General features: G+C 38.9%; 1 protein-coding gene across 3 annotated transcripts; it reads left to right on the top strand.

The window, feature by feature from the left end:
- Positions 1-36,812: 36,812 nt before the first annotated feature.
- erbin (apurinic/apyrimidinic endodeoxyribonuclease 1) lies at positions 36,813-140,168 on the top strand. 3 transcript variants are annotated; one of them, XM_004910379.4, is made up of 28 exons: positions 36,813-37,463; positions 56,362-56,465; positions 83,172-83,228; positions 90,031-90,228; positions 95,017-95,134; positions 100,900-100,978; positions 104,521-104,610; positions 105,742-105,798; positions 107,214-107,277; positions 107,607-107,681; positions 107,799-107,943; positions 109,321-109,393; positions 110,607-110,736; positions 114,086-114,201; positions 115,545-115,614; positions 116,771-116,870; positions 117,802-117,923; positions 118,556-118,717; positions 119,376-119,555; positions 120,636-120,750; positions 121,619-121,802; positions 123,211-124,729; positions 129,033-129,179; positions 131,953-132,066; positions 132,483-132,686; positions 133,873-133,965; positions 134,302-134,376; positions 136,477-140,168. In XM_004910379.4, exons 4-28 carry the CDS (start codon positions 90,040-90,042, stop codon positions 136,582-136,584), a joined length of 4,329 nt encoding a protein of 1,442 aa, XP_004910436.2. In that variant the 5' UTR covers positions 36,813-37,463; positions 56,362-56,465; positions 83,172-83,228; positions 90,031-90,039; the 3' UTR covers positions 136,585-140,168. The 3 variants fall into 3 exon arrangements, with proteins under 3 accessions (XP_004910436.2, XP_004910435.2, XP_002934234.3); XM_004910378.4 differs by having other exon boundaries at positions 36,814-37,463; positions 118,556-118,729; XM_002934188.5 differs by lacking the exon at positions 129,033-129,179 and having other exon boundaries at positions 36,814-37,463; positions 118,556-118,729.
- Positions 140,169-144,179: the final 4,011 nt, after the last annotated feature.

The raw sequence follows: 144,179 nt of genomic DNA, 5'->3' as shown, positions 1-144,179 counted from the left end.
CACTATCTCTATGTTTAAATATGGGCCAGAAATCAATGTGTAATATTTTTAAAAAAATACTAAAATAATCATACAAATTAGAGAGAAAATGAAAAAAGTGAGGTAAGGTTAGATGCAAAAATGAAAGGCTAAGCTAGAAAGTGATGAAAAAATAGCAACAATGTTACATCCTCCATTACAATAATAGGCTATGTAATTATATCAGTTACAGTATCAACATAATCAAGGTTATTGGTGAGTAGATCAATCAAACAGTTGGGTTTAGTCTCATTAGATAAATCATCATCATTTATGGAGCACCAGCAAAGCATCAAACTGGGGTCTTATAATAATACAGCAAACAAAGGATACAGAATTTAAAAAAATCAGAGGACCATACACACAAGAGCTTACAATCTAAAGTCTGATCCCATTTTAATTCATTTACCCTTGTTTGTTAAATGATGGTAAGACCCCTGCTCATTATAGATAATGTAAAGCACTGTGTAACCTTCTGATGCTATTTAAATAAATGATGGTAGTGGAGTGGAGTCAGCAAAAAAAAAAAAGAAAAAAGCTGTGTTGTTTTTATAGTTCTGCTTGCCTGGCAGTGTATAGATCAAGACTAAAATTCTAACAATTAAAGCAAAGTGTTCAGACCACAGTCATTTGAGATTCTAACCAAACCCTTTGTTTACTGTACTTTACTGTACTTGTTTACTGTACTGGTTACCGTACTTTACTGTACATGGGCAAGGCAATTGTAACGGGCCCACATGCAATGCTCATAGATTTAGTAACAGAAGTTATAAAGTCTAGTGCCCAGAAATGATGAGAAGCTAATACAAATGAAAGAGAAATATTAAAAGATATGATCCATGTAATACTATAAGGTTGTATCAGGGATGGTTTTAGATTATTAGCATAGTAAGAACAGAGTTAATAAGACACACAACATTCAGTTACTGTAGGTAAGATAAAGCATTCAAGAGGTTTAGGTTTGGCTCAGAGATAATTACAAGCAGGATGTGGTTACCATTTAAGTTTAGGGTGGTTCTAATGTACATTAAAAAAAATGTAAACGGCACTTTATGTTTTTGTGCATATTAGAAAGTGTAGCAATGTTTCTTTCAAATGAAAAACAAAAATATGAGAAAACTGAAAAAAACCCGAAAACATCCAAAATGTATTATTCTGAAAAAAGAGTGATTCTGCAAATTCAGGGAGCAATACTACTGGGCAGGTTTTTTTTCTTTAGTTTTTTTTTTTTTACTGATTTTCCAAGACAAAAATGCAAAACAAGCTAAAATAAGATGAAACTGCATGACCTCAAAAGAGAACTTTGCTAAATATTTTACTTCTGACTCAAAAATTATCCCAGAATGTTGATTTGTTGTACAGGTATGAGACCCCTTATCCGGAAACCCATTATCCAGAAAGTTCCGAATTACGGAAAGGTCATCTCCCATAGACTCCATTTTAATTAAATAATTCACATTTTTTTCTCTGTAATAATAAAACAGTACCTGTACTTGATCCCAACTAAGATATAATTACCCCTTATTGGGGCAGAACAGCCCTATTGGGTTTATTTAATGGTTAAATGATTCCCTTTTCTCTGTAATAATAAAACAGTACCTGTACTTGATCCCAACTAAGATATAATTACCCCTTATTGGGGGCAGAACAGCCCTATTGGGTTTATTTAATGGTTAAATGATTCCCTTTTCTCTGTAATAATAAAACAGTACCTGTACTTGATCCCAGCTAAGATATATTTAATCCTTATTGGAGGCAAAACAATCCTATTGGGTTTAATTACTGTTTAAATAATTTTTTAAGTAGAAGGCAGGAGACCCAAATTATGGAAAAACCCCTTATCCGGAAAACCCCAGGTCTCGAGCATGCTGGATAACAGGTCCCATACCTGTACTATTGTAATAACTACAAGTGAACCTAGCCAAATCATATATATTAGTTATGTGAGCACCCGCTCCACCCCAATCAACCTAAAAATGGGAACTCAACTCACCCCCCCCCTACTGTAAACTGACTCAGGCTAACCCTTAAGAGGGTAATGCAAACCCTTTACCCTCTTACATATACACTGCATATACATTTACAGATTTGACCATAAAAGTCAAAAGAGAGAGACAACTTGTGGCCCTCCAGATGCTACTGAACTACATCTTCTGAACTGGTAATATTCAAATTTAGCTTAAATTTATCAAACAGTAAAGATAACAAATATGACTGTGAACATCAAACTGTGAAACTGTCATTATTTATTTATATAGAACTAATCATTTGCAAAGGACTTTACAATAATCATATAGTTACTTTACCAGTAACCAGTAGCTGAAAGGCTAATAAGTTTGGCCAATGGTCTTGTAGGATCAGATCACACCTAGGGCACCAACCCACACACAAAGTTACATAATATCTCTATTAGTCCCCACGTGGGTGTCTCATTTGATGAGTAATTGCAACAGAATGGCATATGCTATTAATTCATCCTGAAACTATAGATTTCTTGTTCAAGGTTACATGGGAGTCACGGGCTTGTATGTAAGTTAAATACAGGATGTTTACGGCTTCCAAGCAATGAAATCATTTCTAATAGCAACCCTTCCCAAATAATTATGTTTCACATTCAGTGGGGCACAAATGTGCATGGCAGTATATGCTTATTCTTCTTAGCTAGCCCAGGATTGTTTAGGAGAAGCATTGATTCATATGAACTAGAAGGTTTGAGAATAGGCTTGCCCAAAGACATACATTAATAAACACCATCATCTGCCTGATTTTTGGCCAGACATTAGTTAGGGAGGCCCGTCAGAGGGCTTCATGCACAGGCATATAAGTTGCTAACTCTGCATAAATGCTCCTTGTTTGGCCTCCTTTAATGGTGTACTAGCAAAACATTCCCAAACTGTAATAATTTGTTTGCAAAGCACATATTAACCTTCTCAAACCCACTGCAGACACAAGAAAGCAGCACATGGATGCCAATTTCCAGAGTTTGTTCATTTAGTGTTGGCAGTGAGAGGCAGGGTAGAGTATTTCCTCCACAACTGAAAAGTTCCCCATCCTTAATCTGTTTTCAGAACTAACACATTACTTTTTTCAATAAAAAAAAAGGTATCTAAATCTATATGTAACTAGGAAAAATGTAGGTCTCTATAAAAATATATTGCATACAACAGTTCATATGTAAAACCCTGTTTCATCTTAATAATCCATTTTTCTAAAAATATACTTTTTAGTAGTATGTGCCATTGGGTAATACTAAATAGGAAACTGCCATTTTAATTACTAAGGGCCGCCTCCCAGGATCATACAAATCACAGGGCACACAAACAAACCAAGGGCACACACACATGCTAGGCCCCATCAGCCAATTAATGGACAGCGTTCTGCCTTTTATTCCCACACTACTTCCTGTTACAGTCAGAGCTGCATTATTTCCTGTCAGCTGACCTCTGAGGGAGCACCCAGCCCATCACTAAATGGCGGTTCATGGGAAAGGATGTAAAAGGGCAATATTTACTGATATAAATATATATATATATTTCAATTTGGTTAAGGTCCTTTAATAGGCCACGTAATATGATATAAACTATCTGTTGGTTAAAGGAGAAGGAAAGGTAAAAACTAAGTAAGCTTTATCAGAAAGGTCTATGTAATTACAGCCATAAGCACTCACAGAAAAGCTGCACAATTCTTTTGTGTATACATGTACTTTGGTTTTTGACTTCCTCTCTCAGAAAAATACGGAGCACTGGGAACAGGACCCACAGAAAACTTCAGCTCGTCCTATCCCCTAAATGAAAAGGATGTGCATGCGTGCAATCCTGAGGGGGGGGGAGAATGGGCGCCCTAAACAGAAATCCAATCCGCCGTTGCATAAAAACCTGTGTCAGGATCCTCACATCCAACTTTTATGTGTCCAGATCGATGCATCAAATAGACTTGTATTGATTGACGTGTCTGGCATCACAGATTGTTTTTAGGCAAGTGTCAAATGGAAGGAGCAGGAAGCCGGCACAAAACACAGCCCACCATTCAGACCAGCCCTTTTAAAAACACCTTAACTGCAATGTAATTTCACCTTCCCATTATTTCTAGTGCATTTTTGTGGATTTTCCAAGGAAGCAAAATGGGCCAGCAGCCTCAAAGTGGACATACATGGGCAGATTCAAGCTGCCGATTCGGGTCCTTCAGACCAATTCAGCAGCTTATTTGCCTGTGTATGGGATCCCCTGACGGGCCTACCCAAGCAATATTGGGTAGGTTCTATTTTCTCGTCAGATCGGGAACGGCTCATTGATGCAGTCCTCGCTCCAACAAGTCCTATTCCCGTTCCGGCTAAAAAATATCACATTTCTCCCAAAACACAGTGAGGCTTGTGAGAGAAATGCTGGGTTAGAGGTGCAAGGTGTTTATATTTCTCCCAGATTTCTCTCTTATATATATTAAGCTCCAGGACAATCATTTCAGCAGGGAAAGAGTGTTCTTTCACTGCATTCGGCTTTTGGAAAACCCGGTAAAAGGGGCCTTGGAGTGAATGAAAGTGAGCGGGTAGGACTTCCATTCACCAGGCTATCCAGGCTTTGGTGAAGCCTGGTTAATTAATGGTCTCATTAGGCTTCAAGAGAAAACCCTTTTAAACATGGTGTCTCCAAAGTAACTAGCTCTCTCTCTCTGGGGAACTGCCTGCATGCAGTAAGGGAGAGCCGGACACAGTGAGTAACCAAACAAATAATACTGTTTTGTAGCATTGGATGCTACTCTATTGCATAGAGAAGGAGCTGGTGTATGTTAGTTGGAGCCGGACAGGCTAGGGTTTATATTTATGTTTTGTTTTCTGATGTACTCCTGTGTGCCGGTTATATGTGAATAAAGCTGATTGCGGTCAGCTTAAAACTTGATATGCTGGGTGTGAACTCTTGTTTCTGAGACCAAACTGGTCCCTGCAACCTGCCTAAACCCCCAGAGACTGTACTGTTTGGACGAGTTGCCTTACAGGCTGGACAAAGTTTTTGCATATGGGTTAGGTAGTATTATGTAATTTAAAATGTTTCCCTCGTGATAACACCCACTCATATAGCTGAATACACATACAAGGCAATAAACCCTGTGTTATTTATGGAAAGTGCAAATAAACTATATAAGTAACATCTTTCCCTTGAACGTTGACTTTAACATGACCAATAAAGCTGACAGAAAGTTTATGGGTGTGTGTATCTGTAGGTGTGTTTGTGTAGATCTGTGTGTAAATAACATGACAAGAACATTTACATCAGTATTCTATAATAGAACTAATATTTACTGTATCTGCTTTTATTCATTCCAGGCAATCAATGTATATGACCAAGGCAAATTATGAAAATTAATATTTCACTTTTGGGGACGGACCAATTTAATTATCATTTTACACCAATTTAATTGTTATCATTTTACAGAAAACTTTCTGCCTGTCACCATCAGTCAAACAACAGGTAGAAAATTGAGAGATCATCTGCCTGCTAATTTCTGATTTTAAAGTTAAATTATGCAGTTTTAAATGAAATAAATTCAAATTGGCCATAAAGCGTCAGTAAAGTGAGCTTCTTCCAGAAATGCTACTGATGTAATATTATAAATAAAACATAGTATTCTGAGTATTGCTGTTTAATACAATATATGTGATTGCTGTGCTGTGTATGTACAGAGAGAATTTATTTTACAATAACTAAAAGGGCAATATCTAATAAAACACTCTTCATTTTTTTTGGTAAATCTCCCTTAAAGTTTATTTCTGCTTGGATTATAGTAGCAAAAGAGGCCATGGACAAAAGTCAGCACCTATTAACCTCAAAACAATGGTGTGACACTCCTCTCATGCCTGTTCATAATGAGGATGGCTAACCGTCTCTCTTCTTGAAAATCATGATGAAACTCCCTTCCATCTGCCATAGAGTTCAGCAGCATTCAGACTCTATTCCAATATGCTTAGGAGGAAATGTCTTTAGAATGCAGTCACCGCAAAGCAGCGAGAATTCCTCTCCCATCATCAAGACAACACAACATATTACAGTACAGGTATGGGATCAGTTATTCAGAAACCAGCTATACAGGAAGCTCTGAATTACAGGAAGACAATCTCCCACAGACTCCATTTAAAAAAAAAAAAATTCAGAATTTTAAAATTGATTTCCTTTTTCTCTGTGATATCGATACAGTGCCTTGAACTTGATCTCAACTAAGATATAATTAATCCATATGGATGGCGAAACAATCCTATTGGGTTTATTTAATGTTTAAATGTTTTTTAGCAGACTATGGAGATCCAAATTATGGAAAGACCCCTTATCTGGAAAACCTCAGGTCCCAAGCATTCTGCATAACCAGTCCCATACCTGCACTATTTTTCAAAAAAGTTCCATGGATATGAAATTGTTTACTTTCTAGGTCTAGACAGCAAGGAGGACCATCATGGCAGAGTTAAAGAATTTCACCAAATGAATGTTTCCCAGCCTATTTTCTATGCTTTGCACAATGGTAAGAAATAGAATATTACCACGTTATTTATGCCCCATTAAGGAAAATTTAAGGGTGAATGCTTATTTTCTGTGCCGAGTATTGCTAGTGCTATAGCAGGTGTGGTTATGGTTCTCTATTGGTACAGTGGGAATTGGTGTAAAAACAATAAATTGCTCACATCTAAGCTTAATAATCCGCTGCATTTAAATAGCAAAAAAGTAAAAGTCTACCCTTTGAAGTTACTCATCTAAATACAACTCTCTGTTAATAATCCCCATTCACTTATTGTGAACATGATTCAGGGTTCTGTGCTTTAAAAACTGGCAAGCTAGACAGATGAACATGAGACAATGAGGTTTATTAGTGGAACCGTAGAACCTTAGAATGATGTTTCCAGACTTCATGGTATCCTAGTCCCCTCAACCCATACACTTGATAAATTCCACTTGATAAAGTGGATGCTTAAAGAATATCTGTGTTTGGCGAGAAAACATTTTTAGGTGTTTTAGCACAAAATGGAAACCAATAACAGTTAATAGGTATAAAACCCATTTTTGATCTGCTTAAAAAAAATGCAGGCACTTCAAAATATTGGGAAATTGTATACATTTGTGATAAATCACCCTCCAAGTACGCAAACAGCCAAAATCATAGCTTAATTACCTTTAAGTCTAGTTGCCCTCCATTCCTTGGTCCAAGCTTAAGGAACCTACTGTATGCTCTGAATCTAGTTTGTTGGCAGTCGCATATTATGGTACCATGCTTGTTGTTGCTTAGATGCTTTCAGTATTGGGTTTCCATAAATGAATCTAAAGCAAAGTGTTCCAAAAGGATGTACCATAGATAGGTAAATAGATAGATAGATACCTGTATATAATATGATTTTTCATTATAGCTTGTGCTTTGATATTATCACTACCATAATAATCACATTTCTTCGGGGCTTATGTCCTAGTGCTGTATCAGCCAAGTGCCACGGTTACACCAGGGCTGTGTATTACAAATCTATTTTTCCGTACCACAACGATGAACAGAAGTTTAAAGTTTGCAATACTAAATGCAGAGTAAAGCAGGGAAACAAAGGTATTCTATAGCACAGGAAAAATATGAAAGCGCTACCCTTTATTAGCTTTAAAAAAAACTCTCTAAATATAGAAATGTGTGCACATTCATTGTAAACCTTTCTTTTAGATCTACAACAACAAAAAAGAAACTCTGCTTTCAAAGTTGTTTTGTATTTTTTCCAACCCAGAATTCAAGCCCTCGCTGGAGTGGAAAATATAGAAGTGCATTCACTGAAAGCAATGAGCAGAACCATGAAACCTCTGCAAAAAAGAGAATCTACTAGCAGCTCTATAATCACTCCCAGACCTATAATGACTAACCCAAACTCAGCAGCTAGACATGTTTCAATAATTAGGAGAGTCATATTGAACCCTTTGATTAATTAATATTATTATTCCTTATTTATATAGTGGTGACATATTCTGCAGCACTTTACAGAGATTATACAGCATTCAAACTAGTTCCTTCCCCAGTGGAGTTAACAATCTAAGGTCCATATCGGATTCACCCACACTCGGGTCATATTCATCAGAAGTCAGTTACCCTGCCTGGATATTTCCAGAGTGTGGGAGGATAATCTCTATTATTATAGCACCAAAATATTCTGCAGCCCCTTTTCCACTGGATCTTACAATGTACATGCTCCTAAAGAGAATGCCGAGAGGCACAAACATGATGAGGTGCCATATACAGATAAGGCTGTTATACCTTCTATTATTGCAAAAGTTAATTCTACACTGCACAAAGAGATGGTGTGCTTTTTTTTCCTTAAAGGAACAGTAACATCAAAAAGTGTTTTAAAGTAATTAAAATATAATGTGCTGTTGCTCTGCAAAAAAACTGGTGTTTCTGCTACAGAAAAGCTACTATATAAATAAGCTGCTGTGTAGCCATGGGGGCAGCCATTCAAGCTGGAAAAAAGGAGAAAAGGCACAGGTTACATAGCAGATAACTAGTAGATAAGCCCCATATAATGGGGGTTTGTCTGTTATCTGCTAAGTAACCTGTGTCTTTTCTCCTTTGAATGGCTGCCCCCATGGCTACACAGCAGCTTATTTATATAAATTATAGTAGTCTTTCTGAGGCAAACACACCAGTTTTAGAAATGCAGGGCAACAGTACATTATATTGTAATTACTTTTATACACTTTCATTTTTTGGTGTTACTGTTCCTTTAAACCATTACCTGTATGTTTTTGGAGTGTGGAAGGAAACCAGAATACACGGAGGAATCACACCGCATTTAAACTCCAGGCAGTTGGAATAAAACAGGGACCATCTCAGAGAGAGAAGAAGAACCCAGCAAAGAAAACCCACAACGTATGTTATATGTGAGCAGTTTTGCAATAAATTTATGTTAGTGTGGCTGCACACAGGCTGACACAATGGCTCAACAACTTATAGATTTTTCAAGCATAGAGGCAGGTTCTTGGCCTGCATGTGGCACTAGCCTTAGAGCTCTATTAAGAGATGAAGGGATTTGCCACAAATGTAATACTACACTAAGGGGCACATTTACTAATCCACGAACTTCCGAAAAGCGTCCGAATGTGTTTTTTTCGTAATGATCGGTATTTTGCGACTTTTTCGAGTGCTCGATACGAAAAAAGTCGCGACAATTCGCGAAAGTCGTAATGGCTATGAAAAAGTCGCGACAATTCACGAAATTTGTAATGGCTATGAAAAAGTTGCGACAATTCACGAAAGTCATAACGGCTACGAAAAAGTCACAAAAAATACGAAAAAATTGGCAAAATGTTCGTTTTCCAATCCGAATTTTTCCCATTCGGATTCGTGGATTAGTGAATCGGCTATAAGTAAGTTTTGTACAAAAAAATCACTGTATTCTACTGAGATCCATAAACCCAGGTCCCACCTCAAAAGTTGTTTTTAAGGACCCCCATATGGAAATGCAGATGAGCCTTCTATAGTTACAACACTGCCCAGGCTAAACAGAACTAAACCCTAAATGTGAATATGGCTAGAAATTCCATATTTTACATACTTAAACTTATTGCACCAGCCTAATATAATAGTATAGTATAATAATAGTCCAGGAAGTAAGACATAAACCAGCATTATACTCTATTTAAAAAAAAAACCCAAAAACAAATATATATATAATTTTTATATCAAAAGTTTACACTAGGATGGCCTTCTTTTCGGTAGTTTCTACTCCACCAATTATTTTAATTAGACCTTATACATAAAATTAAATAAACAATATCCCTATTTAAGTCACTTGCTCCTGCTTTGTGGTAATTTGTTATTCAGTTCTTTTAGTGAGGCTAAAATGCTGCTACCTCTGTACTTCATGTTGACTATTTGTTGTTTGCATGTCACAACCATCTGCTCCCTCACAGCTGAATAGAGATAGTGTGGGATTTAAATACAGAGATTTGCGGCTGGCTAGGTTCCTTTGTATTGAGAAAGGTCTTAGCAGGGGGATAAAAAATAACAATGCCGCTGCATATCATTCTATTCAGTTTGTGCCATTCTACTCCTCGAAAATGGCTTAGATGTTGAATGTGCTTGGGTTGTTCATCAGCATTTGAAAGGGGAAAAACGATTCACCTTGCACTTTGGGTAAATCAATAAAATATAGGACTATGGCCATAGTCTAGGTTTTAACAGAAACTGAATGCACACATTTTAAAGGCAAGTTTTTCTGTTGTTGATGGTAAACTGAAAGCTGTAACATGATGCTTGCCTGGCTGCCATAGTATCCATTATAAACAGGAAAATTAAATGCTAAATGTCATAATGCCAGCCTCTCTAGCTGTCTTGCAAGAGCAGGGATCCCCAACCTTTTATACCGCTGAGCCACATTCAAATAGAAAAAGTGTTGGGGAGCAACACAAGCAAGAAAATAGTTCCTGGGGGTGCCAATAAGAGCAATAATTTGCTATATAATAGCCCCTATGTGGACTGGCAGCCTACAGAAGGCTCTCTTTGGCATTATACTGGGTTTTTATGCAACCAAAACTTGCCTCCAAGTCAGGAATTCAGAAATTAGCACCGACTTTGAGGCCACTGGGAGCAACATCCAAGGTTTTGGTGAGCAACATGTTGCACACGAGCCACTGGTTGGCGACCACTGTGCACAAGTCTGTTGGTTTTTTTTGCAGGCAAAACTAAAGCAGATGCAGATAGGTAACTGCCTGCTAGCGTCCACTGATGGTTGTCACATAGACATTGGTAAGTTTTCAGCCTCCACCATTGACCATAAGCCACTCAAGAAGATTGCCAAATACTAAACAAAGGTAAAACACAGTGATAGTTCAGTTGCCGTTGGCTGCACTGAGTCGAGGTTAGGAAAATAACTGTAACACAAGCTCACAAGCCACCAAACCAAGATGTGTGATTCTCTTGTGCGGCTCTGGTGGAAAAGTGTCCATGTTGCTTCTTAATCAGATACCTGGATCATGCAGTTATATATAAACCAACCCATATATGTTATTCAGTTTGTAACAGTAAAATATGTGCATTAATGGAGCAATAGCAATGCATTTAGCAATGAGCATAGGTCACAGGCAGAAATAAAAACCTGCCAGAAACTGTATAATAAACAAGCTGTCGCTGGGCCCCCCTGCCAAAAAATAATCAGAGGGGCTCCCTGCCTGCTCACATGTGCATGCCCCCAGCATCTGGTGTATCCGCAAACTGGTGGGGAAAAAACTGTTTTTTCAAGGTTTCCCTTTAGAAATTGGGTGGGAAGGGTGGACTTCTGTGAAGCAGACCCATCAGATCGGGCCCCCTTGTCCCCCCACAATTGCGGGGTCTGCTTCATCTATAGCTTTCCTGCATTTCACACTCAAGGACCGATTTACTAACTAAATCATTTCCCAAACATTCCGCAGAGTGTGCTATGTTTTTTTTTTTTTACCCACAATGGGTTTGTGGTGGTGATCATATGCCTTCCCTCTCGGACCTATGATTAAGTGCTGGGTAAGTATGAAATATGTTCAGATGATTATTGGGGTCCTTCTTTGATTTCAATTATTAAGAAATAAAGTGCATAACACAAAGGTACATAAGTCAAGAATTAATTTTGACTTTCTCTATTTGGACTTAAAATTAACTTTTTGTGTTAGGTACAGGCTTCCTATGTGTCTCATGGTCTCATGTGCCAAAATAGGCACACGGGTACATATGTGTGTGTCGTCTAATGTTAGTAAATGTATACTTTAGTCTCTAACCACCATCATGTAAATTGATCTTTAAGAACTTAAGAGAAACCACTAAATGGTATCAGAAAGAATGTTATTTATATTGGCCCTTGGCCAAACACAATATTGAGAGACAGTGAAATACAAGCAAAGTAGTTTGATATGTGGAAGTTCATGGATTATGCCCTTGGTGCTACATGAAATAGTGATAACGACTCCCACCATATTCAGAAATAAGAAAATATGTCATAATACAAATATTGTGCCAATCTACTTATTCCTGATTACATGTATGACTGAAAAAGGGGAGGCTGGGTGTTAGTACGCATTTTAGAACAAATTTTAAAATAAAACCATTTAAATATATAGTTCATAGCATTTCAATATGTTTGGTATTAAATAAACATTTTTCACACACATATATTTGGGAAAAGCTTTCTAAAATTGCATTTTGCAGTTTAATATTGCTTATTCGCCTGCTATTTCACTGCACGTGGTTATTGTTCCTATTCTTTATTCTTGGCACAATAACGCCTTTTCCAGCAATAAGTGTTCCTGTGCACTGGGGCAATCCATGTGGATGGGTACAAAAATACTTACACAATAAATATGTTTAAGGAAGATTGGTTTACATTGTGCATGTATATTCCCAGTAAAGTATTTCTATTATTTTATTATTATGCTTTATTATGTTATACCAGTTGTGCCATTTATGCACCTATGCCATTACCAGTTGTGCATTTATGCACACTGGGGGTGAACTGACTTCACCCCCAGTGCCATCATACAGGTATTGAATCCTTTATTCGGAAACCCATTATCCAGAAAGTTCAGAATTACGGAAAGGTTATCTCCCATAGACTCCATTTTAATCAAATAATTCACATTTTTAAAAATGATTTCCTTTTTCCCTGTAATAATAAACCAGTACCTTGTACTTGATCCCAACTAAGATATAATGAATCCTTATTGGAGCCAAAACAATCCTATTGGGTTTAATTAATGTTTCAATTATTTTTTTAGCAGACTGATCCGAGGAAATCCGAATTACGGAAAGACCCCTTATCCGGAAAACCCCAGGTCCCGAGCATTCTGGATAATGGGTCCTATACCTGTACTACATGCCCATTCTAAAAATGGGATTCTAAACACAATAGAAGTCCTGTGGGAGGTGATTTGGTTTTTTTCAGACTTTTAAGTTTGCAGTGTAAAGCTGGCCATATCCGGGCTGATAAAAGCTGCTAACTCAGCCCCACCCATAGGCCAGCGGTATAGTCTGATTATAGGTCAATTTGGCCCTTCATAAGCATGGCCAAATTGGGCAAAGACCCACGTGTTTTGGCATTTTTGAGAAATTATTTTTTAAAAATAAAAAATTGGAATATATTACCACGGGGAGTTTATATGCCTGCCCAGAGCCTATGAACTAAGTTTTAATTAAGCACATATTTTTGCCCAAATTACTTATAATAAATAATTAAATGTATTCCTTTTGTATGCCCTTATCTATTTGTGCAGGGTGGTGGTACAGTAATGCCTCTTTGCAGGAAGTATTACAAATTACCTTGACTCAGTTTTCACATTACATATTTTAAACTGCATTTCCATGCTTTTTTTTTTAATCTCTCTGCTAATCATGCCATTAATTCCATTTTCTATAGTAATGTAAATAGTTTCAAATAGGATCTGTGGTCACAAATGATCAGATTTAAAGGTAGCTCAAATTTCAGCCATAAAGCATGAAAAAACTTCTGCTGTTCTGGCACAGAAGATTCTATATATTTTTTAAATTGTAAGTAGAACCAACCGTTGGCAACACTACTCATCCCAGCTACATATTGCCAACATCAATTTCCTCTACAAATAATATAAAATCCTTATTTTTTTGACAAGTGCCAGCTCTCAAAATTAATTGGTGGTTATTGTGCTAACATTTTTGATAATATACACCCACAGCAGCCAGACATTTACTTTCATTTTATTCCATTTGCTCTGCACTTGCCAAAATGAAATGCTAATACAATTTAATATATATGTGAACTCAATAAATCATCTGCTTTGTGTTATCTGATAACATTGCTGTCTTTCAGACAGCAATATCAGTAAGGAAACAACAGTTACAAGTAGTACCTCAGTAGTACATCAGAGTAAAATAAGTGTAGGGCTAAGAAGCACACAAGAGTGAGGCCTTAACCAATCAGTTGTTCTTCGGTCCTACTTTAAAGAGTAAGTAAACCTTTTTTAAAAATCTCTAAAATTACTCTGTATAGCCCCCAGAATAACATAGCTTTCTCCCTGCATGTAGATTTATTTTGTTTCTCTATTACAAGCAGCCGAACTGCAGCTCTTTTACCGACTTCCTTGTCCATTGTGAAGCGCCGCCCCTTTTACTTTCTGAGCACTCTTTCTCTCTCTAACTATGAAGACCTCAAAGAGGTGCCTACTGGGCATACTCACTGCCTCTGCTCCAATTAATATCAATCAGGCATGCGCAGCAGGCCACTTTTAGAGGTCATCATAGTCGGAGAGAGAATAAGTGCTCAGAAAGCAAAAGGGGCGGAGCTTCACAATGGACAAGGAAGTTGGTAATAGAGCTGCAGGTCAGCTGCTTGTAATAGAAAAACAAGATAAATCTGCATGCAAGGAAAAAGGTATGTTATTATGGGGGTTGTGTAACCTATGTTAGTCTGCTTTATATCAACCTCTCGTACTAAGGACTCAAAACAAAAAAAACACCAGTATTAAAAAATATTAGGCCTCTAAATTTTTCCAGTTACTAACATTCTTTAGTGAAGAATGAAATAGCAATGCTGGTGCCATGATGAAAGTTGTTGAGTAAACATGATGCTAAGCCATAAACATCCATCTTACCCAGTTTTTCTTTCCATTAATTCATAATTCTGAATTTGTTGCACTGTGAAAGGATAGAGCATTACTAACATACTTCTTCGAATAGGAATAAGTTTAGTGATGAATAAAAGATGTCACATTGCTTTCACACACTGTTCCTGCGCTACTTATAATTATTAATCAGTCCTGGTTTAAACTTCTGTCTTCTCTCAGTGTGTTTGCCTTTTGTTCAGCAAATCTATTTTGCACAGTAATACTAAGTACATTGATTTAATATGACAAAATATACCAATTCAGAATTATATGCACATATTTCTTTGTTCTGGGGAAACCAGATGCTTCAAAATACTGTACCTCATTCTTCCTAGTATTGATTAGACTGAGTGTAATTCTCTCTCTTTATTTAAAACCCACCTACTGCTACTGAGTGAGGATTTGAAGCTTCAGAGTACGACTGGAACAGAAATACTTGGTAATACTAAGTAACTCAAACTAGTACAAAAGCACCATACATAAGATATATATTCTGGCTTATCTCTATTCCAGCTTTACTTTACTCTTCAAACATAACCCCACCCCTTCTTAACATTACTGTGCAGTATTACTGAGCTCAGTTGGATTATGTAGAAAGGATGCATAAAAATTGTAAACCTCCAGAAATAAATATAAATTATTTTTTTACATAGACATACATGACTGTGGAAACCATTGATACTCTGCGGAATCATTTCCCAACATACCCCTCTTTCACCTTGTTCCATTGTGATGTGGTGGTTTCTGGGACGCTGTTATTTTAAGTACACAGAGGCCCAGACAGCCCCCCATCAGTCCAAGAAATGGTCACTGTCTATGGGATCTTACAGCACCCCTCTGGCATTTGCCAGAATATACAGATTGCCAGTCCAGGCCTGCTAGGCAGTTCTCCAAGTCACTGCTAGGTAGTTCTTCGAGGGGGTGGGGCTTCATGCTAGACAAGGAAGTCAGTAAAAGAGCTGCAGTTCAGCTGTTTGTAATAGAGAAACAAAATAAATCTGTATGCAGGGAGAAAGGTATTTTATTCTGGGGGCTGTTTCCACCACTGATTCCACCACTGAATCCACCACTTCATAATGGGATAAGGTGAGGATATTGTTGCATTACACTGTGAGCTTAAGGGAATGGGGAAATCATCCCTGTGAACACAGACGGACTCTGAAGGTTTCCTTTTAATCTGTGGAATCGGGTGTGTCTGTGTAAAAGAAAAATACATTTATATTTATTTATGAAAGTTAAGTTTTTGCACTTTTTCTACATAAGCCAAACTGAATGAGCACCTGTCAAAAAGGGGGGTATATTTTCCCTTTAAACACTGCAAATTATTAATACCTCTTCACTAGAAGTAACCAGATCCATCTAGAACAAAGGGTTGGGCCAGAATATTAAATAAAATTAGCTCTCAGATTCTAGCACAATGTACAATAAGCCTATACACTAAACTCTGGCACCCAGGCCCTTAAGGTGGCCATACACCATGCGTAACAGATCTTGCCAGACTAATTTAGTTGCCTTTTATGAGGAGGTGAGCAGGAACCTTGATGCTGGAATGGCAGTTGATGTCATCTACTTAGATTTTGCTAAAGCGTTTGATACAGTACCGCACAGAAGGTTAATGATCAAATTGAGGAATATTGGCCTAGAACATAATATTTGTAATTGGATAGAGAACTGGCTGAAGGATAGAGTACAAAGAGTGGTGGTAAATGGAACATTTTCTAATTGGGCCAGTGTGGTTAGTGGAGTACCGCAGGGGTCAGTCCTTGGTCCTTTGCTTTTTAACTTGTTTATTAATGACCTGGAGGTGGGCATAGAGAGTACTGTTTCTATTTTTGCTGATGACACTAAATTGTGCAAAACTATAAGTTCCATGCAGGATGCTGCCGCTTTGCAGAGCGATTTGACAAAATTGGAAAACTGGGCAGCAAACTGGAAAATGAGGTTCAATGTTGACAAGTGCAAAGTTATGCACTTTGGTAGGAATAATATAAACGCAAACTATCTACTGAATGGTAGTGTGTTGGGGGCATCCTTAATGGAGAAGGATCTAGGGGTTTTTGTAGATCACAAGTTGTCTAATTCCAGGCAGTGTCATTCTGTGGCTACTACAGCAAATAAAGTGCTGTCTTGTATAAAAAAGGGCATTGACTCAAGGGATGAGAACATAATTTTTGCCGCTTTATAGGTCCCTGGTAAGGCCTCACCTTGAGTATGCAGTGCAGTTTTGGGCTCCAGTCCTTAAGAAGGATATTAATGAGCTGGAGAGAGTGCAGAGACGTGCAACTAAACTGGTAAAGGGGATGGAAGATTTAAGCTATGAGGTTAGACTGTCGAGGTTGGGGTTGTTTTCTCTGGAAAAGAGGCGCTTGCGAGGGGACATGATTACTCTGTACAAGTACATTAGAGGGGATTATAGGCAGTTGGGGGATGTTCTTTTTTCCCATAAAAACAATCAGCGCACCAGAGGTCACCCCTATAGATTAGAGGAACAGAGCTTCCATTTGAAGCAGCGTAGGGGGTTTTTCACGGTGAGGGCAGTGAGGCTGTGGAATGCCCTTCCTAGTGATGTGGTAATGGCAGACTCTGTTAATGCCTTTAAGAGGGGCCTGGATGAGTTTTTGAACAAGCAGAATATCCAAGGCTATTGTGATACTAATATCTACAGTTAGTATTACTGGTTGTATATATATAGTTTATGTATGTGAGTGTATAGATTGGTTAGTATAGGTTGTGTGCTGGGTTTACTCGGATGGGTTGAACTTGATGGACAATGGTCTTTTTTCAACCCTATGTAACTATGTAACTATGTAACCATAAGATCTTTCTCCTAGTATGTCCACCTAATGATATCGGGCTTATAAGGATCCAACAACTGAATTACAATTATGGGAGCAAGTACCAATGAGCTGATGCAGTCATCGATCCAGCAGGAAAATCAAGCCTGCCCAATCAACATCTCCCAAGTTTTGGTCAGATATCGGTTGGGGAGGTCCACCAGAGGGTCCCATACACGGGCATATAAGCTGAAAAATAACTTTTAGTATGATGTAGAGAGTGCTACTGAATTTTGGAGTTTCAGCAGCTATTTGGTTGCTAGGGTCCGATTTTAACCTAGCAACCAGACAGTGGTTTGAAAGAGAGACAGAAATATGAAGAGAAGGATTAGTAACAAAAACTTACAATATCAATAAAACTGTAGTCTCAAAAAGCAATAGTTTTTGCTTGCTGGGCTCAGTGACCCCCATTTGGAAGCTAGAAAGAGTCAGAAGAGAAAAGCAAATAATTCAAAACCTATAAGAAAAAAATAAACCTATAAATAAACCTCTATAACAATAAACCTATTGAAAACTTGCTACGAATAGGCCTTTCTGTAACATACTGAAAGTTAACCTGAACCTATGTATGGCCACCTTTATTTAAACAAAGAAAATAATACAAAAAATCTAATGTTACCATGGCTGGACTTCCCCACATCCACTCTACCCTTGATCTAGGGCCGAATTAGACCGATATCGCCCACCCGTAGGTTGGGATATCAGGAGAGGATCCACTCACTTGGCGACTTTGCCAAGCAAGCGGATCTTACAGTGTATGGTCAGCTTGAGTGTATTGGGAGAAAAACAACAGACCAAGTAAGGAACTTTGTGACTCCCTATGTTAAATGGAACTGGAGATGAGGTTCTGCATAAAAGACAGTGGCGCCCATAAAGCAGGGAGGGAAGGCAGAGTATGGCACACACAGGCAGGGTAGGGAAGGCAGAGTATGGCACACACAGGCAGGGTAGGGCAGGCAGAGTATGGCACACACAGGCAGGGTAGGGAAGGCAGAGTATGGCAAACACAGGCAGGGTGGGGCAGGCAGAGTATGGCACACACAGGCAGGGTAGGGCAGGCAGAGTATGGCACACACAGGCAGGGTAGGGAAGGCAGAGTATGGTAAACACAGGCAGGGTAGGGAAGGCAGAGTATGGCAGGTTTTTGCTGTACTACCCCCATTAATATGGCTATGGTCATGCGATACCATGGTGTGGTTTAAGTGGGTGTGGTTTTAAAAAGGGGAGTGGTCAAAACTAGCTTCCATTATCGGCCCTCCACCACGAAGGCCGGAAAAATTCCGGCCCTCGGTGCCACAGAAGTTGGACAGCACTGTTCTAGTGTATGGCCAGCTTTACTCTTCACATATCATTAACTTATACTAAAGACATGCTCAGATATTAACAAACCTTTTGTTATAATGTTTTATAAAATATGTTACATATAAATAAGTTTAGTTTTAGAAAATTGACTCAGTTATGTACCTAAATCATAAAGGAGTGTCTGCAGTTCTTTTGAGGGTGAGACCCAGGACATTTATATTGCAATATCAAGTTAAACACTGACAAAAGTGAAAAGGGCTGTGTAAAAAAAATTGGCAAGGAAACCAATCCACCAAGTTATAGTATAACTGATAAAGAGCACATTGACGTAAATAATCAGACATTCCAATCAATTCTTAAAGTATTTGTGTATTTTGCAATAATAGGACGCAGTGTTTTCCACTCAGAATTACAAATAATTTATATATATATCTCACTCCTTGAAATAATATGAAAATCTGGGTATTAGGGTATATGATACAGAATAACAACTAAAAAACTCAGAATATAAAAGAGTAAAAAATGTATGTGTGTAAAAAAAACTATTTTTTTAATATATATATTTTTTAATCTCCTTTAAAAACCTTTATTACGTTACAGAAAGTATAAATCTCCTGGTGTTTATACTCCCACCCTTTTTGGAGCCAATGACAAAAGTACCATGTTAGTGCATAACCACAATGGCCCCTACAAGCCACCAGCAGCTTACTTGTTTAACATACACTATGGGGCACATTTACTAATCCACGAATCCGAATCCAAATGGGAAAAATTCGGATTGGAAACGAACATTTTGCGACTTTTTCGTATTTTTTGCGATTTTTCCGTCGCCGTTACGACTTTTTCGTAAATTGTTTTGCCACTTTTCTGTAGCCGTTACAACTTGCGCTAATTGTCCCGACTTTTTCATAGCCGTTACGATTTGCTTGTATATTGTCGCAACTTTTTCATATTGAAAAAAAATGGCACTCTGCAGCTCCAACCCGGCCCAAGGAAAGTCTCCCATAGGGCTCAATGGCACTCTGCAGCTCCAACCCGGCCCAAGGAAAGTCTCCCATAGGGCTCAATGGCACTCTGCAGCTCCAACCTGGCCCAAGGAAAGTCTCCCATAGGGCTCAATGGCACTCTGCAGCTCCAACCTGGCCCAAGGAAAGTCTCCCATAGGGCTCAATGGCACTCTGCTTCTCCAACCCGGCCCAAGGAAAGTCTCCCATAGGGCTCAATGGCACTCTGCAGCTCCAACCTGGCCCAAGGAAAGTCTCCCATAGGGCTCAATGGCACTCTGCAGCTCCAACCCGGCCCAAGGAAAGTCTCCCATAGGGCTCAATGGCACTCTGCTTCTCCAACCCGGCCCAAGGAAAGTCTCCCATAGGGCTCAATGGCACTCTGCAGCTCCAACCTGGCCCAAGGAAAGTCACGATACTGAAGTTTGAATGAATCCGAAACTTTTGTACTCGGCGCGTCAGCTACAAAAAAAGTCGCGACAATTCGCGCAAGTCGTAACGCTATGAAAAAGTCCCAACAATTTACGAAAAAGTCGTAACGGCTACGAAAAAGTTGCGACAATTTACAAAAAAATCGCAAAATACCGATCATTACGAAAACGCATTCGGACGCTTTTCGGACGTTCGTGGATTAGTAAATGTGCCCCTATATCTAGTAGCTTTTCACCGTAGCACATTATATGAATGAGGGTTATACTTTATGGTTTAATTACTGGTATAATCCAGTGACCTAACCTCACACATAAATACACAAATGATCTGATAGTGTTACAATTTTTGACGTTAGAAACCTAACCTATAATTCCATTCATGTATTGTATAATATTATAAAATTGTACTGTTACTGAGAAGTTTTTTTTTTTATTCTGTTTTTGGAAACATAATAATGGAGATCATTTACGAGTTAAGCAAAATCCTCACCACACTTAATACAAAGACAGAGCTTGTGAAATTTTCTGGTTAGTTGGAGAAAGTATGGCGGAATGCTGTAACGTTGATGCATTAATCCATCAGCTTAATATTGTTAATACTGTATATGATAGACATTAGATAATTATATTTAACTTGTTCTGAGCTGTAAGCACAATTCAGCAAAATCATGTTGATGTTCTGAAGTACAATAAATACCATAAATAGGGGGAAATAAGAATGTCAAAAATCCTTGGAAATGTGCTGGAAATTGTAATGTAGACTGGCCTGCATGTAGATGCACCTTGGGTGAGGGAAAGGGTATAAAAGAAATAATATGTTTGTTAAAATAAATACTGTTTTCCCACTGACACCTGTTAAGAAGTGGTATGGTAGTGGCTTCTGGAATGGCATTGGATGTCATCTACTTAAACTTTGCTAAGGAATAAAAGAATCCACACAGAAGGATAAGGTTACTGGTTGGCCTGGAACTTAATATTTGTACTTGGACAGAGAACTGGCTGAAGTGAAGGATAGATTACAAAAAGTGGCGGTGAATTGAGTATTTTCTAAATGGAACAGTGTTGTAGAGTACATTGATCTTTCCTTGGCCCTTTGCTTAAAAATATGTCTAGAAATGATCTTAAGGTGGGCATTTTAAGTACTGTTTCTGCATCACTGTGTCACTCAGTGGCTGCTAAAGCAAATAAAAAAAGGGCATTAACTCTCACAGTGCAGTTTCAGGCCCCAGTCCTTAAGAAGGATTTTAATGAGCTGGAGCAGAGATCCCCAACCTTTTTTTTTTTTTTTACCAGTGAGCCACATTCAAATGTAAAAAGAGTTGGGGAGCAACACAAGCATGAAAAAAGTTCTTGGGGGTGCATCTCAGTGCATTGTGCCTGAGTCTAAGCTTTCAGAAGGGGACAGTGCTACACATTAGAACTGCTTACAGGTAAATTGTTTCTCCTACTCCCATGTAACTGGAGGAGTCCCAAGCCAGACTTGGATTTCTTACTATTGATTGCTACTCTAATACCTACTGGGAGCTGCTATCTTGCTCCCTTCCAATTGTTTTGCTGATCGGCTGCTGGGCGAGGGGGGAAAGGGGTGGGGGGTGATATTACTCCAACTTGCAGCGCAGCATGACTGTAGCACCTTGGGAAATGAAGATAATGACTAGCCCCATGTCAAATTTCAAAACTAAATTTAAAAAAAATCTGTTTGTGCTTTTGAAAAATGGATTTCAATGCAGGATTCTGCAGGAGATTATTATTATTAACTGATGCTTTTTTTAAAAAAAAAAAAAAACAAAAAACGTTTCCCCGTGACAGTATTCCTTTTAAGTTAAACCTTATAATGGGAAACAATAAAAAGTATTTTTTTTGGTTAAAAAAATTGTACTAAGCTGTGATAATGATGCTGACTGAACCATCCTTACTGGCTTTAGCCACAGCAGCCAGTGGCTCGTGATCACTATTGTCAGTGTTACCACACACTGGGCTGTAGCTAAAGACAGGCAAGGACCAAAGTGAAAGTATATATATTGATAAACACACCTTTAGCCTACCCAGCTCTAAACAAACACAAGCTGCTCCTAAAAGAAGTGTTCATTTGCTTAAATAGATTAGCTATGGACAGGTTCCAAACACTAGAGCAAATGATACTATGTTCCCTTTCAGTACATTTTAATAAGGTTGCCTCTTTATATACTTTTATTAACATTTATGTAATATTGTAAAATATAAGATTTTCTTTAAAGCAAAAGAGCCACTGGTGGTCCTGCCTAGGGAGCAGAGTGGCTTCCGGTTGGTAATAAGTTTTTGTCTGCTCATTTCCCATTGGAGGGCGCTGCACACAGTAGACTAATTTTGGCCTATAATAAAAAAATATGCACGCTTTGTTTCTGATTTTAGATCCCCTTTAAAGGAGAAGGAAAGGGTTAATAAAGCGACCCCATAACTGGAAAGACCTCATGTCCCTGTAGCTGATCGCTACCTTTTTTTTTTACCTGGAAAGCTAGTATATTGCCTGCACTTCTTGATTTTCTAAATTGCTGAAGTTCTTCTATTGCGGCCACCATGTTGGATATCCAATATGGCGCCGCGTAAGGAAACGCGCATGTGCAAACCTTTCTACCTTCCCCTAGACTCGAGCGCGACCTACTCTGCCCCAGCTGCTCCTGCTTGTTATATGGAACATGCGCTTACTCGTTAGCTGGTCGTAGTGTCTGTGCAGGAGCGATGCATTCTGGGAGTCTTCTTTACACAGCTCAGCGTTTTTTCTTCCTGTTTGGCTTCTGATCATCTGAACAGGTGAAATATGGGGAGACTTAAGGGCACTATTGAGAGAACTAACGGTATGCTTGCAGCTTGGGATTAACTCTTTATTAGACTTTCCTTCTCCTTTAAAGGAACAGTAACATCAAAATATGAAAGCATATTAAAGTAATTTCAATATAATGCACTGTTACATCGCACTGGTGTAATTGGTGTGTTTGCTTCAGAAAGACTATTATAGTTTATATAAGCAAAGCTGCTGTGTAGCCATGGGGGCAGCCATTCGAATGAGAAAAGGCACAGGTTACTTAGCAGATAACAGATAAAATGCCATTGTATTCTACAGAGTTTATTTGTTATCTGCTATTTAACCTGTGCCTTTTCTCCTTTTTTCCAGCTTGAATGGCTGCCCCCATGGCTACACAGCAGCTTATTTATATAAACTATAGGAGCGTTCTGTAGCAAATACACCAGTTTTACCAGTGCAGGGCAACAGTACATTATATTTTAATTACTTTAAAACACGTTCATATTTTGGTGTTACCTTTCCTTTAAGAACTCTTTGTAAATTTTATTTATTAGCTTATTTTGCAGTATCTCTTTTTTGATATTATTAACACATATGTGCTGTCTTGTATAAAAAAGGGCATTGACTCAAGGGATGAGAACATATTTTTGCCTCTTTATAGGTCCCTGGTAAGGCCTCACCTTGAGTATGCAGTGCAGTTTTGGGCTCCAGTCCTTAAGAAGGATTTAATGAGCTGGAGAGAGTGCAGAGACTGCAACTAAACTGGTAAAGGGGATGGAAGATTTAAGCTATGAGGTTAGACTGTCGAGGTTGGGGTTGTTTTCTCTGGAAAAGAGGCGCTTGCGAGGGGACATGATTACTCTGTACAAGTACATTAGAGGGGATTATAGGCAGTTGGGGGATGTTCTTTTTTCCCATAAAAACAATCAACGCACCAGAGGTCACATCTATAGATTAGAGGAACAGAGCTTCCATTTGAAGCAGCGTAGGGGGGTTTTCACGGTGAGGGCAGTGAGGTTGGGGAATGCCCTTCCTAGTGATGTGGTAATGGCAGACTCTGTTAATGCCTTTAAGAGGGGCCTGGATGAGTTCTTGAACAAGCAGAATATCCAAGGCTATTGTGATACTAATATCTACAGTTAGTATTACTGGTTGAATATATAATTTATGTATGTGAGTGTATAGATTGGTTAGTATAGGTTGTGTGCTGGGTTTACTCGGATGGGTTGAACTTGATGGACAATGGTCTTTTTTCAACCCTATGTAACTATATATATTTATAAATCACCAACATATTTTGGAGCGCTGTACAATATAAAGGTACAGACACTGAATATACAAGAATACATACAAAACAACAAATACTGATACAAGAGGTAAAGAGGGCCCTGCCCAAAAGAGCTTATAGTCTGCTAAACAATTAGCATTAGTTTCTCCGGTGCTGCATACAAAGGGATACAGCCCTCAGCGAAACCAGTCTAAAAGGGTGTTATTTTACTCGGTTTACACCAAGTAGCTTGTTATTAGGCCAGAAACCAGGAATATTTGTTTCTGACTCAACCACTGGCCTGGGTTGTGTGAACCCTGTCAGCTGCCATTCTCTTTCCACCCTCTATGTATACACAGAACATGTACCTGTACAAACACTGCTGAGATATAATATAATCTGCCTCTATGATTTATACTTTAAAATCTATCAACAGCAGCAAAAGGCATTTGAAGAATTCACCCTGAGTCCTTTTCTACATTGCAAACAAGGTAAAGTTGTGCTCATCACTAAATTTTAAACCTTTAGGCGGGGGTGCAATGAGACTGTGACCACAAAATTCATACAAAGAACAACAAGAGCCCCTCTGCACTCACCCATTATCAATATCTGTAGGACATGAAGACATTCTGTGCATCAAGCTACCAAGCAATGCCCTCCCCTTTAAACAAAACAGGGATTATTTGTCCATATATTGCAATATACTTCAAAATGGCCAACTACGTCAGTCATCCCACCCTTTCAAAGTACAGGCAGTTGATCACAGTGGAGCCAATAAAATGGCAACCATTTGGGGGTTTTAACCTTGAAAGCAAGTTGCATGTAAAACTCAGTCCCTTTGTTAAATGTATAATGAAGCAGTAGAATTCTTAACAAATCAGATACCAGTGAGTGTAGGACTGGCCAGACTGGGGATGACTTTGATGTAGTTGGCCAGCTTGTATATATTGCAATATATGGACAAACAATGCCTGTTTTGCATTAAGGGGAGGGTATTTCTTCATAGCTTAATGCACAGAATGTCTTAATGTTCTTTTCTACATTGTTCTTGGCCAGCACGTTCAGTTCCTAAAGGCTGTGGTTGATTAAATATATGCCATGGCTCAAGAATGTAGAATATTACAAATAAAGCATAAGGATGTTCTGTTAATTGCCATGTTCACCTTGCCATGAGCACCTACCATAGAAATTACTATAATATATGCAGCAAGATACCACCTGATGTCAAAAACTGTGCCAGTTTATGAATGTAATGTGATATTACAGAAAGACTGCAGATGAGCATACAGAAAAATATGCACAATCAAGTTTAAACCTTTATTCAAATGTTAAAACTACAAAAAGGAAAATACAGTATCTAAAGCACCATTCATTTTCCCTTTGAAAATGGGAAAAAATGACCAATGGATCAATGTTATATTAATAGTAATAAGAATAGCTTCTGTATACCAGTAAAACTATTGAAAAATACACCTTGTTAATTGGGAATTTTACTGGCATGGTTTCTAAGGATATTATTTTAAATATATTTCAGTTATATTGGTTCACCCTTGAGGTGGTTTGAGACCCCTGTGACTCAAAAGTGGTCCCAAAATTCACTGCTGAGTAGCTTATTAGATCTGTCTTTAGTATTTAATTGTTTGTGTGGTTTGTTAGAATAAAGCCTCCGTTAACAAGAATAGCTTGGATCTATTATATATGCATGTTCATATGTATATAAACATAGGGTAGCCTTGTCTGCTTATTAAGTTTACATGCAAAGGTGGGCATACACGGAAAGATTTTCTAATTTGGTGAGGTTGCCAAATGAGCGAATGTTTCCCCCGATATGCCCACCTTGGGTGGGCGCTATTATGCAATGCGATCATTTGGCCCTAGGGTCAAACAATCGCATAACAGTATAGGGGTGAGGAGTGAGGACTGCATTAACGAGCCGATGTGGTCCCATATCCAACTTATCCAGCTAATATTGGTCAGGTAGGGCTGCCAGGGATCCCCATACACCGGCAGACAAGCTGACGAATCTGTCTAAAGGACTCGAATCAGCAGCTGAAATCTGCCGCCATATGGCACCTTAATTCATGATGCGGCTTGGGGGCGATATAGAACGGTGCTGTCCAACTTATAACATGAAGTGGGCCAATTATTTATCATATAGTCTAGTCGAGGGCCAGAATACATTAAAATGATGATGCCATACAGTGAAGTCTATGAACAGACTAGCTTGCAGTCCTCCAGCTAGTTGGCCCTGCTCTAGAATATTGTGAGGCCAGAGGCTATGCGCTAAATCCAGGATTTGATCTAGGTTTTGTCAGGACCAACCTTTAGAATTCACTGCATCAATCTATTGATGCACATATTTCTTTTTTCTCCATTATGAAGGTCAAAAAAACATAGCCGTTTGTTTTCTTTACAACAGCCCTGCACTTCATAAATGCGACTTCATGTCTTTTCAGATTCCCCTTTGATTGTAATTTCATGAATTTAAAATCCCTATGTAAAGTTTGCTAGGGTATAGTTAATATATACTTTGGAACACTGGATTTAAGAGCAAAAACACTGCCGTTGGTGATGTATAATAACCTTTCATCCAGTACATCTCACAGCTGTAAGGGTGGGGCATACGTATGGTTTGAATAACAGAAGTGCAGTCATTACAACTGTAACATCTATAATATCCTGTTTTATCAGAAAACTAGACTTCTCATATTTACGTTTACTAATTCAGAGCACAATTATGTTGCACCCTTATGTTGCCCACAGATTAGTACCCGCCAAGCCAATGCTTGATTACTGAAGAACCAATGCAGAACGGCTGGAATGATACACTCAATTTCATATTTGGCCTTATATAGCACTTCTTTATACCATCATGGCATCCATTCTTTTCTGTCCCCCTGACACTACAAATACTACTTGCCCTCAACAACTCTAATATAAGTCTTGAATAAAACACTAGAGGATAAAAAGCTTTCTCATGCAGAAGCAGTGTATTGTGATCTCTGGGTTTATTATTTTTCAACCCTCATTCTTTTGCCCTTTTAGCCCATTTCAGCTAACAAGGTTGATTTGGCATATTGGGGTACTGGGTATAACAGAGTTTAATATAGAGAGACAAAATTTGAACCAAAGCTCCAGTGGATGCACACAGACGGGGTCTTCTAGTTACGGTAGTTTGCAGTGCTTCCCATAATAACCCTGTATTTTGTATTTGTTTCATTGCCTCGGAGCACAATATGAGTTGGAATCTAGCAAAGCCAAGGCATTGTGGGTTTCTCTCTTTTGGTTTTCATTACATTTGTTTTCTGTTAAGCATACTAATTAAAGGATATGTTTTAGTTTAATCAGAAAAATATTTTAATGATAGAAGCCATCTAATATGTGTGTAAGTAATTAACTGCAAAGGCCTCCAGTAAAAGTTATTTAAACAAACGACTAAATCAGCAGTTTCACACAAAAAAACATTTATTGGTTTCAATTGAAAATAATAAATCAAAAATTTATACCACACTTAATGACAAAAAAGGTGCATCCCAGTGCCACATGGTCCTTGTGCTCTGGCCTCCTTATGCTTTTTTCACCATTGGGCGCTTCATCAGTGGAGGCACATGCAAAGAAAAAAGTTGAGTGAATGAGCTATAGAACCTTACATGATATTTCTTCAGCATTGTAAGAAATATTGCCCTTGAAATTAAAAACAATTGATGATGATTATGAAGTTTCTTGAATGGTGCCCCCTTGCCATTTTATATCCTTGTAAATTAGGAATGACACACAAGGAAGGGGCATTCTAGAGTATGTGGATATCCTGCCCATGTGGTGTTGCCCCCAGTTCTGCATACACAGATAGGTGCAACTGTTTAAGTGAGCACAAAGAATTTGCAGCTGCAGACAGACCTGACAAATAACCCTGTTGTCCCTAACAAATAAGTGGTGCTGTAAGTACAGTTATTGCCCTAGAAATATAACTGTAAATTGTTTTATGGTAGTGTGTCTCCACTAATACTTTTCAGTTATTGCTGTTATATGGTAAAGTGTGAGACCACGCCTCTGCGCCAGTGAGAGAAACAGGAACATGAAGCAACATAAAGCCTACTGAAAAAGAAGAAGTGTCCCCTCTCTACCCGACTTTGTTTTTTCAGCCATGACCACAGCTTTCCCAGTGTGTTGCATTATGTATTGCTATAAATTCCTGTATTCTGCTATATGTGTGATACTCTGACAAACGTAAACAAGTTGAATATTTTGCAACTTAAAACAGAATTATCAAATCCGGAGAGAATCCTCCCTCAGTCTTTTTAAAACTAAACTTAAAGACTACCTTTTGGAGCACTCACCCAGCACCTGATCTGGGAACTGGCACTTATACTGTAATGTCACCCACTGTGACCTACAGCACTTACATTTGCCTATTTGTGTCTGTTAGTTACCCCTCCCATATAGATTGTAAGCTCTACGGGGCAGGGACCTCCTTCATCTTGTGTTTCTGACTCTTATTGCAACTGCACCTTGTATTTATTGTTGTACTTTGTATTTATCCATTATCTTTTGTATTTATCCATTATCTTTAACCCCCTGTCTGTATTAATGAATTCTACTGTACAGCGCTGCGTACATAAGTAGCGCTTTATAAATAAAGATATACATACAAATTTTACAGATATTATCTTTATTTACTATGGTGTCAGTATTTGTGTAAAGAAATAATTACACACACACACACATGAACTTATATCCTCTCAAATGGGAACTTTATGCTGTGTATGAAAAAAATGCCCTGCTTTATCATTAAACAAGGTTTTGTACAATATTCGGTGCGTGTTTGATGGATAGATGAGACGACCGATATTTCAAAAGCCTTGTATATCGGTCGTCTTATCGATTAGGCAGGCCAAATGATTTTGAGAGGGAATGGTTGAAGGTGCCCAAGCAAAAGCTGCATTTAGGACTGAATCGTCAGATAGGGGTACAATTCCTATTGTTTTTACTTCCATATCTGATGATTCAGCCCTAAACTTCAGTGGAAGGTACAAACGATTGTTACGTGTATGGCCACCTTAATAGTAACACCACAGCTCCTTAGATTACATGCTAAAAAATCGAATAGACTAGGGATGCACCAGATACCAGATTTTGTTTGGAGTTTGTTTGAATCTGAGCCTTTTTGTCTGGAAGAAACTGAAGATTTTTTCTTCCCTCTTGGTTCTCGAATTTGGCCAAACCCTTAATAGAAGTTTAGGCATTCAACCAAATCTGAAAAAAATTGATGCATCCATAGTCTGGACTAAAGATCTGATCTATCAATGCATCACACTGGCTAAACAGAAATCAGCAGGAGCCAAAACTGCTCTACTGCCACTCTACAAACAAGTTCATTGCAATGAGACCTTTTGTACTCTCTACTTGTGCTCATACTAGTACTAGTATCATCTTCTGATAATATACTTGAGTTGCATTTACATGTCTGAGCAAAGTTCTGAACCTTTGACACAGGGCATATAGGATTTAAGTCAGACAGATATTAAGTATGCGTGACACAAACGGTAGCTAGACTACAGTATTGCATGCAGTAAATTTCCTTCCGTATAGTTCTAGCACTGTATTTGTGATGTGCATTCAATACAGCAGAGGGGCTGCTGTAAGATGCCACAGACAATCACTATTCATTGGGCTGGTGGGGTGCTGTTTGGGCCTCTGTGTACTTAAAGGCAAGGGCCAAGCACCAGTGGTAGTAATTTAAATCCAACTTATCCTGGTCAAATCTAGAAATGCCTATGTGTCCAAGTCACTAAATGAAAATAGGTGGCAAACAACCTGGCACAGAACAAGAGCAGTTGGAACTGAAAGCGATTTTTTAAAATGTATATGGAGTTAAGCAGCCACAATTAAAGTTACAGGCCCTCTTCTATGCTTGTTTAATGCTTTTGACTACATAGCAATAGGAAGATAGAAAGAAATTTAGTTACTACAAAGAACTACATTTCGTTGTCCCACACCTTGTGTCTCAACCCTTTCTCCTTGTAGATTGTAAGCTCTTTTGGGCAGGGCCCTCTTCACCTCTTGTATCGGTTATTGATTGCTTTATATGTTACTCTGTATGTCCAATGTATGTAACCCACTTATTGTACAGCGCTGCGGAATATGTTGACGCTTTATAAATAAATGTTAATGTAATGTTGTTACCAACACACTTCTTTTTTGGGTGTACTTGATTATAACTGTTATCAATTTTTATATAGCTTCAGCATGTTACATTTAAGAAAAGCATCAGACCCCCAAAACATATCACTTAACTGTTGCATGGTGGCACAATAGTTCTTAGTTTTCCCTTCCTAAACTTCATTATATTGGCTAGCCTTAATCTAACTGCACAAAGCTACTAAAAGATAAGGAATGGTTGCTATGGTTTAGCTGAGCTAAATTTTACCTGTACAGTATATCTACAGTAGCAGAACCAGACCTGAAAAGGTGACAGGTAAGTCCTACCTTCTAATGCACTGATATGTTATCAATGTACTGATCACTAATTTCTCTATTTACATTGTGAAGCCTGTGTCCTCATAGTTATGGCTCTGCAGAAGATTTCTGTGGAAATATTTCATAATAAGCTATGGTCTTTGTTAACCATGTTGTAAAAACCTCAATTCCTCCTTTTTATGTATAAGATGTTTAATGACATGTGAAGTCTATTTAACTGGGGGGGTGCCAATTTTAGGCACCCCCCCCCCCATTGAAATAGATTGCTAAGCTTTTACTGCACCAGCCCTATGCACCTTTAATCTTCTATCCTTTAGGTTTACTGTACTGTACTGCACACAAGTTAACAATAAATTTCAGAAGGAATGCAATACTTAGGGGGCCATTTACTAACACAAAGGTTTGTTTTACAGTGTGACAAAAAGGCTAGAAATCCAAATACAACAATTTGCCAGCTTAAACTTTCTGAGATCATGTAGAAGTCAATGGCAGATGTCCCTTCCCTGTAGGATCCTTCTTTTGCTTCGAAACTTTAGAGGTTTCGGATTTTTGATGCTGTTTTTTTGTGTGACAATTTGTAAAAGTAAAGGTGCAGTAGCTGCTACTAGTAGCTCTGTGTGTCTTCACCCCAAACAATTGTCTCATTTTCTCTACCGCCAGTAAAAATGCGTCATACAGCTTATGGTCTGTCTGTCACTGGTGAAGAAAGCCAAGGCTGACATTACTGTTTCATAGCTTTATTCCTCAAACCTTCTACACCTGCTGCTCTGTAGTGCACTCCTATAATGTTGGTCACTTGAGAAGCACATTATAAGCACTATCACTCAGAATACCCAAATAATGTAATACTTGTGTAAATGACCTCAGCTTCCTCACATTTATAATTTCAGCTTTGCATCCACCCCACCACTGCACTTTCAGTCATATCAAATATTTTGCCCCAGTGAGAGAAGGCCCAACAAGTGAGAGGACACTAAGTTCCATTTCCATTGTAGTCTACAATCCTTTTGTAGCCCTTAATTGTTTTAAACCTGAGATGAATTACAACCCCTATGCGCTTTTCTAGAAGCCTGCAGCACAACACTGCAACTCTTAAGGTCCCCATACACTATAAGATGTCGCCAAGCGAGCGGATCTTTACCCGATATCCCCACCTACGGGTGGGTGCCTACGGGTGGGCCCTGGGGCCAAACGATCGGATTACATTTGCAGCCATGGGCAGTCGGTTCGGGGACCTCATCAACGAGCCGATGCGGTCCCCGATCCGACTGGATTTTCTAACCTGGCCGATCGATATCTGGCCAATTTCAGGCCAGATATCGGTCGGCCAAGCCGCTCGTTTCTGCCCATACACGGGCCGATTAGCTGCCGAATCAGTCCAGGGGACCGATATCGGCAGCTTCTATCGGCCCGTGTATGGGGGCCTTTAGCCTACTCATTGGTACAGGTTCACGGTACAGGTGATATTCAGGTTCACACTATTAGCTGGGGAGTCTGTCCCCCTAGCTGTAGAAAAAAAAGGGAAAGTTGTGCTCAACCACTACATTTTAAACCATTAGGCGGGGGTGCAATGAGGTTGTGACCACAAAATACATAGAAACAACAACAAGAGATCCTCTGCACTCACCCATTATCAATATATATATAGGACATTAAGACATTCTGTGCATTAAGCTACTAAGAAATGCCCTTCCCTTTAAGCAAAACAGGGATTGTTTGTCCATATATTGCAATATACTTCAAGCTGGCCAACTGCGTCAAAGTCTCCCACCCTTCCCAGCTGCAGTCAGGTGATCCCAGTGGAGCCAATAAAAGGGCAACCATATGGGGGTTTTAACCTTGAAAGCAAGAAAGTTGCAGGTAAAACTTAGTCCCTTGGCTAAATGTATATTGAAGCAGTAGAATTCTTAATGAATCGCATAAGTCAGTGTAGGACTGGTCAGAAGGGATGACTTTGACGCAGTTGGCCAGCTTGAAGTATATTGCAATATATGGACAAACAATCCCTGTTTTGCTTAAAGGGAAGGGCATTTCTTAGTAGCTTAATGCACAGAATGTTTTAATGTCCTATATATATTGATACTGGGTGAGTGCAGAGGATCTTTTGTTGTTGCCCCTAGCTGTAGACACACTCAAGGCAGCAGTGGTTGCTATTTTGTCACAATGAGGAAAAAAAGGGTTAATTTAGTAGGACATCATAATCAATTTGCATTTCTATTAAGGGGGGGGCAGCGTGTGCCACCCAGTGTTTTGTGACAGAAGGTGGGCCCCTGCACCCCAGTTCATGATAGGCACACTGCATGCCCCCCTTAGTGTTTTGTGACAGGTGTCCCCCAATGTGTCATTGCCCATCAGCATTTTGTGACAGGTGCAGTGCCCCCCAACATTTCATGACTGGTACAGTTTGTGTTGCCCAACATTTTGTGACAGATACAGAGTGTGTATGTGTGGGTAGAAGGGGGATAGAGGCGACTCATCTGTGCTGCCCTGGCTGTAGATTCACATTTCCTGGAACACTTTACAGTAAGTGACCTGAGACAGCAGCCCCAGGTTGCATGCTATGCTGCTGGGAGAGTTCCAGTGAGTGGGAATCACAGTCAATTTACTCAGTAAATGTGCTTGTGGCTGTTTTGTGGCAAATCTTCTCACCCCTGTACAATCAAATGAACACTGTGCTGCCTCCTCACTCTCTCTGGACTGCTGGATCGGACGAGACAACCCCGGCTCCTCCCTACCCTATTCGCTTCTTCTAAGAGCTGTGCTACAGCTGCTCCGCTGCAATATGCCCTACCCTGCTCTCTCCCTTACCCAACACCATCCCCTGCTCTGATTTATTCATGTAGTTTTATAGACAGCGAGGACCGAGCAGCACCAGGATAGTATTAGCTTGCTAACATTCTGCGCTTCCGCCTGTGTACTTCCTGTGCAGAACCGGGACTGCCGTCTGTTTAATGTTACCGCGCATGCGCATCAAAGCAGTTTTCGCGGCAACGCTTATTCCTCCGTACTACGCAAGCGTGAAAGCCCTTTTTTAAATAAATATAAACAGGTTTTCACACAACAGTTTAAAGTGCACTACAGTTTAATATTTCCGCTGAGACAGAATGTGTTTTCAAAATCAACAAGGGCATGGCTTAGAGCTAACATTATCCGAAGGGTTGCAGGTTTGCCTGGCATATAACCGATAAGCCTAATGTTCAGGTGCAGGATTGTGTCATACAAACAAGTCTACAGAGAACCTGGACAGTCCAGGGGGCTGTATTAGGCTACATACGAACTCCAGCTGTACCGCTCTTACAGTCTAAACAATATGCTCAGTCTCCGCCCCCTCCATAAATAATACACTTGTTCCCTTTGTATCCCACAGATGCTTACCTTGCATATATCTATTGTTCTTTGTGTGAAGGGTGGGGGTGAAACTAAGAAAAAAGTAACTTCCTGATAAGTTGTTTTGGGAGTTGTAGTACAGCAGGTATAAAGGCCCCCATACACGGCCGATAGAAGCTGCAGATATTGGTCCCTTGGCCCGATTCGGCAGCAAATCGGCCCGTGTATGGGAAGAAACGAGCGGCCTGGCCGACCGATATCTGGCCTGAAATTGGCCAGATATCGATCGGCCAGGTTAGAAAATCCAGTCGGATCGGGGACCGCATCGGCAACTGCCCATGGCTGCAAATGTAATCCGATCGTTTGGCCCCAGGGCCAAATGATCAGATTTTTTTTTTTTTTAAAGCAAGTTGCTACCCGATATCGCCCACCCATAGGTGGGGATATCGGGTGAAGATCCGCTCGCTTGGTGACATCGCCAAGCGAGCGTATCTTATAGTGTATGGGCACCTTAAGACCCCTTCTTGATAAGGGGGCTTCTGTAATTTGGTTATCTTTACCTTAAATCTACTACTAAAAAAAATGTAAACATTAAATAAACCAAATAGGATTGTTTTGCTGCCAATATGGATTAGTGGAGGTTAGTTACCATCAAGTAGACGGTACTGTTTTAATACTTACAGAACAAAAGAAAGTTGTTTTTAAAAATTAAAATGATTCATCTAAATGGAGTCTATGGAAGATGGCCTTTCTGTAATTCAATGCTTTAGGGTTTACGGTTAACAGATCCCATACCTGGACCACACCTTAAGGGTTCAAGTTTGATTTTGTATATTTTCTGGCCAGAGTCCCTTTAAGTAGAATTACATAACATACTGAACTACATAATAATGATGTGATTGACATTAGTTTTTATGCTACTTCCAGTGTATGTACACAACCCAGTCCTGGACTCAACTATATCATAGATTGTACATTTGATGTCAGTTTATTTAGATTATGTGTTATACCTTTAGGGTTAAGGAAACTTCATGAGGTCACAGCCAGCAATTTGACCCCTTTTGATCCCTGTAGTGTTTTTTTTTACCTCTGGGCGTTACTTCAACTATGGCAAGCGGTCAGTATGTCAAATGCTTTACAGACTGATGCACTACATTTTGTCAGATGATTCCGATGGAACTGATTATATCCAAATGAGATTATTATTTAATTTATAATCTTTATACATGTATGTATAGCTTTAGTTTCTGTCCTATATGTTTAGCTTTATAGCTTACATTAGCATCAAGCATCACTTTACAAGGCAGGTGGCAACTCTACTCAAGACACATATTAATCTTTTATCTAATGCTCACACTTAAACTGTTTTGTAATATCTGTGGAGTTTCTATTTATTTAACGAACCATATATTCTGACCTAAAGTACAACTGAAGTTAATAAAATATAAATATTGTCCATAATGGACACAATAAAACAAATTAAGGGGTTATTTACCCCTTTTATTCTACAGTATTTCTTATCCACTGTATTTGGACACGTTTGGTTCTTATGTCGACTCTGACATGCCATAGTAAGTGTATGGACACTGATCAGTTTACCACTACTTGAGTAGCTCTCCTGATTTAGTGCATTCCTTCCTAGTGGCTAAGGCTTAGGGTGGCCTGACAAATGACAATAAAATCTTTGATTTTTGGTACATGTATGGAAGCTAACATTTGGCATCCCCCAGTTATTGTAACTTTCATTCTCCTTTAAAAACCTAATCTGCTGATGCACCACGTTTTCCATTGTATGGAAGTGTCTTCACTTTCTGCTGTTCCCGTTGTTCAGCCTCGACAATGTATGAAACTGACTGTAAGCTCTTTTGGGCAGACCCTTTTTACCTCTTGTATCGGTTACCAGTTAATTATTTGTATGTAATCTGTATGTTCAGTGCATACACCCATTTATTGTACAGTCCTGCAAAATATGTTGGTGATGTATAAATATGTGTTAATATTAATAATAGTAATAATAATAACCTTGTATTGCACCTGCAAGCTGATTGGTCACATACTGTACAAGGTCCGGTTGTATATGACTGCCTAAAGGCTATGTATGTAGAGGCACTGACTGTATAATACTTATATTGCCATGACCCTTGGGTACAGAACACAAGTAAAAAGGTTAAACAAATTGTGGTGGTCACTTAAATCTGGGCACCTGTAGCCAATAGCCTTGGATACTCCATGACACTTTCAAGGTGATGAGCCCCTAACAAATCTGTTACTTAGGATAACAGTGACTGGCACACACACTCATGTAAATGCCTCTGTGGACCAGTCACTGATAGCTTGGGGCACTGGGTCAGCACCCTATTTGAATGGGCTAATAGCATCACAAATTAACCCTAAGGATTAAACACTAAGTAATGGATCCAATCTACATACACCTAGGGTCCTGTACAGTAACACTTGTCCCTGAGTCTCATTACATCTTGTCCTACAAGCTGACAATCAAATAAAAGATGGAATAAGCATTTTAAAAATAGGATTTCGTTTCCCCCCTTCAACTGTTGCAGAACTAAAATACCCACAAAGGTTCCTAGTGCGGGTTAAGGGGTTGTGATTGAAACACATCTGGGGGGGCAGCAGCTTTACTGCACCTTTTCATTAGAAATATGTTACATGATGGGGGTAAAATGAAGAGAGAGCCTAAGCAGGGGCCACATAGAGGAGAAACGAGACGCCTCAGGAAGTGAGAGTAGCAAAGAGACTGCCCTTATGAGAGGGGGGAGGAGAGACTGGAGACAGAGGGGGAGGGGAGAGTGTGTGCGGCTGCGAGCAGTACTGGGGAGGAGAGAGTGCTGCTTGGCCGGGCTGTGTGTGTGAGTGCGCTGAGGGTGCGGCTCCCATAGTGGCACAATATACCCTACACTCCGGCTCACCCTTCATGACTCGTACGGGTGTCACTAGGAGGAGCAGTGAATGCAGCGGGACCCCTGTCCCTACACGGCTCTCTCTCTTCCTACACCCCCCTCCCCTTGCCTGTTTATTCCCCTGACCCCCACTCTCTCTCTACTCCCCGAAACGTGGACCTGGAATCCCGTCCCTGGTAAAGAATTGTCCTTTGCTTCTCTCTAATTGGGATGTTTCCAGCCCCCTCCCAGGATTAAGGAACGGTGAAAGCATTGGAGGGAAACGAACTTGAGCTCATTCGGTTTGGAACTTCTACAGCCCCTTTGTGATCCTCTCTCCCGGCCTTCGGGTTTGTTGTTCTCTGGCCATCTCTCTCTCTCTCTGCGGAAAATTCTATACGTTTGTGGGATTATTACACCTTTCTGGATTCTGAGAAGAGAAAAGCTTGTTGGATTTACAATAAACTCAATGCAGGAGGAAGTGGAACATTACACTGAAATATCTAGCAAACTCTAATAAGGTAATGCTATGGCTTTTACAGGGGAGACAGGGGGGGAGAGTTGGATGAGGCTGCTTTGTGTTTTGGCCAAGGACTGGGGGGCTTCAGCAGTAAAACTCAGGGCAAGTTAGCAGGTGGTTGGTTCTGGGCAGAAACATGCTTTAGTCTGGGGCAGAAGGATGCTGCTGGTTTTAAATGGACCGAGATGTTGTCTGATCTCTAAACATCACCACAGTTGATATAAGAAGTTCTCTGCTGCACAAAATGGTCCAGCAGCATGTTGCAGCTGTCTGAGTTGTCGGGCAGACTGCTCTCCCTCTCTGTGCTGCAACCAGATGCTTCTATTGTTGCTGTTGGGGCTGTTTATAAATAAGTGCTGTTTTCCAGGGTGATTATTAGTATATTACAGATGCTATTCAAGTTCTACACGGACATGAAGCATACAAAGAGAAACTGAAATCCGAGAGCTTACAATCTAGAATGCAAATGTCTGATGTCTGGCCTTCCAGCTGTTATTTGAACTTACAGTATTCCTTGCCAGGTCAAGACGGTTGAAGAATATGTTGTCAGCTGATTGGCAAGGTAGAAATCCCTTAGGCCTTACGGTTTTCAGACTTCAGAACCCCCATTCATGTTGAACATTTGGTTGGGGCCCTCCTCCGCTTGTAACTCTGTTACAGATGGCATAGCTCCTTGAGTGTTTGCCACAAAAATCTTACCCTGTTAACCGTCATTCCGGGAATTCTAGGAGTATATAAAAAAGCATATTTCCCCTCTGTAGTCTACCTGCTAAATCACCCCCCCCCAGTTACTGCCTTGTTCAGGCCCACAGTTTCGAAGTCTTGGCTATTTTAGATCAGGGATATAATGTTTGAGCCCCTCCATCCTCGTACTACAGTAGTGTTTGACTGTCATGGTATGCATAATAGTTGGAGGGCCCCAGGTTGGACATGCATGTAAATGATATGTTTCCCATTCAGCTGTTATAAAATTGCAGCTTCTGTCTTCAACAGTGAGTTCCCAGGTTACACACATGTCTGCTATAAACTCAGTTTTACTCTGGTGGTTCTGCTCAGCAGGCCCTGTCTGCATGTAGTGTGGGGGGGGGGTCCACACTGATTGGAGTCGTTGCCTAGCAGTTCTGTAAATGCAACAATGACCAGAACTTGCTTTGCATCTTTACAAGAATTTCTAATGGAGCTCAAGCTCTTTTGCTTAAGTTGACTTTCTACCAATGCAGAAAATGACAAGACTAAGAGAAGTAGAATACAATGTTTGAGCCTGATGGTAAATCAAATAACAGATATTTTATTATTAACTTTACAGCTTTATTAATGTATTAATATTTGTGCCATCTACCTGTCTGTGACTGACCTGGCACATGGGATTTGATCCAGGTATGGGATCCTGGAAACCTGTTACCCAAAAGCTTTAAATTACGGGAAGGCCATCTCCCATAGACTCCATTTTAATCAAATAATTCTAGTTTTTGAAAATGATTTCCTTTTTCTCTGCAATAATAAACCAGTACCCTATTCAGTTTAATGTTTAAATGATTTTTTTAGCAAAATTAACATATGGCAATCCAAATTACAGAAAGACCCCTTATCTGAAAAGTCCAAGGTCCCGAGCATTCTGGATAACCGGTCCCATACCTGTAGTTGAAATGACCTGCAGCTGCTTCTTTAAAATGATTACACTAAAAAGAATACATATTTTAAATAAATAATGCAGAGTGTCCATGTCATGCTCTGTTTTCCTTACCGTTCTATTTGTAGGAAATATTAAATGACACAGTTACGTAAAGCGAAGCTTTGCGAGAATACAAGGCAACGTTTGGTGTGGTTTTACAGCTATAAAAATTGAGTGTTAGTTGGAGGCCTGCTCTTTTCTTTCCTGTGTTACTTCAATGGCCTTCGTTACATTAACCCCACTGCCCAGATCAGGGCCTTGACAAACATTTTAAATAGTTTTAAACTTTACATATTTCTTGCGTGTTTGAAAAAGTTTCCATTAACTTTATCTTCAGAAGGGGTGTGTGTGGGTGTATGAGGTGGGGGGCAGGGCAGATTGCTATGGGATTTCATTTTTTTTCTGCCTTGTTCTTACACACAGTGGAGCTCTTTGTTCATTGGAAGGCATGCAGATCTAAACTGGCTCTCCTAATCGGCCAGCCGAGTGCTCCACTGACAGCAGCACAATACAACTTTTTCAATTTGACTGCAAGGGAAAAATATGCCAATACTTTTATAATTTATTTATTTTATTTTTCTAGGTCAGATCTACTGAATCCTAGAGTTGTGCTTTCTTTTTTTTTTTTTTTGCATACCTGGGCTTCATTGTCAATACTGAAGGGTTGTGAAGTTACTAGTTCAAATGTGACCCCCATGGTTATGATTGTCTACAGTAGTAATAATCTACAGCAGTGATCCCCAACCAGTGGTTCTGGAGCAACATGTTTCTCCCTAACCCTTGGCTGTTGCTCACAGTGGCCACAAAGTAGGTGCTTATTTTGAATTTCTGGCTTGGACGCACATTGTGGTTGCATAAAAATCAGGCTTACTGCCAAACAGAGCCTCCTGTAGACTGACTTCCCAAATAGGGTCTACTAAATAGCCAATTAGAGCCCTTATTTGGCATCCCCATAAGGCTTTTTCATGCTTGTTTTGCTCCCCATCTCTCTTTACATTTCAGTGTGGCTCACAGGAAAAAGAGGTTGGTGGACCCCTGATCAACAGCAACTGCCTGGGCAATAGCTGCATTCAGCTACAAGGCTACCAAATATGAAACTAAATATATTCCTTTACTGCAGCTTCAAAGTACCTTAGCCAGCTCAAAATATTTGTTCAAGTGATTTAATTGAAAATTCTATTCTTTTTTTAATTATTGAAACAATAACCCCCCTATAGCGGCACTTAACCCCACTTTGATTGTTCGCTTTATAATGCATAATGATATTCTCGGCTTACAAGATGTAGACAGGGTTTCACCATTGTTTTAGGGTCCATCCCAACTAAGACTTGGAACCTGTTAGGCTAATGTCCCACGGAGAGATCAATCGCATGCTTCGGGTTTCCAAAGTTGCACAAAGTTTCCTCCTGCTGGCAATTTTGCATTACTTGTAAAGCCAAAGTGATGTGTAGGCCTTTCCGGTGGCGATTCCCTTTGTTGCCAATGGAAAGATGTTTTGGAGAGATTAGTTACCTGCAGTAGCAGAGGTTTATCGTGGGCAACTAATTTCTCCTTGGGACATTAGCTTTACCTGTGAATGCCTGAATACATATCCGACACAAGTTCAAAGTTTCTGCTGGACATACATTCTCCCCACAGTCTATTTTTATATTCTAGCTGTAAAGTCTGCTTTAGCTGCATATCCCATGTGCATTAGCTGCCATTGGTGGCTACTTATCTTTAAAGGTCTTGTAACAGGCTTCTATTTTTAATTTTCCCAAACCAGGTCCTGTGGACCTCTCCTGGATATGATAAATGAGTTTTAAATCATATATCTAATCATATGTCCAGGTATCTGTAGTAAAGTGAGCGCCAAGAACATCATTTAAGCTGGCCATACAAGTTCCGATAAAATCCTTACAGTTTTTGGACCATGTGTGGGCTCCAAATTATTGTATCGATAATTTTTGTACGATGGACAGGTTAGAAAATGCTAAAATCTGAGCATGTATTGTGTATTGGACGATATTCTTGGGGGACCTACAACAGAAGTCACGTACGATTGGGGTCTGCCAACTATTTCATGTTCGGAACATCCTCCGCTTTATATTTTGAGGGTTTATATCCTACAATTTCAGTCTGAATGTTAGTACGACCAATAGCCGAACATTTGTCGGAAGAAGACTCAAATCTGAACATGTATGGCCACCTTTAGACTTGCTCATATTGTCAATGGGAAGAATTTTACCTCAGCCCCATTTCCTCTTCATCTCATGGTGCCATTAGCCTAATGTCTAGTTGCCAACACATTTGCCCACGCAAAAACAACCATTGCTCGGTTACTGTAACTATAAGGCATTACACATACCACAGTGTGTCACATTTTCAGGAGTTGTACTTGAAGAGCTTTTACAGTGGTTGATATACTTGGACTATGACCTTAAGAGTCTTGGGTTTGATTCTTGTGTTGGTTGTTGTGCCAAATTCTTCTGACCTTGGACGAATCATTAAACCTCAAACTGTATAATTGGTAACTCTGCATACTAATAAAGGATAGAACTAAAAATATGCAATAGTGCAACAAGTCCAGCCAATAAGAATGTGGGATGTATATACAGCATGTTTTATCCATAAATTGGCTGTGATTAGAATATCATTAAACCAATTGTTTTCACACTTTCACTAGTGGTGTCCAGTAGTTGCAGCATGTCTCAAGCACAGGGATCCCCAACCTTTTTTTTTATCTCTGAGCCACATTCAAATGTAAAAAGAGTTGGAGAGCAACTAAAGCATGTAAAATGTTCCTTGGGTGCCAAATATGGGCTGTGATTGGCAATTGGTAGCACCTATATGGTCTAATAGCTTACATGAGGCTCTGTTTAGCAGTACAAATGGTTTTTATGCAACCAAAATTTGCCTCCAAGCCAGGAATTAAAAAAAAAAAAACCCTAGGAGGAAGGCACTTTGGCTGATTTGCTTTCATTTGTGAAAGAACTGCTGATGTCCATTGTAATCTGTTCCTTTTCTCCCCTAGATCAGCGTTTTTCAACCACTGTTCCGCGGCACACTAGTGTGCCGCGAGATGTTGCCTGGTGTGCCATAGGCAGGGCACCAATTTACTAGGGGGGCACTGCTCTTGGCACCAATGTACTAGGGGGGCACTGCTGCTGGGCACCAATGTACTAGGGGGGCACTGCTCTTGGCACCAATGTACTAGGGGGGCACTGCTGCTGGGCACCAATGTACTAGGGGGGCACTGCTCTTGGCACCAATGTACTAGGGGGGCACTGCTGCTGGGCACCAATGTACTAGGGGGGCACTGCTGCTGGGCACCAATGTACTAGGGGGGCACTGCTGCTGGGCACAGAGTTAAATTTTTTAACATTTTCTAATGGTGGTGTGCCTCGTGATTTTTTTCATGAAACAAGTGTGCCTTTGCCCAAAAAAGGTTGAAAAACACTGCCCTCGATGACAGTGACCAGGGGCAGGTTGGGCATGAGTTAAGAATAAGGAATTAAAACTGCAGCCCCCTAAAATTATACTAAACCTATTTTCTGCCCTTTCTGCTATTTTACAGATTAAGTAACTTCCCTATTACAAATACACATTCTGCCACTATAATAGCTCATAAGAAGGGGAAATTAATCATCACAGCATGTATCATTTGATTGCATGTTAAGTACCCTCTAGATTGTATGCTGTATTGAGATTTAGCTGCAGCATAGTAACTGGGATCATTGATGACATCCCAGGCAGACTTCATGCAATTGGCTGTTTGGAGAAGAGGCACTGCCACAGAAACACACCTAGATTTCTTATGTACTCCTAACTGTCACGCAGAACTGCCTGTCATTTGGCAGCCGCTCCTTTCTCTTTTTTTTAACGTATTGTGACGTTAACCTTTTAAGCTTCAGTTTCCAGTTACTATATGAAAACATTGTACAGTTATGCTGCATGGACAGATATAGCTGGTAATCCCTTAAAATAAGTGTAATTGGCATTTAAAACCACACCTATTTCTGAAATAGGCCCATAATTAAGGGGGAGTGGGCCCCTCTCCATTATTTATTTTTTTAACTTTGAGAATCCGTGCACGTTCCACTCTGTCCCCTCCCCAACCGTATTACCTAACAGCACCCAGCTGTCACAGCTAAAGAACTGCAGAGATGCACAATCTATGTGTATGGGATCTGTTATCAGGAATGCTCAGGACCTGGGGTTTTCTGGATAAGGGGTCCTTTCTATAATTTGGATTTCTATACCGTACGTTTACTAAAAAATAATTTAAACATTAAAAAAAAACCTCAAGGATTGTTGATATCTTAATATGGACCAAGTACAAGGTACTGCTTTATTATTACAGAGAAAAAGAGAAATATATATATATATATATATATATATATATATATATATAATATATTGAATTATTTGATTAAAATAGAGTCTATTGAAGATGACCTTCCTGTAATTTGGAGATTTCTGGTTAATAGGTTTCCGGGTAGTGAATCCCCTAACTGTAATTGCATTTTACAGGTATGGGATCCCTTATCACGATACCTGTTATCCAGAAAATCCCAAGTCCCAAGCATTCTGGATAACTGGCCCATAGCTGTGTGTGTGTATGTATGTATGTATGTATATATATATATGTGTGTGTGTGTATATATATATAGTTATATATAACTAGTTATATATATATATATATAATATATATGCTTTATGCAGCATGATCAATTTGGAGGAAGGACTGGTCGGCGCTGAGCACAATTGTACAGTGCGTAAAGTGCATTTGTGTGCAAGCACCTTTATTGAAAGTGGTTTTAGATGCAACTCACTGTGGGGAAGAGCAATAGTCTAACAACACTGGCAACATAAGTGGTGTTTATTTGAAAGGCGCATTTGCTGCACTTCTGGCAAGCAAAAAAAGCTTGTGATTTAACTAGGAGACAGACGAAGGAGATAAAGGAGTGTAACAAATTTCAGTGGTAGGATGAAAAAAATTGTAATTAATACTTTTAAAACATAAAATGTATGGATTTAAACTAAATTTGTTTAAATGATTCTAAAACTTGATTTTTTTTTTGAGTTATATCGAACATGGGCCATGTCTGCTGCAGTCTTCCATGCCCCCCACCCCATGGAAGCAGTACTTACTTGATTTTAGAATTGCTCTTGGTAAAGAGCAAGAGATGAAATCGAAGTGAGAATGCCATTTGGCCAAATTCTAAATCCATCTGTAAGCTGGGTTGCTAAACTCCATATCTGGCTTGTTATAGTTGGTTGCTAGTGGTGGCCACCCCATCCCCCAAGCAGTCATGTATTTAATCTTTATACACCGTTGCAAATTAATTTAGGCTTGCAAAATGATATACAATTCTCCATCTGAAAAAAAAAAAAAAAAAAGGGAAACTCTTATTGCCACCTAAGTATTTTGTAGAACGTGCTATTCTTTAAAGTCAAATACAGACTTCTGCAGCTGTTAGTATGGACTGTTTTTTGCCTTAAGACTTAGCAATATGTACTATTGTGACAAATAGGTAAATGAAAGGAATTGTACACGACATTAGTGCACGTTGGGTTAACAAATTCTATCTATACACTGAGAAAGCCATATAGAAATACACATATAAAGGCAGCTGTCAAAGTCATAAACATTCCTTGAACCAGTTGATAAGGTGAATTTTTTTTTTTTTTTTTTTTTTTTAAAGTCTCTCAGTTTTTCTTAGTTCATTGTATTCTTTAAATGACTCATGCTGTTCACTTCCGACAGGAGTGATTAAACATCCTCTGTAAAGCTATGCAAAATGTGCGACTGCTATGCCAATAACATCTAATAATAATAACATACAAGTCGTTTATTGATGTTGGGTATCTTCCCCCCCCCCCCACCCACCCATACATTATTTGTTCTTCCCAGCATATTCTCAGATTCCTCTCCAATTAGGTGCTCCTGGTATTTGCTTTAGTTATGTACATAATGTCATTTAAGAAGCTAGTTTAAAATTATTATGGGGCAATTTTATAAAAGGTCGAGGTCAGAGGTGAGTGCGTATTAAAACTAATTCCAGCTAATCGACTTTCCCCTTGATTTATAATTGATTTGCCAATCGGCGCAGTGTGATTTGCAGTTTTGCAATCCCGATATCAAGATTCTTGAGATTTATGATATAACTTAAGCCAGAATTTTCATCTCTCCAGCTCAGATCTCCGGGGAATTGTATATTTTAGTTTTGGGATATATATAGAGTATTGTTTTTTGTTTCAGGAAACACAAATATTCAAGCTTATTTAAAGGAAAACTATACCAACATGAATGAATACTTAACCATCAAATAGTTTATGTCATATTGTGGCCTATTAAATCTAACCAAACTGCACAATATAGGTATCAATAAATATTGCCCTTTTACATCTTTTCCCTTGAGCCGCCATTTAGTGATGGGCTGTGTGCTCCCTCAGAAATCACATGACAGGAAATAATGCGGCTCTAACTGTAACAGGAAGAAGTGTGGGAGCAAAAGGCTGATGTGACCTAACATGTAGGTGTGCCTTGGTTTTTCAATCAAGCTTGATTGTGGTTAAACCCATTCAAGATATTTCTTAACTAATGCAGTCAAATTTGTGGAAATTATTGAATAGATTGATTGGCACAATAAAGATGAATTCAACACCACTACCATTTTATTTTTGTAAATTAACATGCCCCTATGTTTTTGGTATAGGTAATTCTGGTCAAACATGACCCAAATTCCCTCATATCCACCCAGTCAACCAATTGGGCAAATATTTGATTCTGGTGCAAGTTTGGAGACATTAATGTGATAGCTGGATCAATTGGCAGAATCAGGGTTTGTACATATCCAGTTCAGTCATTGACTCCCTATATGCAAAGGTAAATATAAATGTAGCTATTATTATTCCCATTACGAAGTTCCTAGGATAGAGGAAATTGATGGTATAATGAAACGTTAATTCTTATGACCAGAATTTACAATTCAGTCACAGAGAATTACTTTGGAGCTGCTATTTATTGCCCTTCCTATTTCTGCTAAAACCACTTTCTCCTGCTTGTAGCTTCCGTTTCAACATTTGGGCTGATTTCTTGTAAAGGTAAATGACACTACCTGCATTTTAAGGGATTCTGACCTTATTCTAAGGACCCTGTATCATTTTATTTGGGGCTACAACAACTGGAAAAAATACTACTTCTGACTTAGGGCTCTGGCACACGGGGAGATTAGTCGCCCGCGACAAAACTCCCTGTTCGCCGGCGTCTAATCTCCCCGAGTTGCCTTCCCCTGCCATCCCACCGGCGAAAATGTAAGTCGCCAGTGGGATGGCACACGCGGCGGCACGATTTCGCGCAAATCGCCGAAGTTGCCTTGCGAGGCTTTTTCTGTGATTTGCGCGAAATCGCACCGCCGCGTGTGCCATCCCACCGGCGACTTACATTTTCGCCGGTGGGATGGCAGGGGAAGGCAACTCGGGAAGATTAGTCGCCCGCGAACAGTGAGTTTTGTCGCGGGTGACTAATCTCCCCGTGTGCCAGAGCCCTTAAGGGAAGAACAAGCGGCTTATTTGGGAAGCAGTTGGCAGTGTAAGTTTTGATTGCTGCTTTTTGATTATTTTATTGTTACCTGTGAGTTCTCATGCCACAGTCCAACTCAGTCATCCTGTGCTGCCAAAGGAACATTGGAAGTAGGATTGGCGATCCCCAGGATGTTACAGGAACAGTAACACCAAAAAATGAAAGTGTATAAAAGTAACTAAAATATAATGTGCTGCTGCCCTGCACTGGTAAAAGTTGTGTGTTTACTTCAGAAAGTCTACTATAATTTATATAAATAAGCTGCTATGTAGCCATGGAGGCAGCCATTCAAAGGAGAAAAGGCACAGGCACATAGCAGATAAAACACTATTGTACTCTACAGAACTTATCTGTTATCTGCAATGTAACCTGTGCCTTTTCTCCTTTTTTCCAGCTTGAATGGCTTCCCCCATGGCTACACAGCAGCTTATTATATACATTATAGTAGTGTTACTGTAGCAAACACACCAGTTTTACCAGTGCAGGGCAACAGTGCATTATATTTTTATTACTTTAAAGCTATTTCATTTTTTGGAGTTACTGTTCCTTTAAAGGGGATGGTCACTTTTGAGTCTTCAATTTTTATGTGTAGGGTTTTAATTATTTTAATTTTTCTTTCGGCAGCTATCAGGTTGCTAGGGTCCAAATTACCTTACCAACCAGGGCGTGGTTTGAATGAGAGGCTGGTATAGAAATAGAAGAGGACCTGAATAGAAAATGTCATAAAAAGTCACAATAACAGTAAAACTGTAGCCTCACAGAGCAATAGTTTTTTTTGGCTGCTGGGGTCAGTGACCCTGTTTGAGTGCGGCAAAGAGAAGCAAATAATTAAAAACAAAAAAAAAATAATGAAGACCAATTAAAAGTTAACGTAAAGGTGAACCCTTTTGATAATTTATGCTTCCATTCAGACCCTAAAGTTCTCAAGGTGATCTGCCCTTGTTTTACTTTGCCATTTGAATCTTAATTTAATTTATGCACTATAAGATACAATCATCTCCACTGCTGTAAATGCCATTATTAGAAATGCTGTATAATAAGCATTTGTTTAAAGAAATAAAACCCCCACTTTTTATATGGAGCTCTTAGGTTTTTAAACTGTTGTGTTTTTCTGAATCCTGCTGTGTGTCAATTAATTAGGCAGTGCTTACAGACTCGCAACAATACAGCTGGCAGAATTTGCCTTATATTTCTCTAGATATTTTCATTTTTGGATATAGTTATCATATTGAGTGCCTATGTGAAGGGGCCTAGACTTTACAGGGTACATTCATCTAAATATTCTTGCATCATTCTGCATAGTACAGAGAGGAAAACATTTTACCGCCGTACAGATTATTAGCAAATTAACTCCCATTTGCCTTATCTCTGTTGTTTTTGCTCATCCCAGAGAATGTATCATTGATAGTGAAAAGACTGTACCCCTGTTGTACGTGGAAAAGAACATTCCTGGAAATAAGGTCATGTTTTGCTTCAAAATTTGTTCCATTTTTTAAGGAAGCCTTAACAGCTGGCCTTTAGAAGCACAAAATGGAAATATATCGCCCATATTCCAGTTAGAGAGCGGATTTATTCTTGTTAGAGTTTGTTTAGCATACAAAGTGAATGTACAATACACAGTACGGTACCGGTTATTCCATTCACCTGCCCATTATTTCACAATCCCAAGCAATTTTGTTAGGATTATCACGCATGATGAAGATTAGGGCTTTGGGAGTTAAATGCTTTAGCAAAAGCCACTGAAAGCCCTGCAACTGGATTATCAGTATGTCAAAAAATCTTATTTTCAATTACACAGTATTTTGATTTTAGTCTTTGCATGTGGCTTTCTCGTGGCTGATCTCATAAAAAGTCTCCATGAGCATAGTAATATTATGTTACTGTATATTTCTTAACATTCATTGTGATTGAAGTGAAGTAAATCCTGCTTTTAATCAGGCTGTGTTTTCCCTCTTTGAACAGTTCTTATATATGGAGCATATTTGCCTTTAAACCTGTATACAGCTGTCACAAAGTGATGAAAACACAAAAGAAACTGCATACTTGCCTGTGGGGAGCCCATTCTGGACGCTTAATTGCAGAAACAGATATGCGAGTACTACCAGATACATTTTGCTCCTCCTTGCTGTCTTGTGATGTTTATTAGTTTTATGATAAAATGTAAATGAGATATCTGGGATTGTTTATCTGGAAACCTCCAGAACCTATATATAACACAGCGTGGCCTGTTTATTTAAACACATTTTCTCTCCTAATTCCTATTTGCTGCTCATTGGGCTGTTGGAGGTTGATTGAACTGTTTGCAGGCCCGGACTGGCAATCTGTGCACAGATAGTCACTATTTAGTGGGTTAGTGGGGGGCTGTTGGGCCTCTGTTTAATTAAAGGGTCGGTTCACTTTTATGTTAACTTTTAGGGCTGTGGCACACAGGGAGATTAGTCGCCCGCGACAAATCTCCCTTGTCGTGGGCGACTAATCTCCCGATATGACGTCCCACTGGTGAGAATGTAAATCGCCGGTGGGATGGCATACGCGGCGTCGGAAATAGCAAAAAGGGGAGCACTCACCAGATGGGTTGAACTGCAACTAGGTACTCCGTACTGCAACGTCTCGAACACACCCCCGATCCAGGCAATATAGATAAATTGTGGACAGAGCACAGGAACATCCTTCCATAAAATATCACTTCACTATTCAAACGATTAAAACCATCACGGAGTTATGGCGCCTCGTGAGACTCTTTCCAACTTTCAAATAGGGATCACTGAGAGCAGCAGCCAAAAGACTATTGCATTGTGAGGCTACAATTTTATTGTTATTGTTACTTTTTATTGCTAATTTTTCTATTCAGGTTGTCTCCTATTAATATACCAGTCTCTCATTCAAGTACCTTGATGGTTGCTAAGGTAATTTGAACCCTAGCTACCAGATAAGTGCTGAAACTGGAGAGTTCCTAAACAAAAAGTGAAATAATTAAAACACCAAATGCAGACCAACTGCAATTTGTTTCGGAAAATTACTCTCTATATAATACTAAAAGTTAACAACCCTTTAAAATGCCAGGGTATGTTTTGAATCTCATCCAAGCCTGCCCGTTTGAGTAGATAAGAGATAATTGTGTGACAGTTGAATACAGTGGTGCTTTCGCATTATGCCCCATAGCAGGCAGTGTGGCATGAGTTTGAGCATTTTATTTATACACCTCCTTAAATAAAAGGTGGTATCTCAGCGGATGCTTGGTCTGTGGCTGGCTGGCAATTAATGCTAGACCACATATGCACTTGTGAACATTTACCTCGGTTTCTAATTATGATATTGTATACTGCTATGATTTGCCTAGGTGGGTTGCATGAGGTTAATGGCACACAATACGTTGGAATGTTTTCTTGCTCTGTAGATAAGGGGACAAATCGCTCAAAATTGCCCCAATTTACGTTAATTGTAAATCACCTGAAAGCAGCTGGTGCAGTATAAAGCAGGTATTTATTGCTAAAAAAAAGTCACACAGTTCTCCCAGTCACCCTGTTTGCCACTGCCCTAATGTGTTATAGGTATGGGATCTGTTATCCAGAATGTTTTGAACCTAGGATTCTCCAGATAAGGAGTCACCATACCTTGTCTACTAAAAAATAATTTAAACGTTAAATAAACCCAATAGGATTGTTTTGCCTCCAATAAGGAATTATTATATCTTAGTTGGGATCAAGTAAAAGGTAATGTTTTATTATTACAGAGAAAAAGGAAATCATTTTTAAAAATGAGAAATATTTGCTTAAAATTGAGGTTATGGGAAATTGCCTTCCCATAATTTGGAGCTTTCTCTATAATGGGTTTCTGGATAACTGATCCCATACCTGTACTACACACAGATATAATTGGTTATTTTTTGAAATGCAAAATCTGAAAAAAATGGTGTTAATTGGTTCTATTTATGTTCTTCCTTTTATCATGTTTACCAAACTGTCCATGTCCACCATGATGTTCTGGTTACCACTCTTTTTGGTAAACATGCATCTGGCAATTGAGTCTGTTGGACTGATTATAGAGGAATTTTTGGTGTAGAATGAATATGGTATTCTCCAGCTGCTTTTGATTATTTAAAATATTTCTTCCATCTGTACTGTGCATGATATTAAAGGAAATATGAAAATAAACTGATTTGGTGGTTACATTCTGCAACTCTTTGCAATTATCCTCATTGTTATGTATGAGATTTCAATCAAGTAAGGTTCTGAAAATAGTATGAACATTCTGTCGTTTATTAGAAAGGCACTTAAGTGTAATTCACCCCTGTTCCCTTGCTTATAATTGTGGGCTTCCAATTTTCTACCCCATAAAAATACACATTTCTACTGTGACAGTATAATTAGCGCTTGTGGTTACAGAAGATACAAGGTTAGCTTATTTGCTCAACAAGCGGTCATTAAGAATTTAATGGCAGGCCCCAATTCCAGAGAATGTAGTGGTTCCTGAGAAAAACATGTATTTGAGACTGAATTTTGACTTAAAAAAAAACACTGAATAGTTGGGCGTTAAACAGTAGGTGTTGGGATGCTGGGATTACCAGAGCAAACTATGGAAGGATGCAAACTAACTATTTGTGGGGTAACAATCGTTTTCCTAGTTTATTGTAAGTCTCCTGTTATAATATTTTTGTTAAGATCTTTGTAATTTGTTGACACTAAATAATTGAGGATGATGGTGATGAAAGCATCTACAGATTTGGTCCCAAGGCTTTTATTTCCTTTTGGTGTGTAGAACTAAAGCCTAGTATATTTTAGATAAATGATTTTGATGTGTAAACATGTATGAGTGTATGACAGGTGTCATGCAGGTGTACATAAAAACAATCCTATTGGGCTTATTTAATGTTTAAATGTTATCTTAGTTGACCTAAACTATAATAATTCAAAATTACAGAAGAAGACTGTAAGATCCGCTCGTTTGGTGAGGTCGCCACCGATAAGCCTTCTACTGACATGCCCACCTATGGGTGGGTGATACTGGGCTAATTCGATTGTTTGGCCTTCGTTCCGAATGATTGTATGAAAATGGCAGTTCCTTAACCGCTATATGTGCATTGTGTGATGTATGCAATGCTCTATATTGTATCACACCAGTAGCGATGAGCGAATATGTCCCATTTTGCTGGAAAATTTGCAAAACTGTGAAAAACTGTGGGAAATGGCGAAAAATTAACGAAACATGGCATTTTTTTCCGCAGCAAATTTTTGTCAACCAATGGCAAAAATAAGGAATTTCACCTCAAAACATATGCCTGGCTAAACATTTTGCTCATCGCTGCTCACCAGCCCTAAACTCTTTTACATGAACACCTTAAGAATAATAACCATACAGATAAAGAACTGCAAATTTTCCCCATATTTCATTGCAAGTTTTCATTTATTCAGCCACTCAGAATTTTTTTCTATATAATAAATTAAAGTATATTTCTTGGACACAATACAAGAGTATTATGACATTCTTATACTGCATGGTGGCACTGAATTCACATTCCTTGGGTTTTGGCAGTAGATTGCATGTTGTTGGCTGGGAGTTACTTGGCCAAAACTATAGATACCATTTTTTTCTATGACATTTATTACTAATGTATTGTAATTTTTTTTTTTTTTCGGAGGTGGGGTAACATGTTTCTATTTATAAAAATGGTCTGAGTCTGACAACAGAACAAAAACTGTTTAGGCAAACTTACAAAATACTAAAATAGCTTATTTGACTTCTCATATTGTAAATGGGAAGATTTTCATTTGATGAACAAAAGCCACCCATATACAGTTTATTGTGTAATTCATGCTTTTTTCTCATTAGTTATTGCTATCACAATACCCACATTCACAGAATGAAATGTGGTTGGACTTGCTGAGAGTGGAGAGATAGTGATCTGCTGAAGAATTAGTACAGTTACAGTGCTTTTGCTGGTAGAAGTATTTGTCCATGGGATTGTGACTTTTGGGGATTTTTATAAATTTGGTATGTGGTCATGTACAGCAGTAAGCTGTATAGCAGGTTTTAATGATAAAAGAAACACAGTTGAGCTGATTTAGCTTTCTTTCTTGTTATACTCACATAAATCTGTTGTCAGATTAGGAATGAAAACTGTAAACAGCTAAAGACAAAAGCCTTTTAAAAAGGTGTTTCACTGTTTTTCAGGGTGGGTTGAGATTGAAGATACATGTTAAGATGTGCTTGTTGGATTAGGCACACTGGGCATACCATTTGCTTCTCTTTAACTGCGTTTTCTAGACAGGCGGAGAGAAGCGGCTCCATTTTTATACACTCCTGTGTGTAACTGCCATTGACAGGCACAGTGCTGGCCTCAGTGCAGCTACATTGAGTGGTGATCGGCCAGTAAAATGTGAAAGCATATGCATTTTCGGCTCACTCTCCACTCAGGAGTTTATAGGAGCGGATTCACTTCTCTCCACCTGCCTACAGACGGAGGGAAGTGGACCACATAAGCCCAGTGTGCCCTCAGCCTTAGCCTTGCAGGTGGTTGGCCAGATGTGTTCCAATTGTTCCAGATTTTTGGTGCTTTGTCCAATGGCTCAGATGACATAGAAGGCCCTTGTAGTTCATGTCAATATGGTTTTCCAACTTGACTAAATTATAAAAGGTCTGTTGTTCAGCTACCCCAGTGAAGCATATTATACCATGTTTAAAAATAAGGTCCTATGTGGCAAATTGCCCCTGTTGTCCATTCTGTGACATCCCTGAAGAATGAATAGTACTTGGTCCACCGACCCAGACCTGATCCCTGCTCCCCCCCCCCCCCCCAGATTGTGGCAAAAGTAAGTAGATGGGGCAGTTGGGCATTGGGCCCAAGAGGGGTTGTGGGGTCTCCTGGGGTAACAGTCCTGGCAGACCTTGCACACACCAGTCCGAGCCTTATTTTATTCAGCTTGTGGGTCAGATTTGAAGTTGATGTGATAATCACATGACATTCATACTAGTGATGTGCAGGTCGACTTTAGCACCCTAACCGACACAGCGAATCCCATCTATTTATAGACCTGCGCCCCGACCTGCCCATCTCTGAGGTCACGAAAGGGTCTGGGTGGGGCAGGCATGCACCTATAAATTCAAAGAACCAGAAGCTGGCACTCTAAGGTCGCAGGCGCATAGAATGGAAGAACTCAACCCAAACCCGCCTGCGATGCGCAAATGGTGTGGTAATTCATAGTATTTGAGTAGAGAGACTGAGTTGTTCTCTCTCTAAAGGTGGCCATACACGAGCAGATATCGCCAAGCGAGCGGATCTTTTCCCCGATATCCCCACCTACGGGTGGGCGATATCGGGGAGCATTTAGGTAAAAAATAAATAATCCGATCGTTTGGCCCTGGGGCCAAACGATCGGATTATGTGGGCGGCAATGGGGCAGTCGGATCAGGGACCGCATCAACGAGCCGATGCGGTCCCCGATCCGAACGGATTTTCTAACCTGGCCGATCGAGATCTGCCCAATTTCAGGCCAGATATCGGTCGGCCAGGCCGCTCTGCTCTCCCCATACACGGGCCGATTAGCTGCCGAATCGGTCCAAGGGACCGATATCAGCAGCTATAGTCGGCCCGTGTATGGGGACCTTTATTTTCCTCCTCTCTGTTATCTATTTTTAACAAGCTGTAAGGGTTTTCTGTTACTTTCTTGTTACATTAGGTGAGTGCTTACTTACCTGTTTCCTAGCATTGTGTTGCCCTGGCTCCATACTGGTACTAAGCTGTCTCCTTATTGGCAATTTGCAATTATGTACTTGTATTCCTTTTTTTATATATTTATATATTTAAATATTTATATAGATACCTTTTTAATTACAGGGCTGTTTCTTACCTGTTTTTCCTTTTCATAAGAAGCATTAGAATAGTGCCACAGTAAATGTTACAAGATGATACATTTTTAAATAAAACATCTTGTAAATGGCTGTACAATGATTTCCATTCACTACATTTTATATATTCTACCAGTTTGATTCCGTTTCTTTCAGACAAACTCCCTATTGCTGCACTCCATCCACAGATTTATTAAAGTTAATGACACACAGTAGTACATTATGTAGCTTTTCTTAGACCCGGTGAAGCAATTTGAATTGGTACTGAATTACTGGCTGGTGGCATCAGTTGATAAATGTTGCATGTCTCATAAAGTCTTTTATTTCAGTATGATTACGCAAACGCTGCGCATAGACTGAAATGTGGTCTTTAAACTGAGCACATGATATGCTCAGGTGATAGATAAACTTCAACAAGAATGAATCATGGAACAAAACTTTTACAGGCAAGGAAACCAACACATCAGATCTGTCTTACTCTGTCAGTGTTAGCTGATTTTAACAATACTTTAGATGGGCATTTGGCAAAGTAGAAGAGGGACAAAGCTATAAAAATAGGCTTGGTTCTGATCTGTAACATTATCTCTTTGGAGTAAGAAATGAGCCATGTCAGACCCAAAGCATAGGTTTATAGTATTAAAGGGGAACTCCACCCAAACACAACTAAAGCTTTTTGAAAAATAAACATAATTTCAAGTAAATTTGTAATATACATAGATTAACAAATGTGCAGCCTTTTCATGATTTTTGATGTAATTACAGTTACCTAAACATGTGGCTTCCTGTTCTCCTGCTGATCTGGCTGACAGTTTACAGATTTAATTAAAATGTAATGGACTGTCCTCAGCCTGCCTTTAGCCTGGATCCTCCAAATCCCACAATTCCCTGCACATGTGATGTCACTAAGGAAAGGAACCTCACAGTGCAACTCATTGTGGGTTATGTAGTTCCTATGTGCTGTCTGTAAACTTTGGAGAAGTTGTTACAAGTTGTAACATCAATGTTTTAGTCCCTCAAATTTTGTATTTTGTTTGTAAGCCGGAGTTCCCCTTAATCAAAGTGGTGTTAGCTAGACTTTAGTGCAGTGGTTCTCAACCTTCCTAATGCCACGACCCTTTAATACAGTTCCTCATGTTGTGGTGACCCCCAACCATAGAGGAGCGGTGTCTCCGTTCCTAAGACCATCGGAAATATGTGTTTTCCGATGGTCTTGGGCGACCCCTGTGAAAGGGTTGTTTAACCCCCAAAGGGATCCTGACCCACAGGTTGAGAACCGCTGCTTTAGTGGTACTGGGAACATACTTTAAAGCAACATATACTTATAGGTTAATTATGGGCTTGAAGAACTTTGTGAAACATTGTATACTTTGGTGAACATTGGTACCAATAGTTTTAGATGCAGTCATATTGCAGTTGTAAAATGTAGTGGTTTTCAGATTTTATTTTTCACAGGCAGAAATATTGGGCTTAGAATCATTTTCTTTCAACTACTTCCTGCTGCAACCAACATTGACAGTAGGTAGAGGTGGTAATGTAGAACTGCTGGGTAATCCTAAAGAGCTGCGCTTTGCTGACCTAAACTTGTGATGTGAATTGTATTTTTTAATGTGGACGTTGCTCTAACAATGCGGCTCAAGCAACAATGTGGGTTCCATCAAAGACCATGCATCTGGTGAGATATATATGAATATTGTTAGTATTTGTACATTTTCTCCCCTTGTGGGCCATCTGTGTATGCTGAGAACAAATGGAACAGAAAACACATGCACATTGCCTGACTGTTATCAAATGTTCACCCCCATGTCTATTTTTCAGGGCACCTGCTTAGACTGCTGGCTGGATGACTGAGTGTCAGGAAGAGGTTCTTGCTAGCAACCTGTGAGTCGGAAAGAAGAACCCAGGAAGGAACTTGTATTCGGGTAAGTGTGAAACCAAATTGCTGTGTTTGTTTCCTTAATGTTAAGTGCAGTATGTAGATATACATGTACATATGACTGTTTGCAGTCAGTGGATACAAAAGACCTCTATTTTAAAATCCTTGTTGTAGACTGTTACACCTGATGACTGGAAGTGCAGTATGCTACTCAGGGGAATTTTATAAAATAATGGGTACATCTATAACTGCTGTGCCGTGCCTGGATGCAGGTCTGTGCTGAGAAATATTCATCTGCAGAGTTAAAGGAGAAGGAAAGGTAACAACTAAGTAAGCTTTATCAGAAAGGTCTATGTAAATACAGCCATAAGCACTTACAGAAACGCTGAACTGAGTTCATTTTCAAAAGAAACAGGATTTCTTGTCCTGTTTGTTTTCTTGTGCCAGAGACACGCAGCTCTCTCCTCTCTCCCCTCTCCTGCTCCCCCCTCCCTCAAGAATGCTAAGAACTCTCCCCGCCCTTAGGATTGTGTGATCTGAGGCAATCAGCAGGTAGCTTCCTCATAGTCTTACAAACTGCGCATGTACACGGGTCTTGGTCTTGGTGCAGGAGCGAGGCATTATGGGAAATTTCTTTACTTTTCTTTTCCTATGAGCCTTTTGATCATCTGAACGGGAGAAATATGGGGAGACTTAAAGGCACTATTGAGAGAACTGAAGGTATGCCTGCAGCTTGAGATTAACTCTTTATTAGCCTTTCTTCTCCATTAAAGCAGAATACATTGTGTTTCTACCTATGATACTAACCTGCTCCCACCCATCACACTGGATGTCATGTGCAGTCCTCAAGTCTTTCCCTGATCTAATTTATAGAAGTTGAACCAATGTGGCTACTGCTAAATGAGGATTAAGGGTCATGCATTGCTGTTCTTGGTTAAAAAAAAAGGAACAAAACCGATCACTGGAAAATCCCCAGATTTACATTGTGTCATGTAGAAAGAATTCTTGCCTATTTGCCTGCTCAGTGCTGGGTCAGCCTTACCACCAATAGTTACTGCTGGGAACTCAAGCCTCCTAAACGGGAAAGAACATGCAAACCCATGCAAAGAGTGGCCAGTTAGGAATCTCAGGTAGATTTCTGTTTCCTAAGTGACTATGGGCTGCAAGGGCCCCAGTGTTGGAATATACAGAAATCCAAGCATAACTGAAGTTATATAACACACAATGACAACACCTGGCAGTTTTGTTCATTTCAAAGACCTTTGTTTATTACAGTAGAGCCGAAAGACATCTGCTAAATGCCATGTATGTTGTGCTCCTGGTGATATATGTAGCTATGCATACATTCGCTGATGTCGTTTGAGGATGGAATGTGCACTTTTAGTACCAGGCTTTATCCGCCCCTAAACTTCCTTTGAGTTTTCCGATTAAAATGTATTAAGTATTTGTAGGAGAAATTACATCTGCCTGGAATTAGTAATCATTGTCTTTATTTTCTTGCGTGTGACAGTTTTGATAATACTATATGTATAAATATACACTCATCCAGATGGTGTCCTACCAGATCCAATGTATTGCTTCCAGTTTTTTTTATTTCTTTAAAGCCCGTCTGGAGTCTGGTTGCGGCTGGGCATATGTTACTTATGAACAGATTGTGATGCACATTGCCGTAATATTTACTTCGAGCTATGGTTTCAGGAAAGCTGTGATTCTAGTTGCCGAGTTTATTTCTTAATTAATTACCAACCATTAAAACCAAGTTTATTTTTTACATTCATCACATTTTGCAGTTAATTTGCTTATTCACATTGAGATGATGAAATGTAAAAATATTTGACAAGATCAATTTTCTGCATATTTCCCACTATATTTTTCAAGCGGGTTACACTATAAATATTATTTAAATATGATACTTGTTAAAATAATTAGAAGGCTTACTCATAGAAGACAACTATTATCTGAGGGTTGTGAAATTGCCCATTTAGAATTATATTCCTAAATAACAAAGCTTTGTCAATGCTTTTTGGATTTGTCAGGGACTTATTGCCATCTTAGTGTGTCTGGGTAAATACTCTGTTCTTGTTATGGTGAGATTTATTTGGGGATGCACTGGGCCCTCTCCTGTCATGGTTTAGCAGTGATTAGCAGGCTTTTGTTGCCGTTAATCTCCATGTAATAACATTGATTTTTAACCTTTGCACATGTTTAGTGTATATCTCTATGTATATCTGTATTTACAGTTATGGGTTGTCATATTGCTACATATATAGCATTACATTAAATGATAGTAAGCATGGTACAGCACTCAAAAAAATTGAACACCAACTGTGCTCATTTCAAGGATAGTAACAGTTTTACTATCATACATAGTGGTATTTACTTTCTATTTACCATATATAATAGCACCTGGGTATGTTATATATGTGTGTATATATGTAATATACACTCACCAAAAGGATTATTAGGAACACCTGTTCAATTTCTCATTAATGCAATTATCTAATCAACCAATCACATGGCAGTTGCTTCAATGCATTTAGGGGTGTGGTCCTGGTCAAGACAATCTCCTGAACTCCAAACTGAATGTCAGAATGGGAAAGAAAGGGGATTTAAGCAATTTTGAGCGTGGCATGGTTGTTGGTGCCAGCCGGGCCGGTCTGAGTATTTCACAATCTGCTCAGTTACTGGGATTTTCACGCACAACCATTTCTAGGGTTTACAAAGAATGGTGTGAAAAGAGAAAAACATCCAGTATGCGGCAGTCCTGTGGGCAAAAATGCCTTGTTGATGCTAGAGGTCAGAGGAGAATGGGCCGACTGATTCAAACTGATAGAAGAGCAACTTTGAAATAACCACTCGTTACAACCGAGGTATGCAGCAAAGCATTTGTGAAGCCACAACATGCACAACCTTGAGGCAGCAGAAGACCCCACCGGGTACCACTCATCTCCACTACAAATAGGAAAAAGAGGCTACAATTTGCACAAGCTCACCAAAATTGGACAGTTGAAGACTGGAAAAATGTTGCCTGGTCTGATGAGTCTCGATTTCTGTTGAGACATTCAAATGGTAGAGTCAGAATTTGGCGTAAACAGAATGCGAACATGGATCCATCATGCCTTGTTACCACTGTGCAGGCTGGTGGTGGTGGTGTAATGGTGTGGGGGATGTTTTCTTGGCACACTTTAGGCCCCTTAGTGCCAATTGGGCATCGTTTAAATGCCACGGCCTACCTGAGCATTGTTTCTGACCAGAAAATTGAATATATAAACGCTCAGCCTTGCTGCTCACACGGCACAATGCGTCAATCCCCAATAGCCCACCGCTTGGCTTTTTTGGAATATCACAAGAAAAGAGGAGAGCCCCTTCATGCAGATGAACTGCTTCAGCCTTTATTCAAACCACAGCACATGTGTGTAAAGGCTGAAGCAGTTCATCTGCATGAAGGTGCTCTCCTCTTTTCTTGTGACATTGTTTCTGACCATGTCCATCCCTTTATGACCACCATGTACCCATCCTCTGATGGCTACTTCCAGCAGGATAATGCACCATGTCACAAAGCTCAAATCATTTCAAATTGGTTTCTTGAACATGACAATGAGTTCACTGTACTAAAATGGCCCCCACAGTCACCAGATCTCAACCCAATAGAGCATCTTTGAGATGTGGTGAAACGGGAGCTTCGTGCCCTGGATGTGCATCCCACAAATCTCCATCAACTGCAAGATGCTATCCTATCAATATGGGCCAACATTTCTAAAGAATGCTTTCAGCACCTTGTTGAATCAATGCCATGTAGAATTAAGGCAGTTCTGAAGGTGAAAGGGGGTCAAACACCGTATTCGTATGGTGTTCCTAATAATCCTTTAGGTGTGTGTATATCATACCATATCACATCAGCAAATGGCACTTTATCTGCAGGGTATTTTAATAGAATCTACAAAAGGGTGATCATTCTATACATATATTCAGTAAATAGTAAGAAACAGTGACAATTGTCTGTTTTATTACCATAAAGCAATAATGACGAGTTTTTCTTCATTGTAGTAGTAGTAGTATTCTTTATGTAGCACCAACATAGTTTTACACAGCTTATACAATGTTGCACATCATTTTCTTCAGTGGAGCTTACAATGTAAGATTTTTATCACATTTACACACATAGTGGTCATATTTTTGTCAAGAACCTGCCTGTGTTTTTTGAATTGTGGTAGGAAACAGGAGAACCCTGAGGAAAGACATGTAACCTTGGAGAGGACATACAGTCAGTCTCCTTGCAGTTGGTGCCCTTCCTGGAATTGAACCTAGTACCCAAGTGCTGCCAGCAGTTTAACCACCGTGCACTTCATGTTCCAGTTCTGCTTTGTGTATATACATGTTGTCCCTTAAGCATGGAGTTGTGTGTTTTTTGTTTTTATTATATATACACATTTTACTCTTAACCTGTGGCTCTCTAGCTCTTAACAAAATACATGCTGCTTTCTGTTAGAAGAGTGCTTGAGGTAGGGTCCTGCACGGAACTAATTAAGACTAAGACCTGACCTGGACCCGCTACCCATATTTTTACTTACTTTGTCCTACTACCTGTCCTGCAACTGCCTTATCCACAACCGATCCACGGGCCACTGGCTACCATTAAACTGGAAGTGCTGTTACTGCAAACTAGAAGTGGCATAAACGTGGGCATAAAAAAACCCAAAAACATATAAACAAACATTTAAAGGAGTAAAATATATATAATATAGGTAATAATAAGAAAAGAAATATGGATAAGACCCTCATCTGAAAATTGTACCCACAGCACGAATGGTTCCTGCTTTTCTTGCAGTTAACTTCCGGGTACCTGACTCGCTGCAGGACTCTATTGGGGTGCAGCTCTGCAACAGCAAGTGATACACGGGCTAGGGCTCTAGAGGAACAAGTTTACAGGCTTGAGGGAGTGGGGTGCACAGTATGTGGAAGGCCATGTGTCTGCATATGGCAAATGATCTTTATACATGCAAACGTATGAATGCGTGTGCTGAATCAAATTACCCTGCCAGTGTAGCTCAGAGTCTCGCTGGACATGGCTTTGGACTTCAATTGCCCTTTACTAAATGACAGGAAGGCACATGCTGGTAATTGTATATGAATTTTCATTTCAGCATTGTGTTGTCTTTACTTGGGTTAATCTCTGTGGTTACTGTAAGGGGAAGCATATAATGTGGAATTGATTCCTAAAGCCTTGCACTGACTGAAATGTTCATTTTGTGTATTCACGGCATCGCTGACCTCTGGCTTCGTATTACTGGCGCTTTCTCCGCAAGGTTGTCGGAGCCGGCCTTTAAGGGGCTTGAAAATCAGCTTGCTGAATAGTAATGAAGGGAATGCCAATAATGTGGGGATGTACTGGAGAAAGCTCTGTGCTGCAGTATTCCCTAATGCTTTGTATATAATAATTTTCCATTGAGTGCATGGAAACATATTAATCCAGAGTTAGAATGTATCAACAATAACTCCTCAGTCTGGGTATCCTTTCTGTTTATGCTAGTCGTTCAGGTTGTCCGCATACACAGCAATGCTGCGTGGCAGGGTTTTATAGGCAAGATCTACAAAATTTGGTAACACATATGTTCAGTTTAAACACCCATTTATTGTGCAGCGCTTTGGAATATGTTGGTGCTTTATTGATATATGATAATAATAACACATGAATATTTTAAGTATCTATCTCTTCCACCCCAGGTAATGAGACAAGCCTAGCTGATAAAGGCAGTACAGGTATGGGACCTGTTATCCAGAATGCTCAGGACCTGGGGTTTTCCAGATTTGGGATCTTTTCGTAATTTGCTAAAAAATAATTTAAACATCAAATAAACCCAATATGATTGTTTTGCCTCCAATAAGGATTAACTAGATTTTAGCTAGGAGTGCAAGGTACTCCATTATTACAGAGAAAAATGAAAATCATTTTTTAAAAATAGAATTATTAAAATAAAACAGAGTCTATGAGAGGTGATCTTCCTGTAATTTAGAGCTTTTTGGACAAAGCGTTTTCGGATAACAGATCCCATACCTGACGGAACCTGTGCATTTAGCTGGTGTTCAATAAACTGATAGTAAACAACTCTTTTTATTAGATTTAACCACATGCGCGCAGTGGTTGCTTAATGCCTTATTATAGTAAGCACAAAACACCTTTTAAATATCCCCAAATGTAGAGTTTTTAGTCAATTTAGAGCTTGCAAGTCCATTTATATCTTTTATATGGGGTTGTGTTGATCCCTGGAAGATAATGAGAATCTGCAAGGTGCTCATTGAGGGTGTACCGAATATTGTAGGAGAGGATGTGGCCGCTACAGTCGTCATTCATTTTAACCATTTCCTGCCTCTAACCTTGTAAACTAGCTTCCGTTGTATATTAACTATAGTAGTGTTTCTGAAGCAAACAAAGTAGTGCAGAATGACAGCACATTATATTTAAACAATCCTTTTTTTCATGTTACTGTAGTGTTTTTACTGTTACTGTTCCTTTAAATAACAAAGCTTCTGAAACATGCACTTTTACACTTAAAGTACACTATAGTCATTATATGTATATTTGTTACAGATCTGAGTATCCGGGCATGGTTTAATGTCTGAGAATTGCCTGAAAAGATAGAGATTTAAATGACATTAGTTTATGAAATATAATGAGATAATACCTCTGTAGGACTCATCATGTCGGCTTGGCAGATGGTTTGTGTCTGTGTTCAACATAATGCAATTGAAAGCAATTATTTATGTTTAGAGCAATAGCTTGTGTCACGGGAATGGGTGCTTAAGTAGAAATCCCTCTGTGCCAGAAAGATGGTTTCTGCATGATTACACATTGGGTGATGGGTCAGCACAGGCGCCATAATAAGCATGAATAAAGAAGAAAATCCACTAATGGAGATCTTGCTGTAATTTATTTATATCAACCTGGCTGTGTGTGGTTCAGATAAATATCTGCTATGCATATGCAAGATTAGGATGGATATATGTGGAGAAATGAATTATTACAGATCTGGCAGGTGGGCATACATTACCCTCTTTTTTTTTTTTTATAGACAGAGGAAGCATTTAAAGGGGAACTCTGACTTCCAAACCAAAATTTGTTAAGGAGCTGTACACAACACAGAAACCTCTAATTTACCTATCACTGAAATCTATTACTTCAGAAAGTATGAATAAATACAATGTTTATAGGCTAAAATCCAGCTGCAAAACAGTTCTTCTTTTTCTGCATGAAATTCTGGCAGAGGAGGAGGGACTAAAACATTAATGTTACAAATTGTAACAACTTCTCCAAAGCTTATAGACCGCATGCAGGACCACATAACCCACTATGCCTTGCACTGAGATGTTCCTTTCCTTATTGACATCATAGCAAGCATGATTAATTGGTCAAAAGAATGATTGTTTATACACTTCACTAATGTTTAGAACTGAATAGTCAGATATTCAGGTAAAAACGGAGGAATTCTACCCCTATCTGATGATTCAGTGCTAAACATTTGCCGGTGCTCGGACGTGTCCCAAGGGCCGAGCAAAATTTTCTCTATGGGCCCGTTGATGAGACAACTGATAGCCAAGGCCTTTGCCAATATTGGTTGCTTCATCTCCCACCATACACATACCAATTATCTTTCGAAATGAAGTTCATGTACAATAATATTGGTTCATGTATAACCACCTTTAGGGAGAAAATGACTATCTTAACAAGAAATCTTCACTACTGTTTGCTGCTTTATGTTTTCCCTAGCACTAAAGCAAGAATCTGCAATCGCCATCTGAATTTTCCATCACCTGATTGCTCCTGGCATGAATCTCATACATTTCTCTATTAATCGCCAATTGACTTAACCATTTTCCCTGTCAAAGGCAATCTCTGTAATTAACTGTGAATTGCAGATATACCTCTCGAGACTACATACCTTAAGTTCATTTTCTGTTGATTGCCAGTTTTATGGATTGGTATCAGTGCACATAATGAATTGTGAACTTCACTCTGAGATTCTCAAGACACTTTGGCTGGCTGGGGCTATTGGACGTGACTGAATATTGAAGCCTCTGGAACAAAGGCTTTAATAGTTATATATTTTGTACTGTTCTGGTGGCATCTCTGTTCTTTGTATTTTTAGTGGTTTACCATCAGTTTTAGTATGTGGCGCGCAACCTAACATAAAGTAGCTTTAATACATATAGTGAGCTTATTATCCAATATACTTTGTTTTCAGGCCTGATTATATTAAATGTAGCATGTGACAAACAGGTTCTGGTCTGTAGCAGGGGGAATGGGCAAGCATGTCACTGCCGAGTGGGGACAGATGTTCAGTCACTGAGCTTCTATACAAGAAATGCATAGATAGAAGTAAAAGGTGCTACTATTGTGCAATGTACAGTTTTTTCCACTGAGAGCCACACCTTAAGGTGTTGCTCTTTCTTAAAAGGGACAATACACCCTATTTATAGCTGGTATTTACCATTGTTTATTTTCTCTATGCAGCATGAAAACTCTGATTGTGTTCACAGCGCTTTCCATACATAAAAGCATACCTGCCTTTGTAAATGCAAGCAAAGTCTATCATGTTGCTTCATTCAGGCACACACATTTATTCATTATAACTTGCATCAAAAACCAGTAACACCAAAATGTGAACTTGTTCTGTACGCATTTAGGTAATATGCACTGGTAAAAAATGTGTGTTTGCCTAAGAAATACTGCAACAATCTATATAAATAATTTGCTTTGTAATTAGGGGGCATCCGTTTAAGCTGCTTGGGGCCTGCCTGACCGATATGTAGCCGAAAATTTGCTTCATATGAAAAGCCCATCAGAAAAGGAATACATTGGCGTGCTGTGATACACGTCCAGTGGGACTCAGTAGCCCCTGTATGATCAGTTGCCCTGATATGGCCCAGTGTGTGGGATTTTCAGTGTCATGTCACCTTAACCTAGCAGATAACGGAAAAGCTATGTGGGATACAAAGGTTTTGGTTCTGAAGCAAAGACAAATAGGGCCAAATAAAATTGATGGCTGTCTACTGAACTATATCATCAATAGTCCTTTAACAAATCCAGTATAGTTGGTACATTTGGAACATTAACTGCTGTTTTCTATGGGTTGTACCACATGTCTAAAAATTGGCCAAATGTCGGTCAGGTAGGTTTGATTTTCCGATCGGATCGAGGGCCGTGTTGGGATCAAAATGTTTGGCCCTAGGGATCAGCCTGATCAGCACTAGTTGATCAAATCTTCACACGTATGCGCAGCTTAATATGGCCTGTGCTTGCAACACCTCATCATATAGACTACAGATGCTTGGTTTCAAGGCACGTCTGTGGATGCAAGTGCTTATATCTGATTTTATTTGTGAGCGGTCGGATTAGTTACAATTGCCTATAAAAAAAAATCCAGATTCAGTTTGCAAGAGTAAACTACCTAATGACTAAAAAGTGCGGAGCATGGAAATCATTATTGGTTGACATCTAGAATTTAATCTTCCATTTGATAAGAACAAGTTCTTGCTTCTGTGCAGTGATAAACTTTAGGGAGACAGTTATTTCACTTCAGACTCCAAGATATGAAAATGTGTGCCTGTTATACTTCTAGAGCTGCCAGTTCTGATGACACTGTGGGGCTCATTTGTTAAACATCGAGGTCAAAGATAAGTGTATAATGTAGGCGGATGCGGCTGATCGTGGTTCTGTTTTATTTATGAAAGCTTTGCGGATGAATGCTTTTTGATTCCAGTTTTTGCAATTCAGATTCCATGATTTTTGAGATACATAACATACTGAGCTTGACACGGACAGAAGTTTCATCTCTCCTGCTTAGATACGCTTAAAATCAGTGAAAATTGGATATTCTGAATTTTGGGACATAAATGAGTGTTTATTGCAGAAAGACAGAAAATAAGGATTGTAGAATGAGATGATTCTAGCTCTCATTTCAAACTTGATTGTGATTAAACTATTCAAGGTTTTTCTTCTTTTTAAGCTTCTGAACCTTTGTAGGATTTTAAACACAGTCTGACAATCCTATTCTTTCCAGGGGAAAGATCTTATACCTCTGTTTCACTCTAGTATCAGTCTAGTCTTCAATATACAGGTATAGGACCTGTTATCCAGAATGGACCAAGGGTATTCTGGATAAGGGGTCTTTCTGTAATTTGGATCTCCATACCTTAAGTCTACTATAAAATCAATAAAACATTAATTAAACCCAACAGGATTGTTTTGCATCCAATAATGATTATTTATATCTTAGTTGGGATCAATTACAAGGTACTGTTTTATTGCTACTGAGAAAAAGAAAATCAGTTTTAAAATTCTGAATTATTTGATTAAAATGGAGTCTATGGGAGATGGACTTTCCGTAATTCGGAGCTTTCTGGATAACAGATTTCTGGATAAGGGATCCCATACCTGTATATCTATTTCCAGTGGATGTGAAGCTATTGCTGCCTGGTTAAGAGGTTTTTTGATGGCTTTTAAGGACTGGGACTTACCTAAAAAATGTATAATATGTGATGCCAAGAAGGAGCTTCTTTTCCCTGTATGTGTAGCTAATTTTCTATGCTGGCCAACAATCCACTACGTTTATATCCTTTCTATTTCTGCCAGTAGACTTTAACCATTTAGATTTTATTCGTGAGAGACTAAAGACAGATGGCAGGAGCCTGGCATTGTTTTTTATTTTTCTGATCCATCTGTTTTAATCACTTGCTGTCCAAGTTTTTTAATGTAGAGGGCCAGTTATCCAATATACTGGGCAACCAAGGACCAGATTGTAATGAAATGGTGATGGCATACAGAGAAGTCTCTGTGTTCCTCAAGCAGACTACTGGCCGTAAAAATAAACTGGAGAGTCGCATCTGACCCTAGGGTGCCCAGCTGTACAGCTCCATGCAAAGAGAGATGGCAATATTATTCAACACTAGGCACTCAAACAAAAGCAATGGAAACTTGCTGCTTGCAGTGGTGCTCCAGTCAGTCAGTTATACTGGGGCAGTAACCTGTAGCAACCAAGCAAATCTTTGCCTTTATAATCCACTTAATAACTATGGATTCCCTTTATTGTTGCTTCTGTATTCAATGAGCTGTAAAGTGTATGTTGGCTTACAGACATCGGCATATTAGGGGTGGTAGATTCTTCATGGTGGCCACTAGAAAGGGTTGTCTTTTTAGTTCCCAATGTTTTAAGCCTATTGAGCTCCAAATAATCTTTCCTTTCTCAGCTGTCACATGTATTCTCTGTTGCCCGGTTAGGGCTATGTTAATAATGGCGTATATGGAAAAAGAAATAATGAGATGAATTTCTAAACCTCGGTTCACTAAGAGTTCATTGATGTTCCCTTCTGAGAGACCCTGTGGGACTTGTCTCTTTCTCTTGGAATTAGAACTGGGATGCAGCCTAACAGTTATTCCCTATTCATGCTGCTAGAAGCCGCCTTCTCTAGGGGCCCCAAAACGTGTTGTGTGTGTGTGTGTGTGTATATATATACACATACACACATACATACATACACACACACACACACACACAAGTACCTTGTACTTGATCCCAACTAAGATATAGTTTATGTATATGTATGTACATATATATATATTTTTTTTCTTTTAGCCTAGTAGGGCAAGAACAGTTGGCTTTGCAGTTGACTTGCTGCCTTTCCTACTAGGATCAATGCGAAGTGTAAGAAATAGGCACAAACACCATTGATTTCTTTCACCTTTGCATCCTGCCCAGGATATTTTTCTCCATGGAAAAAGCCCCGCACTCACCCTGTGAATACAGTGGTTCTATATGAGGGCCATGCTGGGAGAGGCATGAATGGCAGATGGTAAGGACAGAGCTGCCTTGTGCCTGCCAGCCTTGTGCTCTGTGCATCAGATATTTATCTACCACGAGGTGAGGAGTGCAGCAAAACCCCATATGGGAGCATTTAACGATTTTGCACCCCTTAGTGCGCTAGCACTTGTGTCCACGACCTTCTTTAATGAGGCCTTAAAGGAGAAGGAAAAGCTAAGTCACTTGGGGGTGCCAAAATGTTAGGCACCCCCAAGTGACTTGAATCGCTTACCTTGTACCCCGGGCTGGTGCCCCTGTACGGAGAGAACAGCACCAGCCCGGGGTACCTGCAGCACTTCCTCCTTCCTTCACCTCGTGCGCATGCGCAGTAGAGTAAAAGGCCGAACTTTAACAGAGAAGTCGGCTTTTTCACTCTACTGCGCATGCGCCTGACTCAGTCAAGGCTGAACGGAGCAGGAAGGAGGAAGCGCATCGCCCCAGGTGCCCCGGGCTGGTGCGGTTTTCTCCTAATAGGGGCACCAGCCTGGGGTATGAGGGAAGCGATTCAAGTCACTTGGGGGTGCTTAACATTTTAGCACCCCCAAGTGACTTAGCCTTTCCTTCCCCTTTAAGACTTCTGTACTATATACAGCTAGTTCCCTTGGCCATCAGCAGTGGTTATTTGTTAGAAACTTTTCTTGTAATATAAAAATAAAAGGTTGGTGTCATACTGCCAGTTTTTTCCCTCAGTGGTATATCTGCCCCAAAATATTCACCATTCATGTTGTATTACAGGAAAATGTCTCCAGATAAACTAAAGTACATGAGCATGGGCCAGCTGAAATTTATGGCACAGTTTTTGACTCTTCATCCCATGGGTGCCAACTCTTTATCCCAACCCTAGGGTGCCAATAATGATGTCCTGGGGACTTGAGGAATGAATTATGGATCATAATAATGTGAGACCTCTGTCTGTGTGTGCGTGTTCTCTAGCTATAAAAGAGAGGTGGGGAAAGCTACGCTCTATGATGGGAACGTTTATAATGCAAGTTTGCAAGTGCCTTTTGTTGTTTGGGCCAGATGGGTGGCTGAATTTTAGTATGAATATGTTTTTAGTGGGTATGAGGTGGTTGGCACTTAGTCTAGTTGTCGGTAGGAAGCTGCCTTTTTGTTGATCGTGAAGTGAGGCGTTTTTAGAGCAGATTATTTTAAACACTAGTATCAAAATGAATGCCTGTAATATTTTTTGGTGGTGCACAATATGAGTCCAATTATTTTTTGTATCATTTCTCCAGATCTGTGTATACATATAAGAAATAGTTTGCTTGGTGGGCAGGTAGTGAGGCTATAAGTTAGGAGTCCAGTCTGGGGGGAGAATATGCTTTGGTGTAGGGCAGATTACAGACTGTTCCCTCTGCTTTGTTTAGATGGGTTGGGGTGATGTTGGTTTATGCTGTTGCCTTGGGTATAAGTAGTGAGCAATACAGTACTGTTCTTTCTCAAATATTAATACTGGAGAACTGATACTGAAGAATTTGCTCTAGGAGAAAACTGTCCTGGTTCTTACTTGCTGTGTGCTCAAATGGCAACAAATCAGTTCTTGAGAACAAATTATGTATGTCATCCGGAACAGCAAAATAATCTATGCCTTTCGCAATCTTAGGGTTATATATACTCTCCTTTCTATTACTCTGAAGCAGGACTGTTCATCCCGTGGCCCTTTGCCCAACTGGTCTCTCCAGGTGATTTCTAAGGTCTGCCCAGCGTGTCCGAGGTCTCAGTAATTCTTTTTATGACATGATCACTGTAAGATAATGATGCTGAAGCATGCAGTCACTCAGGAAAAACTGTCCAGCAGCACCTAATGGATAGCAACATTAAAATAAGTTTGTACCAGTTCTCTTGTAACAGTTTTATTTGGGCTTTCTCTGAGTATTACAAGTTAATGCTTTTGCAGAAAAGAAATCCAGAGGCCTGGACACAGCTACGATTTAGGAAATGGCTCTAGCATTTGCCCTGGTTTTAATTTCATTCCAAGTCCTTAAAATAACGAGAGGATATTGCACTGAGCTAGTATAAACTAATTAGAACAAATTAATCCCCATGGCATGTAAATCCTGTTGTACTGTAATTACATTTTCTTTTACATTTCTGTTTTTTTTGTATAGCATTGAGTCTGAAAACATTATTTAAAATTGTCTTTGTTGTATTTAAAAATGTGCACTGTTTATTAACTGCAGTTGATTTTTGTTGCTATTTGAGTATATTTGGAGCTGACATTTACCCAAAACTCTGCCAAAAATTAAAATAAAAAAAATATATTGCAATTCCATTGCTAAAAATGTTGTAATTTTTTTCACACAAATGCGCTCATTTGGGCACATTGGCCGCAAATGAGCCAGGAGCATTGCTACCTTGTGGCCAAAAGCATTGTATATGGTACTCAGAATTGCACTTGTGCTTCTAATAAATCTGTTATGTCTAAAAGGAGACCTGTCACCCTAACAAATAATTTCAAATAATTTTTTATGATGATAGTCGAGCAAAATAAACTTAGACTATATAAATTATTTATTTGAATGTTACTACCTCAAGTCTTGGAATTCTCAATCACACCAAGCAGGCAGGCACCATTTTGTGGACACTATTACTAAGTTTTATATTCACTCTGCCCCAAATGTTTTGCCTGTGCCATAATGGGGTACCTAATGCACTTGCCCATATACAGGGTACACATTTATAGACCTTGAAGAGGGAGGGGAAATGAGAGAAGTGCAGTGACATGTAGGAAGTGCAGGTATGGGACCCATTATCCAGAATGGTCGGGACCTGGGGTTTTCCGGATAAGGGGTCTTTCTGTAATTTGGGTCTTCTACCTTAAGTATGCTAATAAAATGATCTAAAGGGTAATTCAACCCAATAGGATTGTTTTGCCACCAAAGTTGGGATCAAGTACAAGGTACTGTTTTATTATTACAGAAAAAAGGAAACCATTTTTAAAAATAAGAATTATTTAATTAAAATGGAATCTAGGGGAGACGGCCTTTCCGTAATTTGAAACTTTCTGGATAATGGGTTTCCGGATAAGGGGTCCGATACCTGAACTGAATGCAATAGAGGCAGGGAAGGCAATGTATGTTTGACAGCTCAGAACTTTAAATACATAGGTAACCGGTATGGATGTAGCAGAAGCAAGCCGATTAACAGAGCCTGGGGACTTTTGTTATACTGTTTCAGAACTAGAAAACAGAATGTTATATGCAAATACTCCTTTTAATTGCATTTTACATTCAGAAATAATGAAAACCATCGAACCTTTTTAATGTATATTGGGAGGTAGCTTAGAATTACATCTTTCATTAGGTGAAAACCAGTTTTTGGGTGTTCATCAGGTTTAACCAGATGGTTGCTGAAAAGGAATTAGAGCAGTTAATGCATTGCATGTACCTGCATGACTTTTCTGCTTTGCTGTTATATATAAATTGATGTATGTAAACATATATTGTGGCCATACATTTTTGGAGGGGCTTAAACTGACTAAACATATTAAAAATAATATAAAGCCTGATTCCAGTTGTGAGCAGTAGTTATCTCATGGGTCGCTCTGTAGTTTGCAGTCAAACAGGTACAGCGGCGGAATATGATTATTCTTGTCTGCATAAGATGCAGAGTGGGATGTGAGCAGGCAGGGTGTGACAGGGTTGGGATGTCCTGTCTAAACCAATTGACTTGTGACTTTATTCCTCTGTTCACACAGCAGAATGTCAAACAGAAACAAGAATATGCAACTGTGGGTACCTACTTCACCAAGCAACAATACTTTGTGTTGGAGTAATTTAAAAAAAAAAGATACTTTGTAGAGGTCTCTGGGCAGTAACCCATAGCATCCAAGCTGGGATTAGATTTTTCCAGCCAGATGCAAGTAGAACAATGAAATAAATCCTTTGATTGGTTGCCATGGGTTACTGCCCAGGTGCAAGTTTGCCCACTGTTTATAAATGACCCCCACTGCCTTGTACAGTTAACACAACTCTCTCAGTAGCTGGTTTATGTACTCCTCAGTATTTGGTAAATCTAAAGATACAGAGCTGTCAAAGGAGTCACTTACTGTTCCTTGAGTCCCACTTTTACCACTCCTGCCAGTACCGGATAGCCCATAACACCTTTTTTTTCTGCTCTGCAGTGTGCGTGAGGGGGCACAAGCAGGACTCTGCATCAGTCTAGTGTTTCAGTTTCTTGTTAGAGTAATTAGAGACCTGGAAACTGGTATTTTCTGCCCTCCCATTATGACAGTGGAAGGGCAGCTCTAAAAACATGGCTATAGGGCAAATTGCTTGTTACTTGACAGGATTGCAAATAAAAAGCTGTGTTTTACATGTTCTTATTATTTCCTAAAATTTATGTACTGCTGACACATTTCTGCAGCGCTTTACAGAGATTCTTCATCATTTACATTAGAACTTGCCCCAGTGGAGCTTACAATCTAAGGTCCATGTTATGGAGAAACTCCAGTACCCAGAGAAACCCCATGCAGTCATGGGGAGAACATACAAACTCCTTGCACCTTGCAGTACCTACTCCTATAATGCTTTTAGGCGCTTGGCCCTATGTATATCTTGTCTGTAATTGAAAGCGCAGTACAGGTATGGGACCCCTTATCCAGAAACCTGTTATCCAGAAAGTTCAGAATTATGGAAAGGCCATCTCCCATAGACTCCATTAAATAATTAAAATTTTTAAACATGATTTCCTTTTTCTCTGTAATTATAAAACAGTACCTTGTACCTGATCCCAAATAAGATATAATTAATCATTAATGAAGGCAAAACAAGCCAATTGGGTTTATTCAGTATTTGAATGATTTTTTGCAGACTTAAGTATGGAAATCCAAATTACGAAAAGATTTCTTATCCAGAAAACTCCAGGTCCTAAGAATTCTGGATAACAGGTCCCATACCTGTACTTGTCCCTATTACACCTTAGGAGACTTGCCCACTGTGTATCTTCCTTGTAATTGAAATCTCAGTGCCATTTCCCATAATGTGTTTAAGAGCCTGTGACTGGCTAAATTCCTAGTACTTGCTCCTAAGTTGCAAAGTTTTGCTTCCCAGGGGGTAGACTATTTTCTGGAGATTCTTGCTCATTATTTTGTTTCAAATATTAATTATGCACAACAAAATCAGCCTTTGGCACAGTGATATTGCGAACTTCTGGGAAGGAAAATTGTCAGGGATACAAATCTGGGGGAGAAACACTTTATATGAGATACAGTATCTAGTAGAATTAAGTCTAAAACAACTGGACTTTTCTGAGTTTTTTCTTGAAAACGTTTCACCACTCATCCGAGTGGCTTCTTCAGATCTCCAAAAATACACTGCATAAACCAGCTCATATGTAAACCCCTGCTTCATCTAAATAAACCTTTTTCATAAATATACTTTTTGGTAGTATGTGCCATAATCTTAAATAACAAAAGGCATTTTAAGTGCTAAGGGCCGCCCCATGGGATCATACAATTCACAGTGCACACAACCAAGAGCACACATACATGTTAGGTCACATCAGCCAATTAATGGACAGAGTTCTGCCTTTTACTCCCACACAACTTCCTGTTACAGTTAGAACTGCATTATTTCCTGTCAGGTGATCTCTAAGGCAGCACATGGCACAGCATTAGAAAATACCTGTTAAAACTTGGCTTCTGGTCATTTGAAAAAAGGCGATACGGCGATGCAGGAGAAGCTTCAGGGGAAACATCCACTATGCGGGGATCGATTGATCAATCCTAGCCTTCCTTCTGTATAGGAAGGAGTCAGGCTAGGATCGATCGATCAATCAATCCCCGCATAGTGCATGCTTCCCCTGCATCGCCATATCGCCTTTTTTCATATGACCTGAAGCCAAGTTTTAACAGGTATTTTCTAATAAAGCATTCACAAAATAATAAATAGTTTGCAGCATAGGGCAATTATTGGGGTAGGGTAGAATAGATTTTTTTTTTACTTAAAAATGTTTAGTGTTACTTTTCCTTTACAAAATGGTTTAAGGGATAAATGTAAAAGGGAAATATTTATTGATATTGATCTTATCTAGACATTGATATTATTGAGATTCATTCTGGAGGTATAGTTTTCCTTTAAAGGAACAGTTCAGTGTAAAAATCAAACTGGGTAAAATAGATTGTTTAAGCAAATGTTGCATTTCCACTGTATATAAAGCTTTTGTTCATATGCATATTCTTGTTTTCCACATCACCTTTAAGAGCATGGACAGAACTAGAAAAACCCATACCAGTAATAACATGAGAGCAAGTAGGTTGTCAGAGCATTTAACAGTAGGAATGAGTAAAGATCCCACCCCAGTGACACGCATTGTGCATGGATGCTGTATCGGCTCTACCGGTGAATGATAATACCTCATGTTATTACCTTGGCTGTGTGCTTAGTCATACATTACACACTTGTTGACACATGCATTATTTTGCTCAGTAACAAAGCATCTATTTTGTGCAAGCCTTCTGTATAAAGATTTTATGGTAGACGCATATATGTATTTACTTAGACAATAGAGACAACAAAGACGGGTTCAGTAAGTACCTCTCCTTGGTCACGTTGATTACTGTTTATCCAGATGATCATAAACAACAGTAGAAAAAAAGCATAATCTCAGATGTTCTCAGCCCCCAGAATAGCGCTTGCGTTTTTCTTTTCAGCCTTTCTCCATTATTATTTCATTTATGAATGATTTCAATGCTAACAAATTAATATATTAAATAATGTACCACCAATTGTAAAATATAAGGATATTCTAAGTCACCAAGGAGTTCCATGACCATATAAAGTTACAAGGCTAAAGGCTGAGTGCTTTTTTACAGGTCATAGAACTCCATGCTGACTTCTCATATCCTCATATTTTCCAACAGGGGTGCATTATTCAATTCAAAGTTCCAGTGAGTTATGCAACAAAAATGATATCACTCCGCATCAGTGGGTTTTGCCTTGCAGCACTGTGGCCCTGAGTTCAATCCCAGCCAGGACACCATCTTGAAGGAGTTTGTATGTTCTTCCCGTGTTTGCATGGAAGGCAGGTTAATTGGCTTCTGACTAAATTGAACGCAGCGCGTGAATGTGTTAGGGACATTATATTGTAAGCTTCTCTGGGGCAGAGACTGATGTGCATGATGTATAATGTCTGTAAAGCACTGCAGAAATGTGTTGGCCCTATATAAATAAATTAAAACCGATGACATGATTAAGCACAGTTTATAAGGATATGATTTTCATGATCATCTTGGCTTTTGCATATTATACAGGCATAACTAACCTTTCGCCCTACAAATCACCTTCCAGCAGCATCTTCTGAGGGTCAAAATACCTTGTTGTTTTTAATGATACTGTACATTTTCAATGATTCTATAAGTCTTTGGCCTTTTATACTTTTTTAACATATTCTTATATGTTCCTCCCCAGCATAATATTCTAGATCTATTCGTTTTTAGATGTATCTACAATCCTGAATATGGAATATCATAATCTTGAAAGAGGAATGGTTTGTTGGACCTGAAATGTCAGACACAGAAAAACTGGTTGGGTTTTTGTTATTATCAGTTCTGAGCACAGAATGTCTCTCAGCAAATGTGTATTGCTCTCCTTATTAATTGTCTACTTTGCCTTAGCCCGAACAGACCTAGTGAGAGAAATCTTCTTTGTTTACAGTTTCACGACTGTTTGGCAGCTTCCATTGGAAAGTGAGGTCATTCAGATATGCCTATGAAGATTCTCTTTCATCCAGGTCTCCCCAATGTGAAGATCTGAGCACTATTCAATACACTGGACAGCACAGACTACTTTACTTTTCATCCATTCTGTAACATACTAAAATTTGCATTGCATTCAATCTGCTGAGTATGGTTGTTTATTAGTGATTAGTGAATCTGTCTCACCTTAAAAATTTGCAAAATGCATTGAGGTCAATGGCTGTTTATCATGGCTACCGCATAACTTTTTTTTTTTCTTACCGTGAAACTTTTTTTCTGCATCCATTGGAGTCTATGGATGTTTTTTCATAGGGAAACCTAGTGAAAATTTTTGCTTATCATTACTGTTTATGAAATGGAAAATGAACCTTCCCTTTGTGTGTATTGTGACCATAAACTTTTTATGTAAAGTATTTTACACAGACACAAATGATTCCTCAGGTTAAGCGGAAACCATGAGTACCTGCCTCTAAATATCGCCATACTCAGGCCCGGATTTGTGGAAAGGCCACAAAGGCCCGGGCCTAGGGCGGCACAAGTTTTGGGGCGGCATGCCGCCCCGCCACAACAGAATTTTTAAATTTGGCTCCCATACGGAGCAGTCGGGACCTCTCCCCACTGCTCCGTATGGGAGTTTAAATGTGCGATTGCGCATTGGTGATGCATGATTGTGCATGCGCACTCGGAGGGAGAGGGCGCCGCGCGATCGCGCATGCGCACTTGTGGGGGGCGGGGGCGGCCTCGGGGCGCTCAGAGGTTAAATCCGGCACTGACCATACTTAGTTATCATACTAAGTCAATGTAAACTGAAATTGGCTGCTGACAATCTGCTCTATGGGTTGCTCTGATTTGCAGCACACAATGCAGTCAATCAGGAGTCAGGTAATTAAAACTCCACTAGAATGGAAATAATGTAACCAGCCTGCTGCTAAATGATCCTGAGTGCCCTGCTTACTGGCCACCTGTCAACACAGTAGTTACTAATGAGTTTTCTCTTGATGATGTACTGCATTAAACAGCCATGTTCCTATCTGAACTGCCGACTCTGTGTAATGCTCAGTAATAAAACTAACCTTTACACCATGATTGGCTCACTGTGTGTAATGTGCTGCTCAAGTCATTCATTTCTTCTTTGCATTAAAGATTTGCCAGCTTGGACATGCTGGCTCAGGCAAATAACGTCAGGCTTCTGACACAAAGTTCAGTGTGGGCAAAATCCTTTTGATCTATCGTCAAATAATGCTATATGTTATCCAAAGCTGCTTTAGATGAAAGTGATATTGAATAATGCTCTGCTGACTGCAAATGTATTTATAGATGGGTTTATCCTATTCATCGCCTGGCAATAAGACTTAAGGGATATATTTAGCAATGTCTATTCCATTTTGTTATTAAATTCTATTAGTTACCGCAAGGAACACAGGATGTTAATGACTGACAATGGTGCATTATGGTTTGCACTGCATGCTGGTTAATGAACCAATGCCACCAAAAGTTTGAAAGGGTGTTCTGTGTATTTACACAAGATGTAATATTTGCTTTCACTGATACAAACTTGCACTGGAAACATGAATACACTTCAGCCCCTGCCCCTAGCAGCTTATTTTTATAAAGGGGAAATGAAAGAGCACAACATAGAAACCCATATTATATCTATAACTATAATTAATTAGTTCATTAATAAGTATGAATAATTTGGAGGATGCAGGCTAATGGCAGACTGGGGACAGTCGACTGTGACATTTTTTTTACTACTGTTACATTCATGGAGTTCCGTACAACTATTAGATGTATAAAATGTAGATCTTTTAATGATAAAATGGAAGTTTTCCTAGAAAACATACTGCAGGCATATGTGAAATAAATAGAAGCTTCAGAAAGTGCCATTTCTGCTCTTACTACAGCTCTGTGTCATGGAGCAAAGTGTTGGACTGAGAAGCCCTCTGTATTTTTTTGGAAAACCCAGCCTTTTTTTCAGCTGCCGCCTTTTGTAGGCCGCGAGAAAAGAAAGGGCTCGATATACTGGTAACTTTTCCGTGGACTGGTAATTTGGTTTATCCAGCTCATAAGAACAAGGAAGTTGGAGTGAGGCTTACTTTACGATTTAGTCTTTTATCGTGGTTAGTAAATATTTTGAAAATTATTTGTATTATGTTGAGTGGCATTCCAGTAATTTGCTAAACAGTTTGCTTTGTCCAGTAACTCTCCACCTAGGCGAGGTTCACAGTAGGAATGTTACAGCTAAATTTGTATCTGGACGAATCCATGTGCCTGGCTGAACTGAATCCTTAAGATCACATAGCTTTTTGTCATGTAAACACGGAAGTTGATAGTTTTTCACTGCACACCTCGCACGTGGTTTGTACCCTCTGCGGCCCAACTTGCATATGCACATTCAGTTTGGGATTCGGACAAATCTTTCACAAAAGATTCGGCCTAATACAAAAATAGTTTCATACAGTTTCATATTTCAGGCAATAAACTTAAACCCAATATTAGTCAGGCAGAATTGCTTCCTCTTTACCCTTCTTAAAATATTCGTAGCCCCCGCACAGCAGGTGCGATCTGCAAATGACATATCTATTCATCAGGGTGGTATGTACACATTGCTCCATAGTCTAGCAACTTCTCCTGGCACTTACACAGGCATGCAGCTCTGTCACACTCGCGCCACAATTGGATTAGTCATGAATCATGGTCTCTTTAGCACGGAATCCTCTCCAGTACGTTATACTATAATCCTATTTTGTCTAGCGCAGCACATGGACAGCATTAGCATGTTAGCAATTGTGGCAAGTTATTGTAAACCATGATACATTTATCAGTTTGTCTCACAAGTCACATTACAGGAAGTTCACCTTCAAGGTAGGTTGGCTGATGGGGTATCTTCCCTCCCCCCAAAGTTCATTTTTAAAAAAAGAGAATAAGCGTTACCAATGTATTAGTAACTAAAGAGGCATATTTTCTCACTTTCCTCCTCCTATCATTTCCCTTGTTTATAAGAAAATCAATAAAAGCTGACTATTAAAAAAAAAAAAAAGAGGCATATTTTATATGGCAGGGAGCATTGTATCAAGCAAATTTATAACTTCGCTATATGTTCCCTTAAATTTATTTCAAGACTATATTTTGGAAAACCAGTTAAAAAAAAGATTTTGTAAAGGTGAACTGTCCCTGCTAACTGCTGATATATTAGTTCCAGGCTGTACATTCAAAGGAGAAGGAAAAGGGCCAATCACTTACCCGATACCTCAGGGCCAGTAGAAAACTGCCCCGGCCTGGGGTTCATGAAAGCGAGCAATCCTCTTCCTCCTGTCTTTAAAATTTCAGGGCCAAAGTATCATGGGCAGGGCTGTATTTAGTGCTGCCCTTGGCACTGGACCTTGTCATGCCTCTTTGCCCCAGCAGCTGGCTAGGCCTGTCCTGCACATACAGTACATTGACTGCTGGAGAGAGAACTGAGCTGTTTAAGCAGCTAAATTGTGTTGGGCGGGAGGGGCGAAATATATCCCTTTTAACTGGTCACAGCATCATGCCACTTTCTACATGCAGAGAATAATTGAATTGTGCCCTTATAAATTGCTAGAATCCCCTAGACCCATATACTGTTAGCAATAATTAATACTGCAGTTTTATAGACTTAACATATTTTACCTCGAGGCTTTCTTATGATATTTCTGGGAATATACCCGGACTCTCATGCTTTTTTCTCATAATCACTGCTCAGGAAGCTGCGCAGCCCCATATGCCATAATTACATTACTATTCCCCTGGAACCACACACACCGCCAATTCCAAGGTTTTAGTTGTGACTACAGTTTCCTTTTTCAAGCACAATTCCAGTGCAATTCCTTTGACAGTGCTAATCAGGGCTGCATTTAAATGCCACCATGGACAAAAAAGTTCACAACCTCTTTGGCCCTTTTTCTTTGAGACACAGCCAGCAGGGTTATCAGGGTTAAGCAGTACATAATATATTGTTTTGATTCCTGTGTCACTTTATCTCTCTATTCCTCAGGCCCCAACTAGTAGCCCTTGAACTTTGAGAGAAACTGTTCCTAGTCCTTAGTAGACAGAAAAATATGACTTTTTGCACAAGATGTGAATGAATGGAAGTGGTATTTCCTATGGGAAGGCAACATGATTCTTTAGCTATCATTATTATTAGAAGTGGCAGACATTCCCTTAACTAAACAGTTCTTGGGATGTGCATCACAATGACAAAGGGATGAGCCCCGCCTAGCTATAAAAATGTTTATGCCAGAATTATGCTGAAATTGCTGTGACTAGGAGCCTATGGGCAAGCTGAAGCCCATAAAAGATAAAGGGGAATTTTGCTTTCAAACCAAAAATACCGTAATATGTTCCTTCAAAAAGAATAAATGCCATTTTATATAACAGATACAAAATAGTTCTTATCTTTCTGCATCATTTGGAATCCTGGCAGGGGAGGAGGGACCAACACACTGATGTTACAAATTGTAACAACTTCTTCACAGCTTATAGATAGAATACGGTAACTACATAACCTGCAATTCATTGCACTGTGATGTTCCTTTTCTTATTGACATCACGTGTGCAGGGAATTGTGGGATTTGGAGGATGCAGGCTGAGGACAGTCGACTACTGTTACATTTTTTGAGTCTTTAAGTAGTCAGATCAGCAGGAGAACAGGGCGTGAAGCTTAGGGAACTGTTCTAACGCATATTATTGTATTAAAAATCATGAAAAGGCTGCATATTTTTTAATTTATGTATATTGCAAAGTTGATAAGTTAAAGGTGTGTTTGAGTGCAGTTCCCATATAACTTGGAAGCCATATAGTACCTGTGGCATTTCAGCTCAGCAGCACTGCACTGCCATTACCAGTATCTCCAGTTCTGGCCCCCCTCCTTTTAACTTTTTATTCATTACATTTTTGATTAGAAATAAAATATGATTTGTATTGACAAGAGAACTTTAGGAGAAAAATAAGGAAGGTCATGAGGTAAGGAGTAATACCATTAAAATAAGTCTGATACTGTCTCTATTCCATTTAGGAATTTTCATTTCACTTTTAAATGATATTAAAAAGAACATTAGAAAATAAAATAATGCATTTTTAAAAGTGTCACCGTGCCTTTTAAAGTAGGCTAAGTTATTTTATGAAGTGTGACCTGAACAGTTCAACCTGTTTGCGACTGGGGCCAGGATGTGGTTTTGGTTAGGCAACTGAGCTTAAATAACAGAGTATTTCTTTTTAAATTCTGATCCTTAAAAAGAAAAAAAAAAAATATATATATATGATGCCAATCTGTATAAAATTAGTTTATGTACTTTATAGAATAGCCCTAATGGGCCAGGATTTGTAAATACAGATAGAAATTTGCCTTGCTATTGTAGGTTCTGTTTGGGTTGCAGTATAGGCTGCTTCTGAGTTCTTTGCTTGGCAGTGAAATGGTTAAAGGCCTCCTTTAGCTTTGGGCAGAAGATTGTGTTCCTTTCTCTAGGAACATGTGCTTGGCATCTGTAATTAACTTTTGCTGAACTTCAACTTGCACTGAATTATGCTTATGAAGAATGAAGTGTTACTCTGGCAATGCCTTTATCACGGTAGTTTCCAGTCAGCACTTGCCCAGCCTATTCAGTGGCTACTTTTACTGTGTATATGTATTGTTCTTGTGGGTTTGGCTCTTTATGTAATAAAGTTGCCTTGGATGTTATTTGGAGTTATTACTGGGGAGACATTAGTAAAATGTATTTCTCTAGTAAAATCATATTTTTTCTTCACCACTGCTCACTGCTCACTTTCTACTAACATGAGTGAGAAATATCTTTTGGCAAGTAACACAGGTATGGATAGCTGCCCTTTTCCCAGATGATCCTATAATGAATAGTTTTACCTATTGTTTAATTAAGAAATATTAATGGTTTTTGCTATTTGTACCAAAAAGACTAAACCACTATCTCTTTCTATATTTTTACTTCCTAGTTCTTCTGTGTCACTGTTTGTAAAGGAGTAAGTAGGATAACTAATTATCTAGCCCTCTTTATAATGAGCTGTTCCTTACCTCAAAGCCTAACAAAAGCTGCTGTTTAGGGAAAGAATCGGTTTATTTATACAAAGCTTGTTATTTACACATTTCATTAGCAGCAGGATATGCGTATTGTTCAAGAAATGGTTGCATGTTCATTTTGTTTTTTTAAATCTGGAATTTGTAATATATTCCTCTTCAGATATTGCTGTACTGCAGTGCCTGTCATACATTGTGTTAGTAACAAAGTACCGATATGGATCCTGTTATCCAGAATGCTCAGTACCCAGGGCTTTCTGGATAAGCAATCAATGTAATTTGGATCTCATGGCTTAGGGCTACTGAAAAATCATTTAAACATGAATGAAACCCTAATAGGATTGTTCTGCCCCCAATAAGGATTAATTATATCATAGCTGAGATCAAGTACAAGGTATTGTATTTTTAAAAATTAGAATTATTTTCTTGTAGTGGAGTCTAAAAGAGATGGCCTTTCTGTAATGCAGAACTTTCTGGATAACGGGTGTCCAGAACGGATCCCATACCTGTAGCTGAAAACATGTTAGCTGCTATAAAGTCATTTCAGGCAGGTTTTGTTTATTAGAACGCACGCTGCACCTCTGATGTGTATTATGCCGTGTGTATGTCCCCTCTAAAGTCAGAATATTGATTTTTAGAGGTGCCAGAGTCGCTGTAAGTGCATAAAAGTGGAGCAAGCCCTTTTAATTTGTCTGTGCTGATTTATGAGTGAATGCTTTTTCATTACAGAGCCTTTAGATATGGCAGATCAATATGTTTTCAACACATAAATTCCCTTACAGCTTTAGGATGGCTGAACCTGTGCCGGAGTCTGGAACAGTGGCACTGGCACAGTTATTAGTGGCTTTAGCATTGTTTGTTTTGCTCTAGTTCGTTGTCCGTTGGAGTTGCACATCTAATTGAATGATGGCAGCATGCTCGTTTGTGATCCTATGAGGTAAGGGAAGGTGTATGAGTCAGTGTTTGCTCTGTGCAAGTTCAGTAGTTGTTACCAGGCAAAGGGGAAGTTGAAAGGCAGCTCAGAACTGCAAGCATACTGGCGTTAACCTACGTGGCTCTCTAGTCTAATCGTCTTTGGCTCAGCATTCCATTTCTCATACCGACTGATTCCCGCAGCAAAGTGAAATCTGCTTTTGTTTCTTTCCTCAGAATGTTGGCTTTGCAAGCTCAGGGAAGAAACAGCACGGAGGAATCAACAACAGAGAGGTAAGTGTCTCATTAACTGCTTAGATGCGGCACTTGGCAATTGCTTTTCTGCTGTCTTACAGCTTCATCCAGATTGTTTTGCTTGGAGTCACCTCCACAACATGGCATCTCCAGCCGTTCAATATGTTCAGTCAGGGCTCACTGCCAAAATGTTGCCATTTAAACCTTCTCTCACTAGTTCTACTATAGTTAGAGCACATGTAGGAGAGCTGTTGTGCACTTATTACATAGATCTAACATGGCCAACCTACAGCTGTAATTTGAAACTTTCAACTCCCTCATTTCGCTCTACGGCTGCCCCCAAATTTTTATGTTCCAGACATAATACATGGTTATTTTCTAAAGAGTTTAGGAAAGATATACATTCCCCTTAGTTATATCTGTGCGATATCTACTGCAGCAGGGACGATAAACAATAGTGTCATTTTTAAAGGGGAACTCCACCCAAACACAACTCAAGATTTTTGAAAAGTAAACATAGTTTCAAACAACTGTGCAGTATACATCAATTAAAAATATGCAGCCTTTTCATGATTGGTTATGTAATAATATGGTTCGGAGCGGTTACCTAACTCTGATGTCCGTAATGGAGAGTATACCCCACTTTTCAACTTTACTTCAATAACTAGGGCTAGTGCTGAATATATGCATATTGTTTTAAGTAAGAAATATCTAAGGTGTTTGTTTGCACAAAACAGGGCAAACTGAAATTGAATGTAACACTTTGTGTTTTTACAATCAAAATAAATTACCAGTCCTCTGTATAATGAACTGCTCCTTATCTCAAAGTCTGCAGCTAGGGAGGGCTTCTCAGTGGACTGCTGATTTGTTTTGACCCTGCTTATTAGAATGGGATGTAGAATGTGGCTTTCAATTTCAATTTTTTCCTGTTTAGGGCAAAAATAAAATAAATTCATACTAAACAATAGGCAAAATGCATAATCAACACAGTCCCTATTCAATAAACTTTACAGTGCCATCTAACTCCTTTCATCGCATGGGCCAATTATCCCCTGTACTGCATGTTAAATGACACAATATGGTAAAATAATGATGATGCACAATTAAGCTGGATACATTTTTAAAAATAAGAATGATTTACTTAAAACAAACTCTATAGGTGATGGCCTTCCCACAATTCAGAGCTTTCTTGAAAATGGATTTCTTGATAAGGGATCTCATAATTGTATATGTATTTTCTGATGTTATATACATGATATGGGCACTAACCATTTATCCTTTATTACCATCCAGGTATATGTCCATTTACTTATATGTACCAATCATGCAACTGTAGCTGCTTTGCTCTTAATAGCATTTGCTGTTCAGATAGAGAAGAGTTTTCATTAGCAAGAGCACTCCTGTAAAAGGGATTTTAGAAAAAAAAATGACTAACATTTAACAGATGAGAAAAAGCAACTCCATCGGGTTCTCTGTGGCCTTCGGCGATTGTAAATTATGCCTCCTGTGAGGTTACTGTACGTTACAGTTCACAGCAGCTGCGAATTGCAATACCGAAAATGTGACATTTGCTGGATTAAAGGGGTCGTTGAATATTTTCCTCAAAGGATTGGCCTGGGGCTCTTTTGTATTTGTTGGTTGAGTTTGTTTGTTTTTAGTGCTTTTTCTTGTTGGTGTTAAATCTTAGTGTTTTTTTAAGCTATGGACATTCTAGGATCCTGAAAGTTTACATTATAAAATGCCTTGCTTAGGTTTTCCCTCTGTCCAGTGAGTTCCTGCTTTGTTAGGCTGATACCCACCGGCGATTCACTTTGTTGCTGGTGGAAAGGCATTTCGGGGAGATTAGTCACCCACGGTAGTAGAGATTTAACCGCGGGTAACTCCGCTCAACTTTGGAAAATGAAGCGATATGTGTGTCCGTCCTCCGGCAATTTACTATGTTGCCAGTGGAAAGGCATTTCAGGGAGATTAGTTGCTCGCAGTAAAAGATTAACTGCGAGTGACTAATCTCCCCGTGGGCCATGAGTCTTATGTGGCTAAAAAGCAGCCCATGTGTGTTCCCTAAACAGTTTCACAAATAAACATTGCTCTGTTTAAAGTGGGTAACACAGTGGCTTATACCAGTTGGTCTGGGGATTGGAAAATCAAGTGCAATCTGAGGGAATTATCTGCCAGTTCCTGTTGAGTTCCTATGTGTACTGAGGGGGATCATGTTCCAACAACATGTTCAGCCCAAAGTGACCTTTTGTGATTGTATTGGACATCCCTTTCTCTATTGGATTTCAGTTGAATGAGTAGTTTAAGCATTTTTAGTGGCTTTGTCAACTCTCATGCAGTTAATGTGACTATCACGCTGTTCTAACTGCTCACACTTCCATACACTGACAGCACAATGGCATGGCTACCGACTGACCTACCTCAAGCTTCTTTGTTTCAATTATTTTTTCTTGTTCAGAACTCCCTGCAGATAACTCTCATTCACTCGGTGCCAGTGTTGCAGCCACCGTGCACAGAAAAGAGTGAGGTCTAATAGTTTATTCATTTAGGCAGAGCCTGATTGCTGTTCGATCTACTATCATCAACTCAGTACATGCCACCTTAATAATTGCAGATCTGAGAGAAGCAAATTTATTATATTGCTGCCTCAGACTTGCTTTATTGATTCCGTGGGCGCCTTTGTTTTAAAGGACCCTAAAAATGAATATGCAGTAATGATCCAGAACTTGTCACAGGAACTCACCATCTTTAAAAGTGTCTGCAGCACTCCAATAATCAGTGGGCTCTGAGCAGCTGTTGAGAAGCTAAAGGTCTCCATACACAGCCGATTCTAGCTGCCGATATCGACCCTTAGACCGACTCGGCAGCTAATTGGCCCGTGTATGGGCACTACCGGTGGGCCTGCCCGACCAAATCTGGCCTGAAATCGGGCAGATATTGATCGGGCAGGTTAAAAAATCTAGTCGGATCGGGGACTGCATCAGCTCATTGCCTATACCCGTCTTTATAATTCGAAGTAGCCTGGATTCTCCAGATATCGCCCACCCGTAGTTGGGGGATATCGGGAGAAGATCTGCTCACTTGGTGAAGGTGTATGGCAGTGATCCCCAACCAGTGGCTCGTGAGCAACATGTTGCTCCCCAACCCCTTGGATGTTGCTCCCAGTGACCTCAAAGCAGGTGCTTATTTTTGAATTTCTGGTAAGGAGGCAAGTTTTGGTTGCATAAAAACCAAGTATAATGTCAAACAGAGCCTTCTGTAGGCTGCCTGTCCACATAGGGGCTATTAAGTAGCCAATTATAGCTCTTATTGGCACCCCCAGGAACCTTTTTCATGCTTGTGTTGCTCCCCAACACTTTTTTTCATTTAAATGTTGCTCACGGATATTAAAGGTTGGGGATCTCTGGTGTATGGGCACCTTAAGCTTAGGGTCATTACTAATTATCAAGAAGACAATGAGGTTTGTCTGTCATATAAGCTGATTGTTAAATTCCAATGCTGATTGCACTGGTTTCTAAGCTGCCATGTAGTATTTATCTGTATTCATTACTAATCAGCCTTATATTGTGATATTTATATACAGTATAGTGTGAGTGGGCCCCTAAGCTCAGGTGAGTGACAGCAGCTCAGAGCATGGGCAGGGAATCAGCAGAAAAGAAGATGGGGGGCTACTAGGGCATCTCTGGGGGCACAGATCTTCCCTGGCTGGGGTTGCCTTGAGCTGGTACAGAATCTCAAAACATAGTGTCATGGGACACAGGGACACACGGAGTGGATTGTCTTTTATCAGTTTCTTTCCATAGCTCAATGGACAGGCACGGTGTCAGCCTGTATTGAGCTACACGGAGTGGGTATGGGTGTGGAAATGCACAAGGTATTTAAACATCCATCTCAACTGCTGTGTTCATTGCCCCCCACTTCACATGACTCCCAATTTAGAGTTGCCACATTATTTATCACTTACCTCCCCTATGATGCAAAGTGGCCCAGGATAGGATTAGAAATTGGTTCTATAACTCACTCAATCCATGCACAAGGTTATTAGATGAACTCATGGGTAAGGCTAATGTCAGATAAGTTGTTTTCTGATTTCACCACACAGATGCTGCAGTGTGTATTATCTACTAAAGCCTGTCCCATGTGCACAGTGAAAGGCAGGTACCATGGAAATCAGTGGCATAAGGTGTGACTGGTATTGCACTCTTTTTTTGTTGGGCCAAGAAACTTCCATGTCTGACATTAGCTTTAGAAAACAGTGCATCTTGCCAAATAGCTATGGCTTTGGAATTTTAAGCCAACACTATCTTGGTATGTCATGCTGGAATGCAATGAATTGAAAAACACCTCCCGCACTGGTGATTATCACTAAAGAAAGATAAAGGAACCCATCAATCCAGTGCTGTAGAGTGGCCTGTACTAGCAGCTGATCTTTCAACTTGTTTTACCATGTAAATCGGATTCTGCCTTATGGCTCTTTTCCCATGCAATGATATCCACTGAAGGATGAGCTCAACAACGAGGGATTCCAACAAGATTTGCTCGTGTTAACAGTGGCAGGAAAAGCCAACTTGCTGCTTTCCACATATTGCTGCATTACAACTTTGACATACTTAACTTTTAGTATGTTATAAAGTTGTCATTGCAATTGGTCTTCATTATTCATTTTTTTTTTATTTGCACCTTCCTCTACTACATCTTTTCAGCTTTTCAAATGAGCCAAAAAAATGATTTATCTGGAAGCTTATAATGTTATTATTATTATTATTACTATTCCTTTTCTTTCCTTTCAGTGCCATTCCTTTACATATTCCAGTCTCTCATTTAAACAACTGCCTGGTAAACAAGACACCCAGCAAAACAGCTGCTGAATTTCAAACTGGAGAGCTGCTGAAAAAAGTTGAATAACTGAAAAATCACAAAAAAGAAAACAAGTTGCAATTTGTCCCAGTCTTACTAAACGTTAATTTAAAGGGGAACTTCATCTTCTGAAACAAAATTTAAGAGCCTCATACAACAACAAAAAAACCCTTATAAACCAATCAATGTAATCTGTTCCTTCAAAAAGTACGAATAAATACCATTTTTATTTTCTGGAAGCCAGCTGCAAACAGTTCTCTTTCTGCATAATGTGAAATCCTGGCAGAGGAGGAGGGACTAAAACATTGATGTTACAAATTGTAACAATTTCTCATCAGTTTACAGACAGCATGCAGGAACTATATAACCCACAATACGTTGCACTGTGATGTTCATTTCCTTATTGCCATCATGTGTGCAGGGAATTATGGGGTTTGGAGGTTGCATGCTGTGACAGTCGACTACGGTTACATTTTTTTTTGAGTTTCAAAGTAGTCAGCCAGATCAGCAGCAGAACAGGGGGCCGGGCATAGGTAACTGTTCCAAACCATATTATTACATTAAAAATCCTGAAAAGGCTGCATATTTTTAATTGATGTATATTGCAAAACTTGCTTGAAATGTTTGCAATGTTTACTTTTCAAAAAGCTCAAGTTGTGTCTGGGTGGAGTTCCCCTTTAAAGGTGACCAACACCCTGCCCTGACTGCCTTGAACTGCTCGATTTCATAGCTTGCTTTTTATGGGAGAAATATATGTTAAATAGTACCAAAATGGTTGTCCTTAAGTGTTTCTGAGGGGTGGTCTGTCAGCCTGAAAGCTGCTTAGAATTCCATTTTCTGTCACTGTGAAAAAGAATAATGTGTGTATAGAGTTCCCCTTTAAGCAAGAGATGGATAGTGGCACTGCAGTAGCACCCGTTAGAGTGAAAGGTTTGCATTGATTTTTCGGAATGTTTAATTGAGCTTGTTTCTTGGTATCAAGTTGCTGTTGTATTTGAGGATGGCAAGCTGGTTTGGCACAATGTACTGGCAAAAGCATCTAGTTTGGTCCCTTGTGGCTTGTCCTGTGTAATTACAATTTTGTACTAAGCAGCTATATTTTGGCCATGTAATGGTCATTTCCACAATCAACAGGAGATATCAGCTTCTTGTGTAATGGTGACGAGAGTATGGCACTAATTATACTAATTATTTCCTGCGGACAGATAAACAGCTATGGGCATCCGTTATCTGGAGTGCATGGGACACAGATTTTTCCAGATAATGGGTCCATCCACTTTAGGCTGGCACAATCATTTAAGTGATGAGTTCTGGGAAGTCCTTCTGCCTTCCAAAGTGGGTGGTGCACAGGTTCTCTGGAAAGCAGAGGCACTTCAAATCCCAGAATCCATCACTATAACGTGGAATAACTTAAGGGAGGGGTTAAATGATTCTGCCAGCCTAATGGGAAGGATATATATGTTTATATATGTTTATATATGTTTTTTAAGTTCTGCATGGGCAGCAGGTATAGCTTGAATGCCTCCTGGTATTTGGCCTGGGTAAGGGCAGTTGGTATAGCTTGAATACCTCCTGATATTTGGCCTGGGTAAGGGCAGCAGGTATAGCTTGAATGCCTCCTGATATCTGGCCTGGGTAAGGGCAGCGGGTATAACTTGAATACCTCCTGATATCTGGCCTGGGTAAGGGCAGCAGGTATAGCTTGAATACCTCCTGATATTTGTCCTGGGTAAGGGCAGCGGGTATAACTTGAATACCTCCTGATATTTATCCTGGGTAAGGGCAGCGGGTATAACTTGAATGCCTCCTGATATTTATCCTGGGTAAGGGCCAGACAGAACAGAAAAAGATGTAAATTGCACAAGTGCATAGAAGAGCACTCTCAAGCAGTTTTAAATTAAAGCAATAACAAGTGTATATTTTATTTACCTCTCAATTATTTATATACAAATATTTTTCATAGTGTTTTCTTTTTCTGTATTCTTAGTGCCTGAAAATGACAACAAAAAGGAACCTGCTGGTGCGCTTGGTACCGTGCCGCTGTCTGCGGGGGGAGGAAGAAACTGTGACCTCTCTTGACTACTCTCACTGCAGCTTGGAACAGGTGCCGAAGGAGATTTTCACTTTTGAAAAAACCTTAGAGGAACTTTATTTGGATGCCAACCAGATTGAAGAGCTTCCCAAGGTATTGCTTTTACCAAAGAGAATCATATTTTCCATTACATTGATGACAAGCAGCACCTTTCTCCTGGGTCCAGTCCAGCTGCCAGCTTCACCTCGCATGTATCTGGCCTTGGCAGGCCTCCATGCCGTCTATTCATTAGGTGCAGGCGTCACAGCTACTGGAGTCTGTTAAAGGGGCAGACCACCTTAATATTAACTTTTGCTCATTACGTAGATAGCAGCTGTCTAAGAATATGGAATGAGCCATTTGTTTGAATTTTTTTTTACATATTTTGTTCTTCAGCTTTCAGTTATGGACAGTTATGTCAGGTTGCTAGGGCTTAAGTTTCCCAACAATCAGACAGTAGTCTGGAGTGGGCCTAATAAGCACTACAAAATAAGAATAACATTAAAACTAAACTCTAGCCCCTGACCCTCCAAATGCAAATTGGCAGAATAGAAATGTTAATATTTTAAAAAGCGTGTTTTTTTTAAACATTTCTTATAATAGGTCAATCCATAATGTACATAATTTATTGTTCAGTATATGTTGACTTTTAAATTATAAGTAATTATGGCCATGGTGCATTGTTTTGACCACTGCTGCTTATAACAGAAATAAGATACTAATTCCTCTCAAACTGCATCTCATTAACTTGAATAGGAAAAACTTTGGCTCGCCTCGTACCTGCTACCTCAGCCGAATAAGAAACCGTACAAGTAGTGTCAATCAAAACACCACTTGTGCCCTTAACCCTAGTGCCGGGCCCCTAGGCTAGGCAACCCACCAGCCAGCCACCATGCCCCACTTTCCCAGCACATGCACGCACATGATGATGATGACAGGGGAAGTGGCAAGGGATTGATGGGGAGCGAGCTTTGCTAGACTGGGGGTCCAGTGTTGTGCCCTAGGCACGTGCCTACCCCTAGTTCCAGCCCTGCTTGACCCAGGAGCTGAGAAGAGAAGTTTAGGCTGGATTGCATTGTTGGGGAAAAAATATCAGGGTGCCTTGTTTTTATATTTGGAACTTTACATCCTAAACCCCCTCTTTGTAAAGCAGCCCTAAAGTTCGGTAAAGATTTATAATCACACATACACCATCAGTGACCCCCTTGAACACACTGTCATCTTCTCAATTTCAGGGGTGTAACCTAGAGGAAGCAAACCCTGTGACCTATTAGGGGCCCAATAGATGACTGACTGATAAGGATTATATGTTTCAGGAAAATGTCTTTTTGTCTTTAAATTTAGGTGGGCCCTAAAATATTTTGCTATGGGACCCAGTAACAGTTGCTTGAATGTGTTCTAGACTAGACAGGATTTCCTTATGTGACACAAAAACACACAGAAGTCTATCCCTAACTGAATGCAGAGCCTGGTAACTAGCCGTACTTTGGGAACAGAGTTGGTACAAAGTTAGTAGAACATGTTGCTGTCCTTACGCCTGTGACTGCTAATAGCTTGCAGTAGATGCCTGTCACTCACTGGTTTATATTAAGTTTTGTAAGCTGTTCCTTTCCGGTGACTTGACTCTTGGCAGAATTATTTCCTGCCAGCGACTATTCTTTCCTAAGCTGTAAGTAGCAACTGTATTAAAGCAGTAGGAATGCCTAAAAATAAATAATTATGATTTGAATGGACAAATGATCATACAAGTCATTTATGTGTGAAATGTTTTAGCTTTAATCAGAATTCACCTTAGCCCTGCTACTGATCCGTACTCAATTTTTTTCCCTGGTCATATGTTAAAATATTTTTTAATTAAAAAAAAAAAAATTTGAACCTAGAAGTCAGCTTTGCAACTTAAAAATGTGTCTACTTTTAATTACAATTCTCTATTGTACATGTATAGGACCCTTTTTTTATGCTCGGGACCTGGGATTTTCTGGATAAGGGGTCCTACTATATACCTTAAAAAAAAATAATACTTTAAACCTGAATTAAACCCAATAGGATTGTTTTGCCCCCAATAAAGATTCATTGTATCTTAGTTACGATCAAGTACAAGTTAAAAATTAGTCTATGGGAGATGGCCTTTCAGTAATTTTGAACTTTCTGGATTATGGGATTCAGGATGATGGATCCCATACCTGGATACATGGATTTTGTGGTGACTGCCAAGCTCTATTTTGATTAGGAGAAACTGGATTTATATGATCAATTAGCAATAATTCTTCCATGGCATTAAAGGGGTGGTTCACCTTTATGTTAAGTTTTAGTATGTTATAGAATGGCCAGTTCTTATAAACTTTTCAACTAGTCTTCCTTTTTTTGTTTTTGCATTTCTAAATTTCCAGCTTTTTTTTTTTTTTTTTTTTTAACATAAAATGCCAGTATAATGGCCTCCATTTGCTAACGAGTGTCTGTTGCATTTGCGTGCAGTACGCCAATGTTTAACAAATTTTGCGTCTCTTGCAAAATGGCCAAAACCTATAAGTAAACCTTTGTGTTCAAATACCATGAATTTTGTCATTTTGCATCAATAATGGCATTGATACCTGAATCGGTTTAGTGCTAGCCAGTTGCAGTTGTGGACACAAGCCAATAAGAAGGCTGTGGAATTACAAGCAGTTCCAGGCTGCTGCTTAATGACCTCTTTGTGCGCAAATTCATCAGGGCAGTAAAATTCTTATAAACAATAAAATAAAATTTGGGGCTGAGGGAGCTGTAGGTATGTGTTTTGATAAATGATCATTGATAACAAATGATAAATAATATAGCGTAAACACAAAGAACTGTGAATTTGTCTGAATTTAATGTTCTTTTCACAAATGCTATGTAACCTACAGTGACGTTTGTTAGTTAAATTATGCATCCCAATAAGCTCCCTTCTCTATTAGGTGCTTGACGGGGTACTTTGAGTTTCATGGTTTCGACTAAGAGCTTTATAAGCATCTGTAGTGATGTGGAACATAGTGATGCATGAATTCACGTCATATAATCTGCCTGTGCTATTGTTTGTTCTTTGGAGAAGAGAAGGAATTTTTCATAGCATACTTACTGATGAGCGGGCAGATGACCATGTTACTGTGGCTACAAAGCCGGTTTTTGCCGAACTCTGTTTGTTCAGGCTGGTTGGAGGGATGAGATCAAACCATTCTTGTTGATTGACATCCCCGCTCTCTGGTATCCTACACTGGGCATTCTTGTATCATAGAGTATCACTGTTATAATGATATTCAATATGTATTAATAAGTGTACGCTTGTTTTTCCCTTCATCTTCCCTCTTCTCTCCACCTTTTGCCTCCCTCCTTGAGCCAAGTTAAAAGGGAACTGATTCACTACTATAAAGAAGATAAAGAGGGCTAGTGTTTGAAAATGTGGCTACTGAGGTTGACATACTTGAGCAGCTTTAAGCTTTTGATTTGGGTCCTTCAGACCAATTTGGCATCTTATTTGTCTGTGTATAGGGACCTCCAACAGGGCTCCCTGACCAATACCTGTCGACCAGGCAGGCTTGATTTTACTGTCGGATTGACAACTGCATTGGCTCACTAATGCAGTCCTCGCTCAAACTTTTCATATCCCCTGATTGTAGTGCCCCAGGTTGGCATATTGGGGGAAAGAGTTGCTCGTTTGGCGACCTCACCAAACGAGCAAATTTTACCATGTATGGCTAACTTTAAGTTAGTGGAATACAGAGCTGTTCCTTGGGTTTTCTGGGAAGTTAGAGAAGTCCAGTGTGCTCCCATCTACACATAAACAAATGATCGTAACACACTCCCAATACAGGGGAAATTAGCTTGGGTACATCCAAGAGAAATCAATATCCACATGAAAAATTGGAGAACTCACGTGACGTATGAATGAGTGAAAACAAATGGTCAGTGTTTCAGTCCTGCACTCACACTTGCACTCATTCACATACACTCTCACTCAAGCCACATATAAATAGTTCAGCTAATAACACAATCTGTCAACCTTGTAAGGGAAGAATTAAAGGCTCCTATCCAATATCTATTCTAAATATATTATAGTGTACAATATTTTTACCTCCAAATATAACATGCACTAGTAATGTTATTTGATGGTTCATCAGTGTTCAGCCCATGTAGCCTATCCAGGTCTCTCACTGCCTGCAGCCCAGTATGAAGTGCCGCCTTCAGACCTTAGAGAGATGACTGTGGAAGGTCAAGGAGACACTTTTTCTATACACTCACAATCTATACACTCACATACGTAAACTATATATACAACTACTAATACTAACTGTAGATATTAGTATCACAATAGCCTTGTATATTCTGCTTGTTCAAAAACTAATCCAGGCCCCTCTTATAGGCATTAACAGAATCTGCCATTACCCCATCTCTAGGAAGGCCATTCCCCAACCTCACTGCCCTCCAACCCCTTGGATGTTGCTCCCAGTGGCCTCAAATCAGATGTTTAGGGCCAGACAATTGCATTTACTCTATCACCCACCTTAGGTGAGCATGTCGGGCGAAGATTCTCTTGTTTGGTGTGAGTGATCTGGCTTACTGAGCAGCTACTGATAACCCTGAGATGAGGAATGTTCATCCTGCAGCCATTATTGCCTTTTTTAATATTAGCTGTTTCACTTAAAGAAATACATACTAATTTATGTGAACTGAACATAAATGATGTCACTAGTGGATTGTAATAATGCTACCTCTAAAAATACTGCCGGCCTTAAATGAAGAAATTGTCACTGGCTAAGGGACTGCAGAATAATCTCTGTATAACCTCCATTATTCCTGTGGATATTGTGTTACTCTCTGTTTTTTCAGCACAAATTAATGAAGTAGAAAATGGAAACTGATTATGGCTTTTCTTGTTTTCCCTCACAGCAACTATTCAACTGCCAGTCTCTGCATAAGCTGAGTTTGCCAGACAATGACCTAACAATATTGCCTGCATCTATAGCAAATCTCATTAATCTCAGGGAACTAGATGTCAGCAAGAATGGTAAGTTCTTTCATGAGTTAATGGAATTCTTTTCCAATAAGCTCCAAACTGTTGTGGTTTGCAAAACATGCAGTTTTTCCCCTTTTTAAGTCCATGGATTCATAATTGTGATGTTATACATTTAAATAACTTACATGCATTTGGTACATACCATAGAAATCCCATTCCTTTGAGCCTTATAACTGTCCTGTTCCTTATAATGGAAAAGTGGTATTCTTACTGCTTTCTGGGATCGCTCAAAAGGTTATTCATATGTGCAATGTATTGTTTGCATGCTTTTACTTTGTGTTCTTGTGAGGGATTTTGCTTAAAACCTGGGTACTGAATTGGGAATCCTCATGAGATGCACAATAATATGTATTCCACAGTATAGAAATAAAAAAATAAAGTGTTAAAGGAGAAGGAAAGTCATTTTGGCATTTTATTGCCAATAGATTTGCCAAATTAGTGCCACCTAGGACAGTATATTTATTCTGCAGAAAGCTTTACCATATCTGAGTACCATATCTGAGCTCCCTCCTTTTGTTTAAGATAACAGCTGCCATTTTAACTTGGTCTCTGCACCTTCTTGCTGCAGCTCTAGAGGCTGGTAGCTCTGATCACACATTCTGATGGGGGGGGGAGTGAATTATTTTGAATTCTTATGGGAGGGGGGAACAGGAGAAAGGAGAGAGCTGTGCAGACTCTGGCTGGGAATGAAGGATTTTTCTGAGAGAGGAAGTCTGATACCAAAGAACATGTTTACAAAAAAGGAGACAAGGAATCCTGTGTTTCTTTTGATAGAGGACTCAATGCAGCAGTACTGTAAGTGCTTATGGCTGTATTTACATAGATAGTTATCTTTCCTTCTCCTTTAACCATAATTAATTCACCAAATATAATGTGTGGCCCAGGTGCACCTGCCCCAGACCTTCGGCAAAGGAAGTGGAAATATCAGTATGTATATAAATATCAGTATATAGATGTAATTAGGCACACACAAAAAACACATAGGCAGCCAGAAATATTACGTTAAAAACAAAAAAAAAACTACATTAAAGCAACATCTCTAATGCACTAAGCATTTTATGCTCCAAGAGCACGTGGTTTTATGCTTTTTTTTTGGAGTTCCTAACTCCATCTACATATTGATATATACTAAATAGATAATCCTGGAAAAAGCCATCCACTAACCGTTAATATGTTCTCTAAATTCCATAAATTGTCCAACATATAGTTTCAGCAGTCCAAGTGTTCTTGGCCTAGTATCAGGACTCGAAGGCAGCAGTGGACTCTTTGGTGGTTCAGTGACAACAAGGTTTCTCTTGTGTCTTCTTTCTGCTGATCTCATATGGATTCCATTTGGAGGCAGAGAGGATACCATTCTGGCTCCAGTTAGTGCGGCTTTCAGAAGCGGGCATTGTCACTATGCTTATTGATGGAAAGTCTTTATACTTAGCCGTAAGCATAGTTGCAATAACCACTTCCAGTAAGCACTGATTGCCATGTCTGCATGACTCTTTTCTCGGTCCTTTGCTCTCACTTTACATTGGCTTCTGATGAAACCGACCCTAGAGTTTGTTTTGTGTATGTATTGGGGAAACCGGTTCTGTGAAGTGTTGCATAAATGTGTCGGCACTATATAAACAATTCATTTATATTAATTTATATTAATAATTTATATTAAGAATAATAATAATAACACTTTGATTCTGACCACCGTTTCCTTTAAACCTTGGCATAGTAAAAGTAAAAAGTTATGGCTACAATAATAAATAAGGGCCTGCAGGAAATAAATCACTTGCTTGTCGTAGACAAACTACAGTGCTGACACATACTGCCAGTTTTCTAGGTTTTGATTTTTACTGGTTTACTGATTTTTTAGTGCTTTGGAAGTTATCTGTAAATGTCATTTTTATGGAAAGCCGCGTTTGCTGAACTCCTGGTTGTAACAGTGTTGCAAAAGCCAGTCTCCTCCAGCATTACAGGTCTGTCAGTCAGCTGCCTTGTGTTACATTGTTTCAAATGCCAGAGCCACAAGGACAAGGAAATGATAGACAAAATTTCAGCTTGTAAAAAGAAAAAATCAGCTTGGAAGAGACAGATGAAGAAGCAGCAGATTTCTTGCATACATGCAGCTCTTTGTTTCTGCCTTGGTTGCTGAAGTTTTCACCATGTGTATTTTCCTAATTTAAAACTCAAAATGTTATCAGCTCCTGACTTTCAGATTGAATTTTCCTTGGATTAGGGCCTTGCAGACAAACATATTCATAAGTGGCTTTGCTGCATGATGCTCATTATCTATTTCTCTCACTCTCCCATCTGTCACAGGGTAAGTTTGGGAGGCAGCGCGTGCCTCAGCTGGAAGCTGCCCTATAGATCACAGCAATGTTATCGCTATTCTCAGAAATGGCTGTTCGATTGACAAGCATTTTTATGCAATCATTTGATGGATTTGTGCCATTTCCATTCTCATGCTGCTCACAGCTTTATGCATAAGCATTTGGGAGAAAAGTGACATCATTTTAGTTTGATTTGGGTCGAGTAATAAAAAGGAGGCAATCGTATACACTGAGCCCATATATGTGAAGGTCTCCTTCCCCAAGCCCCTTGGGCTTCTTTACTCCGGGAAATAGCAATGCCCTACATCTGTTGCAGAAACGAGTCGCCTATAGGGAAAACGGATATGCCCACAGCTAGCAACAGTACTGCAATTATTTATGTTAACCCTTTCATGCCTGATGGCACATTCCTCTCCTAGATGAAGGTCACCTCTGCTATCTACATATATACTAAATAGCACAGCGGGTGTATTTATGTATCTGCTTCAGATCTTGATTATTGATACCTTGGACCACCTATCTGATCTTTTTCCTGTTATTACTGCCCACATTTTCCGGCTCCAAGTATTCTTTCCCAATTCATATTTCATTAAACCCAAAACTTAGTTTTGATTTATATAAGTCAGTTGTAATATAAACCATGAATTCTCTTTCTACAACCATATCTTCCATACGGAGGGCAAGCTCAGGGCCTGTGCTCCTGGTGCATGTCAACCCATGCCTGGGAGTGGTAAAGGGTGGCGACCTCTGGGCAGCTCTTATTTTAGAAGTGAATTTAAGCACAGGCAGGACTTAGTTAATTGACAATTTCCTATTGTTGGCAAGGTTGGTCTTATTCAATTATATTTTTGCATGCATAAAAGATTAGTACCTTCAAGAGCATTCTTACTTAGCTAATGTTGTGACTCTTTCTATTATACCAAGTAAACATAGTTTGGGAGCTGCCTGTATTTGTAGCTGAATTCTTAATGAGATATAATTTATAACATTCCTTCAATATGACTGAATTAATGAGCAGCTTCATACAAAGTGTAAAAAATGTGCACATGAATGACATTAATCCACCCTATCCCTAAAAATCCCCGCTAGCTTCTGTGGAGTATAGCGATATAAAATGTCAAACTTATCAGTTTAACCCCATGTACATGGTATTTACACCTTCCTCCCAGTTCTCCTCACTTATATTAGACAACAATTTCCAATTTACATACAGGCTTGAGAAAAGGAAATGAATAAACCATAAGGATAGATTTGTATAGTGGCGAGACCAGTTTCTTTGTTAAATTGTGGAGTATTTTAAGGACTATGCTGGTATTGACAAATCTATTCCAAACTGCTCTTGGCACACACTGCTGTAGATATCACAGTTCATCTGTTACTACATAGGGCCTTTTTTCTTTAACCATGATAAGAATTTCCTATCCCTAATAATATCCAAAGCATGAGTAAATAGTCTCCTTTGCCAGTATGGTATTGTTTGAAATGAACATGTTATTAAATGTTATTAATTCTTAAACACAAAAGTCTGACCAGTATAGATTTTTTATAACATTCAGCCATGTGTCCATGACAGACAAATAAATACACCTGCAGCAAAGGATTAAAATTCTTGAGAGGCCCATTGGGGATATACTAGAAAATTGCCTTTTTCTGGATTTTTCCAGTGCCATAATTCTAAATCCATATTTTCTTCCCATTGGCTTAATCTTTATTTAGAGGAAACCTGTGGAGTAAGTCTGGCTGTTAATGGATATAAAGCTAGCCATACACAAACAATTGTTATTGCGACCAATAGTCACTCGAAAGATTGCATTTGTAATAATATGGCATTTGTAATAAATATGGCCACCTTAATACTGCATTAAAATCCACACCAAATCATATTGGAACTGGAACTACAGAAACTGCTTTATTAACACTTCATATAGTAATACTTGTGACAGTGGGGGTATACTTTTACCAAAACACATAACTTTACCCAGATTTTACAATTAACTATAATATATGTACCCAATCTATCTATATGTACCGTTAGTATATCGGAGTAGATATTAACAATGAGGTACCCCTTGAGTATGAGAAATATGTTGCTTGATAATTATTAATAGCCCAAAAAACTATTTAACCACCTACCTCTTGCATTGAAAGAAACATTTGACATGAACAATTTTTCTTTTTAGTCTGCTCATCTTACAGATATAATAACTAGTTAGCAATTAATGTGCAATCTATTCCTGTCCTTTCAGCAGGATGGCTATATGTGTCATTGAGTCTGAGACTAAGGATATTGTTTTTTTTCTTCTCCAGCAGTTGCTGGCCGTTGTAGATCTCAGGCCATACTGTATTCTGAGTATAAAATGTGTATATATATTTATTATATTTTAAACTGAGTATAAAATGCTGCTTTGCCATAAAGAATGGATAAGGCAGTGTGTGATAGCTCAGGCACTGCATTGTCAAAGCAAAGCTGTCACAGCAGCACACAAGGGAAACTCTGCCTAATGCATGGCCTTGGAATGCAATTTCATAACATAATATAACATAAAAGATAAAAAGTCTGTTCAGTTGTATTTAATTATTTAACCCTGGTCTCTCTTTTTCCTGCTCTTCTCTCTGTCTGAGACATCCCTGACTCAGTCTCAGTTGCTTACAGGTTATAATCATTTGTAAAATGACCCCAACCATAGCTGCCACCCCATGTTGTCTAGAAGAAATGCTTTTTTATATCAGCCTTTGGCAATTGATATTTATGTGAGTTGCTTGTGATTACAATTTTGAGGCTGCTACTATTCCCTATGGCATACAAATCATCCAGCTAAAAAGCAAAGGTAGATGACAGTGCAGCATTAAGGTTACTTCTGCCCCTTGAGCGCACCTAAAAAAACGAAGAAGTGTGATGCATAATGGACCTGGAGCCAAAGACAGGGGACCGTTAAACATATCCTTATTTGGTTCTGTGCAACAGTGTGGCTTATTCACTGTTTATATTTTGCTTTCAGTAGTATAAAACATTGTTGCTCATTGCCCTGTACAGTGTTTTACAGTCCAGTAAATGAGCTTGAGATGAAAATGTATTGCAAATATAACTGCTCACAGCACCAGCAGTGGTTAGTATTGCTGCTTTGTACCACTGGGGTCCTGGGTTCTATTCCAACCAGTGAAGTATGAAACTGGAATCTGTACGTTCTCACTGTTTTTGTTATGGTTTTGTTATGCTTCTCCCCATAATCCAAACAAAACCTAAAACATTTTGATGTAGGTAAAGAGTCCTGCCTTTTAGACAGCAACAAATGGTGTATTTTATTGCCAGTTGATAATTAGGACCTTGAGTATCAATTTATGTTGCCAGAAGTCATTCCCAGTCTGGACCCCAGTCTGTGTGTATCTGCGTTGTACAGTAATAATTAATTAAATTAATTAGCAACCTTCATATTTCTTTTACAGGTATACAGGAGTTTCCAGAAAACATAAAGAACTGTAAAGTACTGACCATCGTGGAGGCAAGCGTCAACCCTATATCAAAGTAAGTTTGTTTTTGGCTAAGTGAAAAAGTTTCTTCTACCTCTTTGCTGCACTTCTGTCTGTCCACATCCAGTCCTGTGAATCTTGGTCAGCCTTACATAGGGAGTTCAGGAGTCTTTGGACGGGAATGCATTTTTCTCTCTAGCAGCCCTTCTTGTCAGTGCAGACACTAAGGGGTACATTTATCATGTTGAGTAAAACATTACCAGTGAAGTTGCTCATAGCAGCCAATCAGATCGTTTGCTTTGGTTTTCAAACGGTTAAAATCTAATTGATGATTGGTTGTCCCGGGCAACATCACCGGTAATGCTTCACTCCACTTTTTACACAGCATAAATTTACCCCTAAGGGGTTAAGTATTCCTTGAACTCCGGATGCATGACAACAATAAGGAACACTCCTTCCCTCTATCTATATAAGACTGTACTCATTCTAGACACGACAGCAGAGAAAAACTGGACTCAGTAGGCAATCACAACACAACAGCCCCATCATTTGCACAAGAAAAGTAAGGGGCATTTAAAAAAAATTAGAACTTAGAATGACAGGTCCTCAGACCATTTTAAAGGAAACCTATACTGCTGAACAATGTGGGTCTCTATAAAAATATATTGCGTAAAACAGGGCCGGCTCCCTGGAACCATACAATTTGCAGTGCACACAAACAAGCCAAGGGCACTCATACATGTTAGGTCATATCAATCAATGAATGGACAGAGCTGTGTCTTTTACTCCAACACTACTTCCTGTTGCAGTCAGAGCTGCATTATTTCCTGTCTGGTGATCTCTGAGGGAGCACACAGCCCATCACTAAATGGCGGCTCAAGGGAATAGAAAAATAGTAAAAGGCAATATTTACTGATGTTTTCCAGTTTGGTAAGATTCTTTAATGGATCAGTTATTATGATATAAGGTATCCGTTGGTTAAGTATTCATTCTGGGGGTATAGATATCATGTAAGTAAACTGATGTTTGCCAAGTGAACATTTTTTTTTATTAAAACAGTATATATATCACTATTACCAGCCAATTGTGCACATTTTGTTATATGATGAAAAAAAGGGGAATTGCAATACAGGACAGTTTTCTGTATCAATAATTAGTAAGTTTCAAGGACTGCTGATGGCTAATTTTCTGAGAGGATCCTTTGCCTGGTAAAAGATTGAATGAAGTATATATGTAAGGGTTAAGTGGGGGCATCTTGTTCATGTCTCTTATTGCCTTGGGCTGCTATGCATTTAAAGGCTCACGGCATCTCTGTGGGCTGAGGTAAGCTATTAGTAAAAAAATAATTTAATTTACTGAGGGTAATGCTAGTAATAATCATAACATGCTAGTGCTCCAAGAAATACGATATGAGTTATGATTTAAAGAAGCTGAGAGAAAACTTCTCATCTGTTTAAAAACACAGTTTAGTAGTTGCTATGGTTTCTAGACCTGGACAAAATTTGTAGGTTTTATTACCAGGGCTGTGGAGTCGGAGTTGAGGAGTCGGAGTTGGAGGCAATTTTGGTTACCTGGAGTCGGAGTCGGCAAAAAATGTTCCGACTCCTACTAAATTTAAATGGGAACAAAAAAAAAAAAATAAAGCAAGTTTAAATGTCCCAATTCACAAACAGTCATAATTAATTACTTCTCTGCTATAAGAATAAAGCCCAATGCACGCAGTGCATAAACGAACACGTTGAGTGACCATGAAGCATGCTTTTCATTGACTGTATGAATGTATAAAATACATTAGCATATTAAAAACAGAGGAGTCGGAGTCAGAAGTATCAGAAACTTCGGAGTCGGAGAATTTATCTACCGACTCCACAGCCCTGTTTATTACATTACCTTGATAGACTCTTAATTTATATATATATATATAAGTTTGGTCAGGGGAACTTATTTTGCAAGCATTTGTTTGTTTGTTTTTTTAATGGTTTGGTGTTACATTAATGAATCCTCTGTGGCCACTGTGTCTGTGTATGTAAACAGCTTCTCTGGTATTAAAATCTCTTGTAAAGAAAGTAGTGGTCACTTGAGAGCAATAACGATAAAATATTGATAAACTCCTACAGTAATCAGAGATGTCCGACCAAAGAGGAGTGCTAGATTGACAAGGCTAATGGACCAGCTAAAGCCACCAAGGAACGATTAGGAATTTAATGCTTCGTAACTTTTTTTTTAACATCCTAGTAAAGTGGTGAAAGGTTGTAGGGGTTTAGTCCTCCATTTATCCCTTGTTTTCCCAAAACCAATATATTTTGCATTGTGCTATTGAATTGTTTTTCATGTATTTAGATATGGAGCAGTTTTATTGCCTTTCAGTTATGGATTGTGCAAAATACAGCCTTGATAAAGGAAACCTCAAACAATATACCACAGCCCCCTATAAAGTAGTCTTTGTAATTACCCTTTGCCTTTGGAGCACTCTAAGTTATTCTTAGTATTGGTTAATGATTCCAGCTACCAAGTTCTCTAGAGGCTGTACTAAAACCATGCTGCTGTCAGAATGAATTTACCTTGTGTGTAATTGTCAACGTACTGCATTTTGCATAGGTTATGCTTTATTTTTGTGGATGGGGTGTGTATTTCATAGTACTTATGACTATCTCTTCAGGAAATTCAAAAAGTCAAATCCCTAATGCAGCATATAAGCATTAAATAGTCAGTAAAGAGGCATAATGACACATAATGAAGATACTCTTATGTAATGGTCACAGAACTCCACTGCCCAATGGATGCCTGCCCCTCATGGCACAAAGACTCACAAATATAAACAGCTGAAAACTGTAGTCCAGCCATTGGATAAACTCTAAAGTTGTGTCTGGATAAATTGAACTCAGGTAGCCGTGTATACCTTTATCTTAGGTAGCTGGTTAAATACATAAATAGATACAGTGAATTGTACTCACCATAACATGTTTATTCTGAGTTACTACCTCTCAGTGCCTCCTGTGTGTTTTCAGCTGGGGGTACAGATGTTAATAACACACTAATGTTACAATATCTTCTCCTTCCCTCCCTCAGTGCATTCCCCACAGGGAATGTGTAGGAGAGACTATCTAGTATTTCTAGTATTCTGCCATGATGTAAATGGATTACTTCATCTGCTGTGTTTCCTTACAAAGCAAAATGTATAAGTATTATTTGTTTATTTTGGAAATAACATATAGTTGCAGTAGTATTTAGTCCCTTTTATATGTCTGGGTTTAGAATCAGCCTTCCCACCAATGGTTTTTCCACCCTTGATTGTCAGGCTCAGCTAAAGGGATGATCAGATCCTATCCATGTATCTTCCTATTCTGTCTATTATCCTGATTTGACTTGAACGAGTCTGCTAGGGGGCTCATTGATTAAAGTGTTTTGATGGGCCATGAAGCAATTCTGTGTTAATTATCTAGAGTTGCTTGATGTGACGGATTTATAACTGCTATTAATAACGTTGCCAATATAATTAGGAATCTATTAGTTAATCTTCATTAGGGCTAGTGTGTACCAGAATATTCCCTGCTTTGGTTCTTTTCTCCTCCTCATTTTCTTGCTTTCTCTCCACAGACTTCCAGATGGATTTTCCCAGCTGTTGAACCTTACTCAGTTATACCTAAATGATGCTTTCCTTGACTTCTTGCCAGCAAATTTTGGCAGGTAAGAGTACATCATATTTACATTATTTGCTGCTGTACATATTAGGACATTTTCAGGCTGCCTTCTGGTCTGTTCTGTTTGTTTCCTAACAACATTTCTATTTTTGTGAAAAATGTATTTGTAAAATTGTATTTTCTAAACTGTTGTACTAAACAGAAATCGGTAGAAAACCAGATTGTCACTAAACTGTATACAGCTCAGTTTTTGAGTTGTTAGAGATTTATAATACAGGTTTAAATAACAATTTCCTATTTTGTGTAGCTGTACTGCAAGAAGGGGTAAACCACATCCTTACAAATTAAGAGGGGCAATATGCTAATAAATGGAGCTTCATTAATTCTTAAACAGTTGCAAAAAGAGGCAAAGGTTTTTAAATGTTTTCTTTTGCTATTTTGGAGATCCAACTTTTTTTTTTTTTTTTTAACTCATGAGCAACGCTCAGATGTAAAAAGTTTTGGGGAGCCACACAAGCATGACAGCAGTTCTTTGGGATGCTAAATAAGGGCTGTGATTGACTATTTGGTAGACCCATGTGATTGCTGGCCTGCAGGGGGCTCTACTTGGAGTAAAACTGTGTCTCTGGGCTTCCAAAACTTGTCTCCAAGCCAAGGCCACTGGGAGCAACATCAAAGGGTGGTGGTGAGTAACATGTTGCCCCTGAGCCACTGCTTGGGGATCCCTGTTCTAGACTCACAGAGTGGCAGAAATACAACTGTACACTCATTCGACAACAGCGCTTGATAACATGTTTTAAAAAACTTGGTAAATACAGATCCATCTCGGGGATCTCTGATTCAGACATAGAGACTCTGATGCAAAGTCGTCTTGTGTTTTACTCCTAGTGTTGTGCCAGCCATTTTGGATCCTTCATTCCTTGTAAACTAAAACAACTGTTTTGCTTTAAATTAAGGCCATTTGTTGTCCTTATTTTGCTTTTAAGCAAGATTTGTTGTATGTATTTTTGGTCCAGAATCTGTGGGCATTGCAAGCTCTTTAAGGAGGCTGCATATGTTTGCTAGACCCTATACATTATAAGAGCTACATACACAGTTACGATTTACATGACCAAAAAATTCAAGACAATTCAGAATAATTTTCTTATAAATGGTAAAAATTTTTTTTTGTTTATAGGTTAACGAAACTTCAGATTTTGGAGCTTAGAGAAAACCAGCTAAAAATGTTACCAAAGTAAGTGCCATGATAATAGCAAATCTGTATAGAAAAAAGCAACTTTAAATGTGATATTCCAAGTAGCTATAGGGCACAAGGTGGCTATAGAGTCAAAGCTTAGCAATTGTTTCTTTCACAGAAATGTTAGGACTGGAGGATTGCATTTATCGAGGCACATTGATGACGTTATACAATTGTGATTTGAATATTAGCAAATAATTTACTTAACTAGTATGACAGGTGCTTATTGTGCATCTAGCAAGCTGCCTCCAGACAATAGCTTTAAGAGTACTTCGTTTTCACCCTACAATAAATATGCTTTCTAGATACTTGGTGAAGCATTCAGTATTGGCCAAATACAAATATTTTGTATTTGGTGCATCTTCAAATAAATTTAAGGTATTTCCACATTTTGATCACGAGTAACGAGTGCCAAAAACAGCTTTTTTACACCAGCATATTGTTTAGAGCCACATTATTATTTGAATTGTTATTTTAACTTTTTATTTTAAAGTGCAATATTGGATGATAACATTATAAAGTCAATTTATCCTCATATTTTCAAGACGAATTGTACTTAATACAGGGGAATGCCTAAGTTCTCATTTAAAGTTTTTGCAACAACCCAGAAGTGCCATTAGCTGCTCTGCTTGTTGTGCCATAAATTCCATGTGTACATTCAAGAAAAGAAAAAGATTTTCAGTTTTTATAATTTATAGGTTTCTAGGACTCTAGTTTTGCAGTTCCATTTGATACAATTTGGCACCCAGAAAAAAAAATTTGCTCTGCTGATGCCTCATATCAGCATGTGTAGGTGGCACATTGGTCTGGAAGGGAGAAAACATGCAGCTCTCTATTGTTTTCCTTCGATCTCCTTGTTCATCACACTGGCGGGATGAGAAAATCAGTTCCATATGTAGCTTTAGAGGGATATTATCCGATTAGAAATATATTTGGATAGACTGTTTTCATTTCCCAGATGGATAAAATAAAAAAGTGTATTGAGTACAGAGTAGGAAAGAATTTATGGGAAAGGTATTGAGAGGGCAAGAACTTCTGAATAAAGGATTTAGGGAACCATTTATAGCAGAACAGGTACAGAAAAACATAGAAGTGTGAACAGAGATTGTAAAATAAAGGAGTATAATGAAGGACTGAGGGAGGAATAAGAAATTTGTAGGAACTTGAGTAAGTTGGCAGAGAATAAAAACAGGAGAGAGCTAAAGAATGAGAAGAAGGGTGCTGGAGACAAATGAAAAGCAAAACAATAAATCTGCAGAAAAAAAAAACTAATGGAGGTAATGAAGCTCTAAAGAAGAATAACAATGGAGGAAGCAGGGGTAGTGTGGAGGAAAATGTGAGGCTGATGAAGAAATGCAACACAAGTTTTCTGCAAAAAGGGACTTAAAATACTTAATCTCTTCCTCTTTCAGAACTATGAATAGGCTTACTCAGCTCGAGAGGCTGGATCTGGGAAGTAATGAATTCACAGAAGTGGTAAGTTTTACAAAAAATGCCAACATCAACCTTCTCAAAGTGAACCATGTTATGGCATAAGTTATGACTGCTACTATTCTTGTGTACTTACAGAACAGTTCTTTAATGTATGTACATAATTCTACTGCCTCTGCCTCTTAGATTTTCCTTTCCGAATATCAGAAAATGCATCAAATTCACAAGTTAATATGATCTCTAATGTAACTGTGGAATACCTGATGCATTTTGTCAAAGTATAAAATGAGGACTGCATAAAATATTGGTACCATTAAGATTACATACCGTTTCATCCTTACACTGTCTCATAATCAAATATATTTTATTTCCAGCCTGAAGTACTTGAACAACTGAGTGGTCTGAAGGAATTTTGGATGGATGGCAATAAATTGACATATATTCCAGGGGTATGCATTCTGTGTGTGTATATGTATGTCATCCTTGATATAGAATGATTTCATTTAAAATTATATTTCAAGTACACGAAAAACATTTTTCTAATGGGCTTCTTTACTTTACCTCAGTTTCTCGGCAATCTGAAACAACTGACATACCTGGACGTTTCAAAAAATAATATAGAAATGGTGGAAGATGGAATCTCTGGGTGTGAAAGTTTACAGGACCTCTTATTGTCCAGTAATGCAATACAGCAGCTACCAGAATCTATTGGTTAGTATCTTGTTATAATGCACACACCCCAATTTCTAAAAATAAGTTTGGTTAGTTAGCTAATTAACTAAATGTTTTATGTTAAGAAACCACTCAAGGGGCAAAGCACAGTATTTTATTATCATTATTATTATTACTTCAGCATTTGGCTTTAGTATGAATACAACAACCACTCTGCGTTGCTTGGCAAATATGGTTCAAGTGTGAGGGTCTGTGTGAATGTGATGGAATATGTTTGATACACTCTGTATGAATAGGGGGTTCATTTTAGACATTTTGGTCCTGCCTCCCATGCTACTAAAGGTGTGGATGAAGTGCACCTAAAAGTTTCCCTGTGTTGCTAAATGGCAAATCGGATAAACTCTGTTTATAAAAAAAAAAAAAAGTAAGAACGCAGTGCTTCCCTGCAGCTCAATCCCCAGAACTCTGTATTTATTAAAGGATTACAAAAGATAAAGATGTAGATAAATCATTAGCAATCATTATACACTATCATTACACTAATTATTATAAATTGATCATTAACTGTTTTCTGCCTTCTGCTGCCTCTGATGGTAGCTGCTCAGTACAAGTCCATTTAGATTGTTTGCTACTTTAGAGACAGTGTCCTTTACTGAACAAACATTTCAAAGTATAATAATAAATACAGTAGATATATGTCTGTTAAATATTGTGAACTTCTAAATAATGCCATTTCATTTTGCATATTGGTATCCTCCTAAAAGGAAAAAAGCTACAGAGAGTTCAGGTGGCCATAAACGGTAAGATTCGCTCTTTTGGCGAGGTCACCAAACAATCGAATCTTTCCCCTGAGATTCCCACTTTGGGTGGGTGATATTGTGCTAATGCTGTAGGGCCAAACGATTGCATTACAGCGAAGGAGGATACAAAAAGTCGAGTGAGGACGCAACCAATGAGACTATGTGGTTGTCAATCTGACAGAAAAATCGAGGCTGACCGATCAACATACGAGTTTTTGTCGGTGGACCCCATATACTGCCTTATAAACTGCCAAATCAGTAGGACCCGAATCGACAGCCTAAATCTGCCTGTGTATAGCCATCTTTAGCTGGTGGCTAATGAGAGTTACTGCATAAACTGAGAGCAATAAGCCAAGTTCATCCTTTTGACAAACATAATAACAGATCTGCTGCTGGTCCAGATTTGGGTCAGCAGGATTTTCTCAGCTGAAAAGTTGTGGAAATCCAAGGACCTAATATATGTTGACCTATTAACCTAAATGGCACACATGGTATTTGGAACATGCTTATTGTGCCGTGCTCTTTATATCTACAAGTGTGCAAATCTGCTAAACTCATCTACTGTATACCTAAAATCCTCTTCAGAGTTTTGACTCTGTCTTTTTTCTTAATACAGGAGCACTTAAGAAATTAACTACACTGAAAGTGGATGAAAACCAATTAATGTACTTACCGGACTCTATTGGAGGGTAGGTGTTTGTATTTGTAGCCATTAATCCTGTTATCCATGTACGTTTAGCCAAAGTAAAGCTTATTTCCCCCCTTTGTATTAAATTGTGTTTGTTTCTTAGTATTCTAATTGTTAAGTATCTGCTAATTGGCAGTCAATGGATAGCTATGAGCTAAGATTTGCCTGAAGGCCACATTTTTTTCAGCCAGGCCTGGAAAATGTACATAGAAGTAAGTGTGTGTAAAAGAATTAATATATACACTTGTGATAAAAAAAATACCATAAATAGTCAAATTATATTAGCCATAGTTGCTGGTAGAGTTTCCTGTTGAAAGTTTAGAATGACTCATTTTTAAGTCACTTCACTTCACCTACTTCCTCTGCAGCCTTGCTTTAGGTCTTATGACTTTGAAGTGACACTTTTAGATGACATTTAGACTAAGAAGTGATTCTGGAAAAACTGCCCATCCCACAGTATGCATTTGCAGTCACCAAACCCCGAGCCAATTTGACTGATGTGCGTGGAGCTCCAACAAATGTACAGTACGGTTGATGGCCTTACTTATCACTTCCATTGGACTCCAAAGGCAAAATTTTGGAGTGGAGTGAACAATTGTGCTTCACCATCTGTCTGATTGATGAGTTTAGTCAGTGTCTGGAAAACACATTCCCTGCCTGAATGGATAATACAGACTGTAAGGTTTTCTAGATATGATCTGGGACCCAAGGTTCCAGCAAGGAAAATCCTTAACAATACAGCATGCAATAACAGCCTGGCACATCTGTGCTTCCATCTATGTGGCAACAAATGTTTTAACATCTAGTTGAAAGCATTCCCGTAAAAGAAGATACCTTTATAGCAGCCATGGGAGGACCAATTTCTATATCAATACCCATTAGTTTAAATGAGATGTTAGGCAGGTATATAGAAACTTTTGGTTATATAAATGCCTGTTGCTCTCCCCATTGTGTCAGGGGACATCTAAAAAGCACTATTGGAGATTATCCTTATATTAAACTTGCTGGTTTCAGCATAGCTATGCTGCTTATATTTGTTAGTTGGAAATAAATAAACATCAGTGAAACTCTAAGTTGTATTTCTTATAAACAATAACATGTTTGAATTGGGGGTGGGCTAAAAATACTGATTTAAGTAAATCCTTACTTGGATTTGACGTACACGGCAGTTTTGCATTGGTGTTACGTAATTTCAAAAAAATTATTTCCTCTAGTCTTACTGCCATCGAAGATCTAGACTGCAGTTTCAATGAAATTGAAGCCTTACCATCCTCAATTGGACACTTAATCCAAATTCGGACTTTTGCTGCTGACCACAACTTCTTAACACAGTTGCCTCCTGAGGTAAGTGGAATGATTTGCAGGCACAAATACAATGGTCCTGTTCCTGATTGGGTCACTAAGGTGATAGCCCTTAATCAACACACACTCATCAGAGTAACTATTCATTGCTGTGGGATTTTTAGAAATGTGTTTATCAGCGGGTAAAAGAAAGTTCACTATTTGATAAATGTACTTCTAAAAATTCCATAGGAAAGAATAGAAAGTGGGTAAATTCTTCCATGGTGAGCTCTAATCTCACATTAGAGATACAGGTATGGGATCCGTTATCCTGGAAGCTCCAAATTACAGAAAACCATAGACACCATTTTAATCAAATAATTCAGATTTTTAAAATTGATTTCCTTTTTCTCTGTAATAATAAAACAGCACCTTGTAACTGATTCCCAACTAAGATATAATTAATCCTTTCTAGAGGCAAAACAATCCTATTGGGTTTAGTTAACGGTTTATTGATTTTTTTTTTAGTAGACTTAAGGTATGGAGATCCAAATTACAGAAAGACCCCTTATCCCGAATACCCTTGGTCCAGAGCATTCTGGATAACAGGTCTTATACCTGTACCAATAGTATAAAGAAGGTTTGTAAACCTAAAAAAACTATTTGCCTAAGAAAGTATTATGCTGAGCAACTTTTCAATGCACAGTTATTAAAATTTTCATTTAGAAATGTCATTGTTTTTAAAAGCAATGGCTTGATTGTCACATGCTAATTTTTGCACTGCTGATTGTTACTATTACAACAGTATAACAGACCAGTGAAGAAGTTTGCAAGGCATTCTGGGAATTTCAGTCTTGGCTAGAGAAGAACCAGAACCAATCCTGCCGCCTAACTATTAACTATTTATATGGCAAAGATTGTTCTATTAATGTGAATTTTTAGATTTGTGAATGTTGTACAAAGGTGAACAACCCCTTTAAGTGACATCAAAAAATAACACATTAGCAGAAAATGATATTCCATTTGTTAGAGAAGGTGATACTTCAGGGTGTACATCATAGAGCCCCTGCAGAGGCCCTCCCTCCACCCACGCGTTTGAACTTGGCCCCAATTCCCCTAAAAGGAAATGGCAGAGCAACGCAGCAGAGTTGGCAACTGCCATGTCTTGTCATGTTAATTCTACTTCTTGGCTCCCAGACACTGATCAGGAGTGTGTGCACCTGGAAGCAGTTGGCAAACAGTGGCATGTACAGTGGAAACATCTGGTTTCAGTGTGTATTCTCCCTTTAGGCCTTCAGCACCAGGGAGCCATTCACTGAAAGTTACATGGGCAGGCTTAGTGGCTGGCATCCCCGCTGTGCTGTTTTACCTTATCTGGCAGTTGGGAAGAGGGGCCTCTGAAAGGGATCTATAATATACACATTTTTGTTTTCCCTTCATGAATTCTAATGCAGCATTAATGCTTCTATGTGAATCTCAATTAAATACTTATCCACCTTGTATTGGAGCTGATCCCTAATAACAGCCCAGAGCAGGAGTGTTGGCTTCTCACAAGTTCAGCTTCTCTCAGACTGCAATAAACAAACACAGGCTGAGAGCAGCAGAGGCAACACTTCATGTGCCCTGGCCCTAAAGCCACACTGGGCTGTTTCTCGGCCTGTGTATAAATGCTGCTCTAAATAGCAATTCCATTTACAAGTAACTTCAAAATGATTTGTAAATGTATTTATTTTTTAAAGTTGCTTTCAGTTATATGTTGGGACCCACAAAGTTTTGATTTGAATCAGCTGTTTATTTCCTTAGATAATATTAGAACAGACACAGCTCTGGTCACAGTAATCTTTATTCAGTTAAAGAAAAATCAAGTCTTGCAAGTTCCCCATCTCTACCGAAATATCCGTTGGCCACAAAGCACTGGTGTATGGGTTATTTTCAGTATTACTAAAAAAAATACTAAAATTAGATCTAGTCAGTTATGTGATAAATGTATATATATATCTCAAGCATCAAGCTCAGCATGGTGGAAGAAGTATATTTTTCATGACAGGTCCTAGCATGGGGTAATTCTAAAAGAAGCCAGCAAGACTGTGGTACATGAGGGCTGCAAGCAGCGTTCCCTTTGTCTTGGTGCAGCTTGTAGGGTCATTATGTCTAGAGAGAGAGATTAGTAGAAGATTAGGATAAGCTGGTCCCAGATGTTTTCTTCTAGAGAAAAAAAAAGTATCCAATAATATACAAAGAATCGTTTCGTTCCAGTCACAAGAGTTTTGGATGTTTGAGGCTGGCAATGTTCCCATTAAATATAATAAAGTAGATAACATATTTTTAAAGCTAAATTAAGGTATGCACTACTACATACAGAAATGTTTTGTTTTCATTACTATTAACAATGAGAAGGTGGTTTTTTTTCTTATCTTGGCTGAATAAATGAAGGCTACAAAAAAATTAATAGATGTCTGTTATTTTCCCCTTTTAAAGAGAATTCCCAATTTATAAAACTGGCAAGAACAGAAATGGATTCCGAATTTGAAGGGGTTGTACTGGCTTCATTGTAGTGCTTTATGTAGTTCAGTTTATTGCCAGACCATTTCTACCAGTCTGCAGTTTGTGGGAAAAATAGGGTATAATTTCTGGTTTCAGCTGCTGTTATCAGAAGAGGAATGAATGAGCTGAAGGAAGTAATAGCTTTTTATCCTTTGGTATTAAAAGGCTATCAGTACATGACCTTGTTTGCTTGTTCTTAGAGGAATAAGGGTAGAAAAACTCTGATAAATGGTCTTCCGTAGAACATAGCTTTAATTTAAAATTGTATCACCGCAGAACTAGCTGCACATGTATTCTGTTAACTCAAAAAAGTGGCCAGTGAATTATATCTTGGGAAAGTGGCATTTCTCTTATGTAGGGTTCAACCTGTGTATTAGCTGGGACCATAATTGTAACCAAGTTTCCCATGGGGAAACACAGGCTTCCATAGCTTGGGCCTGGTGCTTAATAATGAGGAAGATGGCAGTCCCAAGCATGCAACCAAATATAGAGAGCTACTGGTGCAAATTGCTCTTCTTTGTTTTATTATGCCAAAGAACAAAGTGTTTCGGGGGAATACCCCTTTGTCAGGTTCATTGTCATAGTAAAGCCTAGGGTCTGGTCCCCATTTCAAAGAGCCTTGTGTGCCGGTAGTCTTCTGTATTTGGTTAGCCGAGGCAGTATTCACTGTGACTTTGTGCAAGAATAAGAACTGGATGTCAAAAGGTTAAAGTTGCAGAATTCACTGTGACCATGAAATGTACGCTGGCAGCCTGCAGTACCAGAGTGAATGTATGTGAATGTTTACAACACAGTAATGGGATTAGGCTGCGCTGTCATGAAATGATTATATTGCCTTTGTTTCACATTAACCTCTTTTGTTCTTCAGATTGGAACCTGGAAAAGCGCTACAGTGCTATTCCTTCATTCCAACAAGTTGGAATCTCTCCCTGAGGAAATGGGTGATATGCAAAAACTCAAAGTCATCAATCTTAGTGACAACAGGTTAGTAACAAGTTGCTGAAACAATTTAAGAAATGCATATTTTGTCTTCATTTCGTGCACATTATGTGGGCAGTGATATGGTCTCCTTTTAGCAAAATGTAGGTTGGAGCAGTCGGTAATATTAAATGAGTCTATGGCAGCATGTTGTATACTAGATTAGATAATAGATTGTAAGCTCTACGGGGCAGGGACCTCCATCCTCTTGTGTCTTTGACTCTTAACTTATTGCAACTGTATTTATCTTGTATATATCTGTATTTATTGTTGTACTGTGTATTTATCTATTATTATCTTAACACCCTGTTTGTATTAATGTATGCTACTGTACAGCGCTGCGTACATAAGTAGCACTTTATAAATAAAGATATATACATACATACATACTATTTACACTTTATTGCTGCCGTCTTGTTTCACAGAGTCCGCTGAAGAGAAGCAGGGATTTTTTTTTTCTTTATTTCTTCTCTCTACACCGCAGGGACTTTAACTCAAATCCATTCTTCTTCTTTGGGCAAATTAATAACATTTTTTGAATAAACTGATTTGGATATACAGTATGTACACTTGTAGAACAAATCATGCCTTTTCAGTTCTTGTGCATTGTTGGATTTCACTTGGCTTATAGTTTGAGGCAGTCTGCTTTAAGAGAGAAAGTGCACTTGGGTGTCAGTATTATATAATAGTAAAGCTTTATAAGCAAGCAGCACTGCAAGGCATCAGAGCTTAGCACTGCACTCTTGTGCCCCTATGACTTAACATTTACCCTTGAAATTGGAGACACCTAGGGCACCAGGGTTAAAAAAACCAGTACACCTTATGAAAGAAACAAAGAGGGAAAACATTTGTTGAGCTCTTTTCTAAAAGGTGTCGAGACATCCCAACCAGTAAGCTAGTACACAGCGATTCAAAAGACTCTTTTGTTCACTTGGTATCTTTATCCTTGTACTGGTGCTCATCTGCCCACAGGCTATAGGAAATAACACAAAACTAAACACGTCTTTTAAATCCTTATATGAACATTAAACGTACAGATGCGGAAAAACTATAATCCATATGTGGGTGATGGCTCTCTATATGTATATATATTATACATTTGTGCTTGGTCAGTACCCAAATATTTTACCCCTAGGAAATAGAAATGTCATTTACATAGCAGCCAAGTACGCCTCCTTATGGCTATTGCATAGACTCATCTGAAAGGGATTCCACAGAGGTTCTGCTGTGTGATTCAGTTTTAAAACCCACAGAGAATGTGTTGTATTGTATGACTGATGCACCACCCACTCTTCATTGAAATGTGCAAAACAAATCTTTGTTTTTCTTTTTTTTTTTGTCTTTTTCAGACTGAGGAATTTGCCCTTCAGCTTCACAAGGCTTCAGCAGCTCACTGCTATGTGGCTTTCAGACAATCAGGTGCAGGATGCATTTCTCAATGCTTGACCTTTCTTATTCTTCAAAAGCATATGCGATTTACAGTCTTGCTACTGCTTTCTAAAGATACCATACCACATTTTATAACACTTTGCAGTAAGGGCTGTAATTCAGTATGAGTGAGAAATATCCCTCTGCCCATGTGTACTAGGGAACAGTTTTTAGGTGCCCCAGGATCATTGCTTACTTTATCACCAGTTTCATAAGTTCTTCTTCTTTGTTTAAAAAAAATTAAGAAATACATTTCCTTGTGTACCAAATTATATCCATATATTGAGATGTGTCAATTATATGTAATAGACAATTATAATAACATTAAAGAGGAGCTCAGACAAAACAACAACTGAAAAGTAAACCTAATTTTAAGCGACTTTACAATATACATCAGTTAAAAAATATGCAGCCTTTTCATGTAATATGGTTTTGCCTAAGACTAGCACCCTGTTCTCTTGGTAATCTGGATTTCAGCATATATAAAAAATGGTATTTATTCATACTTTTTGAAGGAACAGATTACAGAGATACGTAAATGAAGGGTTTCTGTGTTATGTGGGGCTCTTCAACAAATTTTGGTTCGGAAGCTGGAGTTCCCTTTTAAATTACATCCATATACTGACAAAAGCATGGTGTCATGCAGCCTAACTTTGTGAATCGCAGTGATATCTGTCTTGTAATGCTTTGGGGAATTCTGGCCTTTAAAAAGATAATAAAACATGTCAGACACTTTAAAGGCAAGAGACCTTTGTGACTTTAGAATGCAGTGTTGTGTGACATTGGCTGCACATTAGCCATTGTTTTTTAACTTCAGAATGCTGTTCCTCTGGTTAGAACAGCCGTTCATTAAAATGTAACCTGCCTATAAAGCTTTTCAGTACAAAGTCACCAGTATGTTGTTAAACAGCAACACGTAATCTATTTCTTTCATGTATTCGCGTGTATAGAGGGAAGTAATTAGCACGTAGGCACACATTAAACTCTCAGTGAATTAAACTCTCACTTTATAGGACTAATGTTTAAGCACCCTGCTGTGTCTATGGTAGGTGCAATCTTGCACTTGTTAAATTTAAAAGGAGTAGATAAAAAATATTATAACTAGTTAGTGCTTAATGTTTTTATTATTATTTTTTTTACTTTACAGTCTAAACCACTCATACCACTCCAGAAAGAAACTGATCAAGACACCCAGAAAGTTGTTCTTACAAACTATATGTTCCCTCAGCAGCCAAGAACAGAGGACGGTATGGATAATACACTGGTATTTCTCTGTTGGGTAAAGGGGGGCAACTTAAATAATAACTAAAGCTTTATTAAAGAAGTAGGGTAGAAATGCTGTAGATTATGTTTTGGGCTTCTGTACCATTCCAAGGCAACCATAGATCTGTTACCCAAAGATGCCCCCAGTAGCCCCCCATCTTCTTTTCTGCTGATTCCCTGCTCTGTGCTGCTGTCACTTACCTGAGCTTAGGGGCCCACTCATATTATACTGTATATATAGAATATAAATGGCACATTATACTGTATATATAGAATATAAATGGCACATTATACTGTATATATAGAATATAAATGGCACACTATACTGTATATATAGAATATACATGTCACAATATACTGTATATATAGAATATAAATGGCACAATATACTGTATGTATATATATATATATAGAATATAAATGGCACAATATACAGTATATATAGAATATAAATAATGGCACAATATAAGGCTGATTTGTGAATAATACAGATTATTAGTGCATGGCAACTCTGAAACCAATGCAATTAGCATCAGAAATTAATAATCAGCCCTGTAGCAATTAGCAGACAGAACTGGTGCAGCCTGGTGTAAAGCACAGAATCTTTGCAGCTATAATTTGTGTAATTTAGTATGCCATGGATCACACATTTAGTTGTTCTACAGATAAACTGTGGTGGGGGTTTACCCAGATATATACTGTTATTATTAAATTATAATGTCTTATGTGTATTCTTTCATTCATTTAAATGTAATAAGTCAGATAAGAGTTGGTATAAAAACCACAATCTTTGGGTACTTTCTGTTAAAAACACTGCCCAGCAAAATTAGCCAGTGACAAATATATTGCAAGACATACATGAAATCATTTGGCATTATAATGATGTCCTCTCTGCTTTGTAAATTACATTTGCAGTTATTTTCTCATCGGACAATGAAAGCTTTAATCTCTCTCTCTGGGAAGAGCAGCGGAAGCAGCGGGCTCAGGTCGCCTTCGAGTGTGATGAAGTCAGAGATGACCGGGAAGCTCCAGCACGAGTCAGTGTTCCTAAAGGGCTCAGGCTTTCTTATATGCAGTCCCTAACTTCAGAATGGGGCTAACTTTTTAAGAAATCAATAGCCAGAGTTTATTTAAGGGGCAGTAGGGTTGTGTTTCTCTATTTCTCTCTCTCTCTCTCTCTTAACTGGCTGCTCCTTGCTACCTCCTTGCCTGAGGCAATGGTCTCACTTTGCCCCATAGCAGGAGCAGCCCTGTTCATTAACATCTTATGCCAGAAGCACTTGTGGTCTTTATTTGACACCATTCTAAAGACTTGAGATTAAGGAACCACTGCCCAATCACAAATGTATTAGTATATGCAGCGTTAATCGCATGTGTTACCAAAGTGTTTAGATGTACCAGAAATGAAGACTGATGGGATCGAAATGCACCACAGCAGTTCAGTTAGTAATATGTGAACCCGCAAAATGTGTCTTGGTGGAAGAAGAAGATGTGCCTTGCACTACAGAAAGAAATTTATTATATGCCTAGTAATAGTAATTCAATCCAACTTATAAATCTAAATGCTTTAACCTTTTGTTAAAAATATTAACTCATTTGGTGGCTAAAATGAAACCATTTGCATGTTGAAATATAAAAACACTAATATGAATTAAATGTTGTTACGTAGGAAGGGATCTTGAAGAGGTACCCAACACCATACCCAGATGAGCTGAAGAACATGGTGAAGACTGTTCAGACCATTGTCCATCGGAAAAAAGATGAGGAAAAAGCAGAAGAAGCCAATAAAGAGACAAAGCAAACCGATGGTGATCTCATTACACTGCAGGATGTAGGTGTAAAGGTCAGGAAGTCAATTGCTTACAATTATTTAAAGCATATAGGTTACAGTGGGATGGCAGACAACACAGTGTATATGCATAGCTAATATTTCAGGTTTATTTACAGAAACAGATATTAAGGCATTACATTTTGCCATTGCTTACCAGTGGATCTCCATTTCTAAAAAGAAGCCTACACTTACTTGTTTTGGTTACCTACCATTCTCGTGTATTCAATTAATAGTATGAGGTTGCCCGCTCTACCTTCCAGTAACCGAAGCATGACAACCTTGTATAAAGAATAACAATAATAAATAACATTACAAGATCTTAATGAGTTTAGGCTTGCTTGTTATTTACTCTATTATTCAATCACCAACAAAGAAGAAAATCAGCCTGACATAGAGTGCTATTCCACACAGATGGAAGTATTCCCACATACTCTTTATAACAAATATTAATGAAACAGGAATGCTTCCTATGTTGCCCATTTTCCAACATGCACCATACCAGTACGTTATATATATTGTACACATTACATTTCTTAGTTCCCCCTTCATTTACTTGCTATTGTCAGCAAAAGTGTTTCATGTGGGATACAGTTATGAATAAGTATAAAGAGCTGTTATAAAGTATAAAGAGCTCCATATCCTTTCATTTTTTTTCTAGACCTCGGAGGCAATCTTGGTAGAAATTGATACAGAGGATAAGGAGAAAAACATGCCAGCAAACTGTATAAAGAAGCTTCATGAACCCAGCACAGAGAATTCTAATGGGAATTCACAGTCAACCACTCTTGTAAACAATTTTTGGAATGCGAAAACAGCCAACCATGAAGACACACTTGAGGTACAACGTTGTTTTACTCTCTGTTTTGGCCATGAAAGGGAAGAGGTTCTGACACACTCAATATAATATCCTGACAGTTCAGTGGTATATGCTAAATACTGATATCCATCTACCATACAGTTTGAAAGAGCTTTTTAGTTCCAGGTTCGCTGCTGACACCATGCTGAGAGCATATGTAGGTAACAGAACAGCCTTTAGAGATGGGTTATGATGTGATGGGTCCATGTTTTATATGTTTTTGTCCAGATTAATTGCCAGGGAGTGACACACACAGACTAATAATAAAGATTTAGATGTAAATTAAAAGGGAATGCCACCTAAACACAACTTAAGATTCTTCTAAGTAAACATAATTTCAAGCAACTTTGCAATATACATCAGTTAAAAAATATGCAGCTTTTTCATGATTTTCATGTAATAATGTGATTTGGAACAGTTCCCTAAACCTGGCCCCCTGTTCCCCTGCTGATCTGGCTGACTACTGCCAGACAACTGCCCTCAGCCTGCATCCTCCAAATCGCACAATTCCCTGAACACATGATGTCAATAAGGAAAGGAACCACAGTGCAGTGCATTGTGGGTTATGTAGTTCCTGCATGCTGACTGTAAGCTGTAGAGAAGTTGTTAAAAATTATAACATCAGTATTTTAGTCCCTCTACTCCTGCCAAGATTTCACATGATGCAGAAAGAGAAGAACTGTTTCTGATTTGTAGCTGGATTTCAGCATATAAAAATGAGTTTTAGTCTATTTGAAAGAAGACATTACAGTGATATGTATATTAGGGGTTTCTGCATTGTGTGGGGCTCATATGGAGTTCATTATCCTGGGTATAATAAAATAAATATGTATTAAACTTCTCGGCACTGAGAACAAAAAAAATCGCAATATTTGCTTAAATTGTTGGACTGATGAACACTTTTAACTTTAGATTTTGGGGTGCCTTGACAAGGCTGTGCTGTTCTGATCTAGTCACCAGCTAGATTTTCCAGTAAATCTACCTTTTGGCACCCCTGGTATAGTTTGCTCAAAATGGAAATTGTTTTAAATGAAGTATTTGTTAAATGTACTCCTGCTGCAGGGATCAGAAGACTTATCTTACGATGATGAAATGAAGATGGCAGAAATGAGGCCACCTCTAATAGAGACCTCCATGAATCAACCAAAAGTAGTAGCCTTGAGCAATAACAAAAAAGGTAGGCAACAAACTGACGGAATGATTATCTGGCTTCACTCGTGTGGGCGTGTCTGTCAGACAACTGTACTAGTGTGATGGCAGCTATGACACATGACAGTTTTCTAAGGGGCTGATTTTACAATTTGAGAAAAAAACGCAGCAAATAATCATGAATGCGAATATACTTGAGAATATTATTAAGAACCACGAATAGTCTGTATTCTGAAAAAAAAAACCCTCGAAAAGCAACCAGAAAAAACTTTTCAAGTCAAAACTGGCGAGGTTTATTAGAAGTCAATGAGAATTATTTCTAACGACCTGAATGTTTTAATAACTGGGAAAATAAATAAAGTTTTTTTTAGCCTCTTTGAAATTGAATGGAACAATGTGATTCTCGCCAGGGTGCAAATATTTTCTGGGACAAGATTTCACACATGTTTTGTTGCAGTTATTATTTTCCCGTTCGCATTTTTTTTTTTAACAAACTCAAATTTTGATAAATCTGCGCCTAAGTAATAAGAAGTATTTGTTTGGTTGAGCATACCTTAGGGGCATGTATAAATAGCTATTTTCTCCTCTATAGCATGCACCTTTACTTACTATATGATTCTGAGAATTATTTTGTATGGAAAGTATGAAGTGGAGCAATAGATTTTGTATAAGACAACTAACGTTCTTATTAATTCATGCATTTAATAAACTGTCTGGAATTCCAAGACTTTTGTACACTGTATAAAACCTGACAATATCTGCCTTTATAATTATGCAGTGTTGTTGCAGTTGTGTATGTTGTAATAAATAAATAAAAGGGATAAAACTACTATTTTAGACAACTGGCAGCTTGCCAGAAGACCTGACTGACGAGATATGTATTAATTATGTTTCAGATGATACAAAAGATGCAGACTCCTTGTCTGATGAAGTGACCCGCAACAGTAATCAGAACAACAGTAATTGCTCCTCGCCATCTCGGATGTCAGACTCTGTCTCACTAAACACCGACAGCAGCCATGATACTTCATTATGTTCTCCGGAGAAAGATTGCAACATTGGGGCCAATTCGAAAATAAGGTTTGTGGTGAACAGATTTTGTATTTGATAAAAGTTGCCAGTAACGTGTCTTTTTATATACTGCACTGTATTTTTCTTCCTGAAAAGGTATTGCTATTAACCTCCTAGACTAATACTCTAATGCAAGCCTGGGTCAGTTTCTAAGTTTCCTTCATTCAGATGGTACAACTTTTGATAAATCTGTTAAATTCACCTACAGTTTTATGTCTGCAAAGAATAGAACCTTTTTTATATAGTTACATAGTTACATAGGGTTGAAAAAAGACCATTGTCCATCAAGTTCAACCCATCCGAGTAAACCCAGCACACAACCTATACTAACCAATCTATACACTCACATACATAAACTATATATATATATACAACCAGTAATACACATATATATGTTTTACAATGCATATATAGAAGTTATCTTACACAGAATATACATATTTGTAAGTACTACAGTGGTGCATAAACAAGAGCAGCGATTCTTACCCTATGGGTTTGGACCCAAAAGTGCATTCCCATATGGTTTTGTGAGTCTCCACAATCTACACTAAATATGTCAAATGCCTTTCTACATTAGAACATAGTTTTGTAACAAGGTGCATATATGTTTCTAAGCCAATGTTTGGGTTGAAAATCTAATTTAGCAATTTATGTTGTCCATGTTAAATGAGATGGAAAGGTAAAAACTAAGTAAGCTTTATCAGAAAAGTCTATGTAAATACAGCTATAAGCACTTACAGTAATGCTGCACTGAGTCCTCTATCAAAAGAAACACAGGTTTTTTTCTTCTTTTGTATAAACATGTTCTTCTGTATCAGACTTCCTCTCAGAAAAATCCTTCATTCCTGGGGCCGAAGTCTGTGCAGCTCTCTCCTCTCTCCCCATCCTCCTGCCATCTTCTGCTCCCCCTCCCATAAGAATTCAGAAGAATTCACTCCCCCTCCCATCAGAATGTGCAATCTGTGCTACCAGCCTCTAGAGCTGCAGCATGGAAGCTAAGGGAGATCAAGCTAAAATGGCAACTGCTGTCTTAAACAAACGGAGGGAGCTTCTAGGGCCCTTTTACTCAGGTATAGTAAAGCTTTCTGCAGAATAAATATAGTGTTCTAGGTGGAACTAATGTGGCATTCTATTGGCAAAAAAATCCCAAAATGACTTTCTCCTTTAAACACTGACTGTCTTTGTCATTATCTATTGCAATGGCTAATTGGCCTGTGTTTGCAAAAAGCAATCTTTTCCTGATGAAAGCATGCAGTGACATCAAGCCATTTCCAGTAGTTGAGCTGTTCGTAATACTAAACATTAAAATAAAGTTTTAACCTTGTGTAGTATATACTTCCACTTCTGTATATACTGTTTGCATTTTGCTATTTTTATTAATATTCTGTACTGATTCTCACTTTATTTTGCTTTTCAGACAAGAAGATGAAAACTTAAATAACTTTATGCAAAATGGAGACAAGCTGAGCCCTGCTGATAAAAGAGAACTAGCTGAGCTACCAGATATAAACAACGACGTTGAACTAGTTACGAGAGACAGACGAGTAATTAACTCCATGGAAAAGCCACTTAACCTAAACCAAATAAACAAAAACAACAACAACGTCGCTTGTGAAGATAAAATACATTCTAACTCTGTGGAAAATTCCGTGATTTCAAAAGATAGGGTCTCCAATAAAAGTTTTGGCAATTACAATGATGAAACAGACAACATAGAAAATGGGAATAAATTCTCTGGAGTCTGTGTGATGAATAGAGTAAACGGCCATTTGCCTGAAGAGCCAGTGTCTCCAGACACCAGTGAGCCGGTAAGGAGCACTTCAGAGGACTCTGTGCCTTCTGTTGATATGTGCATCTCAAAGAGCACCGATGACCTGTCACTTGGGGACAGTGTGGGCTCAGTAGTGGGCTCAGTAGTGAAGTCTCAAAGCATCACAAACATTGAGACTGGAGCACTAAGGATCTACAGTGTCCTCAGCGATAACAGTGCACCACAATATGCTACAAGGATGTCTTCTGCAAGTGCTGAAGGGCAAAATATTGTCAGAAGTAAGTCGGCAACTCTTCTTTGTGATCAGCCCTTACAAGTGTTCACCGGGTCGTCCTCTTCCTCTGACTTAGCAGCATCGTCATCCATAAAGAAAATGCTGTTTAAATTTGATACCAACCACAATCCTGAGGGGCCATATGCAGTGGCAGGGCCCCAGGGATCTCCAATGTCTGCTGTGCCTCAATATAATGTGCAGTATAGCACCAGTGCTACAGCCAAAGATAACCTGTGGTCACAGAAACAAAGTGCCCCTGTTGAACAAGGAACTTTGCCTTCGTCTCGCTTCCACCCATCAGATAGCATAGATAACCCCAACTATGTCAAACACCCTTCTAACTTGAATTTTTCCAATCACAACAACGTTAGATCAAGTAACATGTATAATGTGCATCAAAGGATGGGGCCTAGGCATGTGGAAGCGTGGGCCCCAACACCAAATGATCGGCTTCTTCAAGTAGCGACGCGAAGTACACTTCAAAGACAAGGCAGCGTTTCTTCAAATGCATCTGTATCTCTCGGGGAGGCAGGGTCTGCTAGAAGGGTGCTTGTGCCAGAGGGGGATTATATGACTTACAGAGATCTACATACAGTGAGCAGAGGAAATCACATGATGCCTGGTCCACAGAGACCAATGTCTGCCAGGACATATAGTATTGATGGCCCGAATGTGCCCAGGCCGCAAAGTGCACGGCCGTCCATTAATGATATTCCTGAGAGAACAATGTCTGTCAGTGATTTTAACTACTCTCGGACTAGCCCCTCTAAAAAGCCAAATGCCAGGGTGAACTCAGAGCATTCGTTATTAGACACTCAAGGAAGAAGTAAAGTCCCTCATGACTGGAGAGAGCAGGTCTTACGGCATATTGAGGCAAAAAAGCTTGAGAAGGTAAGCTGACCTGTTTTGTTTTCTGTTCAATTTATATGCAATGTGATTTTGTATATCTTGCAAAAGTGTTAGATGGAGATTGTTGCAGTTTAACAATAGTTAAAAGGCTACGTTATAGACACAGCTAATTAAAAACATGGAAACACTTCTGACCTTAAGTGCTTTTACTTTAAAGGCAAAATATACCTTTTTTTACATGAGCTTATTCCGTTAGGCTTATATAAAAAAGGTGCAGAACTTTGAAACATAAATACAAACCGTTTTTTTTTTTTATTATTTACACAGCCACAGATTAAAAGGAAACCATGATAGTCTGTCTCTGTGCTCACTGAGACCACCCCCTTTAGGAGCACAGTGTAATGAAAGCCCTTCCTTACCTTATTCCATTGTTAAGTGGTGCTTTCTGGGACTTCAAGTCTCACTACTTTTCATTGTGGGTGTTGCACCAGTTCTCTAGAGAGCAGAGGGAATGAAGTCCCAAGGCCCTTAAGTTCACAATGTAAGGTGGGGGAGGACTTAAATTACACTGTGAGGATTTTTTTTTTGTTTTTATATGTTTAAAAAGAAACCTGACATATTTGTATTGAAATGATTCAAGTTGGTATCGCTAGTAATAAAGGAGCAATTTTTTTTCTGAAATCCACTTAAAAGTGTAACTAGATTGTGCCTAGACTCCCTACACTCAGCTCACAAAGGGCTGATTCTGCCAGGCACACTTCTCATTTTTCTACTTTTTAGATTGCATGACAGTGATACTGTGCTGCCCCCTGATGTTCAACAGGAAGTACAGGATTTTGCAGTTTTGCATTATTATTGCTCTTATCTATTTTTAGTATTTTCACAGTAAAATAAAATATGTCAGTGGCCAATAGAATTTTACATATTTGGAATTCCACAAGTTGAGTTCAGTGCCTGCGGTAAAAAAAATTTCCTCTGAGCTCGCTGCTTTATGATTACAACCAGCTCAGCTTTACAATAGACACAACTCTGTTCAGCACTTAGCTAGAAAGTAAAGTGTGGGGAAAAAAAAATCTGACTAAGATATTTTAAAAGCTGTTGGTATATGTGTCATACAAATAAATAAATTAGGGATGCACCATATCCAGGATTCAGTCAGGATTTCACAGAGTTTGGGATTAGGCCAAATTCTAAAGTAGTGGATTTGGTGCATCTCTAGAATAAATAGGGCTTTTGATCTGCCTGTATCTGCTCATTGAGGGAGTAGCCACATTGCTGACTTTGCCTGCCCTATCAGGGCATGGTGAGAATCTTGCCTTCAGCGGCAGAGTGCAAATAGTTGGCAGGGACAGCAAAAGCCGCCTCTGGTAACTTTAAGAGCCGAATTTCTGTTTTTTTTTAAACAGAAATTCATCTCTTTTAGTGCAAAAAGCACAATAGTGCTCAGTTTTACGATAGGCACTCTCTGCACTAGCGACTCGGTCCCGACATAGAAGAGGTAAACGTGGAGCGGGTAAGGGGAAGTGGCAGCAGCCCCAGAAACGCCAGTGTGCCCTATAGCTTTAGCCATTATTCCCAGAGGGCCTGTAACACCAAAAAGTGAAAAGTCATTTTTCAGCTGGCTATTTCCATTCACTTGAAAGGGAAACACGCTCAAGTAAAGGTGTAAGCGCCTAAAGGCCAAAAACAATCACCAGAGCACTTGCTGACTGACAAGTGGCCGCACCTTTACATCTGTGTGTATCTCAGTCCAGTGAATGGGAAATGTGAGAGGCGATGAGGTTCACTCTTTATCTGTCTGTCTGGCTGCTAAGCGTCACACATGGTATGGCTTATAGCACACAAGGCATTTTGGTGATCAGTATACATCTCGTAGCAGGTAGCAGCATCTCCTCAGCAGGATCGCTTCTTCTTCCGTGGGAGCTTACTGTCTAATACAGGGTTAATACAATGTTCAAGCAATACTGTCACTCCCGGGGGAGAAAACCAACTAATATTGAATTTTTTGGATACAGTTATGGAGGCACTCATATGTATTAACCAAACTGTGCTACATAATCTGCATATAAACCACATTTAATACTGTGCTTTTGTTACCAAACAAAAACTGTGGGTCCTTTAGTGTCTATTTACTATTTTGTCATTCTTATATATTCTGTTGATGTTAACATTGTCTCTCATATATATATATATATATATATATATATATATATATATATATATATATATATATATATATATATATATATATATATATATATATATAATGTGTGTGTATTTCTTCCAAGTTTATTAAATAGACCTCAAACCGACTGATTAGGGTTTTCCAGATAAGGGTTCTTTCCATAGTTCGGATCTCCTACCTTAAGTCTGCTAATAAAATTATTTAAACAGTAAATAAACCCAATAGGATTGTTTTGGCTCCAATAAAGATTAATTATATCTTAGTTGGGATCAAAGTACAAGGTACTGTTTTATTATTACAGAGAGAAAGGAAATCATTTTTAAAAATGTGAATTATTTAATTAAAATGGAGTCTATGGGAGATTGCCTTCCCATAATTCGGACGATTCTGGATAATGGGTTTCCGGATAAGGGGTCCGATACCTGTAATTCATTTCTATAAGCTCAGTATTTAATGAGTGGATCTTTCCCCATTGTGCACACCTTTAAGGTGGGTGATATTGGATTAATCCAGTCATTTGGCCCTCGGGCCAGATAATCAAATCACATTGAGAGGATGTAGGCCGTTGGGACAAGAATCATATCAGTGATTCCATGCACTCCTTACAGGGATTTTTATACCTGCCCAATCGATATCTGGCTAATTTTCAACCAGATATCAGTCAGGGCCCCAATACACAGGCCAGTAAGCTGCCAGCTCGGTCCAGCAGAAGCTTTTACCAGCCCATGTATGGCCCCCTTTAGACATTCAGCTACCCCAGGCTGCAGCCAAGCTGATAAAAGGTAGATTGTTCTTCCATAAACCATTTTTTCCATTTGCTCCATTATAGAACAATTTTGCAGGAGAGGGTAACAACTTACTGCCTTTCCCAGTGTAAACGTATGACATTCTAATACTAGCTCCACCTCCTTAATTACTCTTTCAGTTGAATAAAGAGAAATGAATTATACAAAGGGAGAAAACATTGTGTTTAAATCATTTCCCTATTATGTATGTTATGTTATGTATATTCATACATACTCATATGTAAGTCATAATGAGAGATATATGAGAATAAGGTCTATAGAATTGCATGCCAGCTTTGGATATAACAGCTCTCACACCTACAATGGCTGTAATGCATAGTGAGCTGGGAAGGTTGCATGTTCTAATGGCTTCTAGCGTTCAAGCATAAGCAAACCTTGCTGTACAGTAATGCACACTACCGGCCACGGCAGCAATAACCAACCTGAATCTGCCACCTGAATATCTGGAAACTGTAGGAAAGGTGCTATGTGGTGTATCTCTGTACACAAGCCATCTATGTTTGGTGTATCACTGTGTGTACAAGCTACCTGTGTATCTCCTCTGACACCTGCACTGCTTCTGTGTACCTGTGTGCCTTGGTGCCTGGGTTACCTGTGTTTTTGGGTACCTGTGTGTGCGCCTGTGTGCTTGGGTGCCTGTGTGTGTGTGTGTGCTTGGGTTACCTGTGTGCTTGGGTACCTGTGTGTGTGTGTGCTTGGGTACCTGTGTGTGCCTGTGTGTTTGGGTTACCTGTGTGCTTTGGTTACCTGTGTGCTTTGGTTACCTGTGTGCTTGGTTACCTGTGTGCTTGGGTACCTGTGTGCTTGGGTACCTGTGTGCTTGGGTACCTGTGTGCTTGGGTACCTGTGTGCTTGGGTACCTGTGTGCTTGGGTACCTGTGTGCTTGGGTACCTGTGTGCTTGGGTTACCTGTGTGCTTGGGTACCTGTGTGTGTGCGCCTGTGTGCTTGGGTACCTGTGTGTGTGCGCCTGTGTGCTTGGGTACCTGTGTGTGTGCTCCTGTGTGCTTGGGTACCTGGGTGTGTGCGCCTGTGTGCTTGGGTACCTGGGTGTGTGCGCCTGTGTGCTTGGGTACCTGTGTGTGTGCGCCTGTGTGCTTGGGTACCTGTGTGTGAGTGTGTGTGTGCGCGCACGTGCCTGTGTGTTTGGGTACCTGTGTGTGTGTGCGCACACGCCTGTGTGCTTGGGTACCTGTGTGCGCGCCTGTGTGCTTGGGTTACCTGTGTGTGTGCTTGGGTGCCTGGGCATCTGCATGCCATACCTGCTTGCCTGTCCGAGTGCTTCAGTAATAACCTGTTGTGTTGTTAATGCATGCCTCACTAACCCATGTTGTTCCATCTGTCCCTTTATTCAGAGCATGCTGTCTAGGTCCTTTAATTCCACTTTCAGTGCAACTAGCAGCTCTCTCTATGGCAGCTGTAGAGATCTGCATGGCAGCCAGGGCAGTGTTGCCTTGAGTGTTGCTCCTGACAGAAGAGCTTCTGGTGGGCACATACTACGTGTGAGTAACAACTTACAGTAGCTTTTGTAGGACTGCAAATTTATAATGTGCCAGGATAATGCACCATATTGGGCTCAGTAACACATATATGTCATGTAGCAAGTCATATTTCCTAACCATGAACACTGGCTTATCTAATGGCTTGAAGAGGCATTCCCCATCCCACCCATTACTGGGATACACCAGTGATGCCTTAGTAATTATTCATCTATTACCTGCACTATTAGTTTAATGACTTATGGACTATTTGTTCTATAAACTTCCCATATCTTCCATATGGGCTTCCGACCCAAACATTATTATCATTGCAGTGGGCAGCACTAGTGTTTGGGGTCCATTTCAAGGATAGTGCTTCTTCTGAAATACAGAATGTTCTTCAGTCCTTCAGTGACATGGCGGACAGGTAACAAGCTTTAATGAGACTTGTGGGACTGCCAGGAGAATATGCCTTGCTCATTGTACTCTAACTACTAACATGATGTATGTTTCATTACTGATCCCTTTTAAACTAAATTCACTAACTGTTTCTAAAAGTTTAATTACAACCCAAATACTTATCCTACAGCTATGACTGGTTTAGATTCTAACTCTTCTAGGTTTTGGTTACTAACAAAAATACTATCTTTTCTACAAATCCAAATGTTCCTCTAAGATGGGGCAGTTTGTGGTGCAAAACTAGGGTATAACTATTTAAGGATCAGAGTGACTGCTGGATTTCCATAAAAGTGTTGTCTAAACAAATTACTAATTGTAAAGGAGAAGAAAGGTAAAAACTAAGTAAGCTTTATCAGAAAGGTCTATATAAATACAGCCATAAGCGCTCACAGAAACGCTGCACTGAGTCCTCTATCAAAAGAAATACAGGATTTCTTGTCTCCTTGTCCTCCGCTGTATTTATATATAGGCACCCAGGGACCTTTAACTAGGGTGGCAGCTTTAGTGGGTAGACCTCAGGGGCCCATATATTTGTTAACATTTTAAAAGCAGCTGCCAGATTATACCTGATCAAATCCAGTGGTGGAGCTGGAGGGGTGAGGTGCAGAGGGTAGAGAGTGAGGGGCAAAATTCATGTCACTTCTGCAAGCTAAGGGTGCTTTTTAGGGTGGCACGGGACCTAAATACAGCCCTGTACGTATTAGTATTGAGAAACTATTTTTGTGATGGTTTTGCATCACCCACTGATCAGGGAAAATCCAGGTTCTAACTGTAACAGGAAGAAATGTGGGAATATAAGCCACACCTCTCCATCCATTCATTGGCTGGTGTAACCTAGCCTGTATGTGTCCTTGATTTGTGTGTCAGCACATACTATTAAAAATTGCTGTAGAGTGGAGTTTGCCTTTAACTGAGATTTATCTTATGTCTGCTTCTGTGACTGGGCCCATATATTACCGGTAAGGATTGGTCCAATCAATCTGACCTTAAAGGGACAGTATACCCTTTTTCAACATGTGTTCAGTGAATAGGGCTTGTGCTGAACATACGTTTTGCCTATTTTTTTTAATTAGGAAATATATAAGGATTTTGTTGTGTCTCAGTGGCTGCTGGTTAGTTTGACTGTGCCACACACTGGTGCCCCACTGTGCATGCCATTCAGAGGCACAATGTAGGGAGCAATGGTAAGAAGACCTTAGATCCGGCACTCAGTGCAGAGACCAGCAATCCCTAATTTTCAATCTTAATTTTTTGTCAGTATCACTTTAATATATAGTGTACTTTTGCCCTTCACTGGTTAATGTTGTGTGCAGCTATTCAAATTGAAAAAAAGTAGAAAAGGCAGAGGTTACATAGCAGATAACTGATAAGCTTGTAGATTCACATTATTCTACAGAGATTATCTCTTATCTGCTATGTAACCTGTGCCTTTTCTACTTTTTTCAATTTGAATAGCTGCCTCTCTCCATGGCTGCACAGCAGCTTTGTTTATATAAACTATAGTAGTGTTTCCGAAACAAACACACAACTTTTACCAATGCAGGGCAATAGTACATGATATATTTGATACTTTGAAACACTTTAATTTTTTGGTGTTACTGTTACTTTAAGGAATTTGCTCTTGAAGATACTGCTGGAAATGATGGATAAATCAAAGACTGAAATTTGGGGTGAAGGCTTATTTTCTTCTCTAGATATCCTTGGATATTTGGGTAAAACAAATCTGTGTTATGAGCCAAGAGGTGCCCCAATCAAATGTTGGACCACAAAGCTACTGTTCTGCACTTAAACACACACATACCGCATACAGTGAAATAAAGCTACTCTGCAATCATATTTAGATTAAGTTCTAACATGCTGTTCTGCTGCCTTCTATTATCTGTGCAAATTAGAAGGGAGTAGAATTTTACAGGGAAAATTATTTTGATATCCAACAAAATGTGACCAATATACTTTCTCCTAAACAGGCCTTGGGTAAGTCTTGGCTTTTTACATTTTATAATGCATTGAGTACCAAGCAATGCCACCTTTATCCACACCGTTGTAACTGGGTTGCATAGTCATTCAGCACCAATATGCAATCTGATTCCATTTCTTCCACTCAGCTAATTATTTTGTGTAGCTTTTATTATGCTCTATAGTGTGTGTGTATATATATATATATATATATATATATATACACATATATAATATATATATATATATATATATATATATATATATATATATATATATATATATATATATATATACATAGATTGTATTCAAGTGTAAGTAAACATAGAATGCAGATAGATTTGTGAACCAACATGCTTACTTGTTTATTTACACCCTAAAGTATCCTCAGCCTGGCAGTGTTGGAGAACCTATGCAAGATGACGTGTTTGTAACCGGGCAGCAGAGTTATCCCACCATTGCACGCAAGGAAAGCACAGCCGACAGTGTGAAAAAGGTCAGTGTTTCCCATGTTCATAACACTTCTTATGTTCATTTGTTCGGAAAGACTATGAACAAAGCTCATGAAGGAGTCAATATAAATGCCACAGTTTCATGAGATTAAAATACACTAGCCAGAGCAAATACAAGTCTGGTTTGGATTTGGTTCGTTAATCGCCTATATCCATAAAGGGGGATTCGGCTGAATACCAGACCAATGGGTTTGGTGCATCCTTAATAGTTACATGAATTTTGGGCAGAAAGTCTGACCCTTTTTATAAGTGGCAGATGCAGTTTCTGTCAATGCTGAAGTAACATAGGGCAGATTGTGAGACATTTGCCATAATGTCAGTTGTGCCATCCCTGGCCAGCACCATGAAAGCAGAAAAGAACCTTTTCTAGATTTAAATGTGAAACATTATTTCTCTGCAGATGCACATGAGCAATGGACAGATGTGCCAACCATCACGGCCTCAAGCAAACTATAGCCAACTCCATCACCACCCAGCCCAGCCGGTAGGAAGACATCCCTCTAGGGAGCAGCTCCTCGACTATTTTACACTTAAAGTTTCTCAGCAGCCTACATATTACCAGATACCCTGTTCTCCAAAGCAAAATGAGCTTTCTTCTCAAGAGGTACATATGGCTAATAGGACATTCTTAATCTAGGGCTAACTGCATTTATATAAATGTCCTTTATTTGCTACTAATGGAGAAACAGACCAAATCTTTTGTGGAGAATTCATCTTTTGGCCAATAAAAAATAAAACAGATTTGGTTTTACCCTACTTTTATTTCATCTTCTTCAACAGATAAAGTCGTATGAAAGTGTCTGGTTATTGTGCGCACAATTCATTTCTTTCATTATATATATATATATATATATATAAACGAGTTGCTGGAAAGCTGCACACCATAAGAGCAAGATAATATCTGGGTGCCAGTGCTGAAAGCGTAGATACACAGGGTTGGAATGACAGCACACGCAGGATGTTTTTCAAGAAGAATCACAGAGGTTTAGATAAATAAATGTGAGGCTTTATTCAGTCCGACGTTTCAGTTCCTATCTGGAACTGTCCCTGATGAAAGTTCCAGATAGGAACTGAAACGTCGGACTGAATAAAGCCTCACATTTATTTATCTAAACCTCTGTGATTCTTCTTGAAAAACATCCTGCGTGTGCTGTCATTCCATCCCTGTGTATATATATATATATATATATATCTCTTTGCACTCCGTAATGTAAAACTTAGCATTTATTAAGACCTTTGTCTATTTAATCTAATGGGCTTATTTATCAGTTTTCCAGTTTGTGAATTCAAGTTTGTTTTTCTAAATCAAATAAACTCGGATATTGAATGCTTGCTTATTTATTAATGTGGTAAACTCAATCGAATAAAAATAGTCATACCTCGAATTTTTGAGTTTACAAACTCTGATTAATCTCTAAAACTAGAATACCTCACATTGAAAATATGACTTGACTGCCTAGGACAACTCCCACTGACTTCTATAGCAACTCGCAAGTTTTTAGATGGTGATGTTTTACATTTGAGTTTTCTGTTTTTTTTGCACTTAATAAATAACAGACTTTAGCACAAAAAATCCCAAATCAAATCTCAAATAGCGATTTGGCCCCCTCTGGACTTGCTACGATACTTATATTGTAAGCGTGGAGCGGGCGGGAGTGGTTTGGGTGCTTGAACCATTATAGCACAAAAACCACTAATTAAAGGTATAAACGTATAAATTATATCTTGCCTTTTATAAGTGAGCACATGTATATAAATTTGTTTTTTACTTTTATCTGCATTTTCTTAAGATCCGTGTAAGACTTGTGAAAGATCCTGAGCTTGGCTTTAGTATATCTGGTGGCGTTGGAGGTAGAGGAAATCCTTTCCGACCAGGAGATGATGTAAGTGCTGGATTTTCATGATACTCCTTTTACATAGTATATTTGTACATTGTGTATACAGGTGCTGTCTTACTGGGAGTTCTTTGTTTGCTGCCCCTCAGGGGGCAAATACACAGGGCAAGTAAATGTAAATACGACTGCAGCCATGTGTTTATATTATTTTTTTTCTTTAACTGATGCTAAATCATTGAATAAATGGCAATACGTATGTATGTGTATCTGTGTTAGATAGATATTGTTTCCTGTTATGTATTAAACTGTATGATTCCAGCAAAATGAGCACTGTTTCTGTTAGACTTTCATCAACAAATCTAAATGCCATTATTTCCTTTTTAGGGTATATTTGTAACAAGAGTTCAGCCAGAAGGTCCAGCATCCAAGCTATTGCAGCCCGGGGATAAAATATTACAGGTAAAAAATGTGTATAATGCAGTGTTTTGCTCATTCTTTATGTTTCTGTCCATCACCCTAAGGGTGAAGACACACTGAGCTACTAGTAGCAGCTACTTTTTCATGGCTTCTAAACCCCAGAAAATACCCTGCCATAGACAATACTGAGAATTGCCTCTGCTAAAACACACGTGGAGACAATTATCAGAAAATCATCAGCAGTGTCTGTCTATTTTAGTAGCCACGACAAGTAGCTGCTACTAGTAGCTCTGTGTGTCTTCACCCTAACATGACTTCATGCGTCAGCTCACCCGTCATAATCATTAACACTCATCTTCTCCATTGTTCCATGCAACTCCATTACTGGCTAGTGGGGAGTTTCAGGCAAGTACAGCATTGTCTATTCATTTCCTACCTTGCCTTTCATGCCATGAAACCATAAGGGTGAAAACACACAGAGCTACTAGTAGCAGCTACTTGTAAGGGCTACTTAATGCCAGAAAATCCCCTGCCATAGACAGTACTGAGAATTGCCTCTGCTAAAACACACGAAGAGACAATTATCAGTAAATGATCAGCATTGTCTATATTAGTAGTCACAACAAGTAGCTGCTACTAGTAGCTCTGTGTGTCTTCATTATAGTAACTATAAATTAGTCAGTAAGTTAAACATGGTATTTATATGTCCTGTGGTGTAACCACATGTAGATTCAATAGCGCTAGCGCTAGACTTTAGCTGGTCTACAGTTTTTTCTGCCATTGTTTGTGATCTATTCCTCTGGCCAATGGCATTTAGAGCTTTCACAAAGCTTGTTTTGCACAAGGTTTGTTTTTTTTTTTTTTTGGTGTCCTGGTCTATTTTAGCTATTGATCAGTTGGAGGTTTTCATACTAAGGGGCACATTTACTAATCCACGAACGTCCGAAAGCGTCCGAATGCGTTTTTTTCGTAATGATCGGTATTTTTGCGATTTTTTTTCGTTGCCGTCGCGATTGTTTCGTATTTTGCGCAACTTTTTCGGTGGCGTTACAACTTTATCGTATATTTTTCGCGACTTTTTCGTCGCCATCGCGAAACATTCGGATTGGTTTTTCCGCCGTTTAATATAGCACAATACGAAAAAATCGCGACGGGGACTAAAAAAAAAAAAAAAAACGCTAACTTTTCGTTTCCAATCCGTTTTTTTCCCATTCGGATTCGGGGATTAATAAATGTGCCCCTAAGTGTCTTTCATCATTAATGGTGGTATAAGTGTGCCCATTACACAAAATAAAGGGATTAGTCAAATCCTTATTTTTTGTATCAAATAATAAATCCTTCACAAGATTTGGCCACTTACTAAACAAAATCAAACCCCTGACACCTCTTCTTAATCACCTGTTATAACTCTGGGCAGCAACATGAATTGTGTAAAGGCAATCCCTTATCCATAACATGTAAATCTAGCCTGCGCCACTTGTTTTAGGGGAACACTGCAGTTTGTGCTTGTACTTAGCCTAGGTATGCAGGAGTACCCTGGTCATGCAATTCAACTTTGATAGAAGAGTCAATAACATACAGGCTGCAGGCACAGGGGGCAGAGTCCTTTACCAGCTATATGTATTGCACTGTCATGGGGCAGTAAGATACTGAGTGAGCATGGATGGGTCGCCATTTGCAGAATTTCTCTAAATGCCTCATCCAACTTGATTTGTGTGAATCTGCTGCTCTGAGTGAGCTGCTCTTCTACACTGTGGCCTTTTTTTACTATGTAGGTTAGCTCTCTTTTTTACATTGTGTAAATGAATGATTTATAAGGCATGCATTAATTCACTAAATCCACTGAACGGGAAAGAATTTATAGCAGAGTGATGGACCCACAGGGCTGTGCCATAATGGCTATGTATGCTAAGTTCTCAAGCACAACAGGGACTTATAGATGGACTTTTTTACTTGACTATATCCCTTCAAATAAAAAAAAGAAAAGAAATTAAACAGAAAAGACTGTTTATGGTGGGCTTAGGAAGAACATTTGTCAGTATATCGTACTGTAGATCAATTATACAAATGTTTGTATTTCACTACAGCTATATAAAGAATAATATATCTCTAAAACATATTAATTTCTCTGTCTTTCCCCAGGCAAATGGCTACAGCTTCATCAATATTGATCATGCCCAGGCTGTCACGTTACTGAAGAAGTTCCAGAATGCAGTGGAGCTGATGGTTTTACGGGATGGCTCTGTATAGGAGAGGAAATGAATGGTGTCACCCCAGCAAAAGCCAGCATGTCTTCAACAAATCAATTAGCATAAAGATATTATTTTTCTATGTATATAAGTCAAATCAACTTGAACAAGAACCATGGATTTTGATATTGTAAAGAACTAAGTAGCAAACGTGGTTTAAGGGAACAAACCACTGTAGATAAAACAATGTAAAATGTCTCAGTTCCCAACATGGGCGTTTGGGTGTTGAATGTTGCGATCATTTTTGCCTACAAGAACAAACCTGTGTTGTTTTTGTACAGAATGTAGGTTTATTTTTTGATAATTCATGCTTATTACTTAATGCTGTCAAATAATAATGAGCCTCAAGCGTAGCACTCAGGCACATGGCAGAACTGTCTCTCCTGACGCTACTTACGCCTTTATCTACGCCTGATATCACTGTTCTAATCCCAAGCCACTTTAGAGGTGGAACGTGAAATAGCATTCGTACGGATGAATAAAAAAAGAGTAGCTTTCCAGGTTGGCCAGATCATTTGTAACGTCAGTGCTTGCCAACGCAGGAGATACAACCACTTCTTACTATGAGCCCCCCCAGTGAGTGAATCTGAGTATATTTAGAGCACCCAGTGCATTTCCCTAATAAACACAATGAAATGTTATTTTTTTTTTTTAATCAGTAGTGCTTTATCTGTTTTTAATCACCATTTTTTTGCTACATCAAAATTTTTTTACTTTATTTTCCGGGTATATTTTTTATAGTAAGAATGTTTTGCACCTGATTTTAATGTGCTGTATCTGTTTTATTCATGGCAACATAATGCGTTTCTGGCTAAGCTGGCCTGTATCACTGTAATTTTATTGTGGCCCACAGGGCGCCGAAGGAACATGGCACTTTAATAAGTCTGAATTATTATTCTACCTGTTCTATAAATGAGCCACGTGCATTTGTATATAGTGCCTGGATATTTCCGTGAAACATTTAACCTTCCTATCGCAGGTCATTCAGCCTTGTCATTGAGTTCTAAGAAATGCACTCCTGGCTTTGGTTTCTGAGATTACATGGGGCTTCACTTCAGAACCTTGAATCTGTAGTGTTTGGCGGAAGCTAGATGCACCAGGCAAGAGGTAGATTGTTTTCATTATTGCTTAAACGGTTTGCTTTTCTTATGTAGTAGAAACTAAGTTTCATGGGAATTTTACCATGGGTAGCAGAACAGCCTGGAGCTAGGTAACCAAAGTATGCCTGTGAAAATGTGGCTAAGGTAAGAGTAGGGCAGTGCCTATTTGCTTTTACAGAAACACCTGGAAGCCCTGCTTAAAGGTCTGTTAGTGTAATCTTTGGGGTCAAAACATGCTGCCCTAGATATTCTTGCAACTATGGCTCACTGACAGATATTCTCTATCTGTAAACTTGTTATGAGCTAAATGGGGCCCTGGCCAAAGGTTGGACTTCTAGGGATGGGGTTAAGCCAAAGTCCAACAACCACTGAGCAGATAGAGAGAGAGCTTCGGTGCTTAAGGAGGTTCATGGCGAAAGAGCTCTTCTACTGGTAACACTGTAATGTGAACTAGGCTTTATAGAGTAATTAAAGGGTTTCTAACTATACTGATGATTTACCACATGCTGCCTTTGTTATTCAATAGTGTAAATATATTTTTGGATCTCGGTTCTTTCACAGTAATTTTTTGCTTTTGTGCTTCGGCTCTTGTACATTTTAGTGAAATTGCATTGCTTAATAATAAAACGAGGTTGCTAACGACCAGGGACAAGTGCCATAGACGACCAAGAGCTGTTTGTTTAGGGCTATTTCATTTTTACACCGCCATTACTTGCAGTTACATTTCTTCTTTTTTTACTTATTACCGGGGGGCTGTTTCTTTTTCTACCAGCACTGATGACAGGGTGAGATTCATAGGATCCAGCAAAGGAAGATACATGTATCGGGTCTGTTGCACCTCATGAAGTCGTTGCAATAGTCGCCCACCATTTTGCACTTTTTGTTAAGTACAAAATACTTTTATTAGGTTCCTGACTAAACGTTTTAACTGAAACCCTTTAACGACTCTTTGTGTATTTTAACTTGTTTTAGCTGAATTTGGATTATATTTACATAGGAATTGAATATTTTGGTATATAAATATATACACACAAAAAAATGTCTTGTATTTTCTTACCAAATACACGCTGAGTGAATGTTAAATACTGAACAAATTATTGCTAATCTTACTGTGTATTTCACGCCTGAGAGGCCCTTATATTCTGTCAGTAGAGATGCTTAAGTTTTACTTAGTACGCCCCAGATCCATTGCACCGTCATTTACAATATTTATTTTCTGTATTGAGCTAATCTTCTCTACGCTGCCTCAGTGCATTACACGCAATTTTCCCATGCGAGAGCACAATTCATATGAACTAAGGGCAATGGTCTCTAATTTGATTGGACAGTAACTCATGTGTAAATCTGTGAGCTTGAGAGATGTAGGCACACTGTCCATTGCAGTCTCAGGGGCTCAAATTCCCCATAGTTGATAGGGTTGCCACCTTCCTAAATTATTTTTACCAGCCGGTGGGGCAGGCAGTGGTGTAAAAATGGCAGAGCTATGACATAGGGGCTTATTGAGGACAAATTATGCAGAGGATCAGGGGGTGGGCTGGGCTCATCTTGAGAGTATTACAGAGCTATTCAATTTGTAATATCGGCCCCAGCCTTGGCAGGTGTTTTACCAGCTAAGCCAGTACAAGTACAGCTAGGCCAGTACAAGTACAGCTAGGCCAGTATAATACTTGTCGGGTGGCAACCCTAATGGTTGATCACTTTAGCACACCCAGTGCTAGCATAACCTGCCTTCTTATGGAACCATCAGGATTTCTGTGGGCATCCAGGATAGCCAGATTTTAAACATATAAATATATAGATAAAAATGTACTGGAAGGATTCACGCACCTTACATAAATAATAAATACATTTTACATAACTAAGACGTATTGCATAATATTCCCTGTGCAACATTTTCTGTTATGGACTGTTAATGGGAGGCACTGAGTTACAATGATAGTGTGTGTAATGTGTGTATACACTGTATAACACTGCAGATCTATGTACAATGAATTGTGGTAGGCAGGTAAATGGCCTGGCTTCTATCACACCCAGCTATGCAGATACGTGCTGATTCGGAGCACACAATAACATGCACATCACGCAGCAGAATTACCAAGTGTACGTCTTTTCTTTTTTTCCACAGCATATAATGGAAAAAAAAGTCCTTCTGGGACCGATCAGATGGAAAGAAATCAACATCATTTTAATTCCCTATTTATTATGTAAATAGTCTGTCACTTTTTTGACTGGAGTTTCAGAGAAATATGTACATAGTTTTAAGGCCTTGTACGAACGTGCGGAACATAGCAATAAAGGACAAACAACATCCAGCTTTTAGATATGCTGTGCGAATTTTTTTTTTTTCCTTGAATCATTTTGTCGTAGGTGGCTATGTAATGTTTTAATGATCAGCATTTATTCAACATTCCAAATTTTTGTATATAAGTAAACTGTTTCTTTAGCAACACATGGAAATTAGCAAATAAACGAATGCTCTTTCAGATTTTGTGAGTTTTTTTTTTTTAAACTCTGTTGAGTTGATCATTACAGTCTTCCAAAGACACAAGGCCGAATGGATTTCTCATTCCTCAATGGCTGGAGGAAGCCTGTCTCAGATCAACACTGCCAGGCATTGCTGGTGTCTGATTGGTAGAACTGCTTTGTTGGGTTACTATACTGTACTGTATAGGTATGGGATCCATTAGTTGGAAACCCTTTATCTAGAAAGTTACGTGAATGCCATCTCCCATAGACTCCATTATAATAAAATAATTTGAATTTTTAAAATGATTTCCTTTCTCTCTGTAATAATACACTACCTTCTACTTGATCCCAACTAAGATATAATTACCCCTTATTGGGGGCAGAACAGCCCTATTGGGTTTATTTCATGGTTAAATGATTCCCCTTTCTCTGTAATAATAAAACAGTACCTGTACTTGATCCCAACTAAGATATAATTACCCCTTATTGGGGGCAGAACAGCCCTATTGGGTTTATTTCATGGTTAAATGATTCCCCTTTCTCTGTAATAATAAAACAGTACCTGTACTTGATCCCAACTAAGATATAATTACCCCTTATTGGGGCAGAACAGCCCTATTGGGTTTATTTAATGGTTAAATGATTCCCTTTTCTCTGTAATAATAAAACAGTACCTGTACTTGATCCCAACTAAGATATAATTACCCCTTATTGGGGCAGAACAGCCCTATTGGGTTTATTTAATGGTTAAATGATTCCCCTTTCTCTGTAATAATAAAACAGTACCTGTACGTGATCCCAACTAAGATATAATTACCCCTTATTGGGGGCAGAACAGCCCTATTGGGTTTATTTAATGGTTAAATGATTCCCTTTTCTCTGTAATAATAAAACAGTACCTGTACTTGATCCCAACTAAGATATAATTACGAATCAAAAATAAAACAAGAGGTAATCACACAAGGTAGAGTATAGAAATATCTCTTACCCACAGTTGTGGTGGGTCCATGTGCTCATGCCCCAGACCTCTCAGCATAGGGAGCCATCATGGGAAAATCAAAAATAGAAAAGGCAGGCACTCCGGATTTTTTCAACAAAGTTGAGAAATGGTTAAATGATTCCCCTTTCTCTGTAATAATAAAACAGTACCTGTACTTGATCCCAACTAAGATATAATTACCCCTTATTGGGGGCAGAACAGCCCTATTGGGTTTATTTCATGGTTAAATGTATATTTGTATGTATGTATATTTTTATTTATAAAACGCTACTTATGTACGCAGCGCTGTACAGTAGAATACATTAATACAAACGGGGTTAATAAGATAATAGATAAATACAAAGTATAACAATAAATACAAGATACAGTAACAGTTGCAATAAGTTAAGAGTCAAAGGCACAAGAGGATGGAGGTCCCTGCCCCGTAGAGCTTACAATCTTCTCTGTAATAATAAAACAGTACCTGTACTTGATCCCAACTAAGATATAATTACCCCTTATTGGGGCAGAACAGCCCTATTGGGTTTATTTAATGGTTAAATGATTCCCTTTTCTCTGTAATAATAAAACAGTACCTGTACTTGATCCCAACTAAGATATAATTACCCCTTATTGGGGCAGAACAGCCCTATTGGGTTTATTTAATGGTTAAATGATTCCCTTTTCTCTGTAATAATAAAACCGTACCTGTACTTGATCCCAACTAAGATATAATTACCCCTTATTGGGGGCAGAACAGCCCTATTGGGTTTATTTAATGGTTAAATGATTCCCTTTTCTCTGTAATAATAAAACCGTACCTGTACTTGATCCCAACTAAGATATAATTACCCCTTATTGGGGGCAGAACAGCCCTATTGGGTTTATTTAATGGTTAAATGATTCCCTTTTCTCTGTAATAATAAAACAGTACCTGTACTTGATCCCAACTAAGATATTATTCATCCTTATTGGAGGCAAAACAATCCTATTGGGTTTAATGTTTAAGTGATTTTTTTCGTAGACTTGAGGTAAGTACATCCAAATCACTGAAAGATCCCTTATCCAGAACACCCTAGGTACCAAGCATTGGATAACAGGTCCCATATGCTTCACCTATACTTAAGCCATCACCCATAGCATCTTCCTTCCTACCTTCGCACCAACACAACATACGGCCTTCATCTAGACATGTCATCTAAAACCTTTTAATGGTCATGAAATCATATTATTTTATAGTAGGGGGTACATATGTTTCTAATTTACTCCGAATAAACACAAAGGATTAAAAAGTAACAGGAATACTTAAGATTATAATAGGGTTAATGCTTTTGTTATACTGTAATAACAGCTCTGTCCTGATGATTAAAAGTTGTGTATGGAATGTTAAAGGAAAAGGAGTCATTTTGGCATTTTACTGCCAATAGATTTGCCACATTAGTGCCACCTAGAACACTATATTTATTCAGCAGAAAGCTTTACCATTCCTGAGTAAACAGCCATAGAAGCTCCCTCCATTTGTTTAAGATAGCAGCTGCCATTTTAGCTTGGTCTTCGTAGCTTCCTGCTGCAGTTATAGCTGTTATAGCTCAGTTCACACATTCCTAAGGAGGGGGGAGTGAATTCTTTTGAATTCTTAAGGGGTGTGGTCCAGGAGAAGAGAGAGGACAGAGCTGGGCAGACTCTGGTCCATGGAATGAAGGATTTTTCTGAGAGGGGAAGTCAGACACCCTAAGAACATGTTTACAAAAGAGACAAGAAATCCTGTATTTCTTTTGACAGAGATGTCAGTGCAGCGTTTCTGTGAGTGCTTATGGCTGTATTTACATAGACCTTTCTGATAAAGCTTACTTAGTTTTTACTTTTCCTTCTGCTTTGACTGAATCAAACGGAGCCCCACCTGATGTGATCTTGTTTTAAGGAAACATTTGATTTTACTACAACTATATGCAGAGCACATATTCATTTTAAGCCTTATGATTTAGACTTGTGCATACATAGAGAATAATGTACCCCCTTTTGTGAAATATAATAATATTAGAAGTCACCGAGGAATTCTATGACTGTATAAAGGCACAAGACTGAAGATCGAGCACTTTATACACCTCCGTTTTGGACCGCTTCATTGAATAGTAGCAAGAATGACAAATTACTTATTCATATATCTTGACCTTAAGTTATAATATAAAGGGGGGGGGACGACTTGTACTCAATAAATATTGGTTATAGCAATCACTCATTTTCCATTTAAGAGGCTTCCTGTAGCTCAGCCATGTTATCCAGTGAGGCTGTGTCTGCTACTAAATATATGATGTCACTTTTCCTTTTGGCTTTGCTAGAGATGGCTTTGGGCAGTGTCACAGAAGGCCTCGATTGTAGGTGAGTAGAAAGTCCAAAAGAGACTAATCTGAATGTGTTTTTACTTGCCCTTTAGTACAGGCCTACTGAGGGTAAGACATGATGCAGTAAGGGAACAGTAAACTCATTCCTGACAGATCAATCTATAGTATCATTTAATTAATTATGCAATAAGAATTGGGAGAACTTTGTAAGAGTGCCAACACCACAGAGTGTCCAAGTGAGTTAGCTGCCATTGGACTATACTGGCAGCATTAGAAGGGAGTGGCCTTTGTGTAAGGACCCTTCAAGGATAGGTCTTGTGTTTGCTACATGAGTCCTGCGTCAATCCAATTTTTCCAACTATGAAACACGCCTCGCAACCTGCATTATAGCCTGATTGTACCCACCACCTGACCCGAACTGCAACTGCCTTATCTGCAACTCGCGGACCACCATTAAACTGGAAGTGTTGTTGCTGCAGACCGGGAGTAACATCATCAGAAGTGGGTAAGAATTGAGAAAAAACATTTAAAGGGGTAAACTATGGACAACAAAAGGACCTGCAGACTCGCATCTCTACCACATCCAAAAATCCTACCTGCAACCCACAGGGTACCTGCTTTTGGTTGCATTTAACCTGTGGGTACCCGACCTGCTGCAGGACTCTACTTGGCCGAATAACCTAAAGGGCGATGTATTTAGGGGTAGTGG

The sequence above is a fragment of the Xenopus tropicalis genome, chromosome 1 (genome assembly GCF_000004195.4).
Source record: "Xenopus tropicalis strain Nigerian chromosome 1, UCB_Xtro_10.0, whole genome shotgun sequence".
Taxonomy (NCBI): Eukaryota; Metazoa; Chordata; class Amphibia; order Anura; family Pipidae; genus Xenopus; species Xenopus tropicalis.
Note: the sequence above shows the minus strand (reverse complement) of the source record. Positions and strands in the feature narration are given on the sequence as shown.

Excerpts from the sequence above, each read along its gene's own strand:
- erbin (XM_004910378.4), top strand. The coding sequence starts at position 90,040 with ATGACAACAAAAAGGAACCTGCTGGTGCGCTTGGTACCGTGCCGCTGT. Across the intron at positions 95,135-100,899 it reads ACTAGATGTCAGCAAGAATG|GTATACAGGAGTTTCCAGAA; the intron begins GTAAGTTCTTTC and ends TTTCTTTTACAG. Across the intron at positions 104,611-105,741 it reads TTGCCAGCAAATTTTGGCAG|GTTAACGAAACTTCAGATTT; the intron begins GTAAGAGTACAT and ends TTTTGTTTATAG.